Raw genomic sequence first — 144,179 nt, forward strand, 5'->3', positions numbered from 1 at the left:
AAATAAAGGTCACGGCAAGAAAAGGAGAGAAAATAAAATCGTGCAATTAACATACTGCAAAAACATACTACAATGACATTCGACAAAAATTTAATACTAAAAATGCACATTGTAGCCCTTTAATAAAATAGGGTAAAATTATGAAGTCCATGTCTGTTACCCGAGTACAATGTTGAGGAAAAAAAAACTTGGTTGACCGGAGGGTTTTACATATTACGTATGGATGTTAAGAGTACTTAGACGTGTTCAGCTAGCTCGTCTCCCTCATAACACGAATGTGGCATTTCATTCTCTTCAAAATTATAGAATTATCACATTGTAAACTCTAAAAAAATGATATTAACTCTTGGTTCCTGTTGTATACACTCTTTATATTGATTGGTCAAAATGATAACAGAAGTAACTTTGGAACCAATAGGAGATTGTGATAAAAACAGAAAGCAGAATATTGGTTAGGAATGTATCAGGGCTTCGATTGACTTTGACAATTTTTTTAATAATATTATACGCCAACTGACAGGTAGCTTTGACTTATCGTTGGTAACAATTTGCCCTGATAATGACACCCTTATATTCAACTGTATTGGGTCAAGTAGCCCCTGAAAATTTATAGGTAAACAATCAGCCCCGGGTTTCTTCCTGAAAATTATATAGTATACACCACGCACACACCGTCGTTGCCATGTCAGGAAAACCCGGGCACCACCTTTCAAACGAATACAGGAAATGTCTATTTCTAGAACGTAGAAATATAAAACGTATGAGCGACATCGAATACGTACATAGCGTTGAAATATCATTCTAAAAACATGCTTAGAATGTTTCTTTCAGCATTATAGATACATTTTCAAAATATACTTACTGAATTGACAAGCTTTGACAGAAATTATTTTGCAATAGATAAAGCATTACAATGATATAAATGTAATAGCAATAATAGAAATAATAATAGGCATGAAGTCATTTTGTATATATTGGTAATATTTTCTTTTTTCCACAATCAAGAAATTTTACCTGTTTTTGTAAGCTTTAACCTGCGAGGCTGCAAGCATCGCCAGACCTTCGTCGTAGCTGCGCAACTGAAACCTTACCCCCCCCCCCCAAAAAAAAAAAATAATAATAATAATAATAAATAAAAAAAATAAAAGGTAAAACTTTCAGGACTGTGGAAAATAGAACACTTCGTCATGTCATCACAATGAGATAAACATTTTCAGTAATGGAAAAATAAATATTTCTTTTCACCTTAATAGGTGACAGAGAAATGAAAGCTTATATATAATAACGGAAGCTCAAGTTTTGGCGATGTTGGGAAGGTTTGCTTGCATTGAGGCATGTAGAGATAAAGCATGAGAAAATTAATGCAAGCATGAAGCTAAACATAGTCAGTAATATAGGGGAACGAATAAAGCCAGTATAATACTATATACATAATAATGGATTATGAAATTATAGCTTAAGAAAGTACTATGCATTGGGTAGAAAGAGACATAGAGCATAGACAATCAATAAAGGGGTGAAACCATACTGAAATAACGTCTCCATCTCCAGGATCTCATACAGCAATAGAACATTACTATAGCTCAATAAATAGTAGATTGGTATATTATGCATTGAGGCAATCATAGGATGCACCGTCTCTGCAGAAGGTGTACATTAATAATGAACCGGTAACAGTCGTGGTATTTAAATCTTTACAGAAGGTGTAGATTATTGAAGTAGGGTACCCCCCCAAAAAAAATATTTTGCTTTGTTCGAATAGATCCACCTCCAATCATGGGATTTGGATGAAAATATTAGGGTACAATTTTCATATACATTATATAATGTTCTGTAATTATGAAATCACTAAGTTTACAAGACGGTGTTCCACTGAAGCTTGTTTTTAGTGATTAAAACATTGGCCAGAAGACAGGGCACTATTTTTTATTAACGGAAATATTTTCATTATCAGTCAATAAGAGGCAATATTAAAAGCGGTCACGCCCCTTGATAGGATTGTCAAATAAGACTAATATATACGTAGTTAAATTATTGAACTTTTATTTCTATCTAGCAAGCTCCATCCGGGAACCCTGTTAATATAAATTCCCATTTTTCGGAATCTTTACCATAACATCTGCCAAAGATTCTGACACCTGTTGAATTTGAGAGATAAGGTATAATTAAGAAAATATATACATACGATTCATAGTCACATTAAGACACAAATGCCCACAGAACCGAGCAGAGAACGAAAAAAAAGCATATAGCCGATATGTTACCAGCCACCAGCTTTGTCGACTAAATGTACTTATCTAGAGCAGACGGCAAATGCACCCTAACAAAAAGTATATTTGTGAATGAAAAGATAATAATTAAACAAGCATTAATCGTCAAATCTGGGTGGAAAAACGATGATGTGCGCATCATATCTGGTATGTGCGTTATGCGAATGAGGAAAACCAATGACGTCATGAACTCATTATTTCCTTATATGATATATTTCAATTTCCCTCCAAAATTCCCTCAAAACAAATACTTCAAAGGTTTGATAACTCATGAAAAACGTAAATTCATCATTGTCATAATGGGTTGTGACTTTATAAATATATAAAAAGACTCAATATGTAGAGATTTTTATATAAACAATTCCAGAAAGAAATAGTAAACAGCTGAAAGGTTCCATTACTTGCATATACTCACAAATGGTGTGAATATACGTCCAACAGTTTTGTGAAAATTAGTGAAACTAAAAAAACACCCCAACTTTCTTAGTTCACATCCGACCATACTATCATAGCATCTGCATGCTTGTCTAAATGCTTTTCTCTATTCAGTCAAGTCAAGTTTTGTTGTTCGGGGTGGACTGGGGTCTTTCAACTCTACTTTCTGCAGACGACAACCGATACAATCCATGACTATCGATCACAAAATTCCCAAGTGCCGTTGCAGTGTTACAACATGAAAGACCGCGGTTCGATTCTCGGCATCAAACAAGAATTCATGAAAAATGAGAAGCGCTGTTACTACCAACATGACCAAAATTTGCACGCGTTTAAAAAATTAAATTACCCGATCAGCTTTCTCAGAAGACATAACAACGTTCATGTTCTTAAACACAGAAGCAACGCCCGGAAATATACTTGACTGTAATGCCGATGTGATATCCTGTGAAAAAAAATACAATCTATAATCACAGGTTAGGCCCTTTATTTTATAAGTGCATGAGTAAAATTTCCATCAAGTCGAGGGGAAATTTAGGACCATCCAGCCTGCCGCGAGCGAGCAAATATCTTGGATTTTCCTGCGTACTTCATCAGGAGCGGAGCGGATAGGAAATAGGGCGGTTCCCAATCAAAAGAAACCCTCTCATGCTTACCTCAGTCACACTAACGAAACCGATTCCAAACCGATCGATGATATGTCACTGGAAATAACGTTACAGCTTTGATCGGTCTCGTAACAATTCCGATAGTGTAACTGTGGCATTATTGAAATCGTGCCTTTTTCATGCAAAGGAATTTCCCCCCCCCCCCCCAAATAACAAAAAATTGATCAAGAATAAAAGCAAAACAATGATTAGTTTGTAGGACCTTATAGCACGAGTCCAAATGCGCTTTTATCCTTTGTATTTTACATTTGCTTTATGAAAGGGGGAGGAGCAAGTAAGAAAGAGATGGTATTCCGCAGATAAAACCAGCAGCTAAAACTGAAATCAAATAGAAAAGAAATAGATAAATCAGACTTGTAAACGATCAATATTGATGGGTTTTGGGTCGGGGTTTTAGGTCATTTGGGGTGATTTGAATTATTGTTTTCCCTTCCCCTCTTTTTTTGCAGGTTGCTTACAAAATGGGGAGACGTTGCATCCAAAAGGCAAATTTTCTGCATCCCCACATCTCACCTTTGGCTTTTGAAACCGGGCAAGTTCCTGGCGATATTTCGCTTTTTCCTCCTCGAGCTCAGTCTTGAAACATCATTGTTAAGTTATATAATTTTTTCATTATTATTATTATTATTTGTACGATATCTCATCACTATACCTGTAGCTTTTATCTTATACATGGAAGAAAGACAAGCCACATTTGGTTTGTGGAATGTACATATCTAGCGAAGTCGTGAATCTCGACAAAGGTGGCGCTATTCTACTTTCGTTGCAGATGTCTCATTGAATATTTCTTATCTTTACGTCAATCCGCTTAAGATAATACACCTAAATAGCAGCATTTAAAGACGACCTGGTTAATCTTCTGATCATCTTGCTATTGGAAAGCGAATCAAGTAAAATATGGCAAAATTATTGTTTCTCCCAGTGGCGTTTGATCGCAACTGAAATCTCAATTTCATTTCAACCTTTCAAATTCGCACTCTGGATCAGCTATCGATATTTTGACTTGAGATCAATGTAACTCTCTTTGCACTATTGACCCCCGAGAAAGTAAGATCGTCGGGTAAGCAAGTAGTCTATCACCACAAACTTTCGGGAGCACTTTCCTGTTCCCAATTTTCTTACAAGAAAAAGGGCCATCGCTACTTTCGAGGGTACTATCTGCTTTGAAGTTGTTAAATTCTGTCAAGGAACTTCCCCTTTCACGTTAGTGACCCCCCCCCCCTCCCCCTTTTAAGGATGACTTTTGTGAAAGTTTACATCCGTAAAAGTAAGATAAATATATCAAGATATTTAGGTAATTAACTAATTCATTTGCACTGGGTTCTCCGGGTATGGTTCTGATTTACAAGAAGAAGCAATTGCGAAGTAGAAATTTGGTTATTATCGCAACATGCATTCAAAACCCGGGGGGCCATTTACATTGACGAGTGGATACCATGCGCGACCCCAAAAAACACGTAAAAAGGATGTCTTTTTCAAGATAGGGCACGTTACGTACGTAACGTAATAAGGGTGTCAAAAACACTAAAATAATGAAAAAAGGGTATCTATTTTCGCTAGGAAAGCTACGTGTTTAGGGTCAAATTTGCGAGGGTGTAAAAAATTAAGACTAAAGTGTTTTATAAAGGATGTACTTTTTGCCCCAAGAGTCAACACTACGTGTTACGAGTACGATTTACGCGAGGTGTTGGAGGTGGGGCTGTACTAAACCCAATAGGTAAAGGTAAAACCGACGTCCGTGACATAACAATTGAAATATCGCTGTACTTGTTTAGGGGTTCAATTCAGGGAATACTTGCCAATAGTATAGTTTTGTTTCCAATACTTGTTAAGGGTAGGGTTTCACACGCCAATACTTGTTAAAGAGTGCATTTTCACTATAATATGGAAAATACGTGTTTAGGGTGCTTTTCGAGACCCCATGGTCGCGCATGGTATCCACTCGTCAATGGAAGTGGCCCCCCAGGATTCAAAAAGATTATTGATCAATGTTAAGAACAAGTTGAGCTGAAGATCGCATTGTTAGCTTACAGTAGATTTAACAAAAAATCGAGGAGAAATTACACAGGAAAATTAAGAACATTATTACTCACAAAGCATTATGTCGGATCATTGTTAGCAAAGATGCATGTAAGTCTTATGCACAGAGTCAGAGCTTGCGACAGTTAGGTCAACATGACTTTGATCGAAATGCATATATAAACAAGTCATGATCTTCAACAGTATGCATGCTTTAAATATTATACTTATAAGATCATGCTTACTTCTACTTACAGAAATTTCATTTCCAAATAGCTCTCAATTGACATTTTGTCAGTAGGTTAAAATGCTTTTTGGTCAGATTTTGGACAGATTTAAATAGTGGAAAACTTATTTAGAAAAACATTTTGTTTTCAAATCGAAGTTAATTCTTGGGTTAGAAAATGTTGTGAATGGAACAGTTTTCGACAGCAAGATGTTATTATTGGAGCGGATTGGTGCCTTTAAAAATTGAACTTTTTAAATTTTGCCTTCATTCCTTACAAAAGCTTCTAAAATTTGGGTTATTGACATGAAGTCAAGAAGATTTTTATTTTAATCCACAGAATAAAATAATAATGTTATCTATATCTCTTCCAAAGACATGGACACAAGAGAAGAATGCACTGTACAGTAGAAAGAGACAGAATAACTGTATAATTTAGTTGTCGAAATATTTTTCATATGATAATAGTATTTGTCTATATCTATATTGGGTTATATTAAGTGCTGTAAGTTTAAAACTGGAATAGTATATGCAATAGAAATATATATAGCAAGAGTTGATATTGCGGGTCGGATATTTTGTAGCATAGAAAAAATACTTGATAATTTATATGCAGAAGAAAATCCAATTGATTGAATCAGACTCGTGAACACCCGCCCCCCCCCTGACATTTCATCCATGATTGTGTTGAAGTAAACACCCTGGAAGCGTTTTTTTTTAATGCAAATGCATTATTTTTAGGTGCAGACATTCCTACCTTGCCTGACACAGCATTAAGAGAGATGCCCCCGCCGCTTTCGTCCTCTTCGTAGTCACTATCCATGGGGTCCTCATCGAGGAGTTCCCGTACGATGTACTCCAAGACATTACGATGTCCCCGAGATGCAGCGCAGTGGACGATCGTCATTCCTTGCTGCAATGTTGGGAAATCACATTGTTAATAAAATAATTTTAAAAGAAGAATTTGATCAAGTATGATTTTTTTTTCTCTCTCTCTTACACTACAAACGTTTTTCATTCATTCTAGTATGTTATTTCTGAATGAGATTCTTGCTAACGAGCCATTTCTAACCCTCAAACCGACTCGAGCCATGATAACCCCCCCCCCCCCTCCCGAAAAAAAATGCGCCTATTACCATACCAGAGGATAACGCCGATAAAATGGTAAGACTCTTATCTTGAAGCCTTGCTAACATTTTCAGAGAAAATTTGTGCAATATAAGTACATGTATAGCATTGTGGTGTTGAAGAAATAATGTGGTGTCAAAATCGGCTAATTTTAATAAGATACTTCATTATTAAGAAATATATCTAAATTATGGGGGAAAACAGAAATACATAAACAAATTTTTAAAAAAGAACTACATAACGAAAAATATACAAAATTTCATTTCAATAAGAGAACAATAATTATTAGATATATGTATGCAGTTTATGTTGAAAGGGACGTGCGTGCAAAATTTCGGCCCGATTGAGCATACAGCGGCAGTAAAATGAATGGGGCGCCCATCGTGCCATACTGCCATTTATTCTAAAACCGTTCGATAAAAAAAAAACTTTTTGACTCAGAAATTGTGTAATAATTTTGTCTAAAAAAGAAAAGGGTTTCATTTCATTTTCATTTATGAAACGCAAAATTTTTCCAACAAGCAACTTGGAAATGGAAGGTGGGCAATGTTCTGATAGAGTTATTATGATCCATATTTTTGGGCGAATGGGGTATAGGGCAAGGACCGAAAAAGCCCAAACCATGCACCATATGATTTTTGTGATGGGGGGATGTTACGTTGAAGAAGGATGTCGGTGTACATGCAATAGTGTTAAAGGACAAGTCCACCCCAATAAAAAGTTGATTTGAAAAAAAGAGAAAAATCCAACAAGCATAACGCTGAAAATTTCATCAAAATCGGATGTAAAATAAGAAAGTTATGAAATTTTTAAGTTTTGCTTAATTTCACAAAACAGTTATATCCACATCCTGGCTGGTATGCAAATGAGGAGACTATGACGTCATCCACTCACTGTTTCTTTTGTCTTTTATTATATGAAATGTGAAATATTCTAATTTTCTCCTCATTGTCAAGCGATACAACGATTAATTCCTCCCTGAACATGTGGAATTAGCATTGGTTCAGTCAAGTTGGTCCTTATTGTAAAATCAATAAAAAATGAAATATTGTATAATTCAAACAATAAAAAACAAAAGAAATAGTGAGTGATGTACATCATCGACTGAATCAGTTGTGCATATCACTGTTTTGTGAAAAATAAGCGAAACTTTAAAATGTCATAACTTTCTTATTTTACATCCGATTTTGATAACATTTTCAGCACTATGCTAGTTGATTTTTCTCTACTTATTCAAGTCAGCATTTTCCTGGGGTGGACTTGACCTTTAAATAAAGAAAATGATAGCGCAAAATAAAAACTGACCTTATTTTCTGCCTTGACATTGGCGCCTGATCTCACGAGAGACTTCATGGATTCGTGCTTCCCAAACCACGTCGCCCACAAGAGGGCGTTCATTCCGAACTAGTGGGGAAAAAATAAGTTCGGACGATTAAATGATACTCCCTAGGGTCCCATGATTGTGTTGAAGAGGGCAAAATCGAAGATGACAAAACTGATGAAGACAACAATGATAATGAAGACGGTAAGAGAGGAGGAGCGGTGAAAGAGGGAGATAGACATGATGGTGGTGGTGGTGGTGGTGATGGTGATGATGATGATGATGATGATGATGATGATGATGATTGTGATGACGGTGATGACGATAATGATAACACGATGATGACAATAGATTCTCACAATATTCACGATCATCTTGTCCGAGACGTGAACGATCAGAAAGATGAATAATTTGGACAAGATATGTTGGAAAACATAATAATTAGAACAGGACTTATTTGTAACTAAAGGATTCTCACCTTATCTGGTACTTCTATTTTAGCATCAGCATCCGTGAGCGATTCAATGACCTCAGTATGGCCTTGAGCTGCTGCAAGATGTAAAGCTGTACGATCACGCTATAAAAATAAAACCACATCAAAATTGGTTATGGTAATTATTCATTTTCATCCTATTTCTTCAGTTACATACATGTACGTGTATGTTACTAATTGTTCATTACCGCCCCCGCCACCACCATCGGCATAGCCACTGCCACTATGACTACATCATCACCATCATCACCATCATCGTCATCATCATCACCATTATCATCATCGTCATTATCATCATCCCCATCAACAACAACAACATCTTCTTCTTCTTCTCCTTCTTCATCTTCTTATATTTCTTCTTCTTCTACTACTTTTCTTTCATCATTATTATCATCATCACCACCACCATCATCATCAGTCCTCCCAACACCATCATCGTAACATCACCATCATCTTATGTTATGTTATGACATAACCATATCGTCACAGCCTCGACCATTTTCCACTCCGGCATCACCATCACATATTCATTCCTTCCAATAACAGCATCGTTATTGGAGTGATCATTATCACCACCGCCACCACCGCCACCACCACCACCACCACCACATCATCATCATCACCGTCATCCTCGCCAATATGCCACTTCTCGATCACCATCATCGTCACCATTCCCATTCCCACTAACCACCACCACATCATCATCATAAACCTCCCAATATCCAGATATCACCATCGTCATCATGGTCATCATCACCACCACCAGCACCAGCACCAGTTCCACCACCATCGCCATCATCATCTTCACCATCAGACCTTCAACGTCATCTTCACAACTATTCCCATACCCATGTTATTGTCGCAGTTTCCTGATTTCAAATCACTGCGACGGAATGACACATCCAAATTTCCTAAATTCAATCAATGTAGTTACCCCCAAAGCCAATTTTCACAAATAAAAGTGGGCGCCAGAGACATGCCATCAGTTGCAAGTCATGCAAGTTTAATTCTCCAAGTCTTCCATTAATTGCAAATTTACAATCGAATGTGCTTTTTGCATCAAAAAGTTTACATTGATTGCTTTAGCTAAAATTGGCCTACCTGTATCACTAAGGAATTCTGCATCTGACTTGTTCAATTCAGTGATTGCAAATGCAGATGGATTTGTGAAACTCCCACTTAGATTATGTACCCAAGGGAACCTACCTCATCCATGCAGTTGACATTGATTTTCTGTGCGATCAGGGAGTCTACCAGCGCGAGGTCCCCTGTCCTTGCAGCCTCGTGAAACTGCTTTTCCACGGGAAGAACTATGGTTTGGTCAGGGAACATAGATAATAAAAAAGAGGGTTTCACAAGCAAAAAAAAATAATGATTTACAAATCTATCCCTTACAAATTTTGTCATGAATTTTCGTCTACAAAGGTGTAATTTTCTATGTTTGTCTACTTATGTTATCTATTCATGTTATCGAATGTAAATTATGCAATGATTTGTATTGTACTATTTCTGACAAATATGAATAAATACAGATTAAAATACATACGAATACAATATTGATATTAGAGGTATCTTTGTCGCATGCTAAGGAATTGTATCATTACATTCCTGTAATTCAGTAACTGATTTATAATTTCGTAGAGCTACTTGGATATCAAAAATGTTCAAAGCTGCTTGCATGCTTTACATTCTGTTAGAATTCATGTCGACATTTACTGTATAAGTTCATATTATAAACAATAGTTTTCATCAATTGTAAAACGTGCATTGTGGGCAACAGGTAGTATTAAAAAGTCTGTAAAGAATATGGTTGGGTGATTTAACATAAAAATGTTTTTCTGGATCTGGATGCATACGATGCAGAGCCCTCCTGGGCATAAACGCATCGGTTTTGAAATAGGGATTATGATTTTTATATGATCAAGATAAGTCATGATCGAGTATACTACAGTATACTACAACTATTTCTCTTTTTACTATTATGGTGATACTATGTAAATGATGATAAATGAGTAAGAATATACGTACGAATCTCCTCCTCGTCGTCATAATCTTCCTCCATATTCGACTATTATCGTCACAGGCAGATAAACACAACAAAAATGTAAGCATATATCACACCAGCTGGTCCCAGATGCACAAATCTGTGTCATATATAAAACCACAACTTGCAACAGAGATTGCATTCACATCGAGAATAAACTGGCATATAATATAATATATATAATCTTTTGCCTTGTGTTCTATCAGAATTCCTCTTCCTACGCCCGTGCGAAGTGCTATAGGAAAACTTGTCCTTTGATTTATGCTAAAAACACAGTTTTAAAAGAAATGTATATGCTTTGGTGGTGTATACATGCAGAATGATATATTATTGTATGCCAGGGTTTTACGAATGCACTGAAGTGTGCAATAGCTGGCGAAAATTCCAGCGGAGTTGTCTAATGTATGTGCAAACAATACAATTATTTGCATATGAATAAAGTATTTGTTGCGTTTGCCTAGAATAGAATTGTTCGTTCGTATCGAGGACTATGGAGGTGGGTCGAGTGTATGAGAAAGAGAGAGAGTGGGGGAGGCGGGGAGAAAGGGAGAGGGGGGGGGTAGAAATGGGACGGATATAGACGTCGAGATTCAGAAATACATCTTATTGATAAGAAAGGAAAATAGAGGGGCGAAAAGGAGGGTGTTGGGATAGAAGAAGAAAGAGGGAGTGGAGATAGAAGGGATCTATCTATCTGTTTATATCTCTATCCATCCATCCATCTATCTATCTATCTATATATTTATCTATCTCTGAGAAGTTATTCTTGGTTTCCAGCTACCATGGCTACTATTATACTTTTTTTCTGTTTTGTTAAACCAAACATGAATACGTGTGTAACAATAGTGCGTGTAACATTTTTCAGTTATATTTTGTGGAAATAAAAAAGCAATGTAGATAAAATGAGTTCCTTAGCTCTCATTGACCGTGCCGGGGTTCGAACCAGAGACTTCCATCGGGTATCACCACATTCAGATCAAGTGGGTGTCACTCGGCCACGGCTCCCGTCTGCGCCGCCTCCCGTCTATCCCCACCGAAACAGCGCCATCATTTGTCCTTCAGAAGAGAGTTGGAAATAAAACTAGATTTTAATTTGCTATGAGGAAGATCTTTTTCTGTTTTTTTAAACAACTTTATCATCTAGTAAGGATTCCCCTGACGTACCTGATCTATTATTTCATGATAGTAACAATGATAAATATCATATATAACTTGATCCGTAGTAGTAATGTCCTTTTTATACCACCTAGCATGGCGTATAGTTGGAGGGCTATACGGTGGGCTCTGCCCCCCCCCCCCCCCTATTGCCTATTCCAACCATGAAAAGGTTCCAGGACCAAGAAAATGTGGAAGAGAAGAAGGGAGTTATTAAAATGGAAATGGCCATGATACATTTTTTCGTTAAGTATTATGTCAAAATCTATTAGAAATCAAAGAACCAAAATTTTCATTCGCATGCTATTTTCTTTTTAAAGTTTGCCCTATACGCTATGTTAAATCTTTGACTCATTACGTCAATGTCACTTCGATATGTTGTGCAGGTATCTATGTATTCATCATTATGTGACCTTATACTTCCTTTCATTGGAATTTCCTTTTCGTTTTTTTTTCTCTTTCTCTCATCCTTTTACCTAGGAGTGTACATAACTGTCGGTTTTGTAATGTGGTTTTAGCCGCAATGCCGTGTAACCAAAAGAAAATAAAAGACATACAGTGAATTACTCAATGGTGTTTTCCGTTTTCAATTCACAAATCCTTAACCTGCCATAAGTGTCATTGACCAGTTGCCTTGATCCCATGGCCGTGTATGCAATGATTATTACGATTGAAATAAGATTATTAATTGATCGTGACAATATTAGATCTATTCATTTTGATAAACATGAAACATGAGCTGAATCGGACAATGAAATGCGAACTTTTCCTCGGTCAAAATGAGCCAGGAAAATCAATCCCGAGTAACAAGTTAAGGAGTCCAGTCAAAGTATATTTCTGGCACGTGCGTCCCCCCCCCCCCCCCTCTCACTTTGAGAGGCTTGTGGAAAAAATGTCGGATATACGCAAATGAAGACCCTTTTTCTGCACAAAAATCCCATCCCTTTTGGAAAATCTTGGATTTTTCCATGCTGCAAGCTATAAATAAAATGATTTGAACGAATAAAATAAAATCAGAAAAACAAAATGTTGAAAAGTTTATCAATATCGGGCAAGGAATAACAAATTTATGACATTTAAAAGTTTTGCAGTATTTCGGTGAAACATGAATGAATAATATGCAATGAGCAAGCTGGTGATGTTATATCCCCCTTATACATTGTATTTTATTATATGAACTTGTATTTACTTAGGTTTTCCTCCAAGAATGAACAGGCTTAATTGGACTGACTACTGATTTAATTTGTAAAATGATTATTGTTGCAAATTATTTTGTTAAATCTTACAAGGGAGACATAACAAGTATATAAATATAATTTTATTTGCATAATAGCGTGCATAAACTGTTTCCATATATTGCCAAACTTTCAAATTCAGTAACTTTGTTATCACATTTCGATAAAATTTTCAGCGTTTTGTTCGATGAAGTTCCCTCTATTTATCTAGATATAATTATTTTCAGCCCGTAGAACCCCTTTAAGATTGAATTGTATCATTTTGTTATCAAGATATTAAACGAATCCTGACGCCTTCCAAGTCGTTTAAGAAAACACTTTGGTTCACAACCGGCTGGAATTTCCGTTCAATTCTAAAAAAAGAGCTCAATGATCGTTTTCAATGCCCTTTTTTCAGGGTTTTTATTTCAAATATATAACATTTTGGGATTGCGAATTGGGTTTTAACGTCCGTACTTCAACTACACCCTTAGATATTGGCCTACTTCAAGAATATTTTGAAGAATACACCCACACCCCCCCCCCCCAAAAAAAAGGGGGTTGGGAAATGCCGATATTATAAAGAAAAAAATCGTACAACACGTCTTTTAAAGTAACAGCTAATAAATATATCCTCAACCGTGTAACTTCTGTTTTGAAATAGCAAAACATTCTTCCTTTTTTTAACCATTTATTTTGAACGGTTCTTGATCAATATGATATCCTGTTGTTTAAAACAAAAACGGCTGCGTGCAAAGCCACAAAACAGGAAATTTCATACATTTCGAATCGCATTGCACTGTGGACACTTTAAATAACACATGCAGTGTTTGTATCTTGCTATGGATTTGAGATTCAAAACAAATTATGAAGAAAAATTAAAAGCATGCTGTTATCATGATGCACCAGATTTTTACCACATTATAAAAAAAAACATTAGACAAGAAAACATGCTTGAATGTGAATGGTCAATACATTTTAAGTCATAGCAAGTCAAGTAATTTGATATTACTTTCAAGGAATATATATATATATTTATATAATCAGATAATCCTGAACTGGTGTTTGCCGCGTTTGGCATGTTTGGCCTTAAAATTATCATACTGATGATAATACTGCAATGAAAATAAGTAAACTCAAATGAAAGATAAATAAGTAAAAAAAAAAAAACGTCATTTGCCAATTAAAGGGGAATCCAACCTTTGCCATAAAATATTGTGTTGGGAAGGAGAAAAATAAATTAAACAGGATGGTGAAAGTTTGAAAGAAATCGGACAAGCAATAAGAAAGTTATAGCTACTTTAAAATTGAGATCACTAATAGTATGTAGATTTCAAATTGGCAACTGGGTAAGTAAATTATGACAAGGGGCAAGGACAACTTTTCCATAGGCCATGTACTTTATTATCAGGGATTTGTGGTTTTCTCCTAAGTACCCATTCCCCTGGGGCAGTAATCTAAATATAACCCAGGTAGTATTTTGTTTAATGTCCTCATGAAAGAAAAATATATTTTGAAATAAAACTTTTTGGAAAAATGACATTTTAGCCATAATATGTATTGGAGCACATGGAAGAGTAGTCCTTGCCTTACATCACTATGACATCCCATATGCGGCCAATTTGAAGTCGCCATGAGTATAGTGATTACCAATATCTACAACTTTTAAAAATTCATAACTTTCTTGTTGTTTGTCCAATACTGTTCAAACTTTCACATATCAACTTGTCTGATTTTTCTTTTTCTCATAAAAACAAGTTTTTATTTGGGTTGGATTCCCCTTTAAATCAATTTGATTACATTGTGATTCAATATATTTCGAAAGTCGTTTAATTCGGGATAAGTAAGCGCCAACATTACAAATATCGAAGTGAAGATTGAAGGCTTTAATTTTACTAGACAATAGTTTAACAAGATTAACTATGAAGATTAACATGTTTTGTGGTTTGAGGTGATCTGGTAGTTATAGTTGATAATGATTTCCGACCGAACCGGATTATCTTCTTCCTTTTCCCGATTCTGAACATATAGACAATTAATGGTTTCACAATTATCAATGAGTGAACTATCGTCGATATACACTCTAAAAATATTGGGTAAAAGTGTTCCACTGGGGTAATTATGTGTCCAACCAACATTGGAATTTCTTTTGGGCATTTTCATTTATCCATTGTGATGAAAATTTTGCCCATTCTAAAGTAATTGCTGCTTATATTTTAACCTTACTGGACAATATATGCTTCCCGCATTGGATAAAATACTGCCCCATATTGGTTGGACCATTTGTAATAGGTCCATGGTTGGACACATAATTTACCCTCGTGCTGGTTAAAACTTTACCCAATATTTTTTTACAGTGTATTGATATAGGGGTGGCGACCCCGGGGACGAGGGAAGTGCCCCCCACCCCCGCAATAACTAGAGAATCCCCACCAAGAAATTTTTGAAGATTTATAAACAAAATTACTTCTTTCTAGTAACCATGGTAAGAAGTATAATTTTCGCGCCATCAAATGTACAAATGAGCTGAGATGCCATATTTCACTTTTCATGTTTAAATGTCAAGTCCACCCCCAATAAAGTTAATATGAATAAATAGAGAACAAAAGTTTTTAAAAAGATATTACTGAAAATGTCATCAAAATCAGATGTAAAATAAAAAAGTTGTGACATTTGTAAGTTTCGGTTCATTTTACAAAACAATTATTTACGCATCCCGCATGCCCTGGTCGCTGTGAAAGTGAAGTAACTGATGACGTCACACATTAACTATTTCTTTCAGTTTGCAATGTATGTATCATATGAAATACGAAATAATTCAATTTTCTCCTCATTGCAATAAGAAACAGAGTTTGATTCCTCCCTGAATATGTGGAATCGACATTGTTGTATCCTTCTGTGATTGGACATGTTGGATGAAAAGTCATTACATTGTCAAATCTGCAAAAAAGTAAAATATTTCATTTTTGGACTGTCCAGAAAGGAAGGATTTGATTGGCAGATTGGGAATAAACAGACAATAATTAGAAGAAAAAAATATTTACCAAATCCTCGCCCTTTATAAATTAACACATTGTATTACTAATTATTTAGGGGACATCCCAGACAGGTATCTTCTGCTCAATTTTTCCAAATTTGCGTATTACTGTATTTTGCATGCTCTATCAGAACTTAAAAATAGAATTTAAGTGAAAAAAATGTATAGTACAATTTTCTGCATACCTGTTTATTCCGTTAACACTCCCTTATGTTTTTATACTATTTGTACATACTTTCCTAGGAATTGACTCTTTAATCTTTACTTACAACATTTATACAACAATAATCTAAATAGCTTAGCCAGTCTACATGTAACATTCGAAACTGACATTATTGACGAATTTCATTCAATCATTGGCTCACCTGAACTAATTCGCGATTAAATAAAAAGAAAAGTGATTAATTCAATCATATTTACACTCCGCCCTGTCGTTAGGGAAATGTTGCAGACAAATCGATAAGATTAAGATCTAAATCTAGGTTAATAATTTGCTTTTTGGCAGGTATACCAAGTAAAAACAGGACGCACCCAGTGTGTTTATAGTCTAGTGGGACATTTCAAATAAATCGTCATGATAAAACAAAAATAGAAAAGTGCAGGCGAGCCATGAAAACATTACCCTCCGACAGCTATGCTCCTTCTCTAGTTTACTTTGAGATTATCAAAATGATAATGATAATAATAATAATGACAATTAAATAATTTCAATAAGAATAATAACAATACTAATAACAACTTATTAATAATTATAATAATTATGCTAATAATAATGATGATGATAATAATAATAATACTAGTAACTATGTTAATAATGATAATGATTATAATAATGATAATAGTAATGATAATAATAACAATAATACTACTAATAATAATACTACTAATAATAATAATAAGAAATGATAATAATAATGATAACGATAATAATAATAACAATAATAATGATAATGATGATAATTATAATAATAACAATAATAACAATGATACTAATACTACTACTACTATTGCTACTACTACTAATAATAATGATAATGATAATAAAGCAAAAGTCGATTCTTTTTTTATAATCAGGATGTGTTAACTGAATTGATTCATTCATGAATCCAATTTGAATTTGAAGCATTCATAAACCCAGGTGAGGACGTTTTAGACCGACAGGAAATGCGTCCTATCTAAAACCCCCGGTACAGACTAGGGAAACATGTCTCTCTAAAGGGTTAATTGCTTTCGTCATTACTATCTCTTATTTCATAGTTCGTTCACACGATAGATGTAAAACCGGCAGAGATTGTGAGTTTTTCTCCAATATCAAGTATGACAAAAAAAGTAATAGGCCATAATGTATGAGTGGGCACACGAAATGGCATATGGGGCAAATTTTACATTATAAAACATTGAGAGCGAGCGAAACGAGCAAGTAAACATTTGACTTTTTAAAATGAAAATCTGATTTTGTGATAGATTTTGACATAATATTCACAAAATCATATCATATTTTTCCTTTTCTCCTGTGTTCAATCGGCCGTGGAATCCTTCTATGGGGATAGGGCAGTACCCCAACACCTCTCCCCCCCATACTTCTCCCATCTACCAGTGGATATAGGTATTTCAAGTGACAATTCCTTGCTATGGTCCTAGAGGTATATTGCATCTGATTGGTCTGAGGCACACGTCTTCATGAAGGTCCGTGATTCGAAACCCGGATCTTCCACGTCTCTAGAGTAGTCACATTAAAGCCAGGTCCCATGCAGAGGTAAACGATTGTGTCTCGTCTGAAAACAAATTGTGAACAAAATGTTACTCCATTGGTCTCACCAGGGGAGCGTTTCATCAACATTTATGTCCGACAAGTTTTCAGATCTGACAACTTTCCCCGATTCTGATTGGCAGAGAGGTACTGTTGCTATGGTAATTGTCGGATAAAACAGGACTTGTCGGATAAAATCCTTTCATGAAACGCTCCCCAGATTACCATAAATATACCTAACAACTATATCTTATTTTTGAAAATATCAATATAAGAATCTCGACGTGTATACAATGACCAATTTACAGTAATTTACCTGTTGTATTCTCTCCTCTGATCAGTCCCACCCATGGGCGGAAATCCTAGGGGGACAGGGGGACGCGTCCCCCCTATCCAAAATAGTAGGGGGACACAATATCAAATGTCCCCCCTACTATTTTTGGTCTTTTATGATGGAAAGAAATATATCATTCAAAATCGAAATAAAACATGTGTTTTGAACGAGATGACCTGACATTTGGGGGTGATAACCTTTTTTTTTGCTTGTTTAATTTTCCAGCCCCTGGTCCCCCTAGCTTTGGGGAGAGATTTCCGCCCTTGGTCCCATCGCTTCAATATTGTGTCACCTTAATGTCACATCTATCTCTCAGTGACAAGCCATGACCATGACGGGAGAGGAAGGGGTTTTTCAGAGGTTGACGTTCATGAATCATCGTTCTCCTCTCATCATGCTCATCTTACAGGAATATCGTGCTGTTCTCCCAACTTTCTTCCCACCTCTCCCCTTTCCTCATCTTTGTCGCCACCCCCCCCCCCCCAGCTCCAGCCCCTCTCTCTCTTTTCTCTCTCTCTCTTTTAACAGACAACATCTTTCTCCTCCTTAAAGGTAAAGTCCACCCCAACAAGATATTGTTTTGCATAAAATAATAAACTAGCATAACACTGCAAACGCCAACAAAATCGAATATATATATGTATATTGTTTTAGTTAAACATTTGATTTTTTTGTCACATAAGCGTATTAGGCCTTTGCCCAACCCAGTGATAAGCAAATGAGAGGTCTATAATGTCACACATTTACAATTTCTTTTCTCTTAATTTTTCTTGAGGCATACGATGTTTCGTTTTTTGTAGATTTGACAATAACGAGACACTTCATAAAATCCCATTGGGTTATAATGGTAAATTGCCAATTCGTCTACTGCCAACTCGTCCACCCACCACATGGTGTACTTTACTTTAGTCTAATGCCATTCCGTCCATCAACATTTCGTCTAACAACCATTTGGTCCAATCGTCACTTAGTCTAATCACCATTTAGTCTATGACCATTTCATCTCATAAACAATTGGTCTAATATCAATTTAATTTTCATTCATTTTGCACAATAAACACTTAGTCCAATAAGACCGTATGGTATATGGACTAAATGGCTATTGGACCAACTGGTTATTAGACGGAACGGCATTAGACTAAATGAAAGTAGACCATGTGGTGAGTCGACGAACTGATGGTAGACCCAATGAAAGTTGACGAGTTGGCAATTGGACGAATTGGCATGAGACGGATCGGAAATAAACCGGTTATAATTAGGTATAACAAGGAATCAAACTTCGTTTTTATAACGATAATAAGAGCTAGTGACGTAATCGGTTACATTATGTACTTCATTTGCATACCTTATGAAATTCGCTCGGAAAATTCAGCACAATATCTGCTTCAGTTCTTTCGCATCCACCCCACCCTGCCCAAACTGTTCCCCTCCCGAGGGATCCGCCTGAATTCCTTAGCAAGGGTAACAGTCCGAAACGAGAGTGTGCGTTCGCTTCAAGAGCGCACCCCTCGCGAGAGCACGCACGAGGGTGCATTGTTACCCTTGCAATCTTTGTACAACCTCATACATTCAGCCACCATGCCTAGAACACGGCAAGGGGTCTACGCACTGCTGTGAGGAGACGATAGTTGAGCAACTAGCAGAAAGTGATTCCCTCTTTCTTCGATTTTTCTGCATCTCGCAGACTAGCGAAGAAGTTGTCACAACACTCTACACATCTAGTGGAAATTCATGTTAAAATCTCTAGGTTCTATAATCCTACAGGAAGGATCCCACCTCTCGACATTCTTTTGAAAGAAAGTGACGGACTCATCCCCCGTTTTTTGGACTCCAGGTTTGGAATTTTCCCCATCCATTATCAGATGAACTTCCAACTCGCATCCGTTCATTTGGGTTTATTGCCGTCTTTGGAAATAGCATGATCTGAATGAAACATTTGATTAGAGTGCAGAGGAGGAAGAGGTTTGGGGCGATTTCACCTGTAATTTGGGCGAGTATTGGAGTTATACACAGAAGCAAATCCAGTTTACTATTGAGCTTAGGTAAGCTGAGCTGAGGGATATACTAGCTACACTGTAAAAAGTATTGGGTAAAATTTTCACCACCACGAGGGTAATGTGTCCAACCAATTGTTATGCAGTATTTTATCCAATGAAGGAAGCATATTGTCCGGTAAGGTTAAAAAGTAAGCAGCAATTACTTAGAATGGGCAAAATTTTAATCACACACTGGATGAATAAAAATGCCCAAAGGAAATGCCCAATGTTGGTTGGACACAAAAATCCTCATGGAGCACATACCCAATATTGAGTGTTCAATATTTGTTGCTAGTTCACGATTTAGCTTTATTGTTTGTCAGTTGAGTTCAGTGTGATATTGTATGCAATTGTATTAATCTTAAATCAATTCAGATATAAAAATATTCACCCTCCTTTCTAGTTTCCTGGCCAAAGATGCACGCACAACAACGACTATAGTATAATATCTCGTGCAGCTCAGGAGAGTTTATAAAACGGGATCGGAAGTTTATGGTGGAATCAGAGTTTCAAAACCTTGGGTGGGGAGCCTGGGGAGAAACCCTGTAGCTGTAGACAATGATTGACGAGGTATAGCAAACATCATGGGGAGGCATTAGTTATAGTAGAAGGTAACGTCTCTACACCTGATACAAGTAGACAAAGCATGTTTGTTTTGATTTTGACATGAGAATGTGTTTAACATGGCTTCTTTTTGTCCATGTGCAAGCCATATAGTGGCATCGACAGGGGGTAATCAGCGGAGGATTGCAGGAAAAGGCAACAAGAGCAGCCTTCCGTTTCGTCTCTATCATTTTAGGAGACCTTGTAAATTGTTTGTTATCTAGATTCAAATCAAATTGGACTGGCTGGTCTCACCCGCTGATGAAGCCTCGATACAGTCACACCTACGAGATCCACTCCAAACCGACCGATGATCTGTCATTGGAAATAACGTAGTAGCTTTGGTCGTTTTGGTTTGGTGGTGTGGCTGTTGCACTATATCTGATTACTTTTACAGACTCGTTTCATGCTGAATGACACATTCTGAAGTTTGCTGGATTCTCTCTCTCTCTCTCTCTTTTTTTTTTGGGGGGGGGTACCTTGGTGAACCATTTCCTATTTGTGTTTAATTGGAACTCTGGGTGTTTTTTCCCCCAGAAATGCAAGGAAAGTCATTCCTACTTGCATTTTCCTGATAGCAAAACGAATTATTTTGCTGTTGGATTTGAAGTTCTTTATTTGAGTTCAATTAATGTTGTAATGATATGCTGTTATTGTTAAAAATTGTTAATAATTTGTTATTCATATAAATATGATTTTGTATTGCCAACATTTAAGAATTACTGGGTTTTTTTTTCTTCTTCTTCATCGGATGTTTATTCGCCTTCTAGTAACTAAGTATAGTCTAGACTTCATGCATTTTTCCCTGTTTTAATCTTCGGAGCCTATACAAATTGTAGCATATTTTGTTTTTAAAAAAATAATTGAATTCGCCAACCAATTAGCTATAAATAGCTCCAAACCAGACCCTGGGCCCTATATAGGGGCCTATAGATTTGTATTTATTGAAAAGACATCGTCATTGGTGATTTTACAAAAATCATTATAGGTTTTCTTCATCTTTTATTAGTCCCCACGCTTCAAAGAAAACTACGCAACACATCAAAGCAATCGATTCTTGTCTGAACTATAGTGTAATCCCCTCTTTGGGTTCTCCATAAATATAGTCAGGGACCATACCTAGTATTCATTTTCTTTCCTTGTGTAATATATTATGCTCACGTAATACTTAATTGTTATAAAAACTAGTCCTTTTATCCAAAAAACTAACGTCTAGGTCCACCCCTCTTTCATCTCCGGCGCAGGGGAGCCTCTGCATCCTGTGTATTTGTCAAAGAAGTTTTTTTGCCCCCTTCACGACACCCGTTCGGCAAACATCTCAAGCCGAAGCCTTTTCTTCGGGAAGCCCGTCAACATTACCACTTGTTGTATTACCGAATCAACGGTTATTTGGGGGTCCCACCGAACAAACATTTGTGGTAGCGGGATTAGCAGGGGAGGTGGAAGCTCCTTAACATACAATAGAAAGATGGGGCAGAAGCTGCGGTCTCAAGCTATACAAACGGCAACATCTTGTAGAGAAGGAGCGAGAGCCCCATTGTTTTGGGATTTGGCAAACTTTATACCAATCAATTTCTGCATCGTGGTAATAGACCTACATCCAGATGTCTCTGAGCTTAGGCGACCATGAATTTGCCATAAACTGCAGCGATGCTGCTGATGATAGATCATGTTGCTATTGTGCAGTATACATATTTTTAAACCAATAGGCCTATACCAATACACAATAGAACTCAAGGGAATAGTTCTTGTCGGGGAATGAAGCTCTACATGAGCACAATAAATGCCCTATCGACCCTGTTATAATTCTTTATGACCTAGCATAGCCACTTGTAATCCCATGATTTAGCAAATGTAAGATATCTCCGTAAGAATTTAATTTTCATCTCTTTGAAACATGTTAAATTGAAAATGCAGTTTCAATCGATCTGTGAAAGGACCATCAGTGGGTTGTTTGCCTGTGTTTGTGTACACCTGCTTGAAGGGGATGAAAGATGTGCAGTTCTTTTGAAGTTGGAGCTCAACTCTTCAATAGAGTAACCATTAGGGGACACCACCACCAAGCTTCTCTATTCGATAATGAGATTTCATGGGGGGCGATCAGGAGGTCAGGAGGCGTTTTGACGTTTGTCAAAGGCACAGACCTTCAAATTCTGTCAATATCATTCACTATTAATATTCAGATTTTCCTTGAAAATGGAAGTGGATGTTACGTATCGGCGGATTTTCAAATAATTAGACCGATAATCACACTGGTCAGTGGTAACCCGACAATAGTCAGTTTAGAATCGGCTCCTGTGGAGGGATTATAGCGTATAAATGCATGTAATTAACGATTTCACCATGAAAATAAAATTAATGTTGTAATAATTAGTTGGGTTTTATTTAGAATAGAGCTAAAACGCCTCGTTCTCCTCAATAAGCCAAACAGCACTACCTGTAGTCATTATAATGTCAGTAGAATGTATAGATTTACAATTTTAGGATTTCGACATTCCAAAAATATTTGTCCCGTCACAAGGGCACGGAACAGGTGACCGTGTAAATGTTCTACATAATCATGTTTGATGATCTTTAAATATGGTCTCGGGGGGCTTTATGGGAATTGATAGCTTTTGGGGTATAATGAGAAAGAGTATGCAGTGGCGTAATGAGCTAACAATTTTGAGGGGGCGAGAAATGGCGTATCGGGCAAAATTTACAAAAGGTTGCCAGCGAGCAAATACGAAGGTCCACTTCTGTGATTGATTTTTACATAATATTCAGAAGATATTATCAATATTTCACTCTTTTATTTTTTGTTTCTTGGTCATGAATACTTGGGGGCAACCACCAAGCCCCCCCCCCCCCCCATCTGTACGCCACATGAGTCTGATAAAGAGGTTTGCAACTAAATAGTAGTGGAGCATAGTCTGTAAGCACAGAACCACATACCCGAAAGTCTGTAAGCACAGAACCACATACCCGAAAGTCTGTAATCACAGAACCACATACCCGAAAGTCTGTAAGCACAGAACCACATACCCGAAACTAGCCTGTAAGCACAGAACCACATACCCGAAAGTCTGTTAGCACAGAACCACATACCCGAAAGTCTGTAAGCACAGAACCACATACCCGAAAGTCTGTAAGCACAGAACCACATACCCGAAGTGATGGCGTACCGTTGGTCACGGCATGGGGGGGGGGGCACCTGCAAAAATTTGAATCAATTATAGCGGGCGCGAGAGACATTTTTAAGGACTGTGGCATTAAACGGCCTGGGGTATTATCTCAGTGCTCAAATAATGCGAGCTGAAAATGTTTATATTGAGACCTAAAAAATTGACATTATAAGCTATTTTTTGTAATCATGATACGTACCTGTCTGACTATACAAACAATGCGAGCGCGAAGCCCGAGCTAATATTTTTATATATTGACCCCAAAGAGGGACATTTTAAGGACTATTTTTTATAGCATACATATCTTACCATACTCATTTAATGCGAGCGCCAAGCGCTTGATCATTTTGTTAGAATTACACCTCAACACATGAAGTACTTTTTGTAGTCATAGTAATCATTAACATGATACGTATCTCGCTAATCAAATATTGCGAACGCGAAGCGCGAGCTTAAAAAGAGAGATATTACGACCTGAAGAGTAACATTCTATCTATGGCTTGTTTGTAGGAATTATCTCACTAACCAAACGCGAGCTGAAATTTTTTGACATTCAGATCAGAAATTGACATAGTAAGGACTGTTTTAGGAATCCATGAAGAGCAGACATAATTATCTCACTAATCCACTAATACGAACGTAAGCACGGACTGGTAATGCTTTGTATTCAGACCTTATAAGGGGGCAATATGTCACTATATAAAACAATAACTAGAGGTGCGTGGAAATATATTTGGTGGAGGCCTATATCAAGGAGCTTCCAACCTATATTGACTTGAAAACGGGATGTTTTAGTACAACAGGCTTATATATCTCAGTAAACAAACAGACAATGCGAGCACCAGGAATGATGAATACATATAGGCCCTTTGTTTCAATATAATGTAATGTGTATGTATTTTTGGCCAGCCGATGGAGGGGGGGCACGTGCCCCCCCCCCCCCCCCCCCCCTCCGTTGTTACGCTATTGCGAGTGGGTATTGACAAAATCCGCATCCTCATGTGTAAGGGAATCGTCTTCTCAGCGGCAGCCTATAGACATTGAAAAAAAAATCACATTATACTTATAAGAAAAAAGGGTGGGTAAGCCGCCAACAACCCCACCCCTCCGGGATCGCCTTGTATGGATACCACTGGTAACTGGGAGTCACCGAGTGCCTTTTTTTTTAAAGACCCAACTCTCATGATGTTACCTTAAAGGTCAAGTCCACCTCAGAAAAATGTTGATTTGAATCAATAGAGAAAAATCAGACAAGCACAATGCTGAAAATTTCATCAAAATCGGATGTAAAATAAGAAAGTTATGACACTTCAAAGTTTCGCTTATTTTTAACAAAATAGTTATATGAACGAGCCAGTTACATCCAAATGAGAGAGTCGATGATGTCACTCACTCACTATTTCTTTTGTTTTTTATTGTTTGAGTTATACAATATTTCAATTTTTACGAATTTGACGATTAGGACCTCCTTGCCTGAACCACAAAATGTTAAAACAATGGGAATCCACGTGTTGAGGGAGGAATGAAACTTCATTTCACATGACAATGACGAGAAAATAAAAATATTTCATATTTCATATAATAAAATACAAAAGAACTAATGAGTGAGTGATGTCATCAGTTCCTCATTTGCATACCGACTGAGATGTGCATATAACTGTTTTGTGAAATGAAGTGAAACTTAAAAATGCCATAACTTTCTTATTTTACATCTGATTTTGATGAAATTTTCAGTGTTATGCTTGTTAAATTTTTCTCTTTTTATTCAAATCAAGTTTTTGTTGGGGTGGACCTTTAACATAGCCTTCGCGATCTTCTAATATCTTCAGCTACAAGCCTATTTTCATCCTCATCGGTCCAATCATGGACCTACTAGGTCCACACCGTCCATGGTCCAATTAAGACCAGGTTATAAAAGGGCAAAGAATCTAAAAGAAGGATGCTCGTCGGAACTTGAGATCCAATTTTAGAATGTTGCGCTGTCACCCGTTAACAAGAAATAATGCAGTTACTGAGAGTTACAGTTACCCCTCCTTTTGGTACCATGGAGTTCTTGCATGGACCCTCCTAATTAAATTGCTTTTTGAATCCTCTAAATTGGGAATCGTTTTCGCCGAGAGGGGCATCTTGTCAAGTATTGACGCAAATGTCTTGTTTAGTCGTTAGAACGTGTACTCTCTCTCTCTCTCTCTCTCTCTATCTATCTCGTCCAGTCCCGCATCATCATCTTACCATGTTTAAAGGGATAATCGAAGCTGAAAATAATACAGATGACTGAAAACTTCATCACAATTGGATGAGGAAGGATATTTTTTGGTATTACCTTTTAAATTTTACATTATTTCGGTGACAGAGTTGTACGCAGGTTTTCGTGCATGCATATGCAGTGAGCGAGCCGATGATGCTGGAACTCGAACTTATTTTGTAACAAGAGAGCAACAAAGTTTATTGATTTGAGTTGAAGAAAGTTGGACTGGAGACGGCCATTTTCTTTTGATGAGGCCGCCATTGAAAAGACCAACTCTCAAGGAGAAGGCCTGATACGGAGAGAGATGGTGGTTTGTGTTTCACCGCCATAGAAAGTGTTGGCGTACATGAGGTTCAGCGAGTGAATAATCAACTCATCGGAGAAAGTGAATAAATTCACTACTGACTCTCCCTCGTTGAGTGAGTTTCACTCTTTTAACAAGTGGAATCATGCGATGTGTTTATTGTTCTTTCTAAATTCACTCCAAATTGAGTGAAAACTGAAAAGTCGAGTGAAAATCGAGTGAAAAGTCATTTGTATTTTAGAGAGTTGTAATCTCCCGTCCGGGTGGAATATGTATGTGGTGTGGGGCAATTTGTGTTTGTACGTGTGTCCCAGCGGGTCGGAGCATTTAGGACCATGGTCGGAGGAAGGGGCGCCGAGCCTACTTGTTGATGGGCAAATCGTTGATTTCTGTACCAATGGCCCCACGACCTTCGTTTCACTTCCGAACTACGTATACAGCAAAACATGCCTCATAGCATGGCGATATTCTCCTGTTCAAAGATTTGCCCCTGAAGAATTCATTATTTACAGCACTGGAGACTCACGTTATTTGCGAATAAGAGCGATGGTTTATCTTTCACGATACAATCTAAGGAATGAAAGTTCTATAAACTGCTAGGCCTATGCCAGTCATGACTTAAAACATAAATGCCATTTCTGGTAACGGTCTAATAATGAGTTCAAGCAGAATCCAATAAAATGACCAGCAAAATGTTCACGTGTAGGGCCTATGAATGAAACATAATTTCAGTTCAGTTCAATTTATTTATTTTCTCAGCATAAAAAAAAGATATGTATACAATATGTACAGGAATGACAAATAACATCAGAGAAAATTGGAAACTACATAAAAGTATTTTAAAAAATTGTGAGTAGTAGTTCCTTCCCAGTACCAAAAAGAATACCAATACACTGGAGTCTGAAGTCAGAACCACAGGTGTTGATGATTTTCATTGTGGCCATTTTTTTTTCAGCTTATATATCTCATTACTTCGAGTAAGGTTTATACCACGATATCGTGAAAACTCACGTTGATTTTAAAGATTTTCTCTTGAAATCATCATTTGTTGCAATTACAGGAGCAATTTGCTGCAATTACCTTCAATGGTTATTTCATTCAGAACTGTTCGACCTTGGGCTGGCTAACCAATAGGCCCTTGGTCTGACAATTTGTTTCAGCAATAATTGTGCGGACGTAAGCTTTATCCTTGATCCCATGGTCGAGTACTGTCCTGGGATATGCCTCGTGACGACAAAGCGTTAATTTGGGTAAGGGAACGCCTCGACCATGCACGTGGGAGCAATTTACCGAATTCGCATGATTGTGTCAGAAGTGATTACACTCTAAACTTGAAAGGTGGTTTCTCCCAGATTTAAACGTATATCATTGACGGTTATAGGTGCAGAGGCTCTCCTTATCGAGGAGGTACAGAGTGGCAATGCAGTAAGCCACCAGCTTGCCAGGAGGACATGGTCCTGCACATTCAGTTTGAATGTGAGGGAGAAATTTACAGATGCTACGATAGCCTATCCCCACCTCACCCCCTCCCCACTCACATATACTCTCAAACAGACATACAGGCATCTTTGGTGTTCATCACATCATAGGTCCACGATCATATAGTGACTGTCTACGTGGTCTCAACCAAATGTGTTTCTGACCAGGTTGTTGTGCGTTCTGTCGAGTAGCTCCATGATTAGTTCTTGCTGCAAGGTCTTTTATGCAGCATGTTGAAGGTATGACATCTCATCCCAGGTCCCAGCATTTCACGAGGAAAAAAGCCCACGAGTATTATCAACACTCAAGTAGCAGAAAGCTCAAGAGCTCTACTCGGGACTCTGATTAAACGGCCCGAATTACCAAGAGAAATTGAGTTGTGTTGCTCTTGAACTTGGTTCACGTAGTGTATAGCTTACAGACAAGCTAGCCTTACCTAGTATAGGACTGGCTCCAGAGACAAATGAACGGTTCTAGCTCGTGTCGTGGGATGTATGGGTCATTCTACCTCATTATCTTTGACTCCATAATCATGATCAATATAGCATCATTGATTTTGATTAGCATGGGGATTATCTAGATTAGAATGGGAAGGCTATATTGCCACTGCGGCAGCGCTATGGTAGGTGGACGACTAAATCTTCCTCCGTGCTTGGCAGAACGTACAAATCTTCAAGAAAAGTTATCTCTGAACTTGAGAGAACCCGCCCCTCCCCTCCTCCACCCACCTATACCACCCACCCTAACTTACGGATAATCGACGATCCTTTGCCGGCCAATTTTCCAAACCAAATATACGTTCACCCTTCCCCTTTGCTGTCCGATTAATCAACAGTATTTGGCACCTGATCAAGAGGAAGCCTCACCTCGTCTCCCTGTGTTGGTAAACTAGCAGTCTGAAATATTGATGAAGACATAAGCATTTAAACTGTTGAGGGGGATATTTTTTCTTGAAAAGGGGCATTTTATTTCACGAAAGCGCTTAGGTAAATTTGTGGAGCTAGTTTGACTGAATAAGTTGGCTATTCTCTTGTTAATGGCATGCATGTTCAATAGATAAATAATCTAATCATGGACCTAGTAGGTCCATGATCTAATGAACCAGCATAATATGAACTGAAGTTTCGCATTGGTCATGATTGGATGATAGTATGATAAAGATATCCTTGACGGGATAGGCCTGATGATATTCATGAAATGGTTAGGCCTACGTAGTACCCTATTTGTCAATTTCAAAATGCTATATTATCCTACCAGGGTGTCAAATTTATCATATTTTAGAATTAAAGTTATCGTATGGCACCCGAAATATTCATGTGAGAACTATGTAAACCTGTGGGCATACAACGTGTGACCATAAGGTCCTCTGGGATCACAGACTTCCCCCCTTCTGGCCAAGTGTTTATTTATTTATTTTTATTTGGTCATCGTGATTTTCATTGATGCAATTTGAAAATTAATTGCGAACGAAGCGAGCGAACAATTGTAGCTGTTGGAATAGCTGTCCGACGAATCATGATTTTTTATCCTCTGAAATCAACAATACGATTTTCATTTTGTCAAAATCTTCCCAAGCCAAAATCTAATGAACTGTTATTAATTTAATATGGTAAGTGAATTCTGAACAATGGAATAGTTGATTTGTATTTCTCGGAAGTTATTTGGATGAAAAAACCCCGTGATGAATCACAGTGAGAATCCCAGGCCAGGGAATGCCTCAGCATCGAATCGGGTCAATGTTCTATCTATAAAGGTGAAAAGAGGAAAGAAATAGATACCCCCATGTCTGTAGTCGCCCCCCCCCCCCCGCCCCGTCGTCCCCCCAATCCCCATTCTTTCTTCAACTACTTAACTCTTTTAATTAGTTTGTCCCAAGTTTCTTCAGCATTTTGCTCGGTGAATTTTAGTGTATTTATTTAGATATATATTTTCAGCCTGGAGTACCCCTATAATACCAGGATAGAGAACGCCTCGCCAAAGAATGCTAGGCGGCGGTCCCCGGTGTGATTCGAACACACGACCCTCTGATTACAAGGCGAAAGTCAGAATCGTTACAGCACGTCACTGCCCGTAAGACATAACAATGAAACAACAATTTCACCAACATTGTGTCACCAGTAGGCCTATTGCGAAACACTCTCATATTTTTAACCAACATGGACTGATGAAGGGTACTTAACATGTGACAAATACACCAACTGTTGTGTAAAAGTAAACACAGACATACTTGACTGTAGTCCGTATTATCAAATAACAAAATCATGGGAGTAAGTAGCTCAACAGCCTTTTCTGCGTCCCACTTTGTACGATGTTTTCATCGAAAATGACATCGTGAGCCCCCTTTAGGTTTCTGGATAGTGACTCACGAATCCCTTGAGATAGATTGTTAATTTCTTTTAAGTTAAACTTCAAGATTTGATCTCTCTATCTGCCAAATTTGCTCGGCTAAAACACGGCCGAAGAGGGGGAAAGGGGCTGGAAAAGGAAAGCGGAAATGCATGAGAAATTTGACAGAAAGTAAAGAACAGTGGATACAATCTTTCTGTCTCAATCCGTGTCTCTGTTCCCCCCCCCCACCCCCTCCTCATTCCCTCTATGCACGACTCTGCTCATTGCTATTCATACATTTTTAAAGATTTTTTGGGGGTACATTTTCCGACGGAACCGTATTGAATGTCAAGGGCAATCCGTGTATTGGAATTTTTTTTCACTTAATGAATCCCTGATAACATTTTACGCCTAATTAACCAGTTTATAGGTAAAATCCTGTTGTTGCGACTCTCGCACATGTCTCATAATGAATATTTTGCTCAAGATATCAAATGTGGACAGCACACTCCCTAAGAACAGAGTGCATTTTCACTCGCTTTCCACTGTCCTTGGCAGTGACGGAAATGATCACTCAATTTGGAGTGAAGTTAGAGTGAATATAGTGACAAGGACGAACATTTCACACAAATTTCATTTGGAACAGTGAAATTCACTCTAAAAGTGAAAATCTCTTAATCTAGTGAATTTTATTAGTACTAGACTATTTACTCGTGGAAAAAACAAATCTGAAGACGATAAAATCATTTCTAATATATAAAATACTACGGGGTGTTAGCAATATCAAATGCCAAGTCCACTGCCAAAGTGAGAGGCAGGGAAATCCCTTTAAAATTTTGTATTTTACCTCATTTGCCTAACAAACATGCATTTTCCTCTCTTAAAGGGTATTTTATACTCAACCTTCAAATTTTAAAATATAGTCCCATCATTGCCTAGGCTGATCACATAATGGTTCTAAAGCAATGAGTGCATAGCATGATTTTGCGTCGGTTGCGTCACGTCTCAAACTAATTGAGATTTTGATAAACTTCTGTATTTCAACACATTATACTTAAACTCGTTGCTGCTCACATGGAAATGAAATAAAGATATTTCAAGGAGAGAGAGCAGACAGGCTTTTACTTTTATTTCCCTCATTCATGTGGTCTAACCCCACGACCTGTTAAATGCATTATTTCATTTGATATTTCCCCCAAACTGCATGGAATTATATTCAATGGCGACAAGATACGTGCGAATTTCAACGGTAGTCACTAAACTATGCGTGGTGTCTCGTTAATGTGTTTGACTTTTTACCAATGAATTTGATTCATTATATTCAGGTTACATCCCGAGGTTTTTCCTAATTTACCCATTCCTAGAAGACAAGGAACATGTAAAAAACATCTGTTTGTACTTTGGAGAATATTAGAAAACAGAATTTGAGAATCTTCGCTCAGTTAACTAAATTTTGTCTCGATGTCCAGAAATTAAGGTCAATATTCAGTGTTAACCTATATATCAGCCACATAAATTCCCTTAAGGATGATTTTTAATCAGAAATAAATGACATCATTTCTTTCATTTTCGAATGATGGGGGTTCAGTAACCGATATGAACAAAGTGGATAGCGTCATCGATATGTTTGTACACCTTCATTCACAGCGGCTACCTGTATATAGTGAAATCCTTTAGTGGCCACCAAAGTGTCTCCCATTTGAATGGAATGAGTGTTATCATGGACCTATTATTATCATGCATGGACCTATTACATTATGTTATAGATATAATAATGTGTTTTCACTCCATCATTCGAGTCCTGAAGACGTAAAACCATTTATTCCGGGCTAAAAATAATTATATCTAAATAAATACAGTAAGTGTTTTGTTCGTCTGATTTCAATTTATTTTGATATTCAAGTCATAAAATATTAAACCTGGTGTTTAGATTTGCTTTATTCCACAGAACGCAGAGAAATAGTGCACAATGCATTGCATATAAGCCCATATAGCATTATCGTTGACAAGGAGGGAACAGAGGGCTTCTGTAATAATAACTCTCTTTTTGTTTACCATAATTAACAAATCTTTCTTCCTTCTTCAAAATTTGATAAGAACGACTTGTAACTTATGTTTCTAAATTCTTGCGACATTAGTTTTCATGTAAACACAGTCATGACAATAGGTCCGTTTTCTTCCTAACTTGCTTCCAATATAATCTATCGTTTGGAAGTCTGAAATTTCATCTTGCATCGCACAACAATGACAGGTTTATGTAATGCCCCCTTGTTAGTTGTCACCATTGTAGAAAGCATCTCGCGCGAATTAAATCAAATTACTGAACAGATATCAGACTTTGAATATTTGCCGTGAAGCGAGTCAAACAAAGTGGTAGAGTTACACATTCTTCCAAATGGTATATGCATTTTGTATTCGCTTCGCACCAACTTTTCTGCAGCACAAGAGTCGGAACAAGGTTTCCCAACATAAACTCGCATCACCCGATCCGAGGACCAAGGATTGCTCCAAATCCCCACAGGTTTTGGGAAATGTTTAGTTTGGAATGCAATACATCATCAACAATAATATTTTTCGACTTTACCTTTCGATCCAGCTTATGTGTCGCGAATTTCATCACCTTCTCCCTCGGCTCATTTTCCCGGGAAGGTCGGAGGAAAAAAAATATGATGAGAAATATTTTCAACTCCCACTCGTTGACACTGACAGCAGGAAATGAATTTTTGCGATATATCACGATAACCAATATCGTGCTTGGGCTTTTTTTTCTGGAAGTAGTACCCCTCATCCTCAGGAGAGGCTAGACTTCACCCATAATACATTGTATTTTCCTATTACATCTTGAAAGTCAAGCCAAGAAACATGGTTTTCAATCTAATAGGAGAGTATAGGGCTTAAGAAGAAGAAGACAATAGTTGATTCGATTTTCTTCTTACTTTTTAGCAAGAAAAGTATTTGATAAGTTTTTATTTCTGGCAGACATTCAACTATTGTATAGCATGTAGTATTTAAATCATATTTCCTAACTTGTATTTCCCACATTTCTTGTAAGAAAAGTATTTTTAAAAGATATATGTATAAACTTTACTTCCCCTGAGTAGCATAATGAGCATGTCATTATTAGGATAATCCTATCCTGTTCGAAAAAAAGAAAGTGAACCACGAGTGTATATACCACCATAATTACATTTTATTATATAGGCCTATATTTGTTCCTTTTTTCTAATTGTATCACCTTTTTTATCTCCTTTCACAGCGGGTAGCTGGTACAAACACTTTGATAGAAATCCTTCCTTCTCTGGGAGGATTGTTGATTCCTCACCAAGCAACCAATCACCCATAGCAACGAGATGCTGCGGTCATCTTTGCTTGCGGTCCTGGCGTGCCTGTCGACGGTGGTAGTCGCTCAGACAAATGTCATCAATGGGTAAGTCAAACGTTTAAACGTTTAACCGATCACATATTGTTCTTTTGGGATTCCACGTGTTCATTCATTACTGCTGCTTGCCATGGGAATTAGCTTAGGAGGTTGTGACGGGAACATTCAGGTCGGGGAGCTATAGTAGTTTACCACGATAAGGGACAATTCTCATTTACCCAGGGTAGCCAATTCAAGGTCAACCCTTTTTTACTTATCTTCCAGCAGACCATTGTAACATTATACTTAAATGTCTTTTAGCTCGATATAAGAATGCAGTAGGGCAATTCTTTCAAAGTTCTCATTATGTTTCGGCCGGGAATCGAACCCCACGACCTTCCCTTCATGATGAAGGCGCCATACCACTGATAGACATTTTGCCCAATTAAAATTGAAACACCAAATGATTGAATGTATATTTACTACAATAATTGTGAAAATCTAACGTACGATCAATCGCTAGCCTTTATGTTACGGGACCTTGATGCTATTTTGTCTGAATTATGTCATGAAAAAAAAGGATGACGGGCTGTAGCACCATGGACCTATTAGGTCCATGGTAGCACGAAGCGTTCTCGGCGTTCTAGGATTGAATTTTCAGGAGTCGCCTCAGCTCAGCCCCCCCCCCCCTCTTTAGTTGTAGCCATAGAAAAGGATGTTGAAAGTGGCTAGTGTCCATTAAATTTTTATTGCCCCCCCCCCCCGCCAACTTTCAAATTTGTCCGCAGCCCCTGATGCAATTAGTATATTTTAAGAAAGCATAAAACAATGAGATATTCTGGTTCTTGGTTCTGTATTCACTGTGTTTGCATGTGGTTAAGTAGTTTCTAAATGCATGACAGGCCAGGGATGGATTGAATTAAAACAAAACACAGTTGTCTCCTCGAAGCGATTTTTTTTCCAAGGGCGGGTATCAAAGGAAATAAAGCCGTGACATACGTGTCAACCCCAATCCAAGTTTGACATGCATCGTCGTGTGAAAACACTAAAAAACACCTGTTTGATAGACTCAGTGCGATTATGAATTTTTTACATTTTTCGATGTCCGTATTGATTACAATAAGTCATCAATCTGCTCAAACAATTTGCGGTTGATTTTTCTAATAATTCTGCTGATCTTGTTTAGATTAGGAAAATGAGACGGAATCTATCGTACCAGGATGAGACACACTCGCCTTATTAGGAGAGAACGAGAGAGAAAGAGAGAGAGATTGGGGGGGGGGGGGGGCTTCGGGCATGGACCCCCTCAATTTGTTCCGCGACCAAGAAAAAAAGAGAAACTGAAAGAAAAGGAAGTGGAAAATGGTGAAATAAGATTTTCTTTTCTAATAGGACCTAACTTGCCAAATTTATCACAATTTGAATGGCAAAAATGTATTTATTATTCTTATTTATTCATTCCTTTTTTGGGGGGTCGCTCGAATTTTTTTATTTGAATGGGGAAGCACCCGAGATAAGTGATGCCATTCACTTGTTTACCTTCATGGTGATACCAGTGATAGCTCCCACTTCCCTGATTCACAGTTGTAATTAATTTCTGTCCTTGATGTTAATTTCAATCTGATATATACTTTGAGATTGCTTTAAATAGAAATTAAAAAAAATAACCTTGTAATTTACCCATGCAGGAAATACGGAAATAAAAAATGGAACGTTCCCTGATTTCACCTCCATTGACCAGACGAAACTTCCCAGAAGGAAGTGATCAAATGAAAATGGAAACCATTCGGTAGATTGCTAGTTGTTGCTACATGGACCTACGTCCATGGTTGCTGTGAACTTGTAATCAACGTACCTTCAACCAATCACATGCTTGCATCGCGACTGGGGTGTGTTTTATTGTCTTTTCGGGGGGGGGGGGGTTAGCTGCCATTACTTTAAAGTAGCACAACTCATTTGGAACAGGTCCTCGATCGCGAATATCTCTCTGGGTAGTTGTGGTTGAAGGTCATTTCCACCTCGAAAAATATTACATGTATATGAATTCATTGCTTGGAGGAAGTATAAGAAAACAAAACTAAAGTAAGAAAACTAAGATTATACAACTAGAACTTCATTATCTGACATAATTACCTTTTAGTTTTACTTAGTCAACTTGTAGTTGTAAGAGGAAAATTTCATAATGTTACATGTTGGATTTACAGCAGAATGGATGAATACACACGAATATGTGGAAGAATGGATAGATCAAAATAATAATAGTGGATTCTTTTAAAGTGCACTCATCCGTCAGACATGACGCTCATGGCGCTATGTACAATCATTAAACAATAACAGAAATATTTGGATGGATGGTTGATTTAAATAATTGGTTAATGGATTTGTAGTGAGAATAATGTGAGATGTATGATTAAAATAAAATTTGAAATAAGCTAAGGCCACAATAGATTAATAGATAATGAATCTAGGTAAAATATGTAAGCCTATCATAATAGTAGTAGGATAATGAAATATTAGCCAATTGGGGCCACGTTAATGAATTTATATATAGATTAATGAAATAAATAGGTCAATATGTCAACAGGCCCTAGATGCAATGAAAATTAAAATACCTGTTTCTTTTGAAACTAAATAAGTTTCATTAACTTTAAAACTTGGATTAGATTTGATTTGATTTCGCAACCAAATGTATAGGACGATACATAAGCCGGTGGTTTTAATGATTTGTATCCACTTTTCAGCATCTTTTTCGTTTTGGTCACGTGACATGTGATCGTTGCAAATTGGTGTCACGACCCGACTTCATCGCATTCAACACGTCCCTTATACTCATGTTGACGGGTTTTGTGTTTACTTCCAACCGAATGTTATTCTGCATCTTCCAAACAACATGGAATGTGGTGGAATGTTAGAATATGTGTTCATACGCAGCTACCCCTCCCTGATGATCTCTTGTGGGAGATTTTCCGCCTCGAATGTTGACTGTATGTAGAAATAAGGCTTTTTATCCTTTAATTTATCACAAATATTTCAGCTCGCCCTCTTCACTCGTTTGACATCTCAAAACGAAATCTCGCTAACAAGCCCGCCTCCCACTCCCCCGATAATCTTGACAACATGAAAACTCATAATGTCAATTTAACGTTTTTAGAAAAGCATTGAAAAGCACTATATAACCATAGAAATTAGCAGAAAAATATTATTTAACACATTTTTTAAATGATTTTTTTCTCCATATTCTGTCGGCCTTATTTAAATCTGGCCCGCAGAGCACGCAGATAATTTTTTTTCACTTTTACCCCCTCCCCAATCCAAGGTATGGATCGATGCCCCTTTCGTCTTTATTATTATCGTCATTTTGAATAATTGCAATGAGGGAAAATGCGTTTCCCCAACCCAAGTATTGTATTACCCTCAGGACGGGGGGGGGGGATGCTGAAAATGAAATGCGAGTTGTGTTATCCAATTAATAAAAAAAAACAAAAAAAAACAATGGAATTAGGCAGAATTTCGTTTGATTTGACTGGAATGTGAAAATAAGCGGGTGCTAATAGTGGAAATGAGGCCTATACACAATTTGTAGGAGCAACTCGCAGGGGCCGCGGAAGCGGGGGGGGGGGGGCTGGGGTGGCTTCAGCCCCCCCCCCCCACTTTCTTTCCAAAACCGTGTACAAAAACGTAAAAATGACCAAATGATTGTGATTTTTGCATGATCAGCCCCCCCCCCACTTATGGCTGAGCCCCCCACTTTGAAAACCGTTCCGCGGCCCCTGACTCGTACCCCCTCCTTCTCGAAGTCCAGCGATCTCGCAGTCCTTCCTCTATCTGCTCTTATTGGTGACTTTAATCAGTAAAGGAAAACATTCAAAATTTTATGTCTGTATATTGAGTGGAATCAGTCTCGACACTCTATATTGACTAAAATAACCAATATGTCATCCAAATGTCAACCAATTAGGCCTATTGGTTAAAAAATGTAACCTAATTTGCATCGATTTCTGTTGACTGTGACCAAGGAGGTATCACCTTATAAAAGTGTTACCTCCTTGCGGGTGGGGAGCCTTTTATGCATTCACCTAGAATCACCTTCACGTCACATATATTAGAGTATGCTTGTGTGATCTCTTGAAAATAACATCCCGAATGAAAGCATATTTAGGCCTATACGCATTAGGCCTACCCAAAGTACTATTCGTACACAATGATGTGAAATACTGAAATGGAAAAAAGTATAAATCGTTTTCGACTCGTCAACTCTCCATCATCCCTTTTCTATGTACTCACTCGGGAATCACTTCATGACCTTCGACACCAGCATATATATTTTACTTTCGACCTCGAAAGATATTGCCAGGCATGATAAAATGTGATTTGTATACCAAGTTGTACATGTAGTACAGCATATAGCCTGTACTACTGGGGTATTTGTAGGTAGCAGTCGGGAGAGGTATAGGTACCCTTGAAATTTGTGAAAGATTTATCTCCTTGATAATGGTTTCTGCAGTACCTAATTTACAGTAAAACGAGGAACTTTTGTGTCTGGAGCTTAGGAGGCAAGTTACATGAGGCAAACGGAAGACAAACGACGGATGAATGTGTTTCAACGAAATACTATTCTGTGTTACTATTTATTTTTTTAATAAGCACTTGCATCTCATATCATATGGGCAATTGATTTTAACTTTGATGACGGATTGTTGCGGTTCGCTAATTCCCCGTGACGCGCCCGTATTAACTCCGTATTCAAACCCTGCGCATCTGCAAAGATCTCTGGGAATCTTCTTCTTCCGTTGAGTACAGTCCTCTTTACAGAGTATAGTCGTACTTGAATCGCGGGGGAACCGCCGCAAAACTAGTATTAAAAGGCGAGTCCACCATAACAAAAAGTTGATTTGAATAAAAATAAGAAAAATCGAACAAGCGTAACACTGAACATTTCATCAAAATCGGATGCAAAATAAGCAAGTTATTGCATTTTTTTAAAACCGCTTCATTTTACAAAACAGATATGCACATCCTGGTCGGTATGCAAATAAGGGGACTAATGACGCCACTCACTATTTCTTTTAAATGAAATATGGTATAATCTATTTTTCTCCTCGTTGTTATGTAAAATATTTATTTTCATTCCTCCCTGAAGATGTGGATTTACCGATGTTTTAACATTTTATCAGGCAAGTTGGTCCTTTATCGTGAAATCTGTCAAAAATTGAAATATTGTATAATTCAAACCAAAGAAAGCGAACAAAATAATGGGTGAGGGTCTGAGGGACATCATTGATTCATGGATTATCTCATTTTCATGTTACTAATTTGTGCATATAAAATAATAGAAACTTCAAAATGTTATAGGTTTCTTATTTTACATCCGAATAATGAATTTCTCTTTTTGTTTGATTTCTTCTCTATTGAATCAAAATAATCAGCCCTTTTTTCTGGGCTGGACTTGACTTTAATATTTCCTACTAAAATGGTCTGGTGATGAGATCGTGTTCAAACTGCTGTTCTTTTATTTTGATAACAGATCGTGGCGTTTCGGCAATTCGCCGTGCTCCGCCCGTGAGTGATTCCGTATTGAAACACTGTTCATCCAACAAGAACCCCAAGTGAATGACAGTATCTTTGTTCGTACCGCAAGGAGCCGTGTTATCACCTTGTCACTTCTACCACCTTCAAAGCAGTAGCTTCATGAAGTGGCGAACAACTGACCCTTAATTATTTTCTCATGATTCAGATTATGTCCATCAAGACCGTGTAACGTTCTTTCCGATGTAAAAAAGAGACTATTTTGCTAACGTAATTCCAACTCGCAAAGAAAAAGAGAGAGCGAGAATGTGTTTAGAAAGAAAAAAGTAGAAACTGCCCCCCCCCCCCGTTGCTGACATTTTCGACATACCAGGATAGAATGTCAAGCAAATCCCAAAGATCATCAAAGCTATTTCCGATCTATCAACAGATTCATGAGTGGAGGACCCGTAAGAGGTTAGCCAGCAAGAAATCGGAGAGCATTCTGTATTTCCACAAAATAAATTTATAAAAAAATAATAGCTTTTTTGAGAACTCCTCAACTGCTGATCGTTTTTTGTATGTATCCACTTTTTCCGCTCTAAGAAATATATTTGATTTGTTTGTTGCGTCAGTCCGTCAGTTGGTATTTCTGTCCCCTCTTTTTAAAGGGATAATCCCGGCTGAGGATATTTATATCTCAATAAATAGAGTAAAATTCACAGAGAAAATGCTGATAATTTGATCAAAAAAGGATGACAAATAAAAAAGTTATTGAATTTTAAAGATTTGCATTATTCTGGTGAAACAGTTTGAGGCATGTCTTCATGAATATTCAATGAGCAAACTGATGATGTCATATCCCCACTTGTTCTTTTGTATTTTATTATATCAAATTAGGTTTTTTCATTTTTTTTACCAAGAACTAAAACATATGTATGAAAAAAAAAATTGCATATGTATGAAAAAATGAAACAATTATGATTTCATGTAATCACATAAGAAAAAGGAAAGAGGGGATCTGACATCATCAGCCCACCTAATGAATATTCATGATGACGTGCATAATATTATAACTGATTAAAAAATATATACATGGTTTTTGTCTCACCTGCATAGCAGAGTGAGACTATAGGCGCCGCTTTTCCGACGGCGGCGGCGGCGTCAACACCAAATCTTAACCGAAGGTTAAGTTTTTGAAATGACAGCATAACTTAGAAAGGATATGGACCTAGTTCATGAAGCTTGGCCATAAGGTTGATCAAGTATTACTGAACATCCTGCATGAGTTTCACGTCACATGACCAAGGTCAAAGGTCATTTATGGTCAATGAACTTTGGCCAAATTGGGGGTATCTGTTGAATTACCATCATAACTTTGAAAGTTTATGGATCTGATTCATGAAACTTGGACATAATAGTAATCAAGTATCACTGAACATCCTGTGCAAGTTTCAGGTCACATGATTAAGGTCAACGGTCATTTAGTGTCAATGAACTTTGGCCAAATTGGGGGTATTTGTTGAATTACCATCATAACTTTGAAAGTATATTGGTCTTGTTCATAAAACTTGGACATGACCAAGGTCAAAGGTCAATGAACTTTGGCCGTAATGGGGGTATCTGTTGAATTACCATCATAACTTTGAAAGTTTATGGATCTGACTCATGAAACTTGGACATAAGAGTAATCAAGTATCACTGAACATCCTTGCGAGTTTCAGGTCACATGACCAAGGTCAAAGGTCAATGGATATTGGCCATGTTGGGGGTATTTGTTGAATTACCATCATAACTCTGTAAGTATATTGGTCTAGTTTATAAAACTTGGACATAAGAGTCATCAAGTATCACTGAACATCTCATACGAGTTTCAGCTCACATGACCAAAGTCAAAGGTCATTTAAGGTCATTGAACTTTGGCCATTTTAGAGGTAATTATTAGATTGCTGTCATAACTTTCAAAGTTTATAGATATAGTGTATAAAATGTGGATATAGGGGTAATCAAGTATCACTGACAAGTTTTAGGTCACATGATCAAGGTCCAATGTCAATGAACGTACAGTATTGTATCATTATATGAATGGTGTTTTTTGTGAATAATTAGTTAAATGGTGTTTTTCAAAGTCAGCACTGCTGCTATATTGAATCGCGTGATGCAGGTGAGACCGCCAGAGGCATTCCACTTGTTTTTCAATAACTTCATTATTTGTTAATCGATTTTGATGAAATTTTCGGCATTTTACTCTGAATTCTACTCTATTTATTTTATTATGAATATCTTCAGCCCGGAGTATCCTTTTAATGGATGAACGAAAGGAAAGGGTTGATCTAAGCCTATTTATACTCTGGACAACAATCTCATTATTAAGGGTTATTTGAGTAATTTTGTAATTAGTGCATTGTGTGGAATTCGTCTTTTATTAATATCGGTGGCGTATATAATGAGCCCCAAAATGAGTCGTAATTATGTAGGCCCATGATGGGTCATCATTTGTAAAAAGTTGCGAGTGAGTGAGAAAAAAAGCCTTTTTAAAAGTGATAACCTATATTGCAGATATTTTTGCATAATGTATTACATTTTAATATTTATGTTAGGTCTCCTGTTTCTTTCCCCTTTTTCTCCTCTTCTCTCTTTTTTTTCTTGATCGTAGAACATTTTGGGGTTGATTACCCCAAGTCTCATAAGTCATATAGGGCATATCTATAATACTTCTTCCTTTTTGTTGTTTATGGTTTTGTTTTTATTAATAAGAAATTAAATAATTATAAAATAAGCTCAGCTTACTTGTCATAAATCTAAACGAACATTATTTAAACATGTAATTATTCAATCATATTCAATTTTTTTATTGCAGCCCAAATGTGTGTGGTATGAGATTCTATTCGTATTGTTGTCCCGGATGGCGTCTTCATCCGAGAACAAAACAGTGTGTGGTCCGTAAGTAATACTTTTCGTTCATTCCTCATACGATTTTTAATTAATTCTTTCTTTAAAAAATGAATAAATTTTGGTATATACAGCGGTTATTCGGTGACGAATAATATACCAATGATATTATACTGGAATCATATTCTGCTTTTCTAAATTACAGATATCATTATATTTTGCCTACATCCATTTGTTTCTCTTAGGATTAATCAACATCTTCAATATTTCGTTTGATATCCTCAGCGTTTTAATTTTTTACACTGTTAGAAAATGTATCCTTAAAATAAAAGAAGTTCCTGCACCAGAGTCTCGAGAACACCTGTAATCTTACCAGATTGCGTAATCTTACAGAAAATTGGTATTTGGTGTATGGAATCTTACAAATTTCCATAATAAAACACCCTTTTCCCCTTTTTAAACAGACCTGTTCTGTTAAATTGCAGAAAAATTCCTGTTTTATGAATTTACAGAATGATTCTGTTATTGTTTTCTGCAAAATCCTCTCTTTTTTCTGTAAAATCAGGTTTTTTTTAACAGTGTAGTTTAACCATCGATTAGTGAATCTTTTTCATGAAAAGCATCTCACATAGACTTTCAAAGAATTTTATGTGATGGTCATATTTTAGTTTCTGATTTGTACGATTCTAGATATAATCATATTTTATTCAATAAACTACTTTAACCTGTATGACTATGAAGAGAGTTGGAATTCGCATTGCAATATTTCGGTCGAAGTATAATAGGCCATTTTTATTTTGTTACTATGGGGGTAAAGTCCGGGAGCATTTCATCAACAGTTTTCGTCTGACAAGTAGATCTTACAACTCAAGCATGCTTGATTTTGATTGGCTGAGAAGCCCAGTTCTTATGGTAACTGTCGATAAAACGTCCAAAGTGTTCTTTCGTGAAACGCTCCTCTGGGGACTGGGGTACGTAGCTGAAACCTAAAACTAGAATTATTTCATTGACTTTATCAATCGAAACTTGAATTCTCTTTGATTTGTAGCTATTTGCAATCGTCCGTGTGGGTCGGGTTACTGTCAGCGTCCAAACTCGTGCTCGTGTCCCGGTGGACAGATCTCAGTCAGTGGATGTGATGGGTACACAGGTAAGCAAAAGAACTGCCCCGGACCCCGGGGAACACCCCACCCTTTCCATTCGTTTGGGGATTTACCTCGTCTAAAGATTTTATTTTAGATATTTACTTCCTTTCGTAGCGACGATTTCAATTTTTCTATCGGCCTTTATTATGTTATTACTCAGTCATCGAGATCTGCGCCTCTCCCCGCACAGATTAGTTATGAATACACCCCCCCCCCCTTCCCAATAAAGAAAGATCCTCTGAAAATGTGACACCGCGCGAGCTGAGGGTGCCCCAAAGGGTGCCCCACCCCCCCCCCCCCCCCGGCCCTGTGATCGATTCAGTAATCGATAGTTTTCCGATGGACGATGGTGCTGTCTGCTGCAACGCGTGACAATGAATTCTACATTATTTTTCCTTGAAAACGGTCGCATTCTGGTTCGTATTTTCATAAGTTTTGTTCATTTCCTTTTACTGATCTCCTCATCTTGGAAATATCATCTACTTTGAAACTCTTCATTCATTGACATTGGGCCGCTGAAACAAAATTCATGCCGTGTAATGTTGTTGTCGCACGCGCCCACTCATTGGATCAAGCTAGCTGTTATATCATCTACAGGGTTGTAATAAAACCTTGACCTTCAAAACGACCATTCACCAATGGCAATGAAAAGGAAAAAGGAGGAGAAGAGGAGAGGTAGAGGAAAGCGGGGATGAAGAAGGGGGTGGGGAGTTCTCCCTCGGAGTCCCTGTTGCCAACACGACAGTGTTGGCTTTGAGACAGAATGCTTATTTTAATAAGAAAAAAAAAGAAGGAACATAATGTTAACATGGTTAGTGCTATTGCATATTCAGTGAAAATCCTTTAAAGGTTGAGTAAAGAGTACTAAAGAGTTTTTTAAATTTTGATCATGTGACATCACATGCAAGCAGCTCCCTCATTTATCAAGTTATAGGCCTAACGTTAGATCTAACTTTTAGCCCGTAAATTTTAGGTCTAGACTAGAGTCTAGTCTCTAGATCAATAGTACCTACTATTAATGCCATAAAATGCAATTTTCTCAGAAAAATTGAATACTGTTTTCTACTTGTGCATGTATTATAGTCAGACACATCATTCTATTTTAAGTAAAATATATTCAGCTATCATGAACCGTTGAAAAAAGGACATTTGTGGAATTTATATTAGGCATACCATGCCTTATGGGACAGCTGCTCATGTGACATCACAAATTCAAAATTTAGAAAATTGATAATTCTCTTATTTTATGGAGTTTTGTCAAACATTCCACAATATTTTTTTTCTCTAATTTCTCTATTTATATTGAAATGCCTTTATCGTCAGGGTGACCTTAACCTTGCACCAAAACAATTTTGTAACAGATACTGGACCAGGAGACAGAAGATGCCTAACAACATGAAAAGGATGATGATATATATCAGGCATTTTTTTCAGGGGCTACTTTTCCCCACTCATCCTACGAACGAGGTTATAAGTTTCCCAACTGATTGCCTAAATCTGAACATTGGTAAATTGCAGTGATTCAGGAAATAGGGAAGCTCTTAATATTTTCCAGGGCTCTTTTTAAAGTTTTACGAGGGCAAAATCTCCCTGGGCCCCCATGCAATTTTCCCCCTGTAATATCCCCTGTAATATATGCACAGAACTGGAAGCCTGATTGTTGGACTTCACAGCAGTGACACAGCATTCTACCTGATTCTTAGTTGAAACAAGGTAAACCATATAGCAATAAAACGTGATGCATTCTTTTCTTTTTTAATCATTTTAGGTGGAAACCCATGTACAGTACAGTGTTTGAATGGAGGCTCTTGTCAAGGGAACTCCTGCAACTGTCCTAATGGATTCTCAGGAACTAATTGTGGCACGCGTAAGTTCTGTACATTTGTTATATCATGGACCTAGTAGGTCCATGGTTATATGTAGCAGTTTTCCCTATCATAGCTAACCAATACGTAAGTGTCGGGGGGGGGGGAGGCAGTTACCTTTAAAGGAGAATGAAACTCTTGGAGCAAGTTAGCTTTTGTGAAAGCAGAAAAATCAAAGAATAAGATCAACAAAGGTTTGAGTAAAATAGGACTAGCAATAGAAGAGTTATGAGCATTTGAATGTCGAGATCACTAATGCTATGGAGATCCTCCCATTGGCAATGCGACCAAGATCTATGATGTCACCGATGAACAACTCTCCCCTTTTGGACACTGAAAATATACCCCAAAACATCTCTTTTTGCTCATTCTAATCATATGACAAACGATTCATCAATGATAATAATGTTGTGAAACCTCTGTACTTGTCCTCTCATAAAGAGAACACCTCACCTTGTGATAGACTCTATAAAAGTGAGAATATAAGTGAAATAAGTACTAAAGTAATGAGGGAGTTGTACGTGTGTGACATCACAGATCTTTGTCGCATTGCCAATGGGAGGAACTACATGGCATTAGTGATCTCAATATTCAAATGCTCATAACTTTCTTATTATTCATTCAATCTTCCTCAAACTTTCAGCAATATGTTTCTTTGATTTTTCTCTTTGATATGGATTCAGCTAGTTTCAAGGGTTTCATTCTCCTTTAAGTACCTGACCTATTGAATGTTTTCTATAAAACAAAAATTGTAATGATTTCTATCACACGGATTCTGACAAGCAGACAGTTCATGAACATTAATTTTAAAAAAATGTATTAAAGTATTCAAGAATAAGTGCAATTATAAACAGAATTGTAAGTGAAATATTACTTGAAAAACAATCCAAGTTTAACCCCCCCCCCCCCCTCCTAAAAAATTAAGGAGTGTTTTATTTTTGGAATCCTTGTTGAAGCGTCATTCAATGGTTCAACAAAGCTCAGCAAGGGTTACTTTCATTAAAAAAAAAAGGAGTTAACTTTCGGTCAAGTCTTGTTCAATGCAGATTATGATATTTTGGTCTTGTTTCCCAAGTACACGGAGGGCTATTGATTACAGGAAACTATTAAGAGTGCTAGTGGGTATATCCTTCACTTGTCTGTTACCTGTCTTTGTTATTGTTATGTCTCAGCCTTGTGCAATCCACCCTGCCAGAATGGGGGTGAGTGCAGTGGAGGAAACAGGTGCTCGTGCCCTCCCGGTTTTGGTGGGAGTCAATGCCAGACAGGTAAGAAATTACAACCTTTTGTCTTAAAAGTAAAATGCTTCTTTATATTGGTGTTAAAGTTTTAAATTATGAGAAAGAACATTGAATTTTAATGTGGTTTTAGCTCATAATCTAATACAAATTAAATTTTCTGGAGCTTTATTAGTTAAAGACTTGATTATTGTTTTTGTCCAAAATTGCAGCAATGCATCATCTGGCCAATGTATGATTCGGTTGTAGTGATATTTTAATGATACAATAGCAGTGGTAACTATTCATTTATGAATCCTTGGGATAAACAAAAAACGCACTAAAGTTTACTAGTATGCCGTTAGTTACAAGCACGATGATCCCATGTATAAAGTTTATGGGAATAGAAGAATGCATTAATTAATGTATTTTTTACAAGAGACTGTAAAGATTATGTCCATACCTGCAAGGACAAAATATAATATGAAAATTGAAAGCTATCCTGCTATAAATATTCTGATGATGAGGCACTATACATCAAGGTTTGTTTATGCTCTAGTTCTAGTTTAATAAATTTGGCCAGTAGCCTTGTTTCTGTCCAGCTACTGTATGTAGGCCTAGGTCTCTGTACTGATTTGTGCGTGCATAGTATGTTATTGTCAGAAGCCTAAGTAAGTAGGGTTGTACTGTGGATGGATACAGATGAACATAATTTCATTAGGAAGTGTCATCAATATTGTAACCATAACAGCACTCAACCTTTAAATTTATTTCCTCCAACTTTGAAAGACAACTTCAGGAAATTGAATTCAAGCATTAATTGATTAGCATTGGCATGAAAGTTTATTTTTTGAAATTGAAAAAAAAGAGTGGTTAAGCAATCCCTACATTGTACGTCCATTTTGAAAAAAAAATGGAAATGATTTAGATTCGCCATTCTCAACAGCACACATCGGATTCTACACGTTTACCTTCTTTTATTGTTTTTCGATATATTTCCGCCCGTATGAATGACTCTCCACCAATTGTTTCCTATGAGTGTCCGTCCTTTCTGCAGTAAGCATCACAATTATTTCTTTAATGGCTATTCCATATACTCTACGTTTCTGAATAGCTTTCAAACTTTCTGGGGAATCAGTTGGTAAAAAGCAGTAACAAAATGGGATACTGAGTGACAGTCACCTTGCCCCTGTGCCCCTACCAACTAAATCAATTTGTGTTGAATACCCTTGTGGTAGGAATGTTCACATATCTACAGTAGTTCCTCTTTTGGAGGTTAAGATGGTTTTTCACACTGGCAGTAGTTTTTATTCACTTTGGTCTACAAGCAGTTGGCCTACTTCTTTCTTCTCAAATGGACATGGTTTAATACCACATTGGCTAAACCCATTTGGCCTAATTGCTGTTTGGTCTACACTACACTTTGTCTGATACATTTACAGTCTAATTCTGGTTCTAATGCTAGTCTTGCTAGATGTGTGATTTCTGTATTATCTATTAATTATCTTTGCACTTTCTCTGATTCCAATTTGATTAAATGAGAAATTAGACGAATTAGGTGTAGACCAAGTGGCAATTTACCCTGGTACTGGTAGTAGATTCAAACTTACATAATTATGTAGGTCTAGATTGAAAAGTTAAACGTGTAAAGCATAGGTTTCTGAACTTTAATATATGTCTATAGTATAACTCCATGATTGAAGTCAATTTCTTGTGATACTTTTACATCTATCTCACTGGTAATTGATATTGATGTTGTTAGGATTTGAAATTATCCAGCTAATCTAAATATGAGAAACAAAGGTTTTACTGAACCCCCCCCCCTATTTCCTTCTTGAAAATGTGTAGTTTAAAATACAGCAATCCATGTGATAGTAACTAGTATAAACATCTCGTGCCAGAGGCAAAATCTTTGTACATGCTACCATAGTACTTTGTTAATGTGAACATGATTCCTGAGTAAGACATCCACTGGTTTCCCCATAAAATACTCAATGCGAGTTTTAATGTGATGTTATTATCCAAATGCACAGCTGTTTACTGCATCCATCTACTCTAAAGGGGGAATGGACAAGTGTAACAGAGTTGGCTTTGATCCTATAGTTGTGAGGATCTCTGTGAGGTTTGCACAATATATAGGCCTATGCCTATCCCTCAAGGGTTTCAACAAAGGCTACCCTCACAGGGTGATTAATGAATGAGAGCCGTGTTGTAACCTTGTGCCCCTTTCCTTCAATTTTCTTGTCAAATTCCATGGGACTTGGTATTAGATCACAATGTTTTTATATATTGTGATCTCCTCCCTCTGCTCTCGCTTTCTTTCTTTCTCTCTGCCATATTCCTTGTCTTTATTGAGCTTTCTTTTTGTATAAATTTTTCCTATTTTAAACGATATCACTCTCTTTCTCCTTGAAAATATATTCAAGTTACATGTAGTCAGCCTTTATTAAAGAAAGTACCCAATGATCAAACAGTGTTCCTTTGTGTATTAATGAAGCACATTTTGACTTATTGTAAAAACAATATCTGCATAACTTCCAACACAGTCATATATGCACATATGGGGCATGCATGACCATGTGATGTTCTGGAGGATGTGTACCTGCACTGTGCATTGATGCTTGTACCAAAATACATGCTTGGGATTGCATTTAGAGAAGTTCTCTAGCAACTCTACAGGCTTGCTATCATTATCCTTTTCTCTTTCTTTTTTGCTAGACTACAGGACAGGCGTGTGCTACCTCCAATCACCAAGGAACGGCGTCTGCAGAGACGGAGTGGAAGGACTGCACTGTACCAAAGCATTGTGTTGTGCTACCATTGGACAGGGATGGGGAGACCAGTGTGAACACTGTGATACCTTTGATAATCCATGCGACAGGGGATATATTCTCAATGGAAGGTCTGGCCAGTGCAAAGGTGGGTAAAATTAATTGTAAAGCATCTGACTATTAATTTTCAATTGTTTTAATGGGTATTTTCACACCTACAGGTACACGTAAGTATTCGCCTTTAGATGACCATTTGCTGTCTGGATTCAGAGGTTTATTACAGGAATTTTATTTGGTCGTGATTCACAAAGTAATTGATTTGGCAATCATGCCCCGGAATTCAGATTTAATGTAAGATTGATACCCCCAATCCCCCTCTTAATTATGAAGACTGACAATGTAATTTGCGTTGAATCATGCAATCTGTTGTATCTCTTATTTTCATTTAGCCAATTAAATTGCAAGATTTAGTTGGCTTAATATAACAGCTTTTAAGTTGTCCTTAATAGCAAACTTCAAATTATGAAACCAGGGGGCAGCTTCATAATGCTGTTCGTAAGATAAGAGCAACTTTAAAAACGACTGGTGAACCTTCCTTTCGCACTAAACCATCGCCAATGAATATACCATTTACCACTCAAGAAAGGATCACCAGTCGTTCTTTAAGTCGCTCTTAACTTACGAACAGCTTTATGAAACACCCACCAGGGGGTATTTTGCAAAGATTTACGTGTGATTCAGAGTCGCATTTAAATTTCATTTGCATGTACAGTTTATAATGCATCACCGCATTGGTCCGATCATACATACTGAACACGACAAGAACACACTTGGCGAAACGTTGAGTTTGGGTGGACCTTTTCAGGACCAACAATTACCCAAGAAAGATACATGGTGTACCGTGAAACCTACTACACATCATTCATACAGTGGACGTGCACTACTGCGTATCCATCAATCAGGGTCCCGTAACACAAAGGTTAGCGATTGATTGTACGCTTGGTTTTCACGATTGATTGTACATTGTAGTCAATGCAATCAATCATAGAAAAATGTTCTACGATCATTGCTAAGTTTTGTGTTACGGGCCCCAGCTTATGTGTTTGATAATATGTGTGTGTTGGCATTGAACCATGACTCTAAAAAGTCAGAATTAAATCTTTGTGAAACACCCTCCCAGGTCCTCTAAAGAGTTTATGGGGATTCACAAAATCGCTATTGAAATGAGCAGCTTGTAGCAAATGATATCTCTCAATGTAAGAATGAGTGTGTTATCTCATTAAATTGGATTACCCCCTGAGTTTCTCCTCCAATTTTCATCCTCTAGATGCTGATGAATGCTTGATGATCCCAGGTTTGTGTGAGGGAGGTCAATGCACTAATACCCCAGGATCATATGCTTGCCAGTGTCCTCCGGGCTTTGAACTGAGTATGACTACCCTAGCGTGTGTTGGTAAGTTATCAGCTATTTCCTGATCTCGCTGTCTTGCAAGTCTCTTTAGGTATAGGAGAATACTCATAAAAGCACCTTATGAGCATCACAGTAGAATGTATCTGTCCAGTTGGCCATGATAAATTGTAGCTTTGTCCATCAAGCGTAAGGTACTATTGTTCTGCTTTTTGCTATTTTTTTTTTCAAGTTCATAACTTCGATCAGTACTAAGAATGTGCATGTACATGTAGAGGTTGTCTTTCCTCAGCTTCATTTTAGAAAACATATAGCAACATCCAAATCGTCTCACATGCGATAGCTTGTCCTATTACTTGAGTAAGGAGGATGATCTGATCTGATTTGGGGGTTAGGTCACAGAGTTCTTTTTTTTTAAGTTGAGAAATAGGTATGTAATATATTCTAGATTTGGCAGTGATGTTACTTTGTACTGTCAAGATTCCACCTAGTTCACATTTAGGGGTGTATATATCCATTCCCAATGAATGATTTCTCCTTATAGAAACATAAAGTGATGAATCCTCAAAATATTAAGAAAAAATTTTATACCCAAATTACCTATTCAGGTAATGAAAATCTTTATCCATGAAGCCACCTATCTGACAACTGATCTACAATACTTACCCTCTCAGTACCCGGCCTTGAAAACTCCATTGATTTACTGCACATCTACATAGCTATGGTCATGAGAGGGTTAAAGCTTGACAACTTATCTACAATACTTACCCTCTTAGTACCCAGCCTTGCAAACTCCATTGATTTACTGCACATCTACATAGCTATGGTCATGAGAGGGTTAAAGCTTGATCTGTTTTAGCCAGCATATTGATGCTTGCCCCTCTTTTTTTATTGAAAGACATTGATGAATGTCAGACAGGTTACTTGTGTCAGAATGGAAGATGTATAAACACGCAAGGAAGTTTCAGATGTGATTGTAATCCGGGTTACTTCTTGAGTCAAGATGGCCGCCACTGCACAGATATTGGCATACCACGCAGTAAGTATTATCTATTATCATTATAATGTAATTTCTGTTTCATTACACTCTCTTTCACTCTTGTTATTTTTGCATGAGGTTTCGTAACAGGAACTCCCGTGCCACCTGAAATCAAGAGTTGGCTGTGGGTATAAGCTACCTCGAATGCTGCTTCCCTGTCATTCCTCTTTCATTCTTCCCCTCCTCCTCTTCTTTTTATCCCATTATATATAATGATAAGATTTGTTTCATTACAACTCTGTCATTCCATAAAAAATTTATTGGTGGGTCTTTCCATGAAATTGGGCCACAAATTTTGACATTTCAGCATAAATCAAAACTAATCATACTATACATTTATTGTTTGTAGGCTCAGATTACCTTTGCATACATGTAGTTTCAAAAGAAAATTTTAAAATTGTCACGGCGTCCATATAGCATTGGAAATGTCACATATGGTGGACACCGATTAGCATAGTGACAATTTTGAAATTTTCTTTTGAAAGTAGAGCTATATGCAAAGGAAATCTGAGGCAATTTTCTACCTGACTTAACAAAAAATAAATGTGCAACAATTGTTGGTCAACCTAATTGCAATAATTTACTTTAAAAGGTGGTTAAATGGAGGCCTTGTGTAGAGGAGACTCACCATCTTTGCACTGCAAGAACCCACTGCATAAAAGTAGCGGGAGACCCCGGTGCTGTGGTCCACCTTCACTACCTCAATCAGTTATATCGGGAGGAGAGAACTGCAGGTCACCATGTGCCTGTAACAGCATCATTCTCTGTTTTGCTCAATAACTTCATTGAAAATGAGTCTAAATAGCCCAAAATTTTCAGTAAAATGTATGCCTTTAATACAAATGTAAAGCCTACAAACAAATAAATATATAGTACAATCAGTCTTGAGTTATGCTGCAATGACACAATTCATGCCCCAACTTCATGGAAAGAACCTGGTACATAACAATATGTCTCATTCTTCTCTTTCCCTTCTTTTTTATTTATTATTTTGATAATCATGTGATCAGTTTCTTTATAGCCCCTGTCACTCCTGAATAGTTTTTGTTATTGTTACCTGAACATAAGGCTCCTTCTGATTGCCCTCCTCTTCTTCTCTTTTCCATCTTGTGATTTTTTTTTCTTTACAGCCCCCGTCACTCCTGAAGAAATTGGCTATTGTTACATGAGGTTCCGTAACAGGAATTTGCATACCACATGTAACAGTCATTCTTATTCTCCTCTTCTCTTTGATATTATTGTTATAATTATATATGATCTGTTTCTTAATAGCCCTTCACTACCGAAGAAATTTGTTGTTGTTACATAAGTCTCCTTTTCATTCTCCTCTTCTTCTCTTTTCATCTTGTGATTTTTTTTTTTTACAGCCCCTGTCACTCCTGAAGAAACCGGCTATTGTTACATGAGGGTCCGTAGCAGGAACTCACGTACCACATGCAGTCAGGAGTTGGCCGTGCGTATGAGCTTCCTAGAATGCTGTTGCTCCGTGGACTACGCTCAGGGATGGGGATTGTCCAGGAGTGATTGCAGCCCCTGCCGAACACAGAACGAAGGTGAGAATAGTCATGCATCGATGGATGAATGACCAATACGGCAATTAGTCAATGATCTGTGCTGCGTTTAAACAGGAATCCCACTGTGAATAAACTAAGGCTCGAATTCACAAAGGTGGTGTTGAATCCATGGTTAATGCAGATTTCCTGTATAGAGTATGCTTAATTTAGCGCGTATCGGGCGCGTGTATAAAAAATGTCCAATGCTGATGCTCGCGTTTCAAAAGCGTGCATCATCATTGGACATTTTTTGTATGTGTGGTAAAATAAGCGTTATTTATACAGGAAATCTGCAGAAACCATGGACTCAGCCGTGGGTTTTCAAAACCACCTTTGTGAAATCCGGCCAAAGTGTCTTTTCGTGGTTGCTTTCCCACCTTCTCCATTATTCTGTCTATGAAATGTGAGCATTGGTAATGGAAAACGACTTGCAGGATTTGTGCGGAAAGACGCAGCTCTGACTTCCGACAGATTGTCTAAGATGACAAATTCAGATATTTCAGAAATAGAAAGACATGTATGTTACCAAAGAATCAATGCATGAAAGTAAAAATCCTCGTACTATTCTTTTGTTAGATTTGTTAGAATGTATACATGTACATCACATTTTATGTACTCCAGGCAAAAAATTATTTTTTTGTATTTTGGGGGGCTTCTTTTCATGATCTACTGCATAAATCTGCAACACTGGGAAAACTTTATTTTGCTGTGAATGGGGATTTTCCAGGGCTCTTTTTGAGCATCTTGGGGGGGGGGGGAAGCAAATTTGAGGCCCCATGTAGTTTTTCCTCGATGTACCCTTTACCAATTTCAGGCTGATAAGTTGTACCCCTGTATTTGTCTTATTTCAGAACTTCACCGGAGACTGTGTGAAGGTTTTGAACCTACCACGTCTCTGCCAAGGAGAACGCCCAATAAGCAAACCAGGACCGACAGGCCTGATCCAACAGAAGATCCTGGGGTGGTTACTCTTAGCCCTCCCACTGTCACCCCTCCACGCAAGGTCACACCCCGCCCTGAAGGAATATGTGCCATGGTGCCTAACATTTGCAGAAACGGTCTGTGCGTGTCCTTGGGGGGAGTCATGGAATATCGTTGTGATTGTTTTGAAGGGTATGAGAATGCTGGCAGGTATACTTGCCAAGGTGAGTAAAGACTTGTTCTTGTTTTTTGTAGTTCTATTATAGTCTTCGCTTCAACATGATGTACTGAAATATTTTTTTATACCCCGTATTATGGTATTACGCTCGGTGTCCGTCCGTCCATTAACTTTTCCTTGTAAACGCGATAATTTCATTTTGAATTAACCTAGGCTCATATAATTTAGTGTGTATGATACTAGCATAGATCCCAGGAAGCCTATCGATTTTGAGGTCAAAAGGTCAAAGGTCAAGGTTACAGTGACATATTTTCATCTTACCCTTCTGCAGTCCTTGTAAACGCGATAACTTCAGTTTAGCTTAACCTAGACTCATATAATTTGGTGTGTATGATACTAGCATGGATCCCAGGAAGCCTATTGATTTTGAGGTCAAAAGGTCAAAGGTCAAGATCACAGTGACATGTTTTCATCTTACCCTTCTGAAGTACTTGTTAACGCGATAACTTTATTTGAACTTAACCTAGGCTCATATAAATTGGTGTGTATGATACTAGCATAGATCTCAGCAATTCTGTTGATTTTGAGGTCAGAAGGTTAAAGGTGAAGTCGCCACCTTCCACTGTTCTTGCTTGACCAATAACTCAATTTTCCATGTTACAGGTGGCGTTTTATGTGTTCGCCTTAGCGACACTCTGGTTTATGCATAGAGTGAGTTTGGATCTGGACAGAAATCAGGATAACACTCAATGTCATTTGAATGTCATTCCCCTAGACTTTGGGATACAAGGACTTGTTGCCTCAGCAACATGATGGTTTTTTTTATAATAATAATAATAATAATAATAATAATAGGCATTTTTATAGCATTCAAATATATATAATCACACATTCCAGAATCATTTCATTAATTTAAGTCAGTAGGTTTTTTTTTGTTCATCCCTCAAAATGTTGTATAGATATATATCAAGACAATTTTTATGTGTCTTAAATGAGAAGATAAAAAAAATGCATTACATTGAATTGAATATCTGTATTTCATTCATACACCGTACAGTGAGCTGACAATAGATTGCATATTATTCCATTTGTTGTTACCTCTAGATATCAACGAGTGTCGAGACAGGTCACTCTGTAGGTATGGTACATGTGAGAACACGGACGGCAGCTTCCGCTGTGATTGCCCAAGTGGATACAAGTTGACTCTCGATCAGAGGTCGTGTGAAGGTAAGTCGTGATAACATCATTGCGCTTCAAAGGGGGGTGCTGCAAGGAACTATTTGAAATCGATTGCAGATTTATGCTGCAATGTTACGACTGATAGGTCACTTTCATCTGTAGCAAATCAGTGCAAATCAGTTTACATTCCTTGTTCCAATTAGCAGATCAACAATCAATTGCATATTTGCTTTTTTTTGCAAGACCTAAAGTATGTTTGATTTCAGGATCCAAATATAGATTTGCAATTGATCAAAAGTTTCTTGTAGAGCCCCTTAAGTCTTTAACCTCTTTGGCCTGTATTCTGAACTTACATTAAACCCTGGTTCATAGTTGTGGTTTAACTACGGAGAGCCAATTGGGGCACAAATCCCTAACAGTACACATCCAATTTATTAACTCATTTGACACTCAAATTGTCCATAATTGTCTGGAAATGATAACTGAAGTATTTTTCTTTATTATGAAAGCAACAGGAAACAAAATAGTAAACATAAGAGATAAACGATAAAAACAGAATTTGTGAATTTGTAGGCTCCCCATAATTTTAGAACGTGGTCTAAGTTAAACCTGACTTCATAATACGGGCCCTTGACAGAGCTTCCAAGTCTCCCGGATCCTGCGGGAGAATACTGGATTTCGATCCAATCTCCCGTTCTCCCGACCCCATGCCAAAATCTCCCGGATAAATGTGATTTTTAGCTGTTAAATTGTAAAATTCATACAAACGACTGTTTTACGAGTCTAGCATGTTCAACTCCCTTTACATCCACGTGGAAACTCCTTATCACATTTTCATTTTACCCAGTTACTTTTACCAGTTTTTGTATAATCGTACATTGATTTCCAATGTAAATGAAGATAATTTTACCGAACGACTGGTGAATTAGTCTAACAAGCAATTTTTTTTTTCTGGTTCTGCAATGTGCGTGATGGAAACACTTCAGCGGCACTCCATGCACATGCCCCCCGGCGCGGCACTGCCTGGTATCCGGCAGACCGCGCCGCGGCAGGAGGCAATGCGAGCGCGAGAAGGGAAGTCCGATGCATTTTTCGGAAGCTTGTGTGCGCTTTATTCGAGCTGAAACTGTGGATCAACGATGGGTTACTATTATAATTACACCCAGACTTTTAGGAATATTTTTATTGACAATCCTGAAGAACAGAAGCAAAGTGGAGATTTTTTTGCCTTCTTTTACTTGGGTTGATCGGATTCGAACATTTTCTCTTTCGTGAGTGAGCTAGCCTGGCGCTGGCTGGCTGTGCGTGCCTTGCTACAACAGGCAATTTTCACAGGAATCCCTCGGCCCTCAGAGACTTTAAACAGGCCGCATATAAGTCTTTACAGGGCCAGGCAAGCTCATCTTCCACTACTGCAGCCCTTTCCCCCTCTTGACAATAAAGGTATTTTCATGTTGAATGCATTATTTTATGAATCATTTTATGTTCTACTGTATTGCCTGAAGCTTGAACTTATATTTTTTAGTCAATGACAATTCATGAAATCTGTCTAATGTGCATTTAATCTATGTGCCAAAAGTTTTGATGGTTTAGACAGCTGTCGGATACTATCAAATGTTGTTTCTTAATGCGTTTTGCTACCCAAAACTCCCGTCCGTGGGACATTTCGCCGCGCGCTCCCTCACAAAATCATACCTCCGCGAAATCTTCTGGATTCTATCATCCCAATGTTGGCAGCTCTGCCTTGAGTTCATATTTACTCACACTTGATTTGGATATATTTCTATTGACTTCATTTTCACTGGAAGTATTTAAGTTTGTATTTATGAATTAAAGGTTCTGATGGATTTCCCTTTCTCTCTCTCTCTCTCTCTAACAGATGTTGATGAATGTCGCACCAATCCTAATGTATGTCACCATGGGACATGTATGAATATCATCGGCTCTCACACATGCGATTGCTTTGAAGGCTATCAAAAATCGATAGACGGACGTTACTGCATTGGTAAGTGTACATAGAATATTCTTCTTTTTTTTTTTTTGAAGGCTGTCAAAAATCAGGAGGTGGACGTTACTGCATTGGTCAGTGCACATAGAACATTCTTTTTTTTCTTTCTTTCTTAATTCACGAAGATATGAAAGAACCTGTATTATTCTTTATATTGAGTGCATATTCAAATCATACAATTTAACATGTTTTATTCAAAAATAAAACACGAACTCTTAATGATGCCTTGTTCATGAAATAATTTGTTTTCAATCGCTATTTCTCATCACTTTGTTTTTAACAACATATATCTTTCACACTCAAAATACCTCTCTCTCTCTTTGACCTTCAAGGAGATCAACATTTTTGTTACCATTATTATTCATTTGATATGAAAGCAAGAGATTAAATGGATATTATTCACTGAGAAAATTCTAGTTCGTAGTTAATCATTTAGTCAAATTTGCTTTAGCCATATCTTGTTTTCCTTGAATAGTATTCTAAAGACTATTCTAAAATTTATTATAGGGACCTGTACATAAAGATCATCTATTCATTGTGCACAATGATCTTCATTGTAAAATTTTGTGATACAAAGTATTGATAGCGCAACGGCGATGTGTAGTGGAATTTTTTATGCCGGTAAATTGCCAATTTGTCCACTGTCAACTCGTCCACTCAACAAATGGTCTACCTGCAGTTAGTCTAATGCCATTCAGTCCATCAACATTTTGTCTAAAACCAATTGGTCCAATAACCATTTGGTCCAATCATCACTTTGCTTAATCACCAGTTTGTCTATGACCATTTTGTCTCATAACCAGTTGGTTTAATATTCTTTGTATTCTTATCAAGTTTGCACAATTAACACTTCAATTAATTTACTAAATGGTATATGGACTGCATGACTATTGGACCAACTGGTTATTAGACGAAATGATGATTGGACGAAATGGCAATTAGACCATGTGGATATTGGATGAAATGATGATAGACCAAATGATAGTAGACAAAGTGGCAATTGGGCGAATTGGTATTGGACCAAATGAAAATAAACCTTTATGCCAATACTCAACCTCAATATCATTAGAAATATTTTTGACAGTAACTGTAAACTGTATTCACCTTTCAATTTTCATTTTCCTTTTAATAAATACAATTTAGGTAATGGGGAAACTGGAATAAAAGCTTACAAATACATGACTCTTCACTTGCTCACTTTTACTATCCCCTTCAAAATATATGTCAGTAACTTTAGTTATTCTCAAAATATTGGCTACTTGAAAGTAATTAATACATTAATTCTGTCAATACCAGTATCACTATAAGCAAGAATCAGAACTGTAATAGCAAGTTATGGTAGTCCCTATTTTATAATACTCCCTGTTTTCTTGTCAATCTTGTGAATGGAATAGATGTTGACCCAAAATTTCCTTGATCTTGTTAGTTAACCCATGTGGTGGGGGAGTAGAATTTGTAAATAGAAAAATAGGGGAAATCCCCCAGTGGGTTTGACTGTGACCTTAATATAGTAAGGTCAATTCTACCGAGAGCGATCTAGGAGGTATACACTTACTCACTGACATGTGTACATACCTGCTGGGTGCAAATCAAAATAGGAAATGTCTGTTATATTGACCTACATATGACTTGGCGAGATAAGGAACTGCAATGCCCTTTCTTATATCATATTCATTTGTGTCATGATTTGGGGTTATAATGTCTTAAACATACCAATTTTGTGATGTTTAATTTGATTTTCTAAAATGTTATGTGTGTTACTGTGTTTATGTTTACCTGACTTTGCATAATTTCTAATCCTCCATGAAGGTGTTACCTACATGTAGTTTATTATAACTGAATAAAGTCAGTATTAAAGGAAAAACCTTGATCTGTTTACGATGTAAAGATTAAAGTAAGAAGTAGAACTAATTCTATGCCATATTTCATCATTTTGACAGGCTATTTTGAAGTCCTACATGTAGTTCACCACAATTTTTTTTTTTACTTTGTTATTCAAATGAATATTCAATCATCATCCATCTGGAGTAAGGGTCATATTTATGATTTTTTTTTTTAATGTACCGTAGTTTAGTTTGACACCATTTCGTTCCTGTAAAGGCACTCTAATCTGACTTCTTGCAATCAGATTTTCCTTTAAATTGTTTCCTTTTTTTTCCATGAGGACAATATTCATGTACTTATGTCAGGAGGGAAATCATGTTGCGAGAACATTTGTTTCATTATTGGCAGACAAGGCACCTGTTGGATGCCCTCCTTAATTCAAAGGCCAATCCAGTTGCCTTCCACCTGACCCCCTGGTCAATTGTTTGATCTTTATCTTCATTCGTGTGACCTCAGGGGTCTCAACCTAAAATGAGAAACACATTTTAATGTGAGATGCTATTTCTGCAGTTTGTCCCGTCTGATGGATCTGTCACAGAAAGGGGGTGAAATCTGGAATTGAAATGAGATTTTTCTGAGTCGACAACAGGTGGTTTCAAACCGCCTAGATCACCAGAATCCCCGTTAAATTACGAGAACTTTCTCAGTCTAAAAAAATACCTGTTAATTATTTTTGCATTCACACCGCCCCGAAACATAAATGTACCCTCTGGGATAAGTTCCTGAAGTTGCGAGCATGTGCAGTATGTTCTGATAAGCAAGCAAGGCGCAAGATTCAAAATCGTGCTAGCTCAGCAGCCACCCACGGCGCCCGCACCCAACTACACGCTGGGCTAAAAGTTCCCGTAATTTGCCTTCACCCTGCCAAAATACCTGCAACCTTGAAAAATCCCCACGAAAGTTCCTTGTAATTTTGGCAAGTACCTACTATTTAGCAGGGTTTTTTTTCGGGAAGATTACACATATTTTGCTTTCACACTGGAACTGACGAACTTTGAGGCGGTGTGAAACCACCTAATGTTTTCAGTTATGAGAAGAAGATCAGAGGAGCATTTCATGAAACAAATTTTCACTGACAATTGTTGTAAGCTACTGAAATCCTTGCCTCTGATTGGCTTAGAACAAAGTAGTCAGTGAAAATCACAGACAAGATTCTTCTTCGAAATGCTCCCCATCTTGTTTGCATTCATGTTTTTGTTTGTTTGTTGTTTTTTGCTGCAGATTTTTCCTTTGTTTCTGTAATTTATTATTGATTATGTTGTTTTCTTGCTATTTCCCTTTTCATTCATTCATTTCCACATAAAATCTTTTACTTTTTTAAATGTTTATTGTTCATGTTTACCTTGACCTCTAACTTTGAATTAATTTGTGCCTTTTAGGTTCTATATTTTTCTTCATTCTCTACATGTATAGAGGATGGTTTATATTTTTTTTTTTTGGGGGGGTGTTCACTTCTAGGGGGTTTCATTCCTCATTATTTGCTATAAAAAGTAAGCATTATCAATGGTTAGTAGATAAAATTTAGTACGAATAAGGCCTACATGTTGGCAATTTTGAATATTTCTAAAGCAAGAGTGAAATTTATACCTTTTTCTCTTATGTCTGCTGTCATCCAGATATCGATGAATGCACATTGGGCACTCATAGGTGTAGGAACGCTGATTGTGATAATCTTCCTGGTACTTATGAATGCATCTGTACAGAAGGCTATGAAGCTATTGGATCATCAGGAGTCTGTATTGGTGAGTGTAAATAGGATATCGACATATGATTGTAGTAGTGATGAATACAAAGTTTTAAAGGGAAAATTCAGCATGTAATTGATATGAATAAACTTTAAAGGTTAAGGTCAGCCCAGCAAAAGTTTGGTTTGATTGAAAAGAGAAAATAAAAAAAAAATCAATTTTTTTAGAAAATGAAGAAATTTATGACATTTAAAAATATCACTAATTTTTCCAATAGAATTATGCGCAACACTGTGATATACAAAGGAGATAGTCGATGATGCCACTCACTCTATTCATTTTGTCTTTTGTTGTTAGAATTATACAATATTTCATTTTTGTCTCGCCTGCATAGCAGAGCGAGACTATAGGTGCCGCTTTTCCGACGGCGGCGGCGACGACGGCGTCATCAACAATGAAATCTTAACCAAGGTTAAGTTTTTGAAATGTCATCATAACTTAGAAAGTATATGGACCTAGTTCATGAAACTTGGACTTAAGGGTAATTAAGTATTACTAAACATCCTGCCTGGGTTTCAGGTCACATGACTAAGGTCATTTAGGGTCAATGAACTTAGACCATGTTGGGGGAATCAATATCGAAATCTTAACCAAGGTTAAGTTTTTGAAATGTCGTCATAACTTCAAAGTATATGGACCTAGTTTATAAAGCTTAGACATAAGGGTAATAGTGTATCACTGAATATCCTGCCTGAGTTTCACGTCACATGATTAAGGCCAAAGGTCACTTAGGGTCAACAAACTTTGGCCATGTTGGGGTTATTTGAGGAATTGTCATCATAACTTTAAAAGTTTATGGATCTAGTTCATGAAGCTTAAACATAAGAGCAACCATGTATCCCTGAATATCATGTGCAAGTTTCAGGTCACATGACCAAGGTCAAAGGTCACTTAGGGTCAACGAACATTGGCCATATGGGGGTATTTGAGGAATTGTCATCATAACTTTGATATTTTATGGTCTAGTTCATGAAACTTGGACATGAGAGCAATCAAGTATCCTTGAACATCCTGTGCTACTATCAGGTCACATGACCAAGGTCAAAGGTCATTTAGGGTCAACAAACTTTGGTAACGTTGGGGGTATTTGTGGAATTGTCATCATAACTTTAAAAGTCTATGGATTTAATGTAGTTCGTTAAACTTGGACATACGAGCAGCAATGTATCCCTGAATACCCTGTGTGTGTTTCTGCAACATGGCCAAGGTCAAAGGTCATTTAAAGGTCAATGAACTCTGGCCATGTTGGGAGTATGTGTTGAATTGGCATCATAACTTAGGAAGTTTATGGTACTTGCTCATGAAATATCGACATAAGGGTAATCAAGTATGAAGGATAATTTTGCACAATCCTTAGGTCACATTATCATGGTCAAAGATCATTTCGGGTCAATGGACATAATATTTTATTATCTTATTAATGTTTTCTTCTGTGAATAATTATTCATTAGCTGTTTTTCAAAGGAAGCACTGCTACTATATCGAACTGCGTATTGCAGGCGAGAGTGCCAGAGGCGTTCCTCTTGTTTTTTCAGGTTTGACACTAGCGTTCTTCATCATAGAATGTAGCACAGTACAGTTCCATATGTTCAGAAAAAATGAAACTTTGTTTCACATTTTTATGAGGAGAAAATCAAAATATTCATACAGTAAAATACAGAAGATATACATGTAGGCCTAGTGATTGTGTGATGTCATTAGTTTAATACCTCATTTGCAAACTGAACAGGATGTGCATATAACTGTTTTGTGAAATTCAGTGAAAATTTGAAATGTCATAACTTTCTCATTTGATGTCCGATTTTGATGAAATTTTCAGAATTTTCAGAATTGAGCTTGTTTTTTTGTTTTTTTTTCATTCGAATCTATTTATTTGTTTGGCTGTACTTGCCCTTTAACAAACAAAATTTCAAAATAATCAGTGAAATTTGATAAGAAATAAAAATGTCACAAAGTTATGCCATTTTTAAGTTATTTTGATAATCAGTGTCAACATACATACATTTATGTCAAAGACTTTTATTCAATTTTACCATAAGTCATCATTATATTTTTTATTATTTAATCTTTGTGGAAACTACTATATCCACCTATTTCCTCCTTGTGCTACTAATTGTTCTAATCTTGCCCCCATTAAAAAAAAAGTTGTTTTTCACAAAATTTATATGGATATCATGTTGCAATACAGAAAAAGGCTTTGGGAAAATGTCCAAATGTAAATGTAAATTTAAGTACAATACTTTATGTGAACATATTTAGTGGTTATGAAGGTACATGTATACTGCCATGAAGGTCATAGTTGTCATGTTCCCATAAATTTAGGACAGTGCTTGTTTACGGATGTGACAAAATGTTGAGTTCATTGTTATTGAAAATATTGTACATTGTGCTTACTTTGTAAAGCCATGAACACCCACACTAAATGTTCAACCCTCTTTGATCAGGCCACACACTATCCCAATTCAGTTTTCTTTTGATTGTTGCCCTCCTACCAACAGAAAATATTTAAAAAAGGGATAGAGGGAGAGATAAAGAGAGAGAGATGTGAGGGAACAAAAATATTGTGTGAAAGAGAGAGAGAGGGAGAAAGAGGGGGTGAAAGGGAGGAAAAATGTGTAATCTAAGGGTGCGTTTATGCACCACTTTTTTACCATAGAATCATGATTCAAATCATGACTTTGCAGAATCACGATTGCATTTAGTCAAAAGTCAAAATAAACGTCTTTCAAATCACAAACATGAAACACGGAAAAATAGGGGCATTTGGAAAGACGTTTTTTGTAGAATCACGAACGAAAAAGGTCGTATAAAAGCAATCGTGATTTGAATCACGATTCTATGATGTCACTGTGTCGGTTTGACTCTTGCCAAGCTCAAGGCGCTCTATATGCTCAGTGTTTGTTCATAATTATGTGCGATGCATGCATTTCTTGTCATGTTCAAGTTCTGCGTTGGTCATCGCATCGTCCACTACTTTTCATTTTTTGGTCATGTCTTCAACTTCAAGTTCTAGTAAATGAATTAACTGGACAGACAATGATCTCAGTTTAACAGTGTCAATATCAAATTGGATCTGCGCTGAAATTCACTTCCAAACTCAATTTTCGATAAACCGACAAGATGAATAGAAGCATGGACCTTATGATAAAAGTAAACAAAATGAGATACTAGTAGACTGAATTCTGGAAGCAAAGAGATATTTTCAAGAGCTGAAACACGTGCGAAAAACTTCGTTTGTCAATCTGCGCACTAGTGATGCGCACTGGATTGGCCCGAATCTGAGGAGAAACGGCATCGGAATGAAGGTCGTCTAAACGCTGATTCTGTGATATTTTGTGATTCATGTTTGTGTTTTGAATCATGATTCAAATCATGATTCTGGCTTGAGGTCGCGTAAACGCAGCCTATGGGATAGGAGGGGGAGGAGTGAGCTTAAAAGAAGAAGAAAAGATGTTGCCCACATACATGTATAAATACAGACAGAGGCAAGGATACAGAGCTAGAGATATATATTGAAAGAAAAAGAAGATGAGAGAAGGAAAGAGAGAGAAGAAAAAAATAAATTAAGAGAAAGAGAATGGCAGATTGTGATAGAGGGGAGAGAGAGCGCAGCAATCCTCAGAGAGACAGACTAAATTAGAAAGTGAAGAAGAGAGAAGGGGGTTTGGGCTTTTGTGTTCATGTCAATCACTTTGACCTATGACCTATATAAGCTACTGGGATGAATCTGGAATGCTTGTTGCAAATTGATATGAGCTGCCTGGAGACCTAGTAACCCCAAAGAGGTATTGATATCAGCAACTGTTGTGCAAGAACAAAAAGGTCCACCTTATTTAGAGATTTCTCAATATCTGCTTATGCTTATTCCATAAGATAAGCTTGCTTTTTATTAGTATTATCTCTCTTTTTGTTTTGCCTCACACACACAACACACACTCTCTCCCTCTTCTTTCCACTCTTTCTGTCTCTTTTTTTAGTTTTTTTTTCTCTCTCCACTCTCACAATGTATATGTACTTCTTTTGTCCTAACAACTTGAACATGTTCTTAAGTGCTAAGTCAGCTATAGGTTCAGATCACGTAGCATGAGAAAGGTCACCAGTCATGCATCACTTTTAATTTACGAACAGCATTGTGAAAGGGCCTTCTGGTCTATTATAGGTTCCTCATACCGACTCATCTGACTCTATCACAGGAATACCTGTAAATAATTGAAACATATTCTGGCCTCATTGTACCCGATATTTTTTCATCTAAACTGCTATAACTTTTGAGAAAATCCTGCAAAGGTCAGGCCCTACAGACTATCTTGTGTGTATTTAAAAGCCAGGGTAATAATATCCAATTGAGCACATAAGGACGCATTTGGCAGTGATATGCACTATATAAGCATGTTGGTATTATATTATTATTATTATTAAAAGAATAGACATAAAAAGTATAATTTCAGTATTAAGATACATCTATTCAATTTTAAACTATGCCCATTTACTGAATATTGCAAAGAATTACTAATTACTCATAAATTCTATTTTGTTCATACATGTACTCTGTCTTTTGTATTATCATTATTAGTCATCCTCTTCCTCCTCCTCATCATCATGGATATCTGCACAAAGGACTGTCATTGGGGGACATCTATTGTTACATTCCCCCAATAAACAAAAGATAATCCTTTGCACTGACGGCCATGATCGTCATCATGATCATCATTTCTTTCTTCGTTTCATGCAGACGTGAATGAATGTGCCCAGGAGATCAATCCATGTCCCCTAGGATTCTGCATCAACACACTGGGAGGCTACCAATGCCAGTGCCCTGTAGGGTACGCTACAGGACAAGATGGCACCTGCGTTGGTAAGTGACTTCAAGGGGACCTGCTTTTAAAGTGAGGGGATCAGGGGGAGTTTTCATGATGAGATTTGTATGATTGAATGTACATGATGATCAATGTCATCAATTCTAATTATCAGTCCCATAGTCATTTGGTTAGTTTTGTCATGGGGCCTACATTGAAAGGTAGAGTTGAGCCTGTTTCATAGAGGGTATCTACAGACACAATGTCATTTGTTGATGCAAACAGTGTACTGGGGCCTGTTTCATTAATAGTTATGGCATCTACCATGGTAACAGGGCTCAGCTGCCAATTACAATGAAGGTCACCATGGAAGCTAAAATAATGGCAAAGTTGCAATAGTTGTAAGTCCTTGTGTAACAGACCCCTGGTATCATGGAACTGTAACCTTTTATTGACTGAGAAGCAACGGTACCATTCTTTTACTTTTTTATATTGATGATATGAAACAGAACTGATTTAGTAATGTGGAAATGGGTGGGGCTCCCAAAGACTAACGTTAAATTGTTTTCCAAGAGGATGGTTAGAACTCTACAAACTTGATAATTTTCTATTGCATCTTTTTTCTGTCTTTTCGCAGAGAACCGTCGTGGTTTCTGTTTCCAGGACGGGGACCTCGGCCGATGCACCCACCAGTCCATGGGTCAGATGACCATCTCATCCTGCTGCTGCAGCGCTGTTCTTCTCAACGAGGCCTTGAGCTGGGGACCCAACTGTGAATCCTGCCCGCCTCAGGGTACCCTTCAGTTTGAGCAGCTCTGCAGACATGGCATTGGCTTCACCAGCCAGAGGATCAGTAAGTTACGGCATTTTTAGGGGAGCATTCCATGCAACATATAGTCACTGATTTTCACCAACTTTTGTTGTAAGCTATTGAAATCCTTGTCTCTGATTGGCTCAGAACAAATTGGTCAGTGAAAATCACTGACTCTTTGCATCATGAAACACTCCCCAGATTTGACCCCTTTAAAAATTTCAACTAAAAATTCAGTTACCTTTGGGTGTTTCATGTTACTGGTAGTAGCTGTTTGTGAATCCTTGTAAATTACTATCCTTTGTACAAATGTTTTTTTTATCTTTTGGCTACAATTCTTGTTTTCTCCAATAAACTATTTTTTTAATGGATTGAATGAATTGTGTTTGATGTAGATATCAACGAGTGTACACTGTTCAACAATCTATGTGACAATGGTGTATGTGAGGACCTGACTGGTAATTACAAGTGTAGGTGCAACTCTGGATTCCAGCCCCAAGCTGATGGCAAGGAATGTAGTGGTAAGTTAAAGAACCTTGCTTGTATTATCCAAAGTCCCTAAATACCCCTTAAAATGATGCAATAATACTATGAAAGTAAGAAGAAAATGACCAACAAAAGAGAAGAAAGGCCATTGAACATTTTCTTTTACTATCTAACTAATCCCATCCTCTTTGTTAGAGTTGTAATGGTTATCTTTGGAACTGGCATATTTAAAGGCTTGTGCTCTGGTGGGGACTCTATCAGTGTCATTTCATAATAGTGATGACGCTGATGATGATGATAATGAAGATGATGATGATGATGATGATGATGATGATGATGATGATGAAGATGATGATGATGATGATGATGATGATGATGATGATGATGATGATGATGATGATGATGATGATGATGGTGATGATGATGATGATGATGATGATGGTGATGATGATGATGATGATGATGATGATGATGATAGTGATGATGATGATAGTGATCGTGATGATGATGATGATGATGATGATGATGGTGATGATGATGATGATGATGATGATGATGATGATGATGATGATGATGATGATGATGATGATGATGGTGATGATGATGAAGATGATGATGATGATGATGATGATGATGATGATGATGATGATGATGATAGTGATCGTGATGATGATGATGATGTTGATGGTGAATTGTTGATGATGAAGATAGATGAGGATGAGGATAAAAATGAACCCTCTCTGCCTACATGTATGATTCACAAGTAAATGGGTTAATTGCCATATTTCATTTCTTTCCAGATGAGAATGAGTGTTCATACAACAGACTACTCTGCCACAATGGTGCTTGTAGAAATACCCCAGGAAGCTTTGTGTGTGAATGCCCTGATGGTTATGAATTGGATGCAAGGAGCTCAATTTGTCAAGGTGAGTTTTATCAATATGATAATGTACCCTTTCCCCTATAACATGAAGTATACAATAAATTGTACAATTAAGCATAACTGTAAGTCAGTCACAAGCCATGTACAAAAAGTGAAATTAAATTGCAAATATTACACTTACCTTTATATGTATTCATTTATAATGGAATTATAAATGAATTCAACGTTTAGACTTTTTACAGAATTTGAATTGCTAGACTCCACTGCAGATTATCAGTAAGGTACTCCTCAGTCCTTTGTGTTGTGTAGAACATTCCCGCTGAAATGGTTGTGCATAAGCCCACCAAAACCATACAGTCAAGATGTGATAATGTGGCCTTTTCAAGACTTTTTTTGTACGAGTGTTTTTGTTACTTTTGAAGAGAAAAGTCATTTTCAAGATGTGTTCGATATTTACGTATCTCATCTTGTCCTTTTTTTTCTCGTTCAATATTTATGTATCTCATCTTTTAAACTATGTTCTTCCTGTTCAATATCTACATGTCTTATCTTATCTATGGTTCAATATTTATGTATCTCATCTTATAAACTCTATTCCACCCAATTTAAAGATATCAATGAGTGTGAGAATCCAAGTCTCTGCAACAATGGACGCTGTATCAACACTAGAGGGAGCTATCGTTGTGAATGCATCTATCCAGGAACTGAGCTAGACCCTACTGGAACTATTTGTGTTGGTAAGTATCCAGTTCCTTTAATAGATAAAAAATAAAACATGTGATACCTCTGCTGAATGTACTCCATGTGCAAATTTTATGTAATAGTTCAGAAATGCCGTTTGCTTCTGAAATCCTTACTTATGATTTGCTGATAGGACATTGTCATTGAAAATGTTCACCAATTTAAAAAATGCTCTATTCATCCATTCATGTACATTTACATGTATTTGGTTTGATTTCTTTTCATATCCATGAAGATTCAAATTAAATTTCACATTCATTGATTAATATTGTGAAATAAAATGGTTCTGATTCAAATATCTTGATGTTCCTGTATTTTTAGGTTGACCTTTGCAGCTCTTCAAAAGGTGATGAGGTGAAGTCCTTAAAAAGATAGTGATTAGATCTAGATGAGATTTGATGACTTGGAGCGATGAGATTCCAGTTCATCTCTTTCATTTTCTTTTCTCATCAACTTCTCTTTTATCCGCCATCCGAACAGTTCTTTTCATGATTATCCACATGGTGAACTGTAAACCTTTTCCGCCTTATTGGCACCATCATGCAAACATTCATGTTGTCTCTGTTACTCATGTTATTTTTATTATTTGGAATTATGTCAATTTCTTATAATTTTCAAATCAATTTCCTGTTTCATCTGACAGATAATCGCATCGCAACTTGCTGGACCCGCATCAGCAACGGTCAGTGTGAGGCGGACATCATGGGACCCATGAGGAGAGATGAATGCTGCTCAACCTTTGGACGTGCATGGGGTAGTCCTTGCGAAGCCTGCCCTCTAGCTGTCGGGGACTGTCCTCGTGGCTTTTCTGAGATCAATGGTGAATGTGTTGGTAAGTAGCATAGTTATATTGTTTGCTTTTCAGATGGTAGATTGTAAATCCAAAGAAAAAAGAATAATATCTGACTGTAACCAGTGATACAAATATCTTACAAGTAATTGATAATGTTTTTTTTCTCCCAATATTTTTCTGACATCAGTAGTGAATGTGCAGGTAAGTAGGATAGTTATTGGAGAGTTGGCTTTTCAAATGGTAGATTGTAAATCCAGGGAAAATGAATAATATCTGACTGTAAACAAAGATATGAATATGTTAGAAGTGATTGATGCATTTTATTTCTCCCAATTTTTTTGCACCACAGGAGCAGAAAAGAAAGATTGTTTGTGATACATGCACATTGATTCCAAATTGGTCCTAAGTCTCTATTCAAGGGGGGAGGTCTGGTCTGCATGAATGTGGATACTCTTCCAATCCATCTAGTAGGCTTGGTTTTCTTTTTTTACTATATCCTTTCATACATCGTCGTGGTCTAGTGGTTACGTCTCTCGTCTTTCAATCAGAGGGACGTGGGTTCAAATCCCAGCCATGTCGTGTTTTCCTTCAGCAAGAAATTTACTCACATTGTGCTGCACTCGACCCAGGTGAGGTGAATGTGTACCCGGTAGGATTTATTCCTCGAATGCTTTGAGCGCCTATTTGGCAGCTCAGCTACAGCCGGGGTAATAATATGATACCAAGTATCAAGCGCAGTAGAGTATATGCAATTATAGTAGCTGCGCTATATAAATGGACCATATTATTATTATTACATAATCTTTTATCTTTTCTCCAGATCTGAATGAATGCGAACTCAACCCAATGGTGTGCAACAATGGGTTGTGTGAGAATACCATGGGATCCTACCGCTGTGTGTGTGAAGAGGGTCTCACCTTGGATACGTCGGGCAGAAACTGCATCGGTGAGTCATCCGCTAAAGACGCTGGTTTTGGGGTGGATGCCTTTGCTATTCATATTGTTTCATTCACTGATTTGCAAGTTGTGTTTTATATGCTGTATGTTGTCTTGCAACCATTGGAAAATAAATTTCCTTTAATGCAGTACAATTAATGGTTATATAGGAACACTATCATTGAAAGGAATATTATTCATTGCTTAGAACTGAATTAGTGACTCCCAGTGATTGAAGTTGAAAAGAGAATCAATAGCAAAATGAATGCAAGGCAACAAGGTGCAGAATTGTGTGCAGTATTTAGATAAATGTAAATGATTTAACAAATATTTTTGACTGATCTACAATTGTATATGGACTTGGACTTTTGCAGTGAAATGTCTGTGGTGTAACATAGCAAGAGCACTGATGTACATGTGAAGAATTGCAGTTTGGTGTTGGACTCTAATCAAAGAAAGCATTTACAAACCAACCTCCATTTACTTTTGAAATATTATCTTGGTATGGCATGAACTGCTACACAAGATGCCTTTTGCGTAGCAAAAATACGTGTTTCATGTTTTGACGTCAGATCATACCAACTTTGTTGACAACAAAAACTTTGAAATTAACCAAATGCTGCAAATCGAATTTGAGAGGTAAGATCGTTCCCAGATGTAGCATCAGTTACTGTATAATAAAAAATAATTACCAAATATAAATGCGTAAAGCTCATTAATCATTGTTATATTCTACTGAGCTGTACGAGCTCTCAGATGTAATAATTAGTTTGACTTTAGTGTCGTCATCGCTGGGATTCTTAAAACCTCATTTCGGAATTTTGAGGGCAGCTCAGAAAAAGTTCTTAGAAATACGGTTAGTACTTTTAATAATTATCTTAAAAACAATCCCCTAATTCTTGTAGAGAACTCCCTCTGGGCAAAGCATGTTGCCACATGTGGTCATATCTCTAAAATCTAACTTCTTTAAGCACAGTCTACAAAGGTTTATTTTTGGACATACAAGGATTAACACCCCAGTGGCTAGATAAAACCCACTCTTTTCTCAGAATCTTTCTCTTTGAAATCTATCAAATTTTGTTTGGTGTTTTTCAGACCTTCGTTCTTATGAATGTTTCCTGGACTACTCTGAGGGTGAATGCTCGAGTCCTATCCCAGGCCTATACAGGAACTCAGTATGCTGTTGCTCACTGGGATATTCCTACGGTGACCAGGGAAGGTGCTATGAGTGCCCGCAAGAAGGAAGTGGTAAGTTGACAAGTGGATCTTGAAAAATGATAGACGTAATAAGCACAAACAAGGTTAGAAGTATTCATTCACTTTGAATTACTTGCAGATCTTTACACACATCTTTGAGAAGAATAAAATTCAGTGTTTGAAAGGTTGTACGAATCAGTGGATACATTGTGAGTCTCGTCATCACTATGATGAGCATCATCATCATCACCAACATCATGAACCACATCAACATAATCTTCATTAGCACCATTATCATCATCAACATCAGCATTGCCATCACCACCACTGTCACCAGTGGCGGACCGTGACCTGGAGGAGACAAAGCATCGGAGGGGCACTTTATTGTTTGTGTACAATGCTGTGCCCCTCCAATGCCTTGTCTCCTCCAGGTCACGTTCCGCCACTGACTGTCACCACCACCATCATCATCATCATCATCACCTCCGAAAACCCCATATCGATATCTACATTCTCCTTATCATCATCAGCACTATCATCATTTCTCTGCCATGGCAATTATCTTCAGTAGCACAATCACCATCATCTTGATGCAAAGATGGGTTTATCCAGAATGATTTAATAATTTCTTGTAGAATGTTGTGAAAACATGAATGATGTATAATTGTCTGAATAATTGATTGATTTGTTGGGGACATACTTTTGTCAAGTATCTTTTCTTTTTTCTTATCCTCCTTTAAGTTGAATTTGATGTCCTTTGTCCAAGAGGACGTGGCTTTGCTGACACTCGACCACGCCCTGATCTTTTGGATGGCACTGTTTACATTAATGGTAAGTTCATGGTAAGAGAATGCTGACAAGATATTAGGATCGTTATTGATCAAGTTTCAACCTGCAATTAATAATTTGTAAAGATGTTGAGAAATAGATTAAATGAAAACGTTTGAATGATTGAAAAGTGAAAAATGTCAGCCTGTTTGTTTCTCCCAAAGAAGCAATAAAGTGGGGGCATTTCAGAGCCCTTTCTATGCAATTGACACTGCTGTTCATAGTAGGTGTGTATCCCCATGTTCTTATCCCTATTCCCATTTACATTGTTCGTGGTATTTTCTTTTGGCAGGGGTGAACTAAGCAGAGTTTGTAAACAAATGAATTTCCCCACCCAGAAAACCCCATTAATTGATCAGCAGAATGTACTGTTGTCTTCCCCTTCCTCAGTTCTACAAGTATGTATGCTTTAGGGTTTACAAAATGTACTTTAATCATGATTAATACATGGACAGTATGATTATCACTCATTACACCATAAACATACATGTCACCCAGCAACATTCCAATTTTCTGTTGTATATTTTTCACCATTTACATGTACATTCTTTGTTCAGACATCAACGAATGCGGTGTTTATGATGGAATCTGTAAATACGGAGAATGCACCAACATCATTGGATCATATGACTGTATATGTGATGTTGGATTCGCTATGGATGAGTTTGGTTATCAGTGTGTCGGTAAGTCCAATTTCTTTCAATTGCATTAGATTAAATGTGCAATAGTGTTTTATCACAGTGAATTCTCAATATCTTTATTGCTGTCTCTGTCTTAATTTCTTTGTCTCTTTCTTTATTTCTTCTTCCTTTCTTCTTCATATAGTTTTTGTTTCTGTTTCTTACTTTTCTTCACTCACTCTTTCATTTTTCCTATTCCTTTTTGTCCTACAGGTACGTGTACCTCTCTCTTACTCAGTGGCATATATTGCGAAAATCAACCTGCGGGGAAAATACTTATATTGCATTCAATATTGCTGAAATCATGGCTACCTCCCAACCGTTCATAGAAGTGTTGGTTGTTCTTATAACAAAAACTATCTGTCCTTATTTGACACCTGGGCATTTGCCCCCCTTGCCCTTTCTCCCCTTCTCTCTCCCAGAAAGTGATGAAAGTTTATGTTCTGTGAATATCCTGTATTTATATTCATTATTCAGTTACATGTATATGGAGTACAATGAATCAATTTATTTATTTGCTTAGTACTCAGGAGTCAGAGGTAGCAAGCCATTGAAGATATACATAGACATTTATGTCAATGTTACCTCTTGTGTGTCACTACACACACACGCAAACAATATTGTCTTTTCTTCTTGCAGTCATCTTGTGATTAGTCTATAATACTACTACGTGCAAAGAATGATGGATTTTCATTTTCTTGCATGTTCTTTAATATGCCATTTTGTAAATTTCCATTTCCTTGTTTATTACTCATCTTTTGGGGGAATTTTTTTTTTCGCACTAGTCTTTCTTTTTTTTTGTTTAGGCAAAAATCTTCTTGAAATTTGTGCCCAGTTCATATCTTTTCAGAGCAGCCCTCTTCATGGTTTTTAACTCCATGCAAGGGCCTTTGTTCTTTTTTTATTAACATATTCATTATCACCTTTCTCTTTCCTCTGTAGATATTGATGAGTGTAGAATCACATTTGGTGCCTGTGGTAATGGATCGTGTGAGAATACTCCAGGTGACTTCAGATGTAACTGCTATGAGGGATTTGAAGCCCATCCCGTCATGCGCACCTGTATGGGTAAGTGTTGACTTATTCTGGAATGTATAATACATGTACAGGGTGTTTTTAAAAAAAGAACCCGGCTTTCACACTGGTATTATAAAAATACTGCAGGTGGCTTTGAAGCCCATCCTGTCATCTGTACCTGTATGAGTAAGTGTGTGGAAAATATACAAGGTGTATCAAAGAAAAGAAACACAATTTTGGTATTATTATTAATCACTAATGCTGTGTAGATAAAACTATTATTATAATTATTATTATTATCATAATTATTATTATTAGTAGTAGTAGTAGTAGTAGTAGTAGTCAAAGAAGTACATGTAATAGTAGTAGTAGTAGTAATGTTATTATCATTATTATTATTATTTCATGAGATCATTATTGGTGATATAATCTTTGCTCTCCTTGTTAGATATTGATGAATGTGAAACGATACCAGGACTTTGCCGTGGTGGTTCCTGCACCAACTTACCAGGAACCTTCAGATGTGATTGTCCCCTGGGACAGGAGCTGACACCGGATGGTCGCGCTTGCCGAGGTGAGCATAGTTACAGTTTCTATTGCAATTTATTGTTTATGTGTTTTTTTTATCAATTGTGGAGTGCTTTTTAATGGGTATGAATTTGAAGTCTTACCTTGTTATGTTATTCATATATATCCATAAATTTGTTTTCTGTGAGGGCTGCATGTATCTAGGCAATGTCAGTAAAGATTTTTTTAGCCTGTCTCATGGATAAACTATTTTGTACTCTCCTTTTTCTTTACTGTCATGTATGAACTTATTTGTATTTGATTATAAAATTGTATTTTTGTATATTGTGCAATTTGTCTGTGGGCCGAATAGAAAATTATAATGAAAATGATATAATTTTTTTACAGATATCAATGAATGCTCCATAAGCCATGGGATATGCTCCAATGGTGAATGCCACAATATTGTTGGTACCTACCGATGTATGTGCAACCCGGGTTTCAGACCAACTGCTAATTACAGGGCATGTGAAGGTGAGTTCATTTCTTATCCTTTCCATAACATTTTTCAACTTCTCTGTACATCCTGCCCCTGTTTTCCCTGATTCTTCACTCCATTGACTACTGTAGCCATGATTTGGGGGGAACATTAAACTAGAAAATAAAGACACATCATCTCGTGAAGTACATGTACTTATAGGGGTTAGGTTTTCATACTACATACTTATTGGAATACAGCTGATTTTGCCTAAGTCGAATGTTTGGGAACCTCAGAAATCTGTTTGACTTGGGGGATACTGGACTACAGAAGAGATATATCTAAAAGATAAAAGAAGTAGATCTTTTTCAGATTCTGGTCTGAAAAAAAAGGACTTATCTGACTGAATTTATGAACGGAAGGTAGACTTTGTGCAGTGTCTACTCTATTTACTGCACTCTATCAATTTTTGAAATTAAAAACTGATCTTTTTTAATTTAAGTGCGTTGTTGATATGTTGTATCGACATGGCCTAATGTGTTTTAGTGGTTTTATTAAATCTTTTATAAGGAATTTTGCTTTTCTGGTATTTGCTTTTGTAGATATGAATGAATGCGACATGAACAATGGCGGTTGCGATCACATCTGTGTCAACTCACAAGGAAGCTATGAGTGCCAATGCCAGTCTGGATATACACTAAGAATGAATGGCAGATCCTGCGTCGGTGAGTTGCTTGTTTTTGCAATAAGTGGAGTATTTGTATTGTGCAGCTACTGTAGTAATAAGAGCCTCCTATGCTGTGTTGTATCTGAGCTCCTAACATTGATGGACACATTTTTCTATTGGAGCAAGGGGACATCAGGGGCCCGTAACACAAAGGTTAGCAATGATCGTAGAAAATTCTTCTACATGTACGATTGATTGCATAGACTACAATGTACAATCAATCGTGAAAATCAAGGGTACGATAAATCGCTAACCTTTGTGTTACGGGACCCAGGTTACTTTATTCGTTGCTATTCAACTGGCTTTCATGAGGATTGAGCAATGTGCAGCTGTATCTATATTTCTATGATAATGTAAATGTTTACAGAATATGAGCTAAAAGATGATTTTGATGCATCTTTGTTTGTGCCTGACTGTAAATAAACGTACATGTAGATTCAATTTTAATTCAATTCAAGATTTAGAGGTTTATCACAAAAAAAAGGTAAAGTTGCTATTCAACTGGCTTTCATGAGGATTGAGCAATGTGCAGCTGTATCTATATTTCTATGATAATGTAAATGTTTACAGAATATGAGCTAAAAGATGATTTTGATGCATCTTTGTTTGTGCCTGACTGTAAATAAACGTAGATTCAATTTTAATTCAATTCAAGATTTAGAGGTTTATCACAAAAAAAAGGTATCAACATCAACTAAATGATACTCAATCATGGCTAGTTCAATTTTCTGTGGACAACAGTTTCTTATGTTTTTTTTTTTTTGTGTGTTTGAAATCAATCATAGCTAATTAGATTTTCCTTGGTCAGAGCCTTCAACCACCTAAAATTTCTGACTCAATTCAATATTAAGCTTACCCGCCCAAGCTCTCGCCGAGTCTGGTGCACACTGATCAACAAGTTATCTCTTGTGGGCATTCCCCGTGATGTTGTTTCGTAGACATGGATCAGATTCCGCTGAGTACAGTGGCTGGACAAATTTATTGCAATATGGGCATTCAGACCAAGATTACCAAGATTTCTCATTCAAACATAAAGAAGAGATATAAAACAATAATACCAGACATTTCTTTGGTAAATATTAGTGAGCATTATTCAATTATTTGGACTGGCAATGGAACTACTTTTCCACGGTGCTTCACCCCTCAGAAAAAAATCATGCTTGTCAGTTGCCAGCCAGCCTCGGATTCTTTCTCAGAATATAATATATACATCTACATTTATACGTAGAGAGAGCTTGTTAGTACTCCTAATGAAAGAGCATTATATGAAATGATCTATTATTGTTTCAGATGTTGATGAGTGTGCTGATATTCCTGATATCTGCGGCGGTGGACAATGTGAGAACCAAGAAGGAGGATACCTCTGTGATTGCTTCACAGGATTCAGACCGTCTGATGACTTCAGGAGCTGTCTAGGTAAATACAACATTAACCACTTGAATATCTAATACCCATTCAGTAAGAAAAATGATATCTGTTTTACTCATGATTTATTATGGTTCTGGTAAGTAATGACTAATCTTACAAGTATTTCTTTGTTTGTTTGATGAAGAAAAAAACATGAGGGGGAAGGGGAATAATAACGAAAAAAAAGAAAAGGAAGAAGAAAAAGGAGGAGGAGAAGAGGATTAGGAAAGAGGAAAAAGAAGAGGGAATAAGAAGAAGAGGAGGAAGGGGAAAAGAAGAAGAGGAGGGGGAGGAGCAGGAGAAGGGGAATGGAGAAGTAGGAGTTCTGCTATGAGAAAGAGGTTGGGAATTGGAAACATGATATCAAAGAGTTATTAAACATTATTTTTCCTCTGTACATAAATGAATTTTTAAAAATCACTTCTCATTTTGTTATCATTATTTTTTTACTAGATATTGACGAATGTAGCACTGATGCTGCCATCTGTATTTCTGGTGTGTGTAAGAATACCCTTGGATCCTACACCTGTCAGTGCTTCGAAGGATACTCCATGAAACCAGGCATTCCTGGATGCTCAGGTATGAATAAATTCATACATCCAAGAATTCAATTCTTGGGAAATACTTCTGGGGGTGGGCATTTTAATTCTACCAAACATATTTTGTTGTCAATCCATGGTAAATTTGTCCTGGTGAGTGTTTTCTATACGTGTTCCTACATTACGAGTGACTTTACAAATGAATGGTGATCCTATCTTGTGGTAATTACTTGCATCAAATTTCCATTGATGGGATTAAGCTTCTAAGAAAATATCACCAGTCGTTCATAAAATCGCTCGGGACTTACATGTATGAAGAGTTTGATGAAACACTCACCTGGAATTGCATAGAATTGCTAGCCATATTTTATTTCATGTCATGTTCATAAGATTCTACACAAATTTATTTGAAGTATTTTTCTATTGACCAAATAAATGCATGGATGAATGAATGCGTGATTCAGTCAATAAATGAGTAAGTTGAACATATTTGTTTTTATTGTTGTTATAACATGATTTGTAAGGTATGACGCGGGATGATATTAATTACTCAATGTGTTCAATAATCACTTTATCTTTGTAGACATTGATGAATGTATGCTTCAGATGCACCAGTGTGCCATGAACTCACAGTGTGAAAATACCATTGGCTCCTTCCAATGTCGCTGTAATCCAGGATTCATTGTTGACGAGAATGCCAATATATGTATTGGTAAGTAAGACAACAATCATGTAATATTACGACATGTCCCTCTTTCATACCAAATCTATAAAGTTATCAAGGGGGCATGTCTTAAAGCTGTTTGGAAGTTATGTATGGAATTCCACACGACTGGCAATTCTTGTGGTGCTAAGTATAAATATACCTGATAAAGATTTCTTTCAGAATTTGTGTTATTATATTGTATGACGTTTTTTAGCCATATCTTGAGATGAGAATTGATTGCCATGGATGAGAAACTGGCATTCATGTTTATTATTCTTTCCTACATGTATAACTCCAACATAGAATAAATATCTGCAATTCATCTATTAAAGAAAATTTGTGTTGGGTTTAAGTGGTGTCATGAGTGTACTTGTAGTTTAACACCAGTATGATTATAACAATTGGTTTTTTTTTCTTCTTTTCTCCACAAAGATGTGGATGAGTGTGAAAGCTCCAACCATGATTGTCATGATTATGCTCGCTGTGTGAACATCCCAGGCTCCTACCAGTGCCAGTGTAATCAAGGGTTCGTAGGAGATGGTCTGTCATGTATCGGTAAGTTGGAATAGTCATCATTTCTGTTTAACTTTGAACCTTTGCAAAAAATCGTTTAGTTGTTGGAGACATTAGAATGATTATAATAATGTGTTATGGGTGAAATCACCAGTCGCCCTCATTTATTTCCCATGCTGGCTCAGAGGTTTATTATCCAGACTTGAACCAATAGTTTCAGGTTCCAATTCCTTTGCATCAGTCATGTTCTTTAATTAGGCATTTATTCACTTTTCCACTCTCCACCCAGGTGTAGTAAATGGATACATGTACCTGGCAGAGCTGCCAAGTAGTACGATTTTTCCGTATTTAGTACGTTTTTGCAACCAAAATACGGCAGTACGTTTTTTCTTTAAAAAATACGTTTTTTGTATTTAAAAAAAAAAAAAAAAAAAATCTTTTTTTTTTTTTTTTTTTTTTTTTTTTACAAAATCGAAATTTATTGAGAAAAATCATCTCTATATGTCTCTATTTCATGAAACGTACACAAATATGGCTATTAGATCAATGTAATTTCAGGTAACTTGTTTTTTTTTTCAATCATTTTGTAAAAACCAGGTTGAGATATACACAAGTTTCAATGTTTTTTTTTTTTTTCATCTGCAAGAGCAGTGCACATTTTAGCTTGCATGCAGCTTGAGCGCCGTGATGGGCGAGTGCGCCAAGCATTTTATTATGAAATACACTTTTTAGGGAAAAATACAAAATATTTATCTCACACGGTAAAAATACTAATTTTTTTGTCAAAATACTGATTTTGGGAGATAAGAATACTGAAAATGCAAAATACAACTTGGCAGCTCTGACCTGGTAGGAATGACCTCATAATTAAGTTCATGCGTCTCTCCATGGTCCAGCAAGTCTGCTGACGCATACGGAAGAAGAAATCATAATTCCTTGAGTGCTTGAGCTCCTAATTGTTAATCGATATAAAAATAAATAGCAATCCCCATCTACGTTTGATTATTTTGTGATATAAATGTTAATGTGTTTTTGATGATGCATGTATTGTTATATTGACCCTTTCTTCTTTTTTTATTATAACCTATACAGATGTGGATGAATGCATGCAGAACCAAGCTCTGTGTGTTAACGGGCAATGTATCAACAATCCTGGGGGCTATGTGTGTGAATGTGAAATGGGTTTCTATCCAACCGAAAACAGAGACAGCTGTGAAGGTAAATCACCTTTCACATACCTGGCGCTATCCAAATTTCTGGGTAGCGTTTCATGAAGTTTTTGTCTGTGATTTTTTACTGGCATATGTTATAATCTACCGGAAATCCTTGCATGTGATTGGCTCAGAGCACACTAGTAAGCAAAATCACAGATGGAATTCTTCATGAAAATTTTAGATAAATGAATAATTCATAGCTGATTATAAATAGAACATAAATTTTCCAACTTTCTAATGTTCATTCCGAATTGAATAGTAATATTCATATTGAAAATTGTTAGCAGCCACAGTGTAATTGTGTTTAATACACAGATAAACTAGATTACTGATGATTTTATATTGGATGATAGTGTCATGTGTTTTACCTTACATCGTGAGACTCTGGCATCAGAAACCAAAATTTGGGCCATCAGTGTCTGTCTTCAACTACTACACTTGGAATTTGCATATTGATAACCTGTTAACATATAACAATAAATAGTGAAACAAGGAATATATTTACATAGAAATGATTTCTTTAATCTATCTTCTCCTGTATTTTGAAGGATTTTCAAACCCTGCTTGATAAAAAATGGTGCTAAACCATAAAATGTGCTCACTTTTTTTGTTTTGTTTTGTCCATTTGCAGTTTGTATTTCAGCCCTGTATTGATGGTTAACTTCATAGATAATTTCGTTTTTTATGCTTAAATATATATTTATACTGATATTGTTTGCTGTGCATCATTTGTTTTATTTTGTTTTCCAGACATTGATGAATGCTCCAACTTCCCTGATATCTGTGTGTTCGGTCAGTGCATCAATGTTCCAGGTACCTTCCGCTGTGAATGTAACCCAGGCTACATGCTTGACATAGGAGGAGGCAACTGCACAGGTACAGTATGTCCAATTCAATTTCATTTCATTTACTCATAAAATCCATTATATACAAACAAGTACCAAGTCAACATAAACATGTTATAATATTATGTTAAAATATTATAATGATGATGATGATGATAATGATGATGATGATGATGGTGATGATGGTGGTGGTGGTGGTGGTGGTGGTGATGATGATGATGATATGATGGTGATGATGGTGATGATGATGGTGATGATGATGATGATATGATGGTGATGATGGTGATGATAAATAATAATATCTTGATTACCTGTAGATGTGAAGGAATGTGAGGACTCTAGTACATACTATTTTAGTGGCCTCTGTAATAACCTCATGCTTCTGTGTGTGTGGGGTTTTACTTTTATCTTGATTACTTTTAGATGTGAGTGAATCTGAGGACCCTGGTACATACTATATTAGTAGCCTCTACAACAACCCAATTCTTATCTGTGTTTTTTATACTTTATCTTGATTAGATGTGAATGAGTGTGAGGACCCTGGAACATACTGTGTAAGTGGTCTCTGCACCAACTCTATGGGATCCTACACTTGCGAGTGTCCTCCAAACTGGGTGCTTTCTCGTGATGGAACAACCTGTGCTGGTGAGTTTAAAAGCCTGTCTTATTCTGATAGTTAAACCCGGGTTTAATTTCTGACTTAACAGTCAGTTTTAGTTCACCCTACTATGGAGTGCTAGGATGCACTTTTCGTATTCAAGTTCCATGACAACCATAATGACCCAAATAGCTAATTTCTTTTCTTTATAACCATATATTAATACTTTTCTCATTTTGTAACAAACAATTTTTTGGGAAAATTATTCACCATGAGATCAAATAATCTGTGCATGGTGATTGACATGGCAACTAGCATTCCATAAAAGTTAAGTTTGCCTCAACCATTGCTTTGACATTACCACCTACAGACTTTTTCCACACCACATTTTTCAACTTGTATTTTCAGATGTGAGGACTGGTCTGTGCTATGCCCATGGCCCGGATGCAGAGTCTCGACTTGATGTGAACGAATGCAGTCTACTCCTGGGTACCAACATCCCTAGGACCAAGTGCTGCTGCTCCGAGCTTGGCAAAGGCTGGGGTGACCCATGCGAGCTGTGTCCTCTCGTCAATACTAGTGAGTACCCGTTCCTCGTCTTATAGAGGCTTTCCATAAGCAGCCATGATGGAGGACATGCAATAAACACCTGGGGCCCATTTCATAAAGCCTGTTATTATAACAAATTTGCAGAAACAGTTAAAAAGCTACTGAAATCCTTCCATCTGATTGGTTGATTGTATAAATTGTGCATTTGTTATTATAACAAGTCTTTATGAAATGGGACCCAGTTCATCAAACTGATATCAGTCATTGTTTTTATGGTCTAATGCACAGGTTTCCCATTGTTCTACCCTCCAACATGGCTGCTTGTGACATCATGTGGGAATCCTCTATTACATGCGCACCAATGTTCATTATGGATTTTTTTTTATGAGAAAATAAATTGAAATTGAAAATTGAATTGAATGATCGTGAGAGGCCTGCATATGCTTTTCCACTTACTGTGTTGACAAATGTTTCCTATATTGCACGTGCTGCGAGTGAGAGTAGACAAAATCAATGACATACATTGCTGCACACAGTATCTAAAGCACAGGGAAGAATAAATACTCAATAGCAGTGACATGCCTGGGAAAGCACTTGATAGAACTGAGGTTTGTAATAATTAGAGTAAAAGAAAACTCAGTCAGGGTGTTGAGTATATGACCGAACTCCTGGGATTAATGAATATATGAGTGACTCACATTATGGACGCAAGGATTGTGAAATGCGCAAATTGGAATTGTTTATAATATTCCCCATTCAGATGCCTTGCATAGTATGTTTGTCAGGGTATTGAGTATATAACCGATCTTACGGGATTAACAAATATATGTGTGACTTGCATTATGGACACAATGTTTGTGAAATGCACAAATTTGAACATGTTTATTATTCCCCATTCAGATGCCTTGCATAATAAGCTTGTTTTCCATAAGTAATCTTTATTGTGCTTATGTCAAAAAGATTAATCAAACATTTATTCTCTAGAAAAGATAAATTAACTAGAACTGTATTACCCTTTTTAAAGTATTTTGATGGGGGATTTAATTTGACTAATTGAAATATTTTTACTGTTCTTAAGATTTGAAATATGTTACATGCATGAAACATACTCTATTTCATCTTTGCTTGCCTGAACATACATTCTTACTTCAACACATATTTTTCTTGTTTTTCTATAGCTGAGTTCTTCTTGCTGTGCCCCTATGGAATTGGTGTACATGTTGATGTCAACTCCACCCGCCCAGTCAATGGTATGTACAAAATATGCCGATCTGTGCTGTATTTTTATTCCCCTTTTATCTAAATAAAGTAGAGGATGAGGGAGGGGACAAGGAAGTTTAGGAAGGAAGAGAAAGAATTGGGAATTCATATTTGCATATTACAGCATTTATGTGATGCTTATTTCAATAAACACTGAACACTGGGGTGTATCCTATGCCATGTCAAAAACATGGCTATGTAGAACAATATAACAAAGCTGTGCTGTGACTAAATGATACATTCCAGGGGGTGTTGGGCATTGTCTTAAATATTTTCAAATACAGTTAGCAAGCAGAAGAGATGCATGTTTCGTTTTTTTAAAAACCTACACAAAAACCTGCAAGTGTATTGATCAGGGTTACTGTATAAGCTGTTATTTCGCTGGGTTTTTCGCGAACTGCCAATCGGCCGCAAATTTAACAACACGCGAAAATATTGACCCATTTATTAGTCAGTGCCAATATCCCCAACAGCAAAGCTTGGCTATTGAAAACATCCTGTGTAGCAAAAATTTTGAAATATGCACCTCTATATGTACAAAAAATAAGGTTTAGAAAGTACAGTTAGTGATTCAAAAAGTTAGCTACAATTTCACTCTTTTTTTATTTTTCAAACAAAATCAGAGCCTAAACTATTTTCTCACATAATTCTATCAATATTTATTCACTCACTGTAATATTAAAATATTAAAATTTCCATGAAATAATTTTATTTTATTGTCATATGATTCACTATATACGCACGTATAAGCAGCTATTTGCATACTCATTAATATTCATAAGTCACTTGACCAGAGTTTTTAGAGTTGAAAGATTCTGTTCACAAAATTCAAAATTTTTGCACTGAAACCAACTTTTTAAAAGTGAATGTAACAAAACACAACTTCAAAAGATTACTCTTACAGATCAAACTGTGACATGATGAATTTTAGATCTAAAGGTACAAAAAGGTGAAATTTAAGCCACTTATTTCCACATTTTGTAACTGTTTTTACAGGGACATATTTATGTACATAACACAAATCGGTGACACGACAACTGCTCCTGCAACAATTGCTCCGGTCTTAATATCTCAGAAGGCATAGGATTAGAGTTAGGATTGTGATAGAGTTTTTGGTTCAGAATATTGTAATGATTACGATTAGGGTTTATTTAGTTTTGGACGTTAGGTTTTATGTTTTGCCTAATGTGTAGATTTTCCATCAGAGCAATTGTCGCCGGAGCAAATGTCATGGAACCCACAAATCAGCATATGGACTTTGAAGAGCATAGTTTTGCACATGACGTGCACTAGTTTTGGTTCTTTGAAATGCTGTGGAAGTGTTTCGTACATCTTCCGATCTCGGACTGTACGCGAAAATAACAGCATGTACAGTAATTAATGCTGTTTATATTTATGTGGAAGAACGTTGACATGATACGGGCCTGCAATGAATAGTTGAAAAATAAGGTAGGAACCTGCTTCATATAGACTAACAACTATGGTAACTTTGTCATAGTGGCAGCTACCGTGGTAATAGAGCTCGGCAGCCCATCACAATCAAGGTTTACTTGGCAGTTCCAGTAATGCCAGTCACCATAGGGTTAAAGGGATGGTCCAGGCTGAAAATATTTATATCTTAATACATAACAGAATTCACTGAGCAAAATGCCGAAAAAGTTTAAAGTTTAGCAATATTTTGTAAAAAACAGTCGTCATGAATATTCATTAGGTGGGTTGATGATGTCACATCCCCACTTTTCGTTTTCTTATGTTATTACATAAAATCATAATTTTTTAATTATTTCACACTTGTGTTAATAGTATGTCTCCCTTATAATGAAATAAGTTGCAGCAATAATTATCTAATGCACTAAATCAGTTGTCAATCCAATTTTCCTAGTTCTTGGAGGAAACAAATTGAATAAACCTAATTTCATATAATAAAATACAAAAGAACAAGTGGGGATGTGACATCATCAGCCCACCTAATAAATATTCATGACGACTGTTTTCACAAAATATTGATAAACTTTAAAATTCAATATCTTTGTTATTTGTTATCCGATTTTGATGAAATTTTCAGCATTTTTGCTCAGTGAATTATACTCATATTTATTAAGCTATAAATACTTTCAGCCCAGACCATCCCTTTAACTATTTATGATATAGGCCTTAGAAAAGAGATGTGTACATGTAATTCATGTAGAGGCATTTGATGCCCTCATCAGCAGCTTTATGATTTTGCTGACTCTCCAAGTTAGATGTTACATGTACATAATGATAAAGCCAGGATATGCAGCACATAGAAATATTGTATTAAGTGCTACACTTGTATGAAGGTTATTTATTATTATTATTGTTGTTCTTATTATTATTATTATCAATGTTAATAATTACTGGATTTCTATAGCGTTTTTTTGCCAGAGGATTGACGTGCAACTTCAGTTGTTGTTTTTTATTCATTTTCTTCTTCTCAGAAATCAATCAGTGCAGAGACTTTCCCAACATCTGCCAAGGTGGGGAATGCCAGCAGGTCGAAGGATCCTATAGATGTGTGTGTCCCAGCGGATACGAGTACGACCAGGAACAGATGATGTGTGTTGGTAGGTAACGTGGCATCTGGTGGGTGTTTCATAAAGCTGTTCGTAAGATAAGAACGACTTTGAGAACGACTGGTGATCCTTTCTTTTGATAAATGGTATACACCATAGGCGATGGTTTAGCGCGTAAGAAAGGATCACCAGTCGTTCTTAAAGTCGCTCTTAACTTACGAACAGCTTTATGAAACGGCTCCCTGGAATCATTGGGGAAACAAGTCTAAGTCTAAACAAGACTTAGTGATGATGAACCTTTAGAACAGTGATGTTATTTGTTTTTATTTTGGATAATGATGACTGCCAACTGAGTGCATAGATTAGATGCTGGAACATGTATGAATATGGAAGCCAGTTAAAACCTGTGTGTGTGATTTCTTTTGATTTCAGATATTGATGAATGCCAGCCGAGTGTAAGCATATGTGGTGCTGGAACATGTTTAAAAATAGAAGGCAGTTGCACAATGTGTTACCTGTTTGCGTGATTTGTTTTGATTTCAGATATTGATGAATGCCAGCTAAGTGTGTATATACATGTATGTGGTGCTGAAACATATATAAATATAGAAGGCAGTTACTCAATGTATAACCTGTTTGTGTGGGTTTTTTTTTTTATTACAGATATTGACGAATGCCAGCTGAGTGCGTATATATGTGGTGCCGGAACATGTATGAATATGGATGGCAGTTACACCTGTATGTGTCCACAAGGATTCATGTTTATGAACATGCCTACTGGAAAGAACTGCATGGGTAAGTTTGTATTTCAGTTATAAATATAATATTGTAGTAAGTTTAGCCGGGAGTATTAAAAAAAGTTAAAACCTGAATTTCGGTCCATACTCTGATGGGATGCTAAGTTCATCTTTCCTTTATCAATGTCCATTATTAACCCTAAAAGGACTACTATTCATAATTAATGAAAAATATTTATTTTTAGAATTTTTTTTTTATACTGGCTTGGAGTTTATGTGGTAATGAATGTGCGTGCCATATTTCGACGAGATCGCGCGAACGGCTGCCAAGATCAGAAGGCCCGCCCCAGTCCTCAATACATCTCAAATAGCCCAGTCCTTTAAGGGTTAAAGTAATCTACAAATGAAAGTGAAATTCAGTTAATACCCATTTTCCAATTTCATTATCACTGATAGTCTGAACTGATGCTGTTACATTTTAATTCCTGTTTTTATGTATGAATTAAAAATTGTACCGTATTTTACACTGTTAAGGAATTTGTAATTCAGTCTCTCTGCCAGGATTGCTGTCTGTTGTGTCATGAAACCATTGTCATTATATAGATAGACACGTATTTACAAACTCCAAGAAAAATTAAAATCCATGTTTACAGTTGAAAAATGTTTCCCTGATTTTGATCAACACATTTGTAACTACCCCTATCTTATACACCTCTAAGGTATAGTGACTAAGTGGTGAATTTATCCAAAATTTTAAACTTTTGTTCCAAATGCAAATGAAATTCAGCAAAAATTATTTGAAATTTTGAATTATTTTCACCAATGCAGTTTAAACTTTCATTCGATTGTGGTGAATTTATGTTTTTTTTTTTCTTTTTTACACAGAACAAATAAATAATAACTTTCATAACTTTGAATCAATATTTCACTCACCATGATTATAATGTTTGAAACTTATTTTGCCACTTGATCGCAGCATGCAAGGGTTGAGATATTACCTGTCCTAAAATATTTCCAATGTGGAAATTAAAACTTACCCCAATATTCAAATTGTTTCAATATTGTTCAATGTTGTATTTCAATTGATTTAATGATACCCCATCCTTTGTAAATGAATATGTAATCCTGCGGACCATGATCATGATGGTTAGAGTCGTTTTTATCATTGACTGCAGACATCCGAGAGTTGACGTGTTACCTGTCCTACAACACTTCCGTATTCCCCTTGCCGGAGTGTGGGAGTCCTCTGATGGGTAGTCTCACCAAGAAAGTGTGTTGCTGTAGTGCACTGATGGCCGCTGCATGGGGTACCAGGCAGGAGTGCTCTCCTTGCCCAGCTCAAATGACAGGTAAAGTGGTCATCGTCCAGGTTGATGGTGATGGGGGTGGTGGTAATGGTGGTCACACTCGTAGTGATGATGATGATGGTGGTGGTGGTGATGGTTTTGATGATGATGATGAAGATGATGATGACGACGACGACGACAACAACGATGGTGATGATGGTGATGGTGATGGTGATGATGGTGATGGCGATGATGGTGATGAGAATGATGATGGCAATGGTGATGATGGTGATGGTGGTGATGATAATGATGATGGTGGTGTTGATCATGATTGTGGCCATGATGGTGGTGTTGATGATAATGATGGTGATGATGACGATTATCATTATGATGTTGATAATGATGACGATGATGATTATTATTATGATGATGATGATGATGATGATGATGATGATGATGATGATGATGATGATGATGATGATGATGATGATGATGATGACGGTGATGGTGACAATGATGATGATGAGGAGGAGGACATTGATGGTGATCGTAATGGTCATTGTGGTAGTAGAGGTTTTGATGATGATGGTGATGATGAGCTGACCTCTGACAAGCATGTTATCAACCACCTATTGCAATTCCATCACAAATTTTTCCTCTTTTCTCTGTCTGTTTTCTTCCTATCAGAGGACTACTACAGGATGTGTGGTGCTACCTCACCTGGTCATGTTGTCAACCCAGAGACTGGACTCCCTGAAGGTAAAACAAATATACAATACTTCAATAATGATTGTAATGCATCTAGTATTTGGAATTAAATTGGGTTGGCTTTTCTGGTCACTTGTTCATTTTCACTTTTAAAACAATAATGATTTACAGGTTTGATATTGACAGGAATTAATTTTCACTACATATCACAGCTATACATAACATTTGGGACCTTATCCCTCTTTTCTTGCCTTTACTATACTATAGGGGATGAGCAATACGTAGAAGAGACAAAGTGACTGCACTAACTACTTGTTTATCACTTGTTAATTATTTGTTGATATGCTACACTGTTCCCAATCAAAACATATAATGTGTATGCTGCCATTTTATTTGTTGTTTCTTTAATTTTTCTTATTTACTTTTCTGAATTCCTTGTATTGTGTATCTTTGATTTGTTACACAAAATCATGAAAACCCAATATAATCTTTAAAAAAAATAATAATAAAAAACATTTAGGACCATACAGCTCAGATGTTTAAAGGCCAAATCAATGTTTAATATTGCTCAAAGGCATTGGTTAATAATCAATGCCTTACAGCAATGAGATGCTATTTGACCATGTCCTAATTCATACATCAACCCTAATTATATTTCTCTAGATGTTGATGAGTGCTCCCTCATCGAGGGTATCTGTGCCAATGGTATTTGTGTGAACACGCCCGGAAGTTTCCGCTGTGATTGTCGACCAGGCTTCAGGGCAAACGTTGCTACGCATATATGTGAAGGTAGGAACATGCCTTTACCAATCAGTAGAAATGTACACAATTGTACAGAACCCCATTTTTTCATTTGCACTAACGTGCAATCGTGATGCTAATTTGCTTGTTCAGAGAAAGTAAATATGGTCTGTAGTTAATTTTTTTTCTTCAAATATGAATGCTAGCCGATTTCAGTCATGTAAATTCACCATCAGATACGTGTTAGGGCCAGTCTGTTCAGTACATCCTGTCTTTCCTGGAATGATTCGTCTCCACTTTGTGCTTCATATGAAGATGTGTAATGCTCTCAAATTATGGCTTGATTGGTTCTTGAAGTGAAATAAATATGGAGAAAAGTGGGGGGGGGGGGCTGACATAGAAAAGGTTTGATCGTTCAGTGGAATCGTCCCATGAATATATCCAGTAATCAGTAATCACATGATATTTGAAAGTTAATAGTTGGCAATGATATGAGGGTATAACGTCAAATGTGTATCTTATACTCTTATAAAGTTATGTAAATAATGCGTTTCACTGCTTTTTAAACTGGTCTTGGGGCTGGGCAGTCACATATGTTTACATTAATTTCATATTTGTTTTGTTCCTTTTTGTTTTATTTGCAGACATTAATGAGTGCCTGGAAGGCATGCACCGATGTGTAGGAAACTCTATTTGTAATAACCTGGATGGCAACCATGAATGCTTGTGTCCTCGCGGCTACCAACGCTCTGTATCTGGACTGTCCTGTGATGGTAAGTGGCCCTGAAGGTTTTTAGAATACATGTAGATTGTGAACACATTATATAGGGCAGGGAATCCAAGTTGGAGTGCTTAGGGGAGGGGATGGTTGTAATGATGATGATAGAGGTTGTGGTGGTGTGGTGGTGGTGGTGATGATGATGATGATGATGATGATGATGATGATGATGATAATGGTATTACTAATGGTATTAATAATGATGATAATTGTGATAGTGGTGATGGGGGGCAAGAGCAAAAGGAGATTATAGTCATGATGATCACGATGTAAAACTTCAAATTTAGAGTGAGTCTGTAACTTAGGCCAATATCAAACCAGATGACATATAGATGTACATGTAAGTGCTCAAAATGTTGCAACTTGTCCTTTTCTGGAGGAATAATTAATGTCTTAACCTTAATATCTTCCTAACCAGAACTAAACTTCCTGAAATTCCACTGTTTATTACAATCCTAGTAAAACAGTATTTCAAAAATAGTAGTGGTTCAGATATTGCCTTGAGGGACTCCCAGTTTTTCACTATGCAATGTTAGGCTAATTGTTATGTAAAACTATGTTTATATCAAACTACCTCAGTGATTTTACTGTGACATTAACTCCCTTTTGTTACCAGATATCAACGAATGCTTGACCATACCGGATGCCTGTATAAATGGCCAGTGCACCAACCAAATTGGTTCCTATGTGTGCGTCTGTAATCAAGGATTTCAACTGTCTGCAGATGGGACTGAATGCAATGGTGAGTTCATGTATTATCGATTGACTAAACGTTTTTGCTGTGACTATTGCCCTTATCTTAATTTCGGAGGGCACCATGGATTGACCTGGGGTCTGTTTCAAAAAGACTACAACTATTGTAACTATGGTAACTACAACATGGAAACCTTGATTTTGATTGGCTGCAGAGTCCTATTACCATGGTAATCCCTCAATGGCACAGTTGCTGTATAACTCTTTATGAAGCAGGCCCTGATCGTCTTATGCCTATACATGTCTCTGTCTTCTTTAGGACATGACAGTCCAATGCTTATATAATGTTTGTAATTTTAATCTGAGTAATAAAGTGCGCACTATGCAATTTGTGATCCAATTTTGTAAAATTTGTAATGTGGTATTTTATATTCAATCTATAAAATCTTTAACAATCAATGTTCCAAATAGTGGTATGAATACTAAAACTGAAATTTCAGCCTTCTTGTAGGAATTCAATTCCAAATCATAATGACATCACAGCCATCTTGCCTCTGAAATTGATTTGAAGCTAATTTGGAATTATCCTTTAGCATTACTCAGTACTTCAACAACAATTTGAATTGTTTCAATACTCATATTGAATGTAAACTGCGATTTGTTCGAAAAATAGGGTTGCAGTCATTGAATAGTTTTTGGTGGGCTTAGAAACTTGGTGGTTATCGTAGAAAGCCTTTCCGATGTAAAGAATTAAAGTGCTAACGGGTGTAGTGAATGGGTACCACTAGGTATCTCATGAATGCCTGAGCACACCTGGGTCCCATTTCATAAAGGCTTGTTATAAAAACAAATGCACAATTTCTATAACAAGTTCACTATCAGCCAATCAAATTGAATTATTTCTGTAGCTTAAAACTGTTATTGCAATATTTGTTATTGAAACAAGTTTTCTGAAATTGACCCGTGGTCAGGGTGGCTATGCTAAAACTGGTGCCATAGTAAGCAGCACCTAAAAACAAAGTGCGTTTGTTGCATAGTGTTATTATTAAAGATACTTATAAGATGACATGTTCAAGGGTTGCATAATTTATGTTTCATCCCTGTCAACAGATATTGATGAGTGTTTCCGTTTCCCGGACCGGTGTGGAAACGGCACCTGTCAGAACGTGGTGGGAGCCTATGCCTGCAGCTGCAACCGAGGGTTTGAGCTCACCATCAATGGAGACTGCGCAGGTAGGTGATACCATTCCCACACAGGGGACAGTTTCTTATGTTACGAGTGGAGTACATTGTATGATGCATTTCTACATTGGATGGATCATACCCAGAAAATCGAAATGAACAAAATTTATTAATGAAATACATGTTATTTTAATTAACATTATTATAATATGTTATGAAAGATACTAATTTACATTATGATATTTTCTAAAAGAAATTAATTTACATTAATATATTTTCTGAAGGAAATTAATTTATAGTTTTTAATGATATTTTGTTAAAGAAATTTATTTCCATTATTATGATATTTTATGAACCAAATGATTTATGTTATTTTGTTGTGATATTATTTTTAAAGGAAAATTAAATCATCTATCAAAATCTGAGGGTCAAACATTGTGCAGATGCATTTTCAGGATTTAGAAATCATGCACCTGCTTGCATTATAATGCTGAAACTCACTAAAATTTGCACTATTCCTCAAATGGCTTTCATGTAAAATTGGTTATTACTCAAAAAGGGGATGTTAGGTTTTTGATCTTTAAAGAATAAAAGGCTTGTGTTTGTTTAGTTGATGTATCAATTCCAGCTCATCCAATAATCCCCTCATGTGTGATTGAACCTTTTTGTAATGCGGATTTAAGACACTAGACTGCATGGTTGAGTGATCCAACCTTTTTCCACCCTTACCTTGAAACTTACCTTCCTTACATTCTCAGTGTAATTTAAAAGGGATTTCTTCATCATGACATAGCCAATATTTCTCTTTAAAGCCTAAGAATATGCTGGTCTCATCCCAACTGAAAGCAGGAATGTCATGTGTTTTTACTTCATTGTTGTTTTAAGGTCGAGAGTAATATGTAGGATGCTGAATTGGCCTTGTGAAAGAAGCCCTTTTCTTAAAATGGCTATTATAGTTATCCAAGTTGTTATTATGATGATGATGATGATGATGATAAAAACTGCATTTGGGGGTACCCTCGTTCCTTATACAGATATCAACGAGTGTGCCACAATGGCTGGAACATGCCCCAACGGTCGCTGTGTCAATACCCCGGGAAGCTTCTTCTGTGATTGCGTCGAGGGATATGTTCTTTCACTATCGGGACTCCGATGCGAAGGTGAGGATTACAACATGTGAAGTAGCAATAAGACATAGGGCGTATTCAGATCAAATGGAGTTTGAGAGTACCAGATCTTTCGAGGCAGATCCCTAACAAGTGTAACTTACAAATTTAAGAAATGAATAAATTTAACAAAGCAAGACAAGTGCACTAATCGACCACGAAAATCAACAAACAAAGTAAAAAGTATTGAAATCAATGGTCATGATAATTTTTTTATATGATTTCTTTGAAATGCTAACATTGGCTTTATATTATATACATGTAATGTTAAATGTTTACATATTTCGGTAAAAATTGATGAATACTTCAATATATTTATTGCTGCAGATGAGAATGAATGCATCGCAAGGTTTGGTGTGTGCGAGAACGGTCGCTGTGATAACACCATTGGTAGCTTCAGGTGTTCTTGCTTTGACGGATTCCAACTCTCACCTTCCGGTCAGGAGTGTATTGGTGAGAACATACTAGCTTTTTACTTTTCCTTCATTTTGATATCTAATAAGATTATGTATACATAGTAGTGGCATTTATAAATGTTGCTACAAGATTTTAGATGCAGGTTCTCCTAAAATGAGGTTAGGGATTATATTTTGATACCTGAAAGCTAAGACAGCATGAATGCTTGTAAGTATGCAACCAGAGGATAGATGGCTTAAGGCCCTCTCCAAATGACTTCTTAATGATGATACATGCCTTACCAAAGGGCAGTGAGAATTAAATTTGTGTCACGGAATTGTAAGACCACCACTCTACCGACTGAGCTATCACTCCAGGGACAGACCTATCTAGCTGCTAGCTTATTTGTTTGGCCCTCTATTGATGATGCCATTGCAGTGATGCCCAAGGCTTTGGAACATGCATGTAGAAAGATTGAGATGCAGCCCAAGACAAGCGGGGAAAGCTTCAGTAATGGCTTCACAAGGGGGCCGATTGATATTTTTTGTGTTGTATGGGTGAAAATTTATTCAGACTTCATTTTCAATGTGCAAAAGATACTATTGATGGAAAGGGATTTTTAAGAAAAGTGATATGCATTGATGTGATGTCAAATCATTGAAACTCACTGCTCTTTCTGTAACCATAGTAGCATTTTACGCTAACTTCCAGTATTCTAAAAAAATAATTTACAATCAATGAACTACAATGAATTTATCATGATTCTGCCATTCATTTTGCAGCTGCTTCTTTTGAAAAACCCATTTGCTAATCTTGAACATCTCAACCTTTTTTTTTCAGTGCATAAAGCTTTGTGTTTAAAAATTTCTTTAACAAGGTTTATAATACTGATCTAATATCAAACATTTTTTTCCTTGTTTGTAGATACAAATGAGTGTGCCATCATACCTGACATGTGCCGTAATGGGGTGTGTCAGAACACACCGGGAAGCTTCCAATGCACCTGTCCCGATGGTTTCCTTCTTAGCAGCGATGGTCTCATATGTATTGGTGAGTTACAAACACCCAGAACAGTGGTACGGTTTCACAAAACGGTCAGCAATGCAAGCCTAAGTATGCTGATATTCTGCCGAATTATGACTCAATGCTCATGTATTTGTGATGGATGCAGACATTTCCTTGGTGTCAGTTTTGTGAAATGCTGCCTTTATTGATGGGATGTATTCATAAAACTGTATTCATAAAACTTAAGAGTTGTTTTCACAAGACCCAGAGCATTTCACTAAGATGTTTTTGTAATGTTATGCAATACTTGTAGAAAAATGTTATTATGCATATTCATAATGTTATGTATGTCTTGTAGCCTGTAGACTTGTAGACATTGATAAAGAAGTGTTCTATGGGATGCCCAAATTCTTACCATTTTGACAAATTGTTGGCTGCTTTGTGTTAGTATGAACTTTCTTTATTTCATTTTTTTTTTGGGGGGGGGTCATCACTTGAATGGTTGAAATTAATGACTTTTAGTGAAATATTGAATATGATACATAAAATATTAAATATCAAACATGATATTATAAAATTAATAGATTTCAATAGTCTGGTCTGCATATATAGACTCTTGAGGGGAAAGATATAATCATTCTTAATTGACAGATCCCAATAATACATCTATGAATGGGAAATTCTGATCTTTAAAGACAGGTTATCTTCCTGTACAGATGGATGCTAAAGTGGGTTTTACAGTGTAATATTCTATATGTATTACATTCAATAAAACTTTTTAATTGCCTTTGCGATGTCTTTATTCAAATTTATTCATTATCTCAAATTAGATATGCGTAGGAGTTACTGCTACAATGATTTTGTTGGAGGTCAGTGTACTGATGCCAGGGCAGGCAATGCTACCCGTAAGGAATGCTGTTGCTCTCTGGGTGCCGGCTGGGATTCGCCATGTAACCTCTGCCCAAGGGTCTCAGATCGTAAGTAATTCAATATGAGTTTGAATATGAGCTTTGCTTTGGATATTACAGGATAATGATAATAATTTGGGTTTATATATTTGAAGCATATATACTTAACTGTGCGTTACATAGTGAAAATAGTTTGATGTTGGATTTATTCCAAATTAATACTGTGTAGCTTATGGGATACACGTTTGAAAAGAAAGCCTGCCTATTAATAGCTCACAATAATTGAAGATGATTTAGAACTTAAATGGAAATAATACATTCCTAAGTTCTTTCTGCAAGAATTTTATCCATATTGTGCTGCACTCAATCCAGGTGAGGTAAATGGGGACCTGGCAGAAATTTATTCCTTGAAATGCAGAGCGCGTAACACCTCCTCTGCTAAGCCAGGGTTACTGTAGAACACATAGAGACTTCGATTTAATAACTAAGTTCTGAATAATAAGTATAATTGTTATTATTGTATTTTTACAGCTAACTTCATTGAACTTTGCCCCGACGGTCCTGGTTATGCCCCTAGCGTGACCCCAGATCTCTATGAAGACATCAATGAGTGCAAGGTGTTCCCAGGAATCTGTGAAAACGGTATTTGTATCAACACAGACGGTTCTTATCGCTGCCAGTGTCAACCTGGATTCATCCTGGATACCACCGGTCGCGTCTGTGTCGGTATGCTCAATTTTACAATTGTGGCCCGCTTGAACCCCCAAACCAACAATAAGTCACCAGGAAAGGTTTTCTGTAAAAAGCCAAAATTATGATTTATATTCAAAAGGTAAAAATGTGAAAATTGGCATATCTGAAAGAATAGTTCTTTGTCTTCATACTGTCGAAATTTGTAGCTGTATGGTTATACATGTATATAGGAGCGCCTTGAGCACCTAGCAAGTTGGGTATGTGCGCTATACAAATCCTATATTATTTATTATATTATTATATAATTCAATGTACTAGTATTTCTTTGACTCCACTTTTTGTCCAGACTGCTTGAATGTTTGATCACCGAGATTGCACAATGTGCTTATCTCATGCTCTAGTGAATTTGTTACTCCATATCTTGTTTTCTTCTGATTTTTTTTAACCTCTCTTTGAATTTCTTCTACAATCAATTTCATATGTGGGTTATTGTTGATCAATTTTGACATGTTATGTATCATTTTAAAGCTTAGGATGTGTCCTTTTCATGCTCAGTAAAAATCTCTAAATTCATTTTTGGCATCTTATTTTTGGCCCATGGGTGACTTGTCACAATTGTTATCATTAAAGCCAATATGTAATACCAACTTAAAACAGTTCCAGCTCATCATGACTTAGACTATGCACAGATATTCTTGATCACTATCCATTGTAGTGCTAACATTTTGATCATATAGAATTATGATACTTTATATGCCCCCTAAAATGATGGATAGTTTTGTTTGCCACTCTTTGTACAGTGGTGCTAAAAATTAGTGAATCCAACCAGAAAATGCAGTAATTCATGCTGAGTGTTGAACATACATGTAGATTACAACGCTACACTGTCCGGCAAGCCCAGAGAATCGAACTATATCGAATGTGATAATTTTATCACCTGACTTCACAATTCAATATCTAAAAGATGGCAGAATTTGAACACTTTTGAAGATGTTCATTTTCTGGTGGGGTTCACTAAATTTTAACCACCACTTAACACACCATGTATCACATTCACAATATTTGTCAATAGAGAATGTGTACATTATGCCCTCAAAGTCAAACATCCATTTTTTTTGTCTCACCTGCATAGCAGAGTGAGACTATAGGCGCCGCTTTTCCGACGGCGGCGGCGACGGCGACGGCGGCGGCGGCGTCAACACCAAATCTTAACCTGAGGTTAAGTTTTTGAAATGACAGCATAACTTAGAAAGTATATGGACCTAGTTCATGAAACTTGGCCATAAGGTTAATCAAGTATTACTGAACATCCTGCCTGAGTTTCATGTCACATGACCAAGGTCAAAGGTCATTTAGGGTCAATGAACTTAGACCATGTTGGGGGAATCAACATCAAAATCTTAACCTAAGGTTAAGTTTTTGAAATGTCATCATAACTTAGAAAATTTATGGACCTAGTTCATGAAACTTATACATAAGGTTAATCAAGTATCACTGAACATCCTGCATGAGTTTCACATCACATGACCAAGGTCAAAGGTCATTTAGGGTCAATGAACTTTGGCCGAATTGGGGGTATCTGTTGAATTACCATCATAACTTTGAAAGTTTATGGATCTGATTCATGAAACTTGGACATAATAGTAATCAAGTATTACTGAACATCCTGTGCAAGTTTCAGGTCACATGATCAAGGTCAAAGGTCATTTAGGGTCAATGAACTTTGGCCAAATTGGGGTATTTGTTGAATTACAGCCATAAATTTGAAAGTGTGTTGGTCTAGTTCATAAAACTTGGACATAATAGTAATCAAGTATCACTGAACATCCTGTGCGAGTTTCAGGTCACATGATCAAGGTCAAAGGTCATGTAAGGTCAAAGAACTTTGGCCACGTTGGGGGTATTTGTTGAATTACCATCATATCTCTATAAGTGTATTGGTCTAGTTCATAAAACGTGGAAATAAGAGTAACCAAGTATCACTGAACATCTTGTGCGAGTTATAGTAGTTTTCAAAATCAGCACTGCTGCTATATTGAATCGCGTGATGCAGGTGAGACAGCCAGAGGCATTCCACTTGTTTTCAAGAAGGATCAAATGTCCATCATGATCTTAAAACTGAAATTAACAATATAATTCTCATGATTAGAACATGTCTTTATCCTCAAACATCGCATTCTTCCTATCTTTCCTTTTTGAAGATCGTGATGAGTGTCAAGAGAATTACAATGTGTGTGGATTCAATTCGACGTGTTACAACACTCTTGGATCGTTTGAATGCAACTGTGGAGAGGGATACCAAGTAGGAAGGAGGGGTACCTGTGAAGGTAAGACATCGGCACTTTACATTTATGTTTTAAATAGAGTACAAAATAGAACCTTAATTCAAATTGATGCTTATCCCTAATAGAGCCTGGTTATTTAGACCCATCTCACAGGGAGGAAGGGGAAATTCTGCCCCCGCCCCATGAGATCTTGGCCGCACGTGCAAGCGCCACAAAAATTTGCACAAGGGTAGTGTGCGATGAAATCTACAAGGCTGTATGGTTAATTTCTCCTACATAATAGGATTTTTTTATGAATTAATTGTGCTAATTTATGCATTAAATAGATAATTTGATCTAATTTACTAAATACAGCCCCTAAACAGCTAATTTTCTATTCCCAGATTCTATTTAGGATTCCGATCAAATGTACTGCAATTTTTTCCTGATGCATTTAATTTTTTTTTTTCCTATGTATTTCTCTGTGTTTTTTTTTTTCTCACTTTATTATTGTGTTTTCGATGGAAATGGTTACTGACTGAGTCCTTATCAGAAACAAGGCAAAATTAATTAATTTTAATCAGTAAAGTAAAAGTAAAACTAATGAAACATTTGTGAATTTTTGGTAAAAACACAATTTGCATTGGATTTGGACATGAATTCAAGTATTCGAGCAATTTTGGATCTGACATGCACTTCTATAATGTTGCATAATTTGGTAACTGCTTCCCCGGGCATCACAATTTTGGTCTCAAAAAGTTGCATGAGACTTTTTAAAAAAAAGTCAGCGAGCATTGCAGTAAAGAAATTTGCACGCCAGATTTTTCACGAAAAAATGTTGAGGTCCACCAAATCCCCCCCCCCCCCTGGGCCTATGAGGGTTAAGCCCAATGTACACTATATGATCCAACAGCACAATTTTGATAAATGGTAAGTGGTATAGAGATTTGATTTGTTGGTATTATATCAATTGCTGTATTTTTTTTAAGAATCAGACCACAGTTTTTTTTTATGATTCATAATTTCACAGCCAGAGATAAAACGCTTAATGAGGACTTTGCCCAGATTTCACAATGATCAAGACTGTACAAAATTATTACTTATTATTATTATTAAAGTTTAGATGGAAATTTACCACCTACCCTTTATTCTTTGTTGTAGATATCAACGAGTGTCGACGAAGGAGAGGGCAGTGCGCATTCCGCTGTCAGAACCTCCCTGGTTCCTTCCGATGCCTTTGCCCCAAAGGATACACACTTACTGATAATGGCAGGCATTGTAGAGGTAAGTGGGCTATCATGCGTACAGTGTATGAAACTAGTGAATATTACCCTTTATCTTATACATACATGTACCTATATATGGTCCAGTGTATGGTATAGTTAGGATGCCTTTGCCGCACTGGAAACTTGGACATAAGGGTAATCTAGTATCACTGATCATCATGCACGAGTTTCAGGTCACATGATCAAGGTCAAATGTCATTAGGGTCAATGAACTTTGACTATGTTGTGGTGCTAACATCAAAATCGTAAGCAAGATTGGGTTTAGGAAATGGTTTCATCACTTAACTTTAAAAGTTTAGATAAGCAGTTTTCAGCAGCTTCTTTTTGCCAACTTTAAAAGTAAATGGATATATTGCATGAAACTTGGACATTAGTAAGGTTAATCGAGTATCACTGATCATTTTGCATGAGTGTCACGTCACATTTGTTTTCACATGTTAGTTTTTAGATTCTTCTGTCTTTTTATATAGAGAGATCTGTAAACTTGAAAGTCCAAAAGGCTTTAGAATTAAATTGAATAGACATTATGAATATCATTTGGTGACAAAGATGTCCTTGAGTTACATTTCTCTTGTTGATATTTGTGAAATAACTTTTTTTGCCAAAGTAGAGATTTTGTTTACTCTTCTTATTTTTTGTTCCTCTTAGATTTGGACGAGTGTCAGACAAACCTTAACACCTGCCGCTACCGCTGCAAGAATCTCATTGGCAAGTTCATGTGCTTGTGTGATGAAGGCTACACTCCTATTGGAGGAGACGGAAACAACTGCAGAGGTAGGAATCGGGAATATCTATTGATTGAAATTACTGGAGCACAGGCTGTGGGGGGGGGGGGGGCTTGGGAGAACATCTCCCCCTAAAAAAATAATTTGAAAAAATTACAACCAAGAAAAAAAAATGAAAGGAACAGGAAAAGGGTGAAATGTGATATCATTTTTTCTGAATAGCATGTAAATATTTATTAAAAAATGCTCTTTTTTCTTCTTTTTTTGTATTGATAAGGTCAAATTAAAAAAAAAAAAAATTGCCCCCTTTGCCTAGTCTGGCCCCCTCAAAATTTTGGCTCATTACGCCACTGATTGACGTGTTTGATTTCTTGATTGATCGATGGACTTAAGATTTATTGATTAATAGTTTGATTCATTGAATGATTGATTGAACTAATTTATTGATTGATCTATTTATTGATTTAATAGATATTTGATTTGTTTGAATGAATGGTCAAGTAAATGGATGGCCAATTGGCTTTATTTATTGATAGATTGATTAATTAATCTCTATCTCTATCTTACTCCTCAGATATCAATGAGTGTATGACAAATCATGGTGTGTGTCAAAATGGCCGGTGTAGGAATACCGACGGTGGCTACACATGTATCTGTAATCAAGGATTCACCCTCGGTCCCTCTGGCAAAGAATGCATGGGTGAGTAGTCTTTTTGCATGTCACCATTCTTCACCTGACATTCATTTGACAAAATAACTAATCACTAATTGCACTTGATGTGAACATAAATACATTGTTGCTTTAGAATTTGAACATTATCAATGAGCAATCCCAATCTGATATTGCAGATGTCCAAGGACAATGGTCTTGACATTTCTTGAATTAATCCAATGCCATATGCCCATGAAATTTCTCAATTTCATAAAACTGCCATGAGTATAGGCAATTTGAAGAATGTTATTTCAATTAACTAGGTCAATATCTGTTTCTTGTTTCAATAGTTTCTTGTTTCCAGAGGTACTATTGGCAGATCTGGTTTTAAGGTTGTGTTGACAATTTCTTGCCAAAAATAGTAATCAATATATTATTTTTGTTTTTTGTAATGAAAGATGTATTATACGAATGATATCAAATCCCCTTTTTGGGGGGACATTATGATTCCTCTGTTTTGTGGCACAAGCTCAGTATGATACTGACTTGCACTCTATGAGGATGTACTGATTTCAAATAATGATACCATTCCCAAGAATTATAAGACCTTGTACATTTCTTTTCCTGCTGTGACATATCATGACAGACCGTCGCACTGGTTTCTGCTATGCCTACGTGCCACCCAGTGGATGTGATTCTAACCTGGGAGGTATGCAGCCGGTCACCATGGAATCATGCTGCTGCAGCGGTGGAAGGGCCTGGGGTCCCACCTGCCAGATATGCCCTGTATATGGAACAAGTGAGTTCAGAAAACATCATTGACATTTGCAGGAATTCTAAGTTGATTTGTAGCTCTTGTTCTATGTTCTAAGAATGAGTCACAATTTGCAGTTAACCCCAACATGAGATGTTGATTAGACAGTTAGAAAGTTTGTGGGCTTAAATAACAGGGAAAACTTAAGGAAGGAGATTAAGGGAAGAAAGATTGACAGTCCTTGTTAGAAGTTGTTCTGTAGGTCTTTGTCTATTATTCTAAGTATGTGTTACAATTAGCTGTTTACCCCAATATGAGATTTATAGCTCACAGTGATAACCTGCATTTACCTACAACTATTTTTTGTCATTCCGAGTACATTGTTCATTCTTGTTTACAGTCGAGTACAACCGTCTTTGCACTGATGCCACGCCTGTAGATCCATGTCGGGTTGTTCAGGGTTTGTGTGAAAATGGGCACTGTCTCGGAGGATCAGGCGGATATTTGTGCCAGTGTAACCCAGGCTATATCCTCAGCCCAGATGGCACAAGATGTGAAGGTATAGAAATAGTTAAATACCCATTTAATGGTAACTGATTGATAAAGCTCTGGATTTCTAGCTGCCTTTTCAGGGGGCACTCTAATGATAGCCTGGTTTTAGCCCCAGCAAAAAAAAGGAGAATACTATGCAATTGTAATTTTCCTGTATTGGAGCAAATGTTTTTTCTCAGCAATTACGCTTTTTCTAGCATGATAATTTTTGATCAATTTTTTATCTTTTTTTCACACATACAATATATTCTGTTTTTAATTATTTTGAGATCTTTAGCACAAGTGGAATGTTGATTGATGATTAATGATTACCGGTATACACTGTAAGTAATAAATCAATAATATTTATATTATTTGACTGTTTGTTTCTTTCAGATGAGAATGAGTGTAACCGAGTACCCCCTCCATGCAGCTACCAGTGTAAGAATACACCAGGAAGCTTTAAATGTGGTTGCCCACAGGGATATCTACTCAGTGAAGATGGGCTCACATGTAGAGGTAAGCTTCTATCATTATGATAAAAGCATGCAACATTTATATAACGCTTTATACATATGTTTCTTAGTGCTGCGTATTATAACCAGGCTTGGTTTCTTTTGGTATTTTGAGGAATAAATTCCTACTGGGTGCCCAGTTACCTCACCTGGGTCGAGTGTGGCAAATATAGATCAAAGCTTTGCCAAATGGGGCAACACCACACTTTTGTGGGAGCCAAAAAATTACAGAAAAATATGATTTTTCAAGTAGCGATATGAGGAGGGAGGAAAAGATGATAAATAGGATAGAAAGAAAAGGGAAGGGAGAATATAAAAAGGGAGGGGTGTGAGCCGTTTGACTCTATAATACCCGTATTTCCATGAAGTAAAAATATCAAATTCAAGTTCAAAGGTTATTGATATAAATCGTGACATTCAAGGAATATCATCAAAACAAAACATTAATTGAACATAAACATTACCTAATAATAACAAGACAAACCAAATCAGCAAATTCAATTTTTTGCAAATGCAATAAGAAATCAAACCATACTGATTATCACAGCACCTTCAAATTTTCTCCCCCCCCCCCCCCATCAAATACCCTGACATGACCCCTCCCTGAAGGGATATATGGTTGGATTGCCAACATGTGAATATACACATGCCTGTTCTCACTTTCATGTAATTGCAGAGAAAGATGAATGCTCAATGGGAATCCATGAATGCCAGTTTGAATGTAGGAATACTCTAGGAGGCTTCCGATGTGTCTGCCCTGAAGGATACGTGCAACATGGATCTACATGTATAGGTAGGTAATGCTATGGTGTCAAATACCTTTAAGAAGCACGGTACGAACTATTTCATACCATGTATTGCTATGTATAAAAATCACTCGTACGGTGTTTGTGAAGGTGTTTGTGACCTTAGCATAAGTAGTTGATGAGATAAGGGAACATGTGATTGATGAATGTAAGTTGAAATCAATCGCAAAGTCACTATTGGTCAAAATTTATTGAAAGTGTTTGCGAGACATTGCCTAAAGCCTGTTCTTACAGTAGTTGCAATTGATCTGATCAGTCTCAACTATGGTAAGCTAGCAATGGCATATTTCCTGTCATTAATAAGAATCCTATTGCAAAGTGTATTACTAGTACGTATGAAAAATTTGAAAAGAGTCATATGAAATTAATCCCCACTGTATAAGAACAGGACGAATTTGGTTAGAATAGGTTACAAATCATTCATAAAACTGTGTATAACTCATATACAGCTTTATTTGTCATTAATGCGCAGTCAATGTCTTCTCAATTTACGTTTCTACCATGCAATTCAATTTCAATTTGCTTTTATTTCATTCAAATTTAAAAACAATTAATGCGGAGAACAATGTCTTGTGAAATGCTGCCAGCAATATACAAACAATCAAAAACAAAACGATTTAAAAATAACAAAGAATAAACACCAAGTAACACACATAATTATGTTATATCTTTCATCTCCTTCCTAGATGTGAACGAGTGCATTCAGACTCCAGATATCTGCGGTACGTACGGTACTTGTCAGAACACACAAGGTGGGCATAGGTGTGAATGCCAGAGAAACTTCAGACCAGATCCAGTCACTAATACCTGCGTTGGTAAGTTCAATGTCACTTGCATTTTGCATCAGGGCCCTGTTTCATTAAGACTCACAACTATGTTAAGTGTTGTTGCATCTACCATGGGATCCCATATTTTGATTGGCTACTGATTCCTGTTACCATGGCAGTTGTCATAATGGCAAAGATACCATAATTGTTAGTCCTACATGTGAAAAACATGCCCCAGTACCATTTAATTCAAATCAATTCAATTCAGTTTAGTAAAATTTATCCTTTACTTCTTATGCTTACTTAAGCCAAGTCTTCCTGTTGGCTCCCATGATGACCATTTATTGATGTTTAGCACTGCCTTCCACAGTTTTTCCGACTCTAGTTGTATATCCCCATCTACAGCTGCCAACAAAATGATTCCACCATTCAGTTGAATACAATTGGACTTCAGGACTTCACTCACTTTCAAGAAAAGAATACCTCTAATTTCCTCTTTTCATCCTTTCTTATCTTTCCATTTCAATTTTTATGCCTGTATTTGCTTTCCCTTCTTGATATTACACATGGTGAACCGTAAACCTTCTCCACGTTATAAACTCCACCATGCAAACCTACAGAGATCATCTAATTGTACTTTTGTTATTTGCATGTGATATCGGAATCAGAGAGGGTGGTTGCATCAAATAATTTTTTTTTTAATTGCTTGAAATATTATGTCTTCCTTCCTTTTACCTTCTGTTTTCCAGATATCAACGAATGTGAAGAGCAGCCAGACATCTGTCAGTATGGCTGTCAGAATACCATCGGAGGCTACAGGTGCGTCTGTCCAGACGGCTTTGAAGAAAACTTCTATGGAAGGTGTATTGGTGAGTTAACTGCCACTGTTAAAGTCGGTCATTCTTTCGCTTTACTGAAGAGTAAATCATAGATTGCTGACATTGAGGGAGCGTTTCATGAAAGGATTGTCAGAGCTGACAACTTGTTGGACAAAAAATGTTGATGACAGGGAAGAGTTTCATGGAAGGATTTGTCAGACATTTTATCCGACAAGTCCCAGATTATACTGCAGTTACCATGGTAACAGTGCTTCTCAGCCAATCAAAATCTAATAAAGTTGTCTGTTTCAGGCAGTGTATCTTGTGATTTATTTGGAATGCAATTGCAATTGCAATTGAGGGCAAATAAGTCAGTGAAAATCACTGGCTGATTTCTTGAAATGTATTTTTGAAGCTATTATGCAACAGCTTAATGTGTGTTTTTGTTTTTGATTTATTTGTGTTGATAGATTACAATGAATGCAGACAGCAAGGTCGATGTGGTCAAGCTACCTGTTATAATACTCAGGGCAGCTACCAATGCGGATGTAACAATGGATATGCATTTGATCAACAGAACCTCGCTTGCAATGGTATGTGATAACTATGTGACTAATTGGCCTTGCATAATTATGTTGAGCTAGTGCCATAGTAGAATTTGTTTTTTTCACATAATGTAAACTTGTATCTAATTCACTTTAAAATCTCATTAGTTAAGCATAATCAGAGAATCCTTAAGGGAAAAGTTTATTTATTTAAGGAAAATGGGGGAATGTTTTATGTTTAGCACTACACTTTATTGATACATGTTCACATACTCCTCCCCCCCCCCATCACCATTATCATTAAAGGGATCGTTTAACTTTGTGAGCAGCTGATTTAAAAAAATCTCAAACTGAGTTGAAACGTGCGTATGAGTGCCTGTATTTGTCCTAAAAAACCCTGAAACAGACCACAATATAGGATGAAAAACTCTAATTTAGATACAAGTAGCAATTTATTAGCCTGATTTTGAGAACCGTCTAGTAGACGGGTTCAGCTTATGACCAGTTTTCTCCAATTCAAAAAGTCCGTTGGCTATTTTGACTGCCTTCTGTTGTGTGTATCTCCTACACACACACTATTAGCTGCACTGTACATTCAGTGTATACCTTGTACACACTGTATGTAGGTCATGCTGTGTTCATCTAGAATTAATGTGTTGTGGTGCACAGATTCCCTGTATACACATAGTCATTGAAACCAACTCCCAATTATTTCAAACTTTGGTTTACATCTCCAAGGTTTTAAAATTGATCCTGTAAATATAATACTTTGAAACTTTGGGGATGGTATTTTTACACTATAAGCCTAATGTTTAGCCCATTTTCAGGAACCAAAAGGAGAATTTTTTAAATCAGAACAAAGTGAAATGATCACTTTAATAAGGGAACCTGTTATATCCTCTCTGTAAATGGGCTACCAATAGAACAATGTAGTGTATATAGCGCCATCTTGTGTCAGAAAGATGGATCACTCAGAGTTATTGTTGCAGTGTAATTCTGGTATATAAACAATTTCTTAAAACAGATTTTGGTAATTTAACGAGTATGATAGGTGGTCAACTGATCACAGTTGAATATTCCTTAGAGCAAGATGAAAAATATGGATGATTTTTGCTTCTATTCTGTTTTGCAGATATGTCTGTGTTCTCAATGTCTCATATCTGTTGAGGCAGTAATAATCACTACGATGATTTATCACACTAAGTGTAATACACAATGTTTAATCTCTTAATTATGGCAATGTCTTCTGTAATTTGAAGAAGTACTTAGTAATATTTTTATGATTTGTCATAATACATACACTGTATTGAAATTTGATCTCTGAAATGTAAGTAAAATGTATTTTCAATTGAGGAAGTAATAATCACTATTGTCTAGTTCTCTGCACTAATTGAATCTCATAAATATTATATTATTAGTCTTGTTTTTAATATTCGAGTAGTTAATCATTACAGTTATGATTTTTCACGCTATATAGTATATACGCAGATCTACGTCATTGTAGTTAAAGGACAAGTCCACCCAGCAGAGAAAAATCCAACAAGCATAACAATGAAAATTTCATTTAAAATCAGATGTAATATAAGGAACTTGTGATATTTTTTTGTATTTCACTATGAAATATGAAATATTTATCTCCTCATTGTCATGTGAAACAAAGTTTTATTCCTCCCCGAACATGTAGAACTACCATTTGTGTTAACATTTTGCGGTCTAGCCAATTTGGTCTTTATTGTCAAATCTGTATAAATTGAAATATCGTATAATTCAAACAATAAAAAACAAACACAGTGAGTGAGGGACATCATCGACCCTCTCATTTGCATATCACTGAGTCGTGCATAAAACTGTTTTGCAAAAAATAATTGAAATGAAACTTTGAAATGTCATAACTTTCTCATTTTACATCCGATTTCGATGAAATTTTCAGCGTGATGGACTTGACCTTTAAGCACATATTAGTATTTGTTATATTTGTCCCGGTCATCTGGAGCACTACTGTGACTGTGGAGTCCGATCATTTTAGATTTTGTTTCTCCTGAATTTCGCCCACCCTTGAAAAAATTGTCATACCCGGCTTAATTAGTTTTTTAGACCCCTAAGAGCACAAAATCTTTAAGAAACGTTCCTTCGCTCTCCATGGTCATGGAAGTACTCCAGGGGCCCGTTTCATAAAGGACTTGCAACTGTTGTAACTTTGCCATAATGGCAACTACCATGGCAACAGGGCTCAGCAGCAAATCAGAATCAAGGTTACCATGGTAGTTGCCATAATGGCAAAGTTACAACAGTTGCAAGTCCTTTATGAAACGGGCCCCAGATGACCTAACTGACAATCTTCTTTTGTTGCAATGACTATGGAAAAGTTAAATGAATGAAATGTACTTTATCCATAGTAAGGATTTTTCAATGTGTCTTGATTTTTATCTTACAATGTTTGTGAAACACATTGCTTGTCCAGTCATATCTATTTTACAAATCATATTGTTTTGATTTATATTTTAGACAAAAAAAGATCAAAGTAATCACATATTGGTTATTTGTTTTGTTTTTGTTTTCTTCAGATATCAATGAGTGTCAAGGATCATATGGCAATGTGAACAGTCCCTGTCAGTATAGTTGCCAGAACACAGAGGGTAGTTTCTCCTGTGGTTGTCCTCCTGGATACACCAGTGTAGTACAAGGGTGAGTTCACACTCATCATGTTTTGTTTATTCCTATCTAGTTATTTTTTAGTAATTTTATGTTCAATCTTTCATCCAATTAGTTATCCATACATTTATTTGTGTGTCTTCTTGTCTTCTCTCTGTGTGTTTCTCTCCATTCCCTTTTTCTTTATTTACATGTATGTATTTAATCATTTTATCAATATGATTATGATTATTATTATAATAATCAGCATTTTGTTCACTCTTCATGGGTCTCTGTGCAGTTCACTATATAGTGCACTATACATCTATGTCTGTATTCATTTATGAGTGCAATCATGTATTTATTTATATTCATTTTTTATCAATTCACTTATTCTAATTAAATTTGATTCTGTTGATTTTAGACATACATAAACCGTTCCGTGTGTGGAGACTAATGTAGGTATACAAAGAAAATAAAACACTTAAGGCGACTACAGATATCGGGGAAAATATACTTCCTGGTATATGGATATTCTACAAATTTGTTTAACAGGTTGTGAGTAAAGGAAATATAACATGATATGTAAGTAAAGCAGTGGAAGCACCATGGTGCATGGCAGATCATAAATAGACATTTACATGTAACCTAGATGTATTAGATTTTTTTAGGTTTAATGTTTAGATGAATTGATTAGTGTGGAAATTACCATCAAAGAGACCTGAGATTACAATCAAATATTACAATAACATCCATGCTTTTTAGCAATCGTTTACTCCTCACTTTGTGGTCCTCAAATTGCAAAAAAATATATATATTCAAATCTGCTTTAAAATTAACTGGAAAAAGCAAAGTGTACAAAACTATTTCAGAAAGCTTCACATTGCAATGCTTAGTTTACAGCAATATGAGTGTGTGTTTTCTACACTTTGAACTTAATGTTGCAATTAATGCTACTGTTAATAAAATTCTCTCTGTCCCACCAAGTTCAGTAAGTCTTCCTTTCTTCTGTGTTTTTGCTGAAGTATTAATAAAAAAATGCAATATAAAGAATGGTTATTGTAGGCTGTTTACAAAAGACATTTTGAAGGTAGTGGACAATACAGTGTATATCAGGATAGGAGTAGTGTTTAAAGGGGCAAATGTCTACATCCTTTGCAGTATGTAAACAAAGACTATAATGGCTGATTCAGTGTTCAACATTAAATGGCTATTGATAAACCCACAGGAAATTCAGACAATAAGACAAGACAACTTTGAGGGAGAAAATGGGGTTTTATATTAATAGAACCTACCCAGGGGTGAGGACAAAGAGAAAGGAACAAAGACCTCCTCAGGGATTAGTGGGTGATTAGTGGAGAACGTTGAAATATTTGATGGTGCCTGCATAATATCTACATCAGTGTGCTCTGTAGGGACTTAAACCAATGAGACAGTTGATGATTAACAAACAGCTTCTGTTCAAGGGTGCACAAACACGAGAATTGATACTGTATGATGCAACCCTCTGAATATTATATCTGTTTACAAGGTCCATCTAGTTCCAGTAGGCAGGGTGCCAATTCTTCCTGAAAAGGGTTGTTTTGGGTTCCTAGTTCAACCTGATACAAGCCAGCACATGTTGCAAACAAATTTGCATGATAGATGAGTGTACATGCACTAGCCATATGTTGTGCAATCATTGTGCAGGGTGATGTAATATAAGAGAGGTCAAAATACTTTCAGTAATATAACATGCAAAGATACAGAACAATATTCACATTTCCTTGTGGTTACAAGTACAAAACATGCCTATGAATTCAGTTTGGTTTTCAAATCTCTTTAAGATTTTTTCAAACCTATTTGTTCTGTTGTTCAAGCAGGATCTACACAGACCTGAATCTAGTCTTTTATTTAATTGCAGTTGCATTATTTTGAATGACTGTTGTGAAAAGCAATGACTCACCACACATTTGTCCTTCAATTATGCAAAATATTATCTAGATCTATGTATCTAGATCAATTGCAAAACTTGAAGGGTGTATGTGTCACTGCAGCAGGGTTTTATCATTGTCTATTAGTCAGTCCTTGTGCAAAGGCCAAAAAAAATGTTCACCCTGACAAAAAAAAACAGGTATATAAAATAAAAAAAATATATATTTGTGAAGGTTTGAGGAAAATCTATCTAAGATTAAAAAAAAGTTATAAGAATTTTTCATTTTTTTCTGATGTCATATGCCAGCACACCCAGCAGCTTCCCCATCTATTATGTAGTATTGAATCAATCAATGAAACATCGTTTTCTGAAGAAAAAAAATGAGAATGGTTTTTATTTTACCATAGTATAACAATAAACAAACCATTCCACATCCACTCTTGAAATAAAACAAATTCTAGTCATCATGAAGATATAAAAAAATAAAAACTAATAATACACCATTTCTGAATATCATATGTTTTGAGCTATTAGTGTTTCAAGTTGTATTTGCCCAAGTCTTGTGTCAAGACACACTTGTTGATCAGAGTGTCAGGCAGGGTCTTTGGCTGCAGACTACTTGGTATGTTGGTAGAGACTCCTGAATAGGTTAATGGAGAAAATACATGTACCAAAGGAATACTAAAATTCAAAAGGCCACTGTTACATCACATTATGTTTTTATGTTATCTACTTCTACCAGTATTTTGTTTGAAGTAAACAAGAATGACCTCTGACCTTGAGGGTGGATATATTTTGTTGACTAGACTGTGTAAACATATCAGCTACCTTACGAAATAGATCATTGATGGTCCATCTCTAATCAAACAGTTAATCTTGGTCAATAGCTATGTTTTTTAAGACCCAAGGCTAGTGAATCAGTTGAATGCCCTGATTTATTATGATCTAGATTTGTTATATTGGCATCAGAATAAATGTTATGTATATGTTTTTATCATCATTCATCTTTGTAAATTTCCAATGGTTGATTTATTTTACCACATGCTCCCTCCCCCTTTATAACGCATAAAAATATGAAGAATCAATCATACAAAAGTCATTATTTAAATATAGCTACAATTCCCATGAGCACTACAAGTTGCCATGAGTAGGGAGGCACGTCGTATCCCTGTATTATTTTGGGTACCTTCTTTTCTATACATATTTCATCTTCTCTCTATATTCTTTTTACCCTATCACTTGCTTTCTTTATGAAATAATGGTTTTGCCATGACTCAAGCTTCAAGCATTGGTTTCAAGATCTTTTTGTGGTCAGAGACAGTACTCTTATAATATTTTCTGTATGTACATGTAATACTTGTTTATTTCTGTATTCTCATTTATGTGATTTTGAATGGTGTGAACACACATACATGTACATGTAATTAATGAATGATGTGAACACACATGATGGATGGATGGATGGAAGGAAGATAGAAATTGGAAGGTCCGCATTCTTATTAGAGATGACCTCTATACATATCTCTAAATGTATACCTTACTTTTGTTACTCTTTTAAAACTACATACATTTATTCTGTGTTTAACTGCAATAGAATTTCCAAACCCGGCCTATAATTGCTTCATAAGGAAAAAAGACAGGAAGCTCAAATAGCCACAATATCCTGTTTCCACAGTTTTGACATACTTTAATACAATAACAAAGAGCATGACACTCACAATAACACTTTTTATTCTGATGTATTAAGCACTATATAAAATAGAAGTATAGATAATTTTCTGTCTGGGGGGAACATTTAACCCACAAGCTTCGCTTTTTAGTTCCCCCCTTTTTCCTCATCTACTATATTGTTGTACATGAATTATGAAATGCTTTTTTTTCTGCTCTCTTTATGTATGTAAATATTTAATGACTAGAAATGCATTTATAATGTTATGTGTTGTAAATATGAATTTGATTTTTTACTGATATGGAAATAAAGACCTTGAACTTGAACTTGGATATCAAACACTAAATTTTCTGCAGGATCTTTGTATTAAGTTATATTGATTAAAATAAAATCACAAAACTTAGTTAACTGAAAGTGAATGCTGATGTTCAGTGATCAAAGAATTGTCAAATGTATAAAGAGGAATGGCTTTATTTTGAAAAACTAGGCTAGGGCAGGGACTGAATCTTTTTTGCTATTTTTTTTCAGTTTGCTTCTGTTTATTATTCCTTTAAACAAATACACAATAATTTGTGTATCATTTTATAATGTATTCAGTGAATAAACTAATTACAAAAGTTGTTTTTTATTTCTCCCCCCCCCTTCTCCTTTTAAGTTTCAAATTTAAAATGACTGACATGGAATTAAAGAGTTAAATCCCCTATGAACCCCCCCCCCCCCCACCAAAAAAAAAAAATCTGGAATTACTGTATGGAATGATATCCAGATATTTTATAGTATTCAGATGATGTTTATTCTCTTTTTCCATCATCATTCCCATTCATTATCTTGCAGAGATAAAAAAACTTGACCAACATCTTTTTTTTTTCATTTTACTCTAACAGAGCCTGTGTGACAGATCGAGATTCGGTCCAACCGTGCTACCATTGCAATAGGAACACCAGGCAGCGCAGAAGTGCCACAGAGACCAAAGACACTGACTCATCATCGATTATATCCAACAACACTGCCCTTCTTTACCACGTCCCGCTTTCACAAGCCATTCCCAAGCATCAAATTGCCAAATTCAAGACCGGGTACACCAGACAGGTTGCTCGTTATGAGTACGTAATCTTGAAGGGCAACGAAGACAACATCTTCATGATGAAGAGGAAAGCGGAGGGCATGTCCCTGCTACGATTCAGCAAAAACGTGAAGACCACAGGTCTCTACGAACTCGAGATTGAAGGTGTGCTGAAGAGGAAAAATGATACAATATTAGCGGAAGTTCAAACTCTAGTGGAAGAACCTGTAGCCATGCAGATTCAAATTCAAATAGTTGCTGATGAAGAAGAATAGACTATCTTCTTGTAGTTAACATGTTTTTTTTTCACTTCCTGGCTTAATTAATGATTGACAACGGTGATATCCTCTAAGGATACAACATTGCAAACCTATCATCATTGATTAATGGGTGCAGTATAGCACATCACACAGTGCTTCAAGAACTTCCACCAAAGTATAGAGTAATGGTGGATTAAAAAAAGACATATAAACCAGGTGGATGTTTCATCAAGCTTTGTAATTTACAAGCGACTTTACAAACAAATGGTGACCCTTTCTGTGGTAAATGATATACTCCAAATTTTCATTGGTGTTGATTTGGTCTAAAGGGTCATACCATTAATTGTAAAGTCACTCGTATCTTCCGAACAGCTTTATGAGACAACCACCTCTCCACATACTCAAACAGGACTGTTTTAGGGTTCTTTTATTATTTAGAGTGGCCAGTAAAATATGCAATTTCAGTTCATGATTTTTCAATCATTAAGAGAAGAAACTTTCAAGACTACAGTATAAAGCTTAATGAAGTTCAAAACACTTACTAGTATTAGACAATCAAAGGACGAGGACGATTATTACTCTACTAACAAATGGCTATTATAACAGAAGTTTTATCAGCCTCTAAGAATTCCTCTTTATATTATTATTATTTATGTCTAGTCTAAGTCTAGTATACAGTTTCTCTTATGCTTAGGCATAGAAATATCAATTCAACAAGAACTTTTTAAAATCAATCATGGTGCGTAAATCTGGTAGACGTATGTAATACCAATGATTCTAGTTTTAGCTATTCAGTATGTATACTTGAAAGTAAGTATTTTGAGGGTAAAACCAGGGTTGAAAAATGAAAGGACACAAAACTCCCGAGATTTGTAACAAAAACACTACCCACGCCTGTAGAATTCAAGTTTCATTTGCCTATATGGGTAAATGCATCTTCACATCTTAGGTTGATTTGCTTGGTATGAAAAGATTAACATCCATTTTTTTTCAAAATCACTGGTTTCAAGTTGAGTCCTTCTATTTTTCAACCCTCAAAATGCAGTATTATTCTTACCCATAGATCAGGCTGACACAGTAAAGTAGCAAAATACACTTGACATGCTCAGATGCTGCCTAATCTTCATATGTGTGCTATTTCTTTCATTCATCTCTTGTATTATATGTACTGTAGGTAGGACTTTATATATATGGGTTATGGGCAGGGAGCGTTAAGACTAAAAACATTTGTATCATTCTAAGTGTTTGTCTAGTATGTAGTAGAGTTTTAGATACATAAATATTCAATCTTGAGAAGAAAAAAAGGTGTATCACCACGAATGATGATTAATCTTGTGTAAAGAGTGAATGTATTTTTAAAACTAATATGCATGTACAGGTATTATTAATATGTGTTTTTGTTTTCATTTATCTAACTTATCAGCAGAGAAGATTTATCAGGCATTGTTTCCACTGGATGTTTCCGTCTGTACTTTCTGTATTCCAAATGTGCCTTCAATGAACAATAGTTATTGGAATACGATGATCAAGCAATAATCTACACAGTTTTGTGAGAAACCGTCTCCTATGGTTTTCCAGCAAAGTAAATTTCAAATTTTCAAATGATGAATGCTAACTATTAAAAGTAATGGCAATACCAGCTGAATTTTCAAACGTGTAGACGTTCTTGTAGGTTCCAGTTCAATCCAAGTCCATTCCATCGACTTGCCCAAACATTCCGCATTTTGATACATGAAATTCAGGAGTGAGGTATCGAAACATTCATCAACTATGCAAAACATTCTATACTTTTATAATGATATGGATATTATGTACTTGATTTTATATCTATATTGGTGTGGGTTTAATATACATAAATATGTAAAAATACTTTTATTTGAATATTGAACTGTAAGTCTACAATGGATGTTACCAAGGGGGTCTTGTACTAGGGCATTATGATTATGTAAATCAAAATTGTTTTTAAAAGATGTCACTCTACTTTGTAGTTTGTACAACTGCAAAAAGATTTTAAAGATGTATTCTCTTACATGGAATAGCAGATCAATTATGTATGACAATGTAAGTACATAAATGCTAGAATACAAAGTGTATTTTTATCACTGTACATTTTTAAAAGGTGCTAGCTAGTTTGTGAATTATCAAAGAATGGAATTACATGTAGTTTTCTATTCTTGATTCATATTGTTACACACAGATTCAGATTTATCTAGTTCTAGTGATGAAGAAGAATGGAAATTGTGCATTTATGGTTTAAAATCGTTGAGATTTAGCTCTGATAAGCAGATGACCTTTAACAATATTGTGAAAGATTGTTGACTGTTGTACTTCAGACTCGCAAATTGATTATATTCGTTTTAACAGGCTCACATACAAAGGTGTACATGTAAATTGCGTGGATGAATAATAAATGAAACCATTTTATGACTTAAAGATTTTGTGTTTTGTATTATATTTGCTGTTGTTAATTAATTCACTTTGATATTATCCACCATGACCCCCACCCCCAGGCAGAAGGGCCATAAAATGTTCAAATTACAGCCCCCTCCACCCCCTCCCCCCATGCCTTAATTCCCGCGAAATGAAATAATTTTTTAAGCATTTGATAGTGATATCATCGAGGAGAAAAAAACATATCACTTAATTCATAACATAGTATGGATAAGTAGCATTCATCAACAACATCAATATGCTAATTAGTTTTTTATATGAAAATATACTAGACTTCGGACCTGACATTGACAGATATTCAAATTTATGGATTAATTTTTTTTTTAATACAGAAAAGAAGTATCCTATAAACTTGTGAGAAAAAAAATTATTCGAATTCCAATTTGTATACATATATTGTTATGTCTGGAAATCATCCATTAAAGTATATTGTGGTGTCAAAAAAGTTTTCATGAAAATACTAGAATGTGTTGTGGAGAGAGCCATCTTCCTTGAATGCTTTTAGAATTCTTGTATTCAAATTGTTGCTTCATAATGAATTTATACCTCTGATTAAATTTCTTTGATGAAGATCCTTGAATTTTCTCTAGGTCAAGGGGTTAAATCGTTCTTGCTCCTCACAATATTTATCCCCTTTTTTGCAGGTGTTGGGGCGAATAATCCTGATATATTGTCCAATAACTAAAAAAAAGGGCATTGTACAATCGCTTTGTATTTTTATTTGTATAATTATTATAAAAAGTGTATTGTACAATCACTTTATATCTATCGTGTAATTATTATAGTATCAAATCTGACTGCATGCATGATTCGATGCCAAAAGTAGATTAATGCCTCCTTGTGCCCACGTGTCTGTTGGCAACTAGAACAGTACTGGTCGGGGCACCTAAAATACACTGACAAGCAATCATCCCAAAAAATATAACAAAACACTATACAATAACAGGACAGTCATTTTCCTGACATCAAAAACAAGTTTTTGTTGAAGGGACAGTGTGCACGTTATAAGACAATGCTTTCAAAAACTCATTAAAAATGTTGAGCCCGCCGTTTATTCTTTTTTAATTCACGAAATACACTGCAAGTACCATAATACTACACGGGATACTACATAACGATTGACTACCGTGACAATCAATCGAACAATCTAAATTCCCACTTTGCAGAGTCACTTTTGTGATCCCCTTGTATCTTCAACAAGATATAGATATATGGATAGCATATATGCATGGGTGTCGATCGGGGGGGGGGGGGGGCTGGGGATATCCCCCAATGCAGGTTGGGGATGACCTACGTCGAATCTCATCCCACAGTAATTTACGGTGACTGATGAATCATATGGCAAATATGATAATGATGAGGAGATCATACTCGTGATGACCATCAATTTGTTTTCTCTCTAAATTTTCTTATGTTTGTATATGAAACCCTTCATTTCAGACGTGAGCTAGGCTTGGGGGCCATGGACCCCAAAAAAGTTTCCCGATCGACCGAAAAAGAAAAGAAAGAAAAGGAAAAGAAACAGCTAGGTGATGGTCTATTTGTAGATACCATGTCAATGTCTATCATAAAATTATTATTTTTTAATAAAAAAGGGTCAAAATTTTTGCTTGCTCACTTTGGTCACATGCATCTTTTTACAAGTTTGGCCCTTCATGGCCCCCTAAAAATGTAAGCCACATACCCCTCGCCCCCCCCCCCCCCCCCAACCAAAAAAAATCTCTCACAGAGAACAAAAGTAACATAATATGAACACCGATCGACACCCATATTAGATAGATAGATAGATAGATAGATATATAAATATAGACAGACATACGACAGATAGACAGACGACAGATAGATAGATAGATAAATTTTGGCCTCATTTTTACGCTACTAAATAGCGGCAATAGTAAATATTCAAAGAGGTATTTTCTTTTTAGTTTATTTTAATTACCAACTATTTAAGGTATCGACCAAGGCCGATTCACTCCAAAAGAATTTTTTTTAAAGAAAATTGATTTGAAAAGGGATGGCTCCTAATATTTTTATATATCATTATCAGATTCATGCGTCTGCCAATTATAACTTATACTCCCAACTCCATATGCTCAGATTGTTCTTTGTCAATAGCTTCTCTTTGGCAAAGATCAGTGCTTGGTAAATATAAATATATAGGCCTATATATTCTTTTAACCTCCATCCTAAACACATGTGTTGTGTCGTCTTGTGTTGTCCTTTTTCTTTTTGTTTTTTACTTAGAAATGGTAATACGATTATGTTTTTTTTTCCCTATGTAAATATGTTTGATTCTTTCAATAAAAAAAACACAAACTGAAAAAAAAACTAAACAGCGAAAAAGGCGTAAATATTTTTTATGAACTCTGTTGAACGGAAACAACAACAACACAGTCGCTAATATACCTCCCGCGACCACTCGTTCAGGTTATGCCCGCGACCAGTGATCATTCCAGAAAATGTTTTGGGCCGAAATTGCATAATTCCGAGATTGCGAGTCATCGATCGTCTGAAATATCTGGCGCGGGTTAATATGACGTCATGTGCCATAGATACACGATCTATCTTTATTACCCAATAGAAAAGGGTGAAATAGTCCATGTGACACAGACTGACCAATCGCAAGTCAACACAAAGCACCATATAAAATACACACAAGCGTCGCAGCGTCAATATACTAGCTGAGACTTCCGCAGATACTTCTCACTCCGAAAAGAACTTGTCAATTTTTCCAGAAAAACTCTGATTTAAAAGTAAGTAGACGAGATTTTCACATTATATTAAGGCAGTTATTTCAATTAAGGTGCAGTTTGTAAATGCTTGATTTTAAAAGGGCATTTTTTAAAGAAGAACAAGAACATAAGCAAATTGTCAACGACCACATCATCGTGACGATCGTCATTCGTGTGCCATTTTTTTTTTAAATCAGACAAATGTACTAAGTAATGCATGTTTGGCTTTCCAAATCCAAGGCAATAGGGAACACTAACACTTTTAACAGCATGAACAAAGTCACAATTTTGTTTCAATTTGAAGTCCAATACTAAAGAAATCATTGAAACTGTAGGGTGGATATATTATTATTGCGTCATGCAAGTGTGGCATTATTTATTATGGTAGGATGGGGGATCGGGTGTCCGGACACTTTATATTTTTGAAGCCTTCTTTTTTGTCTTAAGATAACACTAAAAATATGAATTCAATAGTTGTAATCATCTTATATTATGTTCTCTATAATATTTCCTTACATTTTGTACTAAAAATTGATGACACTTCGCTTGTAATTTTTTCCAAATGACTTTCTAAAATTGATCGTCCGGACACACAACCTGTCCGGACACACAACAACTGATCGTTCCTGGACTGGAGTGTGGTGTGGCTGTGGCCTGTGGCCAGTGTGGGTATGATCAATTGCAATTGTGAGGTTGTGAAACGGGGGATTTTCCTGATCGCTGAATTAATATTAATAATGAAATCAGAATAGCAATTGCCATGCCCATTTCTGGTCCATGGATTGCGTGAATACAATGGACAATGTCATTCAATTTTTGTCTGGGCTGCCATGATGAATATGAAAGAATGTTACATGCCTCTTCTCATTCTTCCTGACAAACAGTAGAGGCGCACGGCCAATATGGGAGACTCTCTCCAATAGGGGAGACAATCTCCCACATTGGAGACTTGCTTTGCAAAAGGACAAAAGAAACAACACCAACAAAAACATGATTTTTTCCACCCAAAATTTTGTCTCACTGAGGTCAGAAGCCCATTTGTTTTGTGTGTGATTGACAACAAAAATCCTTATCAAAACAAAAGTAGACGGTGAAAAGGGGTAATTTTTCATGAGGAATCTGCTTATCACATTTTTATTTGCCGCCAAGGTAATCCTTTTGCAGCAAATGTAAACAAAGGAAATTGATCTCCAAAACTGGAGACTGTCTCTGAAATTGGATACCCAAATTCTTTACAAAAGTCTCTGATATTGGAGATAATCTCCCACATTGGAGACAGTCTCCAATATTGGCCGTGCGCCTCTACTGACAAAAATTTATTGTCATTTCGCAACAGCCAACACTTCAGACTCAGAGCTCAGTTCAGACTTCATAATCATATTTCGCAACAGCCAACAATACACTTCAGAGCTCAGTTCAGACATATGATTATGAGCTCTGAAGTGTTGGCTTTTGCAAAATGACAATACATTATTGTCGGGAAGAATGAGGCATGTAGTATGGTTGGAACTAGGCCTTCCCCTTATCGACCACCTAATCTTCTAAGACTAAGTAGGCACTTCAGGTGAAAATTAGGAAAGGCTGTTCCAGCATATTTTATAGGCTCACAATGAGGCTCAATATCTACGATTCACAAAACTGTTTGAATTTTCAAATTCCGATATCTAGAAGTCAAGTTATTGTCATCTTTGTGATGAAAAAATGGGGCTTTTTGTGGACAAAAGAAGATTGCGAAATCTTATTAATATTATTCTCTTTGTTTTGGGCACGGCACATTTATAATACATAGCTTATGGGGAATTGTACAAGCTTTTTATTTAAATCTTAAAGTACTCAGATTGATTTGACATACATGTATTGGCATATGATTTCTTTGGTTCAAGGGCAACTACCCCTGGACGATAACCCCCCACCCCCACCCCCGGACAATTCCACTCCCCCACCCTGGACAATTACCCCCCCCCCCCCCCCCCCCGGACAACTACACTGTACTCTGTAGTCTGTACCCCTATCCAAAAATCTACACCTAACCTAACCCTATTTCGGGGGTAATTGCCCTGTGGTACTGGTAGGTTTGTGCACAGGGTAAACATGACTTGATATTGATTTTCTTTGCTTGAACATTAGAAATTAAGTTTTCAATTAATATTATTTGTAATCAAAGAAAGAGAATTAAAATAATAATCTTAGGATTTCTATCAAAAAATAAAAACAGATCGATTTCAATTGTCTATTATCTCATTATTGTCTTGTTATTGTGGTCTCAATAAAATTGTTGATATTATTATTTTCTCATCGTTTTATTATTGTCCCAATTATTATAATTATAATAATTATTATCATGATAATTATTTTTGTTTTATTAATATTATTTTCTAAATAATTATTACAATTATAATTACTATCATTATAGTAATTATTGTTATATTTTTTTCATAATAATTATTATTGAAATAATAATTATTATTGTCTCAATAATTATATCATATTGACCCAAATTTTGGTCATTCTACTGTGAGAATTTTGCTTACCCAGTTCGGGCAAGTAGTTTTGGTCTTTACTTCAAAACACTTGCCCAACTCAAACATTTACTTGCCCCGGGCAAGTGCTTATGTAGCACCCTTGCTAACGTTACTCCTTGACCTGAATTGCAGGCATCGGAAACGGCTGTATTTCAGCTTCGATCTTGATGTCATAGTTAAAATTCTCAGGAGATCGAACTGAGCGTGGTGCGTGTTTGGCCATTGCCATGTAGTTTTTATATGGACTGAAGTTAACGACTAAAAGATCTTCCCATGGCAGCTCGACTGCATTCGCAAGATTTTGGTTGCTATTCAGTCAATATCAGAACTACGGCAATGGACGACTTAACTGAGAATTCAAACTATGACATTGAGATCAAAGCCAAAATACAGCCAATTCCGATGTGGCTGAAACTTGGGTCAAGGATCAAATGGACAATATTTGGCAAAAATTCGGATAAAATTTGAGGTGAAATTGTTTCCTCACATCGCCAGGTCGGTTGATGTGAAACTGCAGCGCAAGACAATGAAGGAAGAGACTTTTTAGAGTCGAGACTATAGAGTACGCTGCCCAGAATTCAACATGTTTTGAACCATATTTTGTTCTTAATTCTTTTCACAAAATGAAATTTGCATTAATTTGAAATGATCAATGTTGGTTGAATATATTTAGAATTGCAATGTTTAATTTCTCCTTTTTGAATATTTCATAAAAATCTGAAATGTATCGCCATGTTTTGCGGCCGCCACAGATTTCTTAATTTTTTAGAGCATTTTTTTGGCTACCGGTATCTCATTTCTTAAATCTGAGCTAAGCCACCGCATGTTATTGAAATATGGCACAGATTCATATTTTTAAGGGGAACATATTTAAAGGGGATTTTGGATTTCAAATCGTGACTTGCATGTGGTGGGTGATATGCCTGTGTATGTCAATGCATTTGGTGCGTGTTGTGTTGATTAACTGCTGACTTGTGGAATAAGTTTGCCATGTTGAATTCCAGGCAAGCTACTCTGAAATAAGCTCTTGAAAAAAACAAATTTCAATAATGTTATCTTTTTTTCGGTCAATTTTCTACAGGCCAGCATGCAGATCTTCGTCAAGACCCTCACAGGCAAGACCATCACTCTTGAGGTTGAGCCAAGTGACACCATCGAGAACGTAAAGGCAAAGATTCAGGACAAGGAGGGCATTCCCCCTGATCAGCAGCGTCTCATCTTCGCTGGCAAGCAACTCGAGGATGGCCGCACTCTATCAGACTACAACATCCAGAAGGAATCTACTCTCCATCTTGTTCTCAGGCTCCGTGGAGGTATGCAGATCTTTGTCAAGACCCTCACAGGCAAGACCATCACTCTTGAGGTTGAGCCCAGTGACACCATCGAGAACGTAAAGGCAAAGATTCAGGACAAGGAAGGCATTCCCCCTGATCAGCAGCGTCTTATCTTTGCTGGCAAGCAACTCGAGGACGGCCGCACTCTGTCAGACTACAACATCCAAAAGGAATCTACTCTCCATCTTGTTCTCAGGCTCCGTGGAGGTATGCAGATCTTCGTCAAGACCCTCACAGGCAAGACCATCACTCTTGAGGTTGAGCCAAGTGACACCATCGAGAATGTCAAAGCAAAGATTCAGGACAAAGAAGGCATTCCCCCCGATCAGCAGCGTCTTATCTTCGCTGGCAAGCAACTCGAGGACGGCCGCACTCTGTCAGACTACAACATCCAGAAGGAGTCAACTCTCCATCTTGTTCTCAGGCTCCGTGGAGGTATGCAGATCTTCGTCAAAACCCTCACAGGCAAGACCATCACTCTTGAGGTTGAGCCAAGTGACACCATCGAGAATGTTAAGGCAAAGATTCAGGACAAAGAAGGCATTCCCCCAGATCAGCAGCGTCTCATCTTCGCTGGCAAGCAACTCGAGGACGGCCGCACTCTGTCAGACTACAACATCCAGAAGGAGTCAACTCTCCATCTTGTTCTCAGGCTCCGTGGAGGTATGCAGATCTTCGTCAAGACCCTCACAGGCAAGACCATCACTCTTGAGGTTGAGCCAAGCGACACCATCGAGAACGTAAAGGCAAAGATTCAGGACAAGGAGGGCATTCCCCCTGATCAGCAGCGTCTCATCTTCGCTGGCAAGCAACTCGAGGATGGCCGCACTCTATCAGACTACAACATCCAGAAGGAATCTACTCTCCATCTTGTTCTCAGGCTCCGTGGAGGTATGCAGATCTTTGTCAAGACCCTCACAGGCAAGACCATCACTCTTGAGGTTGAGCCAAGTGACACCATTGAGAATGTAAAGGCAAAGATTCAGGACAAGGAAGGCATTCCCCCTGATCAGCAGCGTCTCATCTTCGCTGGCAAGCAACTTGAGGATGGCCGCACTCTATCAGACTACAACATCCAGAAGGAATCTACTCTCCATCTTGTTCTCAGGCTGCGTGGAGGTATGCAGATCTTCGTCAAAACCCTCACAGGCAAGACCATCACTCTTGAGGTTGAGCCAAGTGATACCATCGAGAATGTCAAAGCAAAGATTCAGGACAAAGAAGGCATTCCCCCCGATCAGCAGCGTCTCATCTTCGCTGGCAAACAACTCGAGGACGGCCGCACTCTGTCAGACTACAACATCCAGAAGGAGTCAACTCTCCATCTTGTTCTCAGGCTCCGTGGAGGTATGCAGATCTTTGTCAAGACCCTTACAGGCAAGACCATCACTCTTGAGGTTGAGCCAAGTGACACCATCGAGAATGTCAAAGCAAAAATTCAGGACAAAGAAGGCATTCCCCCCGATCAGCAGCGTCTCATCTTCGCTGGCAAGCAACTCGAGGACGGCCGTACTCTGTCAGACTACAACATCCAGAAGGAGTCAACTCTCCATCTTGTTCTCAGGCTCCGTGGAGGTATGCAGATCTTTGTCAAGACCCTTACAGGCAAGACCATCACTCTTGAGGTTGAGCCAAGTGACACCATCGAGAATGTCAAAGCAAAGATTCAGGACAAAGAAGGCATTCCCCCCGATCAGCAGCGTCTTATCTTCGCTGGCAAGCAACTCGAGGACGGCCGCACTCTGTCAGACTACAACATCCAGAAGGAATCCACTCTCCATCTTGTTCTCAGGCTCCGTGGTGGGCAATAAGATTTGACCCTGTAAAAGGTATACTTCCCATGTAAGACATCCCTAGCCAAAAATGATAAGGAAACTTTCAAATGTAAGGATATGACTTCAGTATCACAACATTAGAAAATGGTAGATATTGATGAAGATGGTTCATGTGCATCAAACATTAATCCAATTTCTTTCATTTATCTTCAATAAAAGAAAAGATGTTCACGTATAGAACTTAATAAAAGTTATTTTTATTGGAGTAAATTCTGACAAAAATATTAACTTGCCCCTCAACCTTTGCTATTTGACTCTTTACTAAAAAATCATTCAAATAATACAGAACTGTTTGCAATCATGGTCCTCATTCTTTTTAGTTCCTGAAGTGTATCAAAACATTAATTGGGCCCCCTGGCAAACTTTACATGATGCTATTTTCATTCTCTTTATTTCATTCCAGTGTATTACCTAGGCTCCACACTAACTTTTTTACTTGGTGGCCCAATCTGTCCACCAAAATCATCAATTTCATAATTTTGGTGGCCCGCATTGCAAATTTGATGGCCTGAAAACAATAGAAAACATTAGTTTATCAAAACTTTGGTAGCAAGACCAAGTGTGGGTTTTCAAAAAATTTTGTTGCCCGACACACAATTTAAGTTGCCCCGGGCCACTGCTAATGTCGAGCCCTGGTATTACTTAGAAACTGTATGTGACATTCAAAATCCAGAAGAAAGTTGATAGAAGGTTAAAATTAAAAGAAATATGCAATATGAAATATACTTGTCTTTATTTTTTTGCTTTGGTTTGGTGACCTGGGCACAATGTGTACATGATCATGATCGATACTTTTTTTTAACTGTGCAGTTGTTGATTTAGCCAGATTTTTGTGCAACGATTCTGAAATGCATTTTGTGCTTCCAGATTCAAAAACCTGGTTTGACTTGTGCAGAGTTACATGTAGCAGCCAGGTATTTTTGTGGTGTGCGATAGGTAATATGTATGTTGTGTGCGATGTAAGTTGAATGAAGGTTGGTTTCCTTTACTGGCGATATTAACTCTTCAATTATTGCTTTGTCTCTAAGACATGATCAGTCGTCTTATTGTATATTTAATAATAGAGGGGGGCGCATTTTTACTTCCAGTTCAAAAGATTCCAAAATATGTTGATAATATTTTCCAATCATAATATATTTTGGAATCAGTTGAAATAGAAAGTATAAAAGCCTGTTTTCCAATCCTTTGTTCATAGCTCTACAAATTAATATATACACATTCTATGTATGACACGTTTTGTTGGTAGTGTTTTTAAACCTCGATCAATTCAATCCTTAGTAAAATATACAGTATGACTGATCATGTTGACTAAGATGAAATATAAATACCAAAAAAATGGTTTGACTAAGATGCAGTGTGTGTTATATTGATTGTTTATTCTGCGAGTTGAATGAGGGAATAAATGTATGTATGGGGGGATATAACAAGTTTGTTTACATGTAAATGTGTCTACAGGTGAATCTGCTTAAGTCAGTCTTCCAGCATAACAATTATTTTGACTTCAGAAAGCGCAATACATGTACCTCTGTCTTCATACGGACACATGAGTTGTATTATCTTAGCTTGAAAAATTGTTGGGACTTTCAGAAGGGTCACTTCTGCAGATTCAAATGTACATGGGCTGGTATTCTGAAAATTTAGTCTTCAGAATACTTAACCTTGGGCTCGGTTTCAGGAAGACTTCGAATTATGGTAACTCATTTTTTTTTAACTACCGTTGAAACGTTTATTGTGATTGAATGCTGAGCCCAATTACCATGATAGTTTACATGATTGACAAGGTTACCATAGTGATAAGCCTGGTGCTTGATTCATGTGTGTACATGCAGTGTTGTGATTGATAGTACATGAAATTGGATGTGTTGAGATGTTTTGCGCCTTTTTAGAGTAGCGATTGATCATGGGCTGGTTTCTATGATTTTGTTGATAATTATGTATCATGGATCATAAAGATACGCCCATGATAAATCAAAGAGGAGTTCAACCTAACAAAAAGTTTATCGTAAAAGTAGGAAAAATTAAAAATATTAAATTTCAAAAAAATCCATCAAATAATGATAGTTCAATTATTTGATTCATGACTTCACATGCGAGCTGCTTTCCTTCATATAATATCCTGGTAAAAAATCAAAATAGTGTCCTTTTCTTAGAAAATTGAAAATGGGTTTTACTGTACCTTCAGACAGTATATCAATAGACAAATCATTTCACACCTGTTCTTACAAAGAAAACAAGTCATCACGAACCATTAAAAAATGAAATTAATGCATTTTATACTACATAACACTTGGGGCAGCATCTCGTTTATGACGTCACAAATAAAAAAAAAATCTAATGACTAAAATCTTTTCTGGATTTTCAAACTTTCAATATTTAATTATTTTTCTGCTATGTTTACAACAAACTTTTATTAGGGTGAACTTCCCCTTTAAGCTTTTTTTCAGAACCCATGATGATAGTCGGCAAGCACAGACTCGTATTTAACACTTCGACCAGTAACAGATCTAGAGTGAAGAGTAGTCTCACTATTTCAGACCCTGCATTATGCCCTAGTATGCGAAAACCAAGGGTCTGTGCCTGCAGACTACTCTGGAGATGTGATATTGTGCTCTGAGTTGACTGCACCCCCCCCCCCCCCCTCTCTCTCTCTCTCTCTCTTCATTATCTCTCCTGTCACTTTACTGCTTGTCTTTCACGTCTTTCATAAAAATTATCTTAGACTTCAAACTCACATTGTGATTTTTTAGGAGAGAGAAAGGGGGATGGGGTCGTTTTGAATTTTTTAGATCCCCTACCCCTTTAAAGAGAGAGTGTTGCAAACAATCGATTGCTGGTGTGCTTGCATCAATAGGTATTGGTTTAATTAAAATTGCCCGGTGAATTTGCAAATATTTTCTTACAACGCCCTCTAAGACGGGGGGGGGGGAGGGGGTGTTCCACCTATTTTTAATAAACGTGTACAAAGACTGCTAAAATTATCAGAAAAGAAGAATTGTGTTAGGGCAAAACTACTGCGAGCAAAACAAGCAAGCAATATTTTTTAGCTTTCTACAATGAAAAATCAATTAAAAAAGAAAATAGATTTTGTACATAATACTCAGAAAACGACGCTTTATTTCATCCTTATTATTGTCTTTATTTTTGTAATGAAACTTTATTGGGGGACAGGGCCAGTTACGCCTATGGCCGACCCCCACCCCCGCGAGGTAATTCTGCTAAATTTGACGCCAAGCTGCTACATGTTCAAGTTGTAGAGAAAAAGGTATAAATATTTACTTAATTTTTAAGGGAATATCAAACATGAATGATAGCTCCCCCCCCCCCCCCACACAAATCTTGTTAAATATGGGAGTATTTCGCCTATAATCTTCAAACTTGGCACTCTATATAATGCGATATATCCGTGGTTGTACGTGAGCCAAACAATTTGAGGGGGACAGATAAAGCGAATGGAGCAAAATATCGCGAAGCAAGCGAGCAAATTTCTTGACCTTTCTAATAAAAAAAAATCATGTTTTGATAGATTTCGACAATGATATTCATAAAATGATATAATAATGATATTTCATTCTTTCCTTTTTTAGTCTGTTTCACTCTTTTTCTTCTTGGTCGTGAAATAATGATTTAATGGAATATTCTCATAGTCCCGATATACTGTACATGGCTCAGGCTCAAATTGTATTCCCACAATGAGGTACGTTTTCTATGATGATTCATAATGTACTAAAGGCGGTGTGTGGATAGTGATAACAGGAAATATCTCTATCGTTGGGTTAAGGTTCGAATTATTTTGCATACAATTGGAATTCCGTAAGACAGGATTGCAACACATCATTCATTTCCAGTATTTTCGATGAGGTACACATTTTGATTCATCGCCTTAAAAAGATTACGATCAGCAGTTTTGAATTGATCCTCTCCTTAATTTTCTTTTCGAAAGGATCAATTCTAAAATTGATATATAATCATTTTAATTTTGCATTTGACCTATTTATGTAATTATCGCTGCATTATTTGATGTTTATAATCGGGTATAAAACTGATAACATTTAATACAAATAGTAATATAAATATGTTTATTAGGGGCCGCGCGGAACCGGGGGGGGGGCGAGCTTCAGCCCCCTCCAATTTTTGTGCATGGTCAGCCCCATATAACTTTCGGCTCTGCCCCCCCCCCCTCCACTTTCAAAACCGTCCCGCGGCCCCTGCAATAATAATTAGGGCAATTATTGATATAGTTCATTCTTCTCTTTGAGGGAATACAGAGTGGGGTTGTTTTGTAATTTCCTTATTCGAGGCCTATATGTTAGTCTTTATTGAAAATTGTCACTGTTAGTTAATGATTTCTCTCTTGATTTTCATTTGATTTCATTTACCAGCTCTCCATACAAAATGAAAGCGCATAATTATTGTAACACAATCATGACAATGACGTGGTAACAGTGAGCAAATGACCTGCATGTATAGAGGCCTCGTTTGAGTGACTTGAATCGGAATTGAATTTGATAATTACAAGCCATTGCCATGTCATCAAGTCTCGCGAGTCATATGAGGAACTCAAAAGGGGTAATTTATTTGACATAATGCCTTGATATACAATGTATATCGGTACAAAATAATTGCGTGAACTTAGTATGTACATAATTATATAAAGCAAGCAGGGAGTACTATAGTACAACCCGCGGGTATAATGGTTGGTGCTGCGTCGCCAAAATGGCTACAAGAAAAAAAGTCTTTGCCATTAATATTAAAAAAATATAAACTTGTGGTAGACTGCTGGTCCCTAATAAAAGGGCAGTCACTTAAAAAGGGGTTAGTAGGTCCGTGTTGGAATAGGCCTAATCATCCGCATTTTGTGGGGTGATTCGAATTTATGCTTCCCGGATCTGTTAAACAGAAATAGTGTAATTCGAGGATAGAGGATCGACCTCAGACATGTTTGTTTCCATTTGCAGTTGCAAAACGAAAGTAAATGAGCAATAGGTGAATAATATTATAAACACGTCAAATGGGCAGGGTTTATTAAGACCTTTGTCATCCGGATCCTATAATTTGGTTATAATGACATCACAATTTGTCATGATTATTTCATGCACTCATTGCAATCATAATATGACCTATATTTGGGGAGGATAATGGGATATAGAATATTATCTGATTAAAATTGAGCTTCAGACTCGACATAAGGCTTCGGATGATTCCACACACTCGATGTGCCCCCTCATTTTTCGGGGGCTAGTGATCGCTGAAACTATATACCCACGTATGTATATAGGGAAAGCTGGATCAGGAACATCTTTGAAAATTCTTGTTTCTTCATATGGACAATTTTCAAATAATACAATATTATATAATATTTTGAAAATATATGTAAGTCGATATGCCCCGTCCTCCCTACCTGTCTCTCCCGTGAATATGTAATTAAAATTGGGAATGATCTATAAGATTTATGGGAGAAGAACAACTGCCTTTTTCACACTGCACAACTCCGCTTCAATCAACAACAACAAATAATTGTTTTTATGTCAGCAGGAAAGTGCGCAGCCCTTAATTGTTAAGCTGTCTGTCTCTTTTAGGGGGGTGCATGGTTCTTGACATCAAAATATAAGTATGCTCTCTCCCGGGGCTCTCTCGATGTTTCCAAAAAAGACGTACGCGCTACGATTGTATAACGTTCACTAATATTGGTATTATGGCGCCACAGGGGCCGATGGAGAAGGATGTCCTGAGTACCCCAGTGATTTTTTACAGTATGGTGGACAAAGAGGATGAAGCAGAAGGAAAAGTAAGATATAGGAGAATGGACATACATTGATTCGGTGGAAAAAAAAATATTCATGATGATGATGATAATAATAATGTTAGTAATAATGATGATGATGATAGTAATAGCAACAATAATAACAATCTTTTCATCCAATTTTGATGGTAGCAACTTTTAGCGTTTTGATCTTATTTGATTTATTCATTGAACAGCCTATATAGCTAGAATAGACTTTTCTCTTTAACGTTCAAACATAATGTTTCAAATCACCCCGATGTTCCATCCCGGTATTTCATGGCATCTACATGTATTTTTTCCAACTCACAATCCCCGAAATCTTAGTGGTATACAATAACTTTCAATCACACCCCTTTTCTTCGAAAACACCCCCCCCCCCCCCGTAAATCTTATCTATTCCGCACCCCTCCCTCTTTTTCTCATCCGACTCATCTCTTTTCTCTCGATCTTCTCAATGCTTGAACCTCCCAATACATAATCCGCACCACCCCTCTCCCTCCCCGGCCCCCTCGCCCCGATCCCCTCTCTCCCTCTCTTCCCCTAGCTCTCTCACTCTTCCCATCCTGGATCACCTTTCTTTCGCCCCCCCCCCCACTCTCTCTCTTATTATATAACTTTCGGCTGTACAATAATTTAAAGTTCAGCAAATATTTCATTTCTTTATTGACCCACAACTCTTGAGTAGTTCAGTCGAATATAATATTTCACCAGAGTATAATAACAGACACTAATTGCAAGAACCTAAAATACATAAATAAAATAATTTGAAAACAATAATTTGGACAACATTTTCTTATCTATTGATTCCAGACTTTTGTTAATCGACAATATAATAAATGAAATACACATGTAAAAATATTATTGACTACACGAAGCATTATTGTATAAATCTAATCAAACTACATGAAATATTTTACAAATACATAACAGTACTGCAGATTGGAAATGAAGTGTGTTATATTCTTTATCAAAATATGCAACATTATGGCAACTTCCTTTGTCGCTACTGCATGGGCAAGATAACAAAGGTTTGCAATCAAATTCTAAATGAAAATATAACATATCTAGATCACCATTATAAGCATCCCTTGTTAAAAACAATCTAAAATAATTGAGGTAGGTGAATTGAACAATGGCAAATCGAGAAAGACATGTAGGAGCGATTAAAATTGTGCCCCTTTCAACACAAGGTTCGGGGCAAAATTGAAAATGTGCCACTTTCAGCATTATTTTTAATAAGGCAAAGGTTGAATGTTAAATCGTGCACTTCCAACTTTTGATGTCTGCAACTTTTCTTTATCATAGGGTTGAGAATTCAAAGAGGCCTTCCCTTTTTCCCTTTGTCACCCCCTTTTTGTCTTTTTGGGGGTCCAAATTGGTAAGAGCTTGGGGCACATGCCCCATGCCCCCTAGATACGCCAATGGATGAAGAATACATAAGCTATAGGTCTAAGAGGCAAGCCAACTAGTAGAGCAGTCAGAATTAATTATGGTTGTATATATAAATATATATAGAAAGAAAAACGTATTTTACTTCATCAATCAACGTCCCTGGTCTCCTGCAACATAGAAAGCGAAAATTTTAATAGAATTTGGCAAGAATATGAAATGTCACATAAAAATCAGGATTTTGAGGGCGACCAGACTAAGTACTGAAATTCCTTAATACAGCAAATACATTGATAAACAAAGGAACATAAAAGCATATACATAATAAGCAGACAGTCTACATAAAATCATTTACAATGTTCAACATGTTGTGTTCTCAAGTAGGGTTAATGCATAAAGTACTGCTTTTGTTGTTCTTTTTTATACAGATTTTGTTTTTAAATTTCAATCATTTTGTCATGTTCTATATACATGAAAAAAGCCTCCGATATAATCAAAACATCTGTTATGTGCAAAAGTACTCTAAAAATGCATTATAAAATCTAGGCCCCCTCGATCCCCAAAAGAGATGATAATATACCCTAGTTAAAGGGGGAAAGATGATATTAATGAGTTTGATTCCTTCATTTTTCCATACAAAAAGGAGTATTGCAGTTATATAACCAACTATTGGGCTTTTCAAACCCAATTTAATCAAAGCAACTTTGCAGTTGTTCCAAAAGAAGTGAAATTCTTTTCGAAAATCATGATTCTACCCCAGAAAAAGAGATAATATAAATGCACCCAAAATAAAATGGGAAACATGATATTAATGGGCTTGTGCCATCACATTAGATTATCATCGCATCTATATAGTGTAACCTGACCGTTCGAGAAACTAAAACCTCTTCATCACTTGAATATCAATTAGGGGATGAACCCCTGCCCCCCCCCCCCCCGGCCATATTGGCTGCATGTTAGTTGTCAGTATGGAAGACACTTTCTACATAAAATATTTTCTCCATATTCACTACAATCCTCTTTGGATATCCAGAATGTCTTGAAAGTCGGAAGCGAGGCAGCAACTGAGCCTCATAGCCATATGCTGCATGCTGTCGGAATGATGGACCAATCACACGGACCTATTATATGAACAGAAAAATGTAAAGGAAAGAAAATGCTTTTTACCATTTTAATATGTTGTTTGTTAAATTGTATTTATTTCCATATAAAAAGAATTATATACCTGATCAAATTTAACAAATATCGTATATAATTATAAAATTAATATGGAGGATGGCCCATTTCAGAGGTATTATAACAAAATACCGCTGTTCTTCAATGGAGTCCTTGGAAGCAGCTCACTCAAGCATTTAATGAGTTCAAGAAAATGAAATTAACCACTTGAATGCTGAATTTTAAGATGTACAGGCTATGTACAGGGGCCACCCAGTTCTGTAATTGGCAGTGGGTTAAAACTGGTCTTGGTTTAAACTGCAAAACCCACAAAGTTTATAGAGTTATCTGCAATGGGTTCCCAACATGGCATTGACTATTTCAATTCTATCACTGCCAGACACAAAAATATAGGTCAAACAGCAATAGTGACAATACATTAGTTAGCCAAACTTGCCAAAGTCTATTAAAAAAAAACCAAGGATTACCATCTTTAGATGAAATTCAGACAGAATTGCCTGTGAATTTTGTGTGTGCAGTCTCACTTCTTCTACAAATTAGCATACAACCCAAAATTTGGGGTTATTTTACTTCCTATATTTTGTGTACATAAAAAAAAATGTCTGCAAAAGATGAATGGTAAGCTTGCAAAGCATAACGTGATGCAATATGAGGTATCTTGGCAAGAGTAATGAGTTGAACTTCAAGCATTCCCTTCAGATTATGTAGCAATTAAACTCCACCCAAACTCACCTCAAGATGGCGCTATTCAACATTGTCAAGCTGAGCCATGAATACCCGGGTAGTTTGCCAGATAGTCCAGTCAATATAGGGTTTGACCCACCACTAATTGCAACACGAGATATTCCACTGCAATGCTTTCAAGGAAGGTCCCCTAAACAACATACTAAAAGTCCCAAGAAATCCAAGCAGTGGAAATTTATGAAATTTGCATATTATGCAAATTAGCCATAAAAAGTAAGAAAAATAAGGAAAATAGCCCAAAGATTACAAATTTAGTGTCCAAAACAATTTAATTTGAGCGAAAATTCATGACAAATAACTGTATTCAATGTTTTTTGTCAAAAGTGCAAAAAAATCTACCTCATTTGCATAATATGCAAATAAGCATCCTTATATGGAAAAATGTGTAGGTATTGTGATTTTTCTCTCCGATCTGCTTGAAAATTTCATTAATGTTGGAATTTACATGCTGCTATCACTAAGGACGTTGAATACATTTGTATTCAGCTTAGCGTCTGTAGTGTAATTTGCATATTATGCAAATAAAAGTATCTAACATGTTATAAATATTCAAGAAAACACACTGGTGATACATCCCTCAAAAATTGCAAGTAGATTATCTATTGAAATTGGAATATGGCAATACCTTACAGAAAGGTTTCCTAAACACCATATTAAAAGTCCTTAAATATACAAGCATATGGGAAAATCAAAAAAATTGCATTTTATGCAAATTAGCAATAATAAATTACAAATAAGGAAAATAATCCAAATATTGGAAATCAACTGCGATCAATACGAATTGAACTGAAGCCCATGACAAGTTTTACAAATTTATTTATGTTTTGAATAAAAAATCGTAAATAAATCTACCTCATTTGCATATATATGAGCATCTTTATATGGAAAAAATCCAGAAATTTTGATTTTTCTCACAAAAACAGTTATGAAAACATTTCAGTCTAGATCAATATGATTTGATCACTAAGAATGGCAAATACATTAATAATCAGCTTAATATCTGAAGTGTAATTTACATATTATGCAAATAAGCATCCGACATGTTATAAATATTCAAGGAAACACATAAGTGATACTTTCCTCTGAAATTCCATGTAGATTATGTGTATTAACCATGATGACCTTCCCTACACTTCTTGCTTGGTTGATATTGAGTTTTGTCACGAGCAGTTACCCCACTCATATTGTACAATGATGAGTCAATTCTACATGGATCCCACTGCTTGAATGTTTCATTATTTCCATCCAAGTCTTGCTCTCTTCTTGACTTTGTATAGAGACTTTGCGTTTCTTGCGAGTATAGTCCACGCTAGCAACTCCTGGATTGCCAAGTGATCAGCACAAGATGTCACACCCGTACAAATAAAAGCCCATTAGCTTCGAATATTTGGTCCTTGTAGCACACCAATTAGCTTATAAACTTGGGGTCCTTGTATTTAAAGCGCTTAACGATAAATCTCCACCCTACATCTCAGAGCTCTTATCTCAGCATAGACCAACACGCAGTCTCAGATCAGCAGCTCAAGCATTGCTGAGGGAATCTCTCAGCCACACAACCTGGGGTGACAGGGCATTCTACATCTCTGGACCAAAGCTGTGGAATAGCCTTCCCCAATTTATCAGGAGAGCAGAGACCCAATCAACTTTTGAGTCTTACCTGAAGACCTTTCTGTTCCCCACTCCAACATTATCCCAAGACAAGAATAACTCAATTGTAGCATTACTAGGACAGTACTTGAACTGAATGATGATCCTAAGCACTAGCTGTTTGAAGACATTGAAATTAGTGAGATATTTCCTATTCTTTGAGTAAGCGCCATGAGCGCCTAGCTGAGGCGGATACCGACGCTTTACAAGAACCCATCATTATCATCATCATCACTTGTCTTGGTGGTGAATATGAGTACTTGCTTGGATCACAAGATCTCTGGGCATGCTTAATAAGAGTAACAATGGGCATTTGCCTATACGAGTGACATGAAAGCCATTAATAAATTCATGATGAAGGCTTAAAGTGCATTATAGGCATCTTTCTCAGATACAGGAATCGTAATTAGACGTTCTTGCTGAATCCAGTTGCTGCTTCATGATGAAGCATCCATTTTCTGTTCTTTCCTCTTTGATAAATCTCCTATGGCAACCATCTCCAAATATTAAAGCTATAGTTTCTAAGTAAGTCGTATGCAAATAATAATATTAATTTCCTGATATTAATGGTAAACAGAAATTCCTCAGTGAGACAATGAACAAACCAGATGGAGAACTAAGCCAGATTATTGCCTTTCCAACAAGAGGACACAACATAATGGAACACCCTTAACATCACCATCAAATACCATCCAACATTGATTAGACAGTGTGTACCACTTCCAAGATTTATTTGCCACAATGTGCTACTCATGGGTATACTGTGAGGTTATCCAGAGGAAGAAACATTTTATGGTACGACTAAGGATGTTCTTCTGGAGGAATGCTGAATTTAATAGTGTCATGCAGATTTACTTTGGACAATCATACAACTCTCTGTACTGAAATCCGACAAGTCGAGCATAGGAGACTGAATGCCAATCAAGAGGACTTTAACAAGAACACACCGTTAACCATGTCTTCTTCCGACACAAGTTGCCTCAATGAGAGAATGGACATAAGTTGTGTCGGAATATGTCAAGAGTTTTAGAGAAAGGCTAGGAAGGCTTGCACATTTTAGAGCTCCAAAAGCATCAGGAAGGTAAAGCTCAGAATTGCTACAATGCATTAAAGAGGACCATAAGAGGGTTTGTAGACAAGCATATAATACATAATTTGTTGACCGGATTGACAATGATCCAGGCTGTAAGCATGTTGGGAGCCCTTAATATCAATAGCTATGACTACATTGGAATATCATTATTAAAGGAAGGCAAAGATTTTTAGTCTTAGTATTCACCACTGATCATGATGATGACGACGCTGGAGTCCTGGGACCCAGTCCTGACCCAGATATGGCCAGATAACATATTGTTTAGTCAAGCAGGTGTAGCCAGACTACTGAAGAAATTGTTAGAGAAAACAACCTGCATGAAGCTACTAGGCCAGACGGAATCTCTGCTGCACTTCTTAATGAGACTACTCATCAGATCTTACCTGCCATAAGTTTGCCTTTCCTGGTCTTCCTTTATCATGTTTATGCGGTGAAATTTCAAGAAAGTCTAAGTAGTTCCCATCCATATAAGAAAGGGTTGTCAACTCTAACAAACTACACACCAATTCAAATACTGTGCTTTGTTCTTGCCAATCCCATCATCTTGTCAGACTAACGCTTAGGAAGCGAAGAACATATTTCCAGTATTTTTCCTTGAATATAAATCATATTAGGATAGATTTGAATGCTTAGTGATAGCAGCATATTAATTTGAAAAACTTAAATGTTTTCACTGCAGTCAATGTGATAAAAATATAAATTTCTTAAAATTTTCCATATAAGGATACTTATTTGCATAATATGCAAATGAGGCAGATTTGCTAGCTTTTTTAAATAAAGACATTGAACTTATTTATTCATCATGTTCAAAATTACTTGCTGTGGACATTTAATTGGTAATCTTTGTATTAATTTCCTCATTTTCTATTTTTTTCCAACAAGAGGACACAACATAATGGAACACCCTTAACATCACCATCAAATACCATCCAACATTGATTAGACAGTGTGTACCACTTCCAAGATTTATTTGCCACAATGTGCTACTCATGGGTATACTGTGAGGTTATCCAGAGGAAGAAACATTTTATGGTACGACTAAGGATGTTCTTCTGGAGGAATGCTGAATTTAATAGTGTCATGCAGATTTACTTTGGACAATCATACAACTCTCTGTACTGAAATCCGACAAGTCGAGCATAGGAGACTGAATGCCAATCAAGAGGACTTTAACAAGAACACACCGTTAACCATGTCTTCTTCCGACACAAGTTGCCTCAATGAGAGAATGGACATAAGTTGTGTCGGAATATGTCAAGAGTTTTAGAGAAAGGCTAGGAAGGCTTGCACATTTTAGAGCTCCAAAAGCATCAGGAAGGTAAAGCTCAGAATTGCTACAATGCATTAAAGAGGACCATAAGAGGGTTTGTAGACAAGCATATAATACATAATTTGTTGACCGGATTGACAATGATCCAGGCTGTAAGCATGTTGGGAGCCCTTAATATCAATAGCTATGACTACATTGGAATATCATTATTAAAGGAAGGCAAAGATTTTTAGTCTTAGTATTCACCACTGATCATGATGATGACGACGCTGGAGTCCTGGGACCCAGTCCTGACCCAGATATGGCCAGATAACATATTGTTTAGTCAAGCAGGTGTAGCCAGACTACTGAAGAAATTGTTAGAGAAAACAACCTGCATGAAGCTACTAGGCCAGACGGAATCTCTGCTGCACTTCTTAATGAGACTACTCATCAGATCTTACCTGCCATAAGTTTGCCTTTCCTGGTCTTCCTTTATCATGTTTATGCGGTGAAATTTCAAGAAAGTCTAAGTAGTTCCCATCCATATAAGAAAGGGTTGTCAACTCTAACAAACTACACACCAATTCAAATACTGTGCTTTGTTCTTGCCAATCCCATCATCTTGTCAGACTAACGCTTAGGAAGCGAAGAACATATTTCCAGTATTTTTCCTTGAATATAAATCATATTAGGATAGATTTGAATGCTTAGTGATAGCAGCATATTAATTTGAAAAACTTAAATGTTTTCACTGCAGTCAATGTGATAAAAATATAAATTTCTTAAAATTTTCCATATAAGGATACTTATTTGCATAATATGCAAATGAGGCAGATTTGCTAGCTTTTTTAAATAAAGACATTGAACTTATTTATTCATCATGTTCAAAATTACTTGCTGTGGACATTTAATTGGTAATCTTTGTATTGATTTCCTCATTTTCTATTTTTTTAAATGGCTAATTTGCATAATATGCAAATTAATTTTCAGGCATTGGGATGAATTCTCATGCTTAGTGATATAGTAGCATATTAATGTCAACATTAATGAAATGTTTTCAAGCAGTCTATATGAGAAAAATCACAATATCTTGACATTTTTTCCATATAAGGATGCTTATTTGCATAATATGCAAATGAGGTAGAAATTTTTGCACTTTTGATTGAAAACATTGAATTCATTTATTTATCATGAATTTCCATTCAAATCAAATTATTTTGGACATTTAATTTGTAATCTTTGGATTATTTCCCTTCTTTTTCTAATTTTTAATGGCTAATTTGCATAATATGCAAATTTCATAAATTTCCACTGCTTGGATTTCTTGGGACTTTTAGTATGTTGTTTAGGGGACCTTCCTGGAAAGCATTTCAGTGGAATATCTCGTGTTGCAATTAATGGTGGGTTACCCCCCTATTATGGCTAGATTGACTGGACTAAGACTTTACTTACTTCAAAACACTGCTGTAAATCAAGGAAATCAATGCTTTAAATTTAGGGAGTCTGCTCGTGTCCACGGGCAATTCCTTAGTTTGAAAATGGCAAGGCCGATATGAAAGAATGCAACAAAGTTCACATAGTCTTGAAGCAATCAATATTAGAGTGCACTGTCACTTTAAATTCCATGATGAAAGAAGGGGAATCCAAAGATCGGGCCAAAAGATATTTCAAAAACGCAATCCTGAAGACAACATAAAGATCTTAAATTTTGCAATTAATGTCGTGAATTTTCCCACAAATTTATATTTAAAAAAATCAGAAAAAATCATTGCGTTATTGTTGGTTATATATAGGCCTAAACTGTTAGGATGATAAGTTCTTGATTTCTATTCCAAGAAAAAAAAAGAAACCATGATTATTGATGATCATAACTCAATCACAAATGAAGTAGACAATTACTTGGATTATTGAAAAGCTTTGATTTCTCCTATTTCCCCGGATCTGCTTCTTTATTCACGTAAATAAAAATACTCAATTTTGACGAAAGCTTGGGTAGGTGCACACACAGGGGCGGAAATCTCTCCCAAAAGGTAGGGGGGACACAGGGGCGGATCCAGCCTTCGCCAATAGGGGGGCGGAAATTCATTTCAGCCATATTTTCCCCGATCGGCAGCTCGAAGATGATTTGTGATTGTTTCTTTGAAGGGGTAGTCCTCATTAATCACTTCTTAGCTTTATTCTTATAAATTCATATATAATATCATAATCCTTATTTATATGATGCGAGCGCGAAGCGCGAGCTAATTTTTTGGAAATTTTATGTATTTTTTCCTAAAATTTGAACTTTCTGGGCAATGTTTGTTATCCTGAAAAAAATGTGTATGCAACTTAATAATTACTACAAACGCAAAGTGCGAGCAGAAATGAACTGATGGAGAAAGATACCTGTTAAAGACTGCGTGCAGTTAGCATTTAACAATCAAATAATGCGAGCGCGAAGCGCGAGCTGATTTTTTAAAAACATTTTCACCTAAAGAATGGAAATTCTAAGTACTTTTTGTAACTCAAGCAGAATAGGTATATAAGTAGACAATTGATGAGAGCGCAAAGCGCGAGCGGAAAATTTCGAGATTTAGTCCTATAATATTTACTAAACGAGACACTCTAGTCATGTTTTGTAAATCATGAAAAGGATGAGTATTAATAATGCGAGCGCAAAGCGCGAGCAGAAAATTTGTATATACGTTTTGAACTGGTACCTGTTAAGGACTGCTTGCACTTAGCCATGAAGGCGTTACATATTTCAACAATTAAAAATGCGAGCGCGAAAATAATGAAAGTTCGATTTCCGAGGTGAAATATGTTTTGTATATTGACTTCCAAACTTGATATTTGAGCTCCATATTGAACAAGATATGTAAATCACCTAACAGGCAATGCGAGCGCGAAGCGCGAGCGAAAATTTTATATAGTGGCACGAAAGATTATTTTTATTTTCCAAGTCTTCCCCTCATCTTATTTTATGCACTCGTCGTCCTTCTCTTCTTTTTCTCCTCTCTTTTCCCTCCTTTTTTCCTTTTTTCTTTCCCTTTTTTTCTTTTTTTGCTCCGCCAATAGGGGGGGGGGGGGCCCTCGGCCCCCCTGGATCCGCCTATGGGGACAAGGGCGGGAAAATTTGACAAGCAAAAAAAAAGGTTATCATCCCAAAGGTACGGTCATCTTGTCTAAACTCGTCCCAAAATACATGTTTTATTTCGATTTAGAATGATGTATTTCTTACCATCATAAAAGACAAAAATAGTAGGGGGGACATTTGATATTGTGTCCCCCCTACTATTTTGAGTAGGGGGGACACGTCCCCCCTGTCCCCCCTGGGATTTCCGCCCATGGGGACACAATATCAAATGTCCCCCTACTATTTTTGGTCTTTTATGATGGAAAGAAATAAATTGAAATAAAACATTTTTTTGGGGTCGATTACATTTGTTGTGATAACCTTTTTTTTTTTGCTTGTAAAATTTTCCAGCCCCTGGTCCCCCTACCTTTGGAGACAGATTTCCGTCCTTGAAGGAAATGATGCGGTGTCTCCGCGTAGTCCTAAAAGCGAAAACTCCTGTATCAGTGCAGGGGCCGCGGAACGGTTCTGAAAGTGGAGAATGGGGGGGGGGGGCTGACCATGGAAAATTCACGATAAGAAGGTCAATTTTACGTTTTTTACAGGATTTTGGAAAAAAAAGTGTGGGGGGGGGGGGCTGAAGCCCTCTATCCATGCAGCCATGGGCGGATCCAGGCCTTTGGCAGAGGAAAATTTGACAAGCAAAAAAAAAAAAAAAAACCTGTCCTCGCCGCTTTCAAAACGGGAGGGGGCACATAATTGTGTTAGAACCATGGGCGGAAATCCCAGGGGGGACAGGGGGGACGTGTCCCCCCTACTCAAAATAGTAGGGGGGACACAATATCAAATGTCCCCCCTACTATTTTTTGTCTTTTATGATGGTAAGAAATACATCATTCTAAATCGAAATAAAATATGTATTTTGGGACGAGTTGGGACGAGATGACCGTACTTTTGGGATGATAACCTTTTTTTTGCTTGTCAAATTTTCCCGCCCCTTGTCCCCATAGGCGGATCCAGGGGGCCGAGCCCCCCCCCCCTACTATTGTCGGAGCAAAAAAAGAAAAAAAAAAGAAAGAAGGAAAAAGGAAAAAGGAGGGAAAAGAGAGGAGAAAAAGAAGAGAAGGACGACGAGTGCGCATAAAATAAGATGAGGGGAAGAGAAGAATCTTTCGTGCAACTATATAAAATTTTCGCTCGCGCTTCGCGCTTGCATTGCCTGTTAGGTGATTTACATATCTTGCTCAATATGGAGCTCAAATATCAAGTTTGGTAGTCAATATACAAAACATATTTCACCTCGGAAATCGAACTTTCATTATTTTGTGTGATTTACAATTTGATTTTTTTAAAGTGCTCTGTAAAAATGTCAGTTTTATGGTCTGAATAATTTTATCAACATTTGCTGCTTGCGCTGCGTGCTCGCAAATTTTGATTTATCAGGTACCTATTATTTTCGTGTATTCCATAAAGTTTTCAAAATATCACTTTTCAGGTCTGATTGTCAAGACGTATCAGCTAGCGCTGCACGCTGGCATTTTGATTGGCGAGTTATGTATGTTTCAATATTGATCATGTTGATTATACAACAAACTACTTAAAATCCCCTTTTCATGACAGTTTATCAAAAATTTTAGCTCGCGATTTGCGCTCGCATTAATGGTTAAAAATATATTAACTGATGCATCCTATTCATAATTAAAAAAGTGAAATGTCCAGTTTTTATGCCATAATATCATCAGATTTCGCGCCCTCATTAGGCATTAATAAATATGATATTAATTTAATAATTAAATTGTCCCTTTTGTTTCATTTCGCGCTTAGCAAGAGGAATAAGAAGATAGTCATCATTTTCATGACATGTCGTAAGGATGTCCCGGTCCTATGTCAAAACTCAAAGTAATAATAATGAAAATTTTAGCTCATTTTTTAAAGTGCGATCCATATCCACCTTACAATTTTCCTACAAAATGCTCGAAATATAAAGCTGTAATTGACTCTTTTCAGATCGGAATATCAAAGTTTCATGATTTTCTTGATTAAAGATGTATTTAGAATGCCTAGATTCTAGGTCTAAATATGAAACACGCGCACGCATGTTTATTCAAATACTCAACTTAATCTCTATTTAAATCACTATCAAGTTTCAGATCACAATATCAAAATTTTTCTGCTAGCGCTTTGTGCTTGTATTATTAATGTAGGAAGACCCCCTATTACTCATCCTTTTCATGATTTACTTAACATTGATTTTGATTGATATATTTTATTTAAACACGGTAAAAAGCCCTCAGCCTATGGCTGTTTGCAAAACATGAACAGAGTGGTCCATTTTTAGGTCTAAATCTCGATGTTTTTTCTGCTCGCGCTTCGCGCTCGCATCAATTGTTGAATTATATAGCTATCCTGTTCACGATTACAAATTGATTAAAATTTTACATTCTTTCTTTAGAAATTTTCAGATCGCGCTTCGCGCTCGCATTTTTTGATTGTTGAAATATGTAACGCCTTCATGGCTAAGTGCAAGCAGTCCTTAACAAGCACCTTTTCAACAGGTACCAGTTCAAAACGTATATAAATATTTTCTGCTCGCGCTTTGCGCTCGCATTATTAATACTCATCCTTTTCATGATTTATAAAACATGAATAGAGTGTCTCGTTCAGTAAATATTATAGGACTAAATCTCGAAATTTTCCGCTCGCGCTTCGCGATCACATCAATTGTCTGCTTATATACCTATTTTGCTAGAGTTACAAAAAGTGCTTAGAATTTAGGTGAAAATGTCAACAAAAAAAATCAGCTCGCGCTTCGCGCTCGCATTATTTGATTGTTAAATGCTAACTGCACGCAGTCTTTAACAGGTATCTTTTCCATCAGTTCATTTCTGTTCGCGCTTTGCGTTCGTAGTAATTATTAAGTTGCATACACATTTTTTTCAGGATAACAAACATTGCCCAGAATGTTCAAATTTTAGGAAATAATACATAAAATTTCCAAAAAATTAGCTTGCGCTTCGCGCTCGCATCATATAAATAAAAATTATGATATTATATATGAATTTATAAGAATAAAGCTAAAAAGTGACTAATGAGGACTACCCCTTCAAAAAAACAAACACATATCATCTTCGAGCTGCCGATCGGGGAACTTGGCTGAAACAAATTTCCGCCCCCCCCCCCTATTGGCGAAGGCTGGATCCGCCCCTGTGTCCCCCCTACCTTTTGGGAGAGATTTCCGCCCCTGTGTGTCCCCCTACTATTTTGGGTAGGGGGGACATTAAGCTGAGCGTCTTTTGTCGAAAGTTGCAACGTGGACTGTGCACAGCAGATCAGCCGAATGAGATTCGCTGTGGAATATGTCGTTGTCCATGCGAGTCAAGACCACGGCGAATTTCCGTGGTCAAGACTCAAGAGATTCCGATGCCGTTACGATGCTGTCGCGTCCCGGTCCATCGACTCCACGGGGGGGGGGGGGGGCAGTCAAATGAATTGATGTACGCACGCGTGGCCAAATTTTTGCAAAACACCCCCTAAACGAGTTTTTCTCTGTGTGCAAAAATGACCCCCTTAACAAGTTTATCGCGGGCTTTATTTACACATTTTGGCCCCTAAACAATTAAGTTGTCGCCAGAATATGACCTCGGGGAAAAAGTTTGGGGAAAAAACATACCCTAAACACGTTTGATGGCTATAGTCTTAAAAAA

At 36.7% G+C, this 144,179-nt stretch overlaps 3 protein-coding genes across 3 annotated transcripts in view; 2 read left to right on the top strand and 1 right to left on the bottom strand.

Annotated features, from left to right (window-relative positions):
• Positions 1-10,970, bottom strand: part of LOC129262332 (ankyrin repeat and death domain-containing protein 1A-like) — a 46,269-nt gene extending 35,299 nt beyond the window's left edge. Inside the window, exons 1-5 of the mRNA XM_064099939.1 lie at positions 10,589-10,970; positions 9,767-9,870; positions 8,546-8,644; positions 8,052-8,150; positions 6,376-6,531 (exon numbers count right to left, since the gene is read on the bottom strand). Of these exons, the coding sequence (XP_063956009.1) occupies positions 6,376-6,531; positions 8,052-8,150; positions 8,546-8,644; positions 9,767-9,870; positions 10,589-10,622 (492 nt within the window). The 5' untranslated portion in view covers positions 10,623-10,970. The remainder of the gene's footprint in view (positions 1-6,375; positions 6,532-8,051; positions 8,151-8,545; positions 8,645-9,766; positions 9,871-10,588) is intronic.
• Positions 10,971-33,510: 22,540 nt separating this feature from the next.
• Positions 33,511-115,896, top strand: LOC129261707 (fibrillin-2-like). The gene is made up of 62 exons (XM_064099941.1): positions 33,511-33,683; positions 41,980-42,062; positions 43,060-43,161; positions 44,925-45,023; positions 46,194-46,289; positions 48,957-49,157; positions 50,337-50,462; positions 51,316-51,456; positions 52,824-53,009; positions 53,861-54,154; positions 55,213-55,335; positions 57,167-57,292; positions 60,796-60,921; positions 65,657-65,779; positions 66,358-66,573; positions 66,927-67,052; positions 67,818-67,943; positions 68,512-68,637; positions 69,285-69,473; positions 70,255-70,380; positions 71,466-71,618; positions 72,309-72,398; positions 72,953-73,078; positions 74,018-74,143; positions 74,541-74,666; positions 75,008-75,133; positions 75,680-75,802; positions 77,095-77,220; positions 77,665-77,790; positions 78,334-78,462; positions 78,889-79,011; positions 80,062-80,187; positions 80,934-81,059; positions 81,548-81,673; positions 82,035-82,205; positions 83,354-83,425; positions 85,895-86,020; positions 86,633-86,764; positions 87,882-88,055; positions 88,680-88,751; positions 89,364-89,489; positions 90,086-90,214; positions 90,836-90,961; positions 92,023-92,145; positions 93,129-93,254; positions 93,588-93,713; positions 94,581-94,706; positions 95,492-95,638; positions 96,101-96,295; positions 98,464-98,589; positions 99,688-99,810; positions 100,461-100,586; positions 101,112-101,237; positions 101,836-101,988; positions 102,344-102,502; positions 102,871-102,993; positions 103,666-103,782; positions 104,482-104,610; positions 105,312-105,431; positions 105,851-105,973; positions 108,490-108,610; positions 113,025-115,896. The coding sequence occupies exons 1-62, from the start codon at positions 33,607-33,609 to the stop codon at positions 113,476-113,478; spliced, it is 8,535 nt and encodes a 2,844-aa protein (XP_063956011.1). The 5' UTR covers positions 33,511-33,606; the 3' UTR covers positions 113,479-115,896.
• A 2,435-nt stretch (positions 115,897-118,331) lies between these two features.
• On the top strand, positions 118,332-125,058 carry LOC129262331 (polyubiquitin-C). Its single transcript, XM_054900436.2, has 2 exons — positions 118,332-118,667; positions 122,250-125,058. Exon 2 carries the CDS (start codon positions 122,256-122,258, stop codon positions 124,311-124,313), a length of 2,058 nt encoding a protein of 685 aa, XP_054756411.1. The 5' UTR covers positions 118,332-118,667; positions 122,250-122,255; the 3' UTR covers positions 124,314-125,058.
• Positions 125,059-144,179: the final 19,121 nt, after the last annotated feature.

This window comes from Lytechinus pictus, chromosome 5 (assembly GCF_037042905.1).
Source record: "Lytechinus pictus isolate F3 Inbred chromosome 5, Lp3.0, whole genome shotgun sequence".
In the NCBI taxonomy this organism is placed as follows: domain Eukaryota; kingdom Metazoa; phylum Echinodermata; class Echinoidea; order Temnopleuroida; family Toxopneustidae; genus Lytechinus; species Lytechinus pictus.

Coding starts and splice junctions, on each gene's coding strand:
- LOC129261707 (XM_064099941.1), top strand. CDS start 33,607: ATGCTGCGGTCATCTTTGCTTGCGGTCCTGGCGTGCCTGTCGACGGTG. Junction 71,619..72,308: donor GTGCCCGCAAGAAGGAAGTG/GTAAGTTGACAA, acceptor TCCTCCTTTAAG/TTGAATTTGATGTCCTTTGT. Junction 81,060..81,547: donor AGGAGGAGGCAACTGCACAG/GTACAGTATGTC, acceptor TATCTTGATTAG/ATGTGAATGAGTGTGAGGAC.
- LOC129262331 (XM_054900436.2), top strand. CDS start 122,256: ATGCAGATCTTCGTCAAGACCCTCACAGGCAAGACCATCACTCTTGAG.